This window comes from Borostomias antarcticus (genome assembly GCF_949987555.1).
Source record: "Borostomias antarcticus genome assembly, chromosome: 1".
Lineage (NCBI taxonomy): Eukaryota > Metazoa > Chordata > Actinopteri > Stomiiformes > Stomiidae > Borostomias > Borostomias antarcticus.
In genome coordinates this window covers 53,140,741-53,284,439 of record NC_140234.1, presented here as the reverse complement: position 1 = coordinate 53,284,439, position 143,699 = coordinate 53,140,741, and the positions used below count along the sequence as shown (strand labels likewise).

General features: G+C 46.1%; 5 protein-coding genes across 7 annotated transcripts; 4 read left to right on the top strand and 1 right to left on the bottom strand.

Moving 5' to 3' along the window:
- Positions 1-15,596: 15,596 nt before the first annotated feature.
- On the top strand, positions 15,597-20,882 carry nectin3a (nectin cell adhesion molecule 3a). Its single transcript, XM_084440506.1, has 2 exons — positions 15,597-15,701; positions 17,940-20,882. Exons 1-2 carry the CDS (start codon positions 15,635-15,637, stop codon positions 18,584-18,586), a joined length of 714 nt encoding a protein of 237 aa, XP_084296632.1. The 5' UTR covers positions 15,597-15,634; the 3' UTR covers positions 18,587-20,882.
- A 24,804-nt stretch (positions 20,883-45,686) lies between these two features.
- Positions 45,687-66,409, top strand: dnhd1 (dynein heavy chain domain 1; the record flags this gene model as incomplete). Its single annotated transcript, XM_084436478.1, has 41 exons — positions 45,687-45,988; positions 46,088-46,267; positions 46,360-46,563; positions 46,641-46,751; positions 46,884-47,040; positions 47,168-47,419; positions 47,514-47,657; positions 47,762-47,894; positions 48,013-48,239; positions 48,380-48,623; positions 49,453-49,610; positions 50,187-50,300; positions 50,416-50,692; positions 50,779-50,906; positions 51,048-51,225; positions 51,339-51,430; positions 51,523-51,751; positions 51,901-52,026; positions 52,287-52,384; positions 52,519-55,813; positions 55,926-56,043; positions 56,132-56,324; positions 56,426-56,702; positions 56,843-58,691; positions 58,789-59,021; positions 59,119-59,308; positions 59,589-59,691; positions 59,844-60,035; positions 60,125-60,316; positions 60,946-61,377; positions 61,487-61,907; positions 61,986-62,096; positions 62,203-62,388; positions 62,474-62,652; positions 62,766-63,815; positions 63,908-64,085; positions 64,474-64,693; positions 64,804-64,889; positions 65,008-65,157; positions 65,317-65,942; positions 66,032-66,409. The coding sequence occupies 41 exons, from the start codon at positions 45,687-45,689 to the stop codon at positions 66,407-66,409; spliced, it is 14,013 nt and encodes a 4,670-aa protein (XP_084292604.1).
- Positions 66,410-66,625: 216 nt separating this feature from the next.
- rrp8 (ribosomal RNA processing 8) lies at positions 66,626-70,012 on the bottom strand. Its single transcript, XM_084442979.1, has 8 exons — positions 69,880-70,012; positions 69,617-69,711; positions 69,218-69,479; positions 68,093-69,017; positions 67,427-67,556; positions 67,168-67,274; positions 66,915-67,011; positions 66,626-66,825 (listed from the first exon to the last, which is right to left on the bottom strand). The coding sequence occupies exons 2-8, from the start codon at positions 69,701-69,703 to the stop codon at positions 66,712-66,714; spliced, it is 1,722 nt and encodes a 573-aa protein (XP_084299105.1). The 5' UTR covers positions 69,704-69,711; positions 69,880-70,012; the 3' UTR covers positions 66,626-66,711.
- Positions 70,013-74,187: 4,175 nt separating this feature from the next.
- On the top strand, positions 74,188-89,767 carry LOC311314710 (scaffold protein ILK). 2 transcript variants are annotated; one of them, XM_084445166.1, is made up of 13 exons: positions 74,188-74,324; positions 75,746-75,970; positions 82,722-82,887; positions 83,526-83,621; positions 83,709-83,805; positions 83,957-84,040; positions 84,238-84,323; positions 84,414-84,523; positions 87,331-87,458; positions 87,570-87,691; positions 87,939-88,038; positions 88,146-88,276; positions 88,401-89,767. In XM_084445166.1, the coding sequence occupies exons 2-13, from the start codon at positions 75,882-75,884 to the stop codon at positions 88,548-88,550; spliced, it is 1,359 nt and encodes a 452-aa protein (XP_084301292.1). In that variant the 5' UTR covers positions 74,188-74,324; positions 75,746-75,881; the 3' UTR covers positions 88,551-89,767. The 2 variants fall into 2 exon arrangements, with proteins under 2 accessions (XP_084301292.1, XP_084301293.1); XM_084445167.1 differs by lacking the exon at positions 75,746-75,970 and having other exon boundaries at positions 74,195-74,324.
- Positions 89,768-91,036: 1,269 nt separating this feature from the next.
- LOC311315764 (amyloid beta precursor protein binding family B member 1-like) lies at positions 91,037-100,790 on the top strand. 2 transcript variants are annotated; one of them, XM_084446464.1, is made up of 14 exons: positions 91,037-91,130; positions 91,622-92,265; positions 92,371-92,579; positions 92,673-92,732; positions 93,195-93,274; positions 93,363-93,429; positions 93,603-93,749; positions 94,479-94,606; positions 95,600-95,714; positions 96,879-96,963; positions 97,076-97,156; positions 97,430-97,545; positions 97,730-97,906; positions 98,553-100,790. In XM_084446464.1, the coding sequence occupies exons 2-14, from the start codon at positions 91,638-91,640 to the stop codon at positions 98,706-98,708; spliced, it is 2,049 nt and encodes a 682-aa protein (XP_084302590.1). In that variant the 5' UTR covers positions 91,037-91,130; positions 91,622-91,637; the 3' UTR covers positions 98,709-100,790. The 2 variants fall into 2 exon arrangements, with proteins under 2 accessions (XP_084302590.1, XP_084302589.1); XM_084446463.1 differs by having other exon boundaries at positions 97,076-97,171.
- Positions 100,791-143,699: the final 42,909 nt, after the last annotated feature.

Sequence of the window (143,699 nt, the reverse complement as noted above, 5' to 3'; positions counted from 1 at the left end):
TTGGTCACAAAATATAGCCTACTTGGGCGGCCGTTATACCTGGGCGGACCAGCCAAGTAAAGTGTGGGAAACACTGCTTGACTGTCGCGGCTAGTTACTTTACGTAGCTAGCTAGAGGTATTGGCCCCCAAATCATTTTACAAATTGTTTTGTTTATTCTTATGTAGGCTACATAACCACAGTCAACACTGGAGGCAACATTACGGTATTTCACTGCAACTTGACAAGTCCCGTGAGATGGACGTGGTCTCTTCCCAAGACAGTCACATAGGCCTACTTTCAAAGTCCCACACGACACGGAGCACTGCGGAAATGTGTGTGTTGCTTAAGCACACGGTGGCAGACATTGGCCGGGTTTCCCGATAAAGAATCTTCTTAAGGAGCCCTTCTTAAAGGATTGTGTGCGTTTTTGACAACCTGGACCTTAGAATGCTCCAGCACGCATGCGCACAGCGCGCAAGCGTTGCTCCAGCACGCTGTGCGCATGCGTGCTGGAGCAAGTGGGGAAGCTATTTCGTTTCTAAAGACGTTTCTAAAGATCATATTACAGGGGCATGTGAAAAACCACAACAAGCCCTCGTTCTATGTAAGCACAACTTACGATTCATAAAGAGAGATTGATGAAAACAACTGTTTCGCGGTAGAAAATTAGATTTTTTAGAAGCTGCATTCTCTGCAGCGTCCGCCGCCATTACATGGATATACTTGGCTCGCGCCAAATTACACCAGAGTTATCTCGGTGAGTCAAACGTCTTAAAATATGCCGTAAATAAGGTCCAGGTTGTCAAAAACGAGCATTCTCCTTTAAGAAGTACTTTTGAGCTAAGTGCTTCTTAACTCGTTCGGGAAACCCGGCCATTGTCCTTCTCAAGTCCTAGTGTATAGTCCCCTCTTGTCAAGAGGTTGCAACCCATCCTGACACTCTGCACGCTAAGTCGTAAAGACTATTGATTTTGATTTTTCCGTTAAGGGCCTTTAATCTTCAATCAAATGTGATGGGATGAGCAGGTCAGTGTCCTGTGTGTGTATGTGTGGTGGTGGGAGGGGTGTGGGTGGTGAAGAGGACAGACTGACTTTTTGAAAGGGTCCCAGCCTGCCCCCCTGAATGGGCCCTGTCAGTGTGTGTTTGACTGCCATGAATTAGCCTGTGTAACCCCCTCACAAGTCACAATGGTAGGAAGGAAGGAGGTCGATTACAGTTGGTGTTGGGACTTCACACTGCACAAATACTCCTTGCGATAAAAGACTAAACCAACACCCACCCCGGTCTCAAACTGATTATGGACCACACAAATCTGCCTGAACAATGATCGTTGTTGATTTTCTTATCTGCATTCATTTTAAGTGGACTCTTAAAAAGGAGCATAGTGTCAGACATGGCTCTCAATTCTCTATTGAAAGTGCAATGTTTTAAGAACCAAGGCTTACCAAGAGACCCTGACATTAAAGATATAATGTAGGTAGATCTCTTCCTGCCTCTCATTCCAGATTGATTGACCGGCGGGGGACCTGCTAGTCGGCAAAGAAAATGGTAACTCACACCTAAATTTCCTAAAACAAAATATTGGGCACAGTTAGCCTAATTGTGCAGGATGACGACATCTGACCGTTGCTGCCACTGCAGCTCTAGGTGTGAGAGTGAATCGCCATCACGTGATCAGTAGTGTCAGCTATAATATCTGCAGATACTTTTGCACTTCCATTGCATATTCAATACTTTTAAATGAAAAATACTGGAAATAGAGTTGAGAGAGCTTTGTCTCTTTGTTTATAACTCACTGTCACATGAGTGTGTTGCTGTGGAGATTATTAATTTGCCAGTAGAGTTACTACATTCTTCCAGCCTGATAACATTATGCTATCTGTACTTGCCGGTGTACTTTGCGCACTACAAGGAGAGGCACAGTAAAGTATCCCCTTGGTCTTAGGATAACACAAAGGCTTTCAAGGCAAGACTACCTGTTCATAAGAGTATGGTCTGTTCTCCTACAGTCACTTTTACCTCATGTACAGAAGACATGATCATTTTTAGATGTGACGTTCATTGTGATGTGCTCATGCGTTCTTGCCATAGAGACAGTTGGATTGGATGGACAGAGATAAGCAACATTCAATTGTTTTCTTGTTACCTCAAGACTTCAGCCTCATGCTCTGGGGATGTGAATAAAGCTCCCAGGTTTAGCTGTCATGAACTCTCATCATAATTCCATTCACAGGGAGTGTGAACTGTGTGTGTGCATGACAGGCTCTTAGAAGGAGAAATGAGCTGCTAATTGGGCTGTTAGGGAAGTGTAGCATGTCAGTGGCTTTTAATTGATGTTCTTAAATCAATTTTCCTAGCCTACACCTTCAGTGTGTCAGCCTGTATGTGATGGGGGGCTGGTGAAATGGAGTGCACATCAGCCACTGGAGATGTTCAGTTTCAATTATCAGTAATCCTTAAAAGTTTACATGCAATAGTGTCCATCCATGCCATCTAGCTTTCCGCTAGTTTTTTGATGGCATGGCTCGTAGGAGGTTCGTAGCAATACTGACAAGAGACACAGTTGGCAGTGGTACCAGTGACATGGATTTATGATACAGTATAGCCTGTGGTTAATTTATTATAAGGATTCCCGTTAGCTGAGGAGGACCAGCTAGTCTTCCTGGGGTCGACAACATTATAACATTACAGGCTACATGACGCTTACAGGAAAAATAGAAAGTAGGAATAAGCATAACAAATAAGTGGAAAAAGACAGCAGAAGAAAAGCCTGTGTGGTGTGGTTGAGCCCCACCCCTGATCTACAGGCCTGCAGCATGTTCTGCAGCATTGGTGCATAGGCTCCTTTTTGGTATCAGCGTATTTGTGGAGTGTGGCGAGGTAACATTTTAAGATGGAATGCATTCTAAATGATTCCACACATGCTGCTGCTGACAACCTTTCACTGTGTGTCTGTCCAGGCCGATGTGTCACTGCTTAAATATTTTTGAACCCAGCTCCAATGCTGACTCAATTGTTGGGCCAAGACCTCACAGTCATGTCTTTGCTGCCTGTGATTCGCTGCAGACCACACTTTCCTACAGCCGTGCCTGACCACCCAGCTGCATCTCTGTCCTCACTTCCTCAACCCCTGGCAGCTCCTTTATCTACTGTCCATCTCCGACCCCTCACTCTCTCCCCTCACACATCCTCTCTTCCTCCTTATTTGCCATGGGCTGTTTTCAGAGGTTGAAAAGCCGTTTGTTGTCGCTTGTGTCTGTCTGTCGGGAAGTGGAGGTCCTCAGGCCAGGCCGGGGGACCGACAGAGTAGGCTGGGTCGGGTCTGGGCGGCCAGGGGAGATTGGATCGTCTAGTGGACGGTATGGAATGTTTGAGCCAGTTGCCAAGCAAAGGGGAAGGTTTTGATTTACCGTTACATTTTTCTGAGCAGCTTGTCGCAATTAGTGATGTCAGGAGGGACCAAACACGCTTCAAAGACAAAGGACGAACATTTCCTTTCTATGAGTTCATTCTCCCCGTTGGTTTCCCAGGCTTTCTGCATTTGTGGAAGGAAAAGTGCAATTTACTTTACTTGTCAAATTATACTTATTGTGCTGAGTAAGAGGGTCAGCATCCCGAAGTGGCCTGATGTCTGAGGAAATAGAACTGTATGAGGTAGCCAACAGGGTAACTAAAGAAAGTGGATGAGGTGTAATGAGATAGGATCCTAAACATAACATGTGAACAGGCTGGAGCCTGCTTGTGACATAGCCTAGGCTACATTGAATAGAATATTGGACAGATTGTCATTGCCTGTATAGATAAATTGGATGGGATATCCTACTCCTTCCCCTCCTAGGCGAAGCCTAAGCTCCTCTAAAGGCCAGAATCTGCCTATGCTTGAATAGCATGTTTTAAGTTAAACACCCTTTTAGGTTCTGTTTAGCTCTGCTTGTTTGGATGCTAGGCCTCCAAGCCAGTATCACTTGCCACCAGGTTGCTCCACTCCCATGGCTGTAGGTGTCCCACAAAGAGGCCATCTGTCCCCCTCTTTCACTTGCAGGGGCGGGGACAGTCTTAACCACACCCCTCCCACCCAAATGCTTGGTTAAACAAACAGAAAAAAGCAGAGATGGAGTCTTGTTACCCTGTGTGCTTTGACAGGCCCAGAGGCTGGCACAGAGAGACACGCACTCTGTGGCTGACTTGAGGGATGGACTGTGCATTGTTGGCGTAGTTTGTATCGTGACATGTAGGGTATGTTGAGCATGTGGAGGAGCATGGCAGTCTGACATGTGCGCCACTGCCAAGATGGCCTTTGTTACTGCAGAAAAGCAGTGTTGGGAGGAGCTGTATGACCCTGCCTGCACAGAAGAGGCTGACGTAGGAGAAATGCCCCCATGAAGCTTGGGTTCTCGTCAATTTCACACACTTTTATTTTAAAATAAAATAATGAAGTATTATGGATCACATCTAAATGTCTCAACAATATTCAGTAGCTTCAGATTGTTTATGTCTCATTTCACAGTGCAGTGTTTCCTCTAGGATTTTTAAATGGGGGGTGGTAGGCCCCCCAAAACTACTAGTGTTGTCATGGATACATGGTGTCGACTGTCGTCATAGATGTGCGCAGTAATGCTTGGCTCACAGTACAGGATTAAAAAAATCCTAACCGATTTCGAAATCGGGGTGCATCACGCACATAAGAAGAATCTTAACAGATGTTCTTCTTGCAAATCTCAAAGATGCACACACAGCAAGGTTTGAAAATAACTGCTCATTACACACTACAGGATATTATCGTGCCCGAGGGAGCAACAAACTCATCTCGCCGTCTCGCATATAAAGTAGTGACAGTATCAAACATGCTTCATTTCTTGGGGCTGCTCCGATGGGTCTGCGAGCCGATCAGGAGGTATAAGATTGGATCTGTAAACCCCTAACATTACAAGATAATCTGGTCCGAACATCGGTACCGACCAACGTTAAAGACCAGATTTCTCATCCGATTGTTGGGAGGGATAAATCGACCCCAAAATCCTGTATTGTGAGCCCGGAATATGCCGTTTGTTAGTATCAGTGAATTTCTCTACACAGAGCTGAAATGAAACAAGTGCACATAACTTAGTTAAATAAATATTAACATTTTACTTAACAATATTTATCTATTAATATTAACTATATATTCCATACATACATAATAATATGAATATATAATATAAATATATTAACAATATTTATTTACAACATATCAAAACATATTGCTACAAAAAATTACATCTCCTGCATGTGAATGCTGAACAGCTGAAAATAAATCCCAAAAGCATTGCTGAACATGCATAGCCTAAATGGGGAAAATGTAAACTAACTTGAATGCAATGCCATTTAGTTCACAACACATGGCGTAGCTAATGTTAGCCTACATAGCTACAGTAAGACATAGACTAATCTGTGGTTACATACTTATGTAGCTAGTTACAGCAACTGAAAATGTTAATTTCATCATATTTCACTCCCAGAAAATATCTGCTAGCCGTGATGCTAATTTTTGTTATGTTAAACTTTGACTTATGCTAAAAACGCTGCACGTTAGCAATTTGTTTTTTTCTGTCAGTTTGCTACTAGACTATTTTGTGCAGCAGGCTATTTTTGTACGAGCCTTTCCCACCATCCCGCCTAAAAGTAAAAAATAAAAACAGCGGGAGGTTCCGTTGGGGTGGCGGGCCACCACTCCAAGGCAATGGTAGGGGAAACATTCAATCCTTCCAGTTATGGAAGGAAATGTGTGAACTCTGGCATCCAAATTAAAATGTTAAAATCTTAATTTTAAAAGGCACATACAAGTTTTAACATACTACTGTATGACTACAGTATGAAATAAGTCTAATCTTTCATTTGATTGACATCAGACTTGATAATAAAGTTGCTAAGCATCATAGACTTTGGCAACTTTGAGGGATGTTTTGCATTGGCCTATTCCTGTACAGTAGCCTACTAGTACAGTATGTTTCTTTATGGCTGTGTATAGGCCTAGCTCTTGATGTGTCTGTGAAGGAGCTGGTAGAAGCACATGGGTGCATCGTCCAGGGGGACAGACGGCAGCTGTTCTCTCAGCTGTGGAGCGGAGACTGCATAGGCTACACTTAGTGACCCTGACCCTCAACCACACCTATGCACACAGAGGATTGCACGCACACTAGCGCAAAACAAACATAGAACAAGGCAAGGACAACAGAACGCAACTCAAAACACACTAGGTAGTATAACTCCAGGCTATGGACAACTCTTCATCCTTCACAATTATAGTTATGATTCATATGAGAGCAAAACAAAGTGCACGAATCATACACATGGTCACAAACTCACTCCCTGTTTTTGTCAGAAGAGAATCTCCCTCTGTGTGTGTGTGTGTGTGTGTGTGTTCACTGAAATTACAGGGGAGGTTAGGGAGCAGGGAGAGCCTATATACCCCGCTAGCCAAGATAGCATTGCTGTGGCTAACCACTCAGATTTAAGCCAAGGACCCAAAATACCAGCCAATGGCCACTTATATAAGCTTACTCCATACACATCCTAGGTGAGTTGAAATGTGTCTCCAAAATATAACTGTTATTGTGTCAGGAAAAGTCTTTATTATATTGTACTTGCTGAATATTGTGAATGTAATACAGAAATATTCTGTCACAGGCAGCGCAGACATGACAGTAAGGTCTTGGCCCCAACAGTTCTATTTCTATCTAGACTTCATTGTTGTGAAAGTTCATGTGAGCCTCTTATTAACATTTTTGAATGTGTATGTAGGCATCAATGACACTCATTTGTGTTTTTATGTTTGGAGAAAATAGTCTCAGTCTTGATAGAACATATTTTGCACCAGACTTCAAGTCAAACCTGTAATTTAGCCTATTTCAAGTTCAATGTTAAATTAATTCCCCCCCTGAAGTGAAAATGATTCACGTATGCCAAGAGCTAACTGTTGTTCCTAGGAAAACTGTAAGGGTTAGGGTTTCAGAAGGTTTTGTTGAAGTTATAGTAAGATAGTAGTATTGTAGGCCCCAATAAATAACACCATTTCTGTAATTCGGTCTGGAAGCCTGTAGTGACTGCCAACTGACTAGTACAATTTGCAAATGACCTAGGGATAAATTATCTTAGAAATTGTGATTTTCTTCAGTTCCTCCACTAACGGATCCTTTTGCATTGCCTAATTTCCGTCCATTCAGAGCATGATATTCTGTGCTGACAGCGTTGTGTTATAGCCATGTGCTCATCGTCTCTCCAATGGGTCCGCACCTTTACTACAGCATCTAACCGGCCAGCCACCATGAAAACCCACGTTCTGTAAGTTAATATCTTACAGCGTGCTGAAAATAACTACAGCATGCTCCCATAAACCAGCAGTGGGCATAGACTCAGATTAAAGGTTATTTTAAACAGAGAAGAAAAAAAATTGCTTGCTTTGTTTAATCTCGTTCCAGACATTTTTTTCTCTCTCTTACTTTACTTTATATGCTAAGGTGCTCTCACAATTAGCAGCTGGGACAGTGAGGGAGCCCTGTGGTGATCAAGCAGGCTGGGTGTGTTGCTCATTAAGAAGGAGCTTACTGACGGGTGGCCCAGACAAAGACTGATATGCCTGCTAAAGCCAAACCTCAGTGGAAATACCACCCTCGTGTTTCAAACATGACGATGATTTAGGGGCCTCCCCTTCCCTGTCCCATGGGAAAAGTAGCCATGTTCATAATGCGCCTTCCTAAGTTGAGGGTAATAAATACTGTGCCTGCTGGTCCAATCAAGACCAATGTCTGGATCTGGTTCGTGTTCCAGATTCAGATGCTTTAAATGGGTAATGGATTTTTGCTTTAGGTCGCTGTTCATTCATGATGTCTGGAGTCCTTTGACTTGAATGTCACATTTTTATTTCTCAGACATGTGGAGTCGGTCCTTCTGTCTGACTCAGGGCGTAGCCAGGATTTCTCATGTGGATGGGTCTGGAGAAATGTAGCTGGGCCACACACCCAGGGGGACACACTGAAGGTGGGCGGTCTGGGGGTCCTCCTACATCAGAATCACTTTGAGCAGCTGTCTGTTTCTGGTTGGATGGTTCAGAATCTTTGATGCTAACTCATTTTCTAAACTGAAACAAGTTTTTTAGCATTAGTTTGTTTCGCAAGCTTACTCAACATGGTAGCAACCTTTCCATTGTTTAAACACGCACAGCGGAAATTCGCAGACTCAGAACCAATCGGAAGAAATGTAATGATAGCTGGAAATTTTACTCAGTAACTAGGGATGCCACAACACCAAAAATGTTGTAGTCGACACCAATACCAGTGAAATTCCCCGGTAGTTTACTTAGGGTACTGGAAAAAACGACGAGTAGGCCTACCGTCACATTTTCAGAATTTTGGCATCGACTTGGTACCGAAGTATCGATTCTCGTGACATCCCTAGTAACTAGATAATTATTCAATTTATTCAATTTATCTAATTAAAGCTGACCAAATATTCTAATGTTAATATTACATTTATGCAAAATAAAGCCGATTGTCTGTGGGTGGGCCTGACGTGCATGTAGCTGGGCCTAGGCCCACCCAGGCCCACCCGTGCCTATGCACCTGGTCTGACTGTCTCTTCTCCCCTGTGCAGGTGTGAGTAGTAAAGTCCAGGTCCCAGAGAAGGTGAGCGCCGTGCTGGGGAAGAACATCACGCTGGGATGCAGAATAGAAGTGGACTCCAACCTCAGTCTGACCCAGAGCTCCTGGGAGCGCCTCCTGCCTTCCGGCACCATTACCTTGGCAGTCTTCAACCCCCAGTTCGGCATCTCAATCTCCCAGGAGTACGCCCGCCGCGTCTCCTTCCTTTCACCATCAGTACATGATGCCACCATTGTTCTTGAGGGTGTGGGCTTTGCAGACGTCGGGTCGTACACTTGCAAGGTTGCCACCTTCCCTCTGGGCAACTCGCAAGGGTCAACCACCGTCAATATATTGGGTATGTGGAACTCTTTTGCTGTTATTTTTTCTGTCTTATGTATTTAACGTCACTGCTTGCCCCTTGTGAATCTCACCTTCACATTCTTAGTTGTGATTAGGTATAGCTTGGGGCACCAGTAGCCAAGTGTTTGCCCTGGAGGGATAAATTACTCTCAGAAACACCTCACTCCCACAAGCTCTTAAATAAGCACCTGGACTGGAGCCATTCATACTTAAATCCCAGCGAGAAGCCATAGTGCAGGACTGTGCTGCAGTGTGCACACAACCCACTCCCAACCCTGCCTCGCTCTCTTGCTCTGATAAGATGGGGTGTCATTTTTGATATTGAAGCACCCTTGCTTCTTCTGACCACCTTTCTAGTAAATGTGCTTCCTGTCCCTCCCAGAGAGGGCAATTTAGAGCCCTAAATATTCATACTGTTACTGTAAGAACCAAGTGCTATTACCGTCTAAAACAAAACCACACATAGAGGCAGGCTTGCTTTGATAGTGCATACTGTAAATGTTGATATACATATTCCCCTCCGTACGGACATAAGCAAATGCCTGACTATGGAACATGGAGTGAGGATTGTTGTGCGGTTAGCAGGTTTGCATCCTAAATGGTTGATTGAATTGAGAAAAGTGCTGAAGGCTGGATATCGTTCTGTAGCCACTAGCCAGTAGTCTCATGTCTCTCTCTCGAGACAGAGACAGGCTCTGATGACTAATGACTGCTAAGGGCTGCTGTGACAGCCTCAGTGTCTGGGCCTTCACAACATTCCATTACAACCTCCTCTCCTTGGGGTCGTCTTGCTGTTTATTTTTAAGTTGTTTTTTTGGGGGGGGCGGAGACTTTGCTACTGCGCTTTAGTGTAATAATAGTTGATATGTACAACCAGTGATTCATTTATTAGTACTCTCACTGTGTAAGAATTAGTCGGTTGTGGGATGATTTCATGAAAGAGACTGAAACTTCCAGTTAACAAGATATCCTCTAGTGTCTCTCCTTCCTTGTTTCCTTCTGAGCTCTCACAAAAGGCCCCAACATTAGCTGTGGTGAGAGTAGCTCTGCAGCTGTGACAGACTGAGACCTCCACCTGTAAACAATAGGAAAGTAGAAGGGACAATAGACCGATACCGAGAGCATTAGGATTACCGTTGCGTTTCAGATTGCTGTAAGCACAAGTGGCGAATGCACTCCACAGCCTATGAGTTTCTTTGAGGAAACAAAAGACTTGAAACAAATACGCTGATGACCATGTCAATGGGACTCAGGCTGACATTGCAGCAAACTGGCCAGCTCTGTTCGAGTTATTATATGCTCCAACCATAAACAGCTTTCTCCTCCAGCCCCTAACTGATAGCAGTTTTACTGCCCATGACAAGCACTTGATGTGAGCAATAACAGCTTCTCTGTATTCAGCAGAGTCATGAAATTGAGAGAACATCCTTGCACAGTAGGCCTATTTAAAGGCTTGTGTTCTTGGCTTGTTGAGCATGAAATTTCACACAAGTGTTTTATTAGGTGGGCTAGCTTGTAGAAGCTAGCCAAACTTGTAATATTTCCACTATTTCTTTCTTACTTATTATTCTAGTTCTCCCCAGTTTTTGTCTCCTTTATATCTTCTTTATACTTTGTGCTAGAAACTTCATTCAAACTTTAAAATGTTCACGATGTTTAGCTCTTTAACAGATGTATTCAGATTTTTGATATTTTAATAGTTTTTTAGTAATGTAACTTTTAATAGTAATTTTTGTGCCATTGAAACTGCTGGTGGAATGTTCAGTATCATTATGTTTTTAGAGTGGTGGCAGCTGTTTGGAAATATTCACACATTTTGTAAACTGCTGGCACTCCTACAGTTTGGAAAGCTCACACATATTATAGATCAAAACGTTCACACAACTGTGCTGATTCGTACAATGTAAGTATCTAAGCTGTGTGATTTACCGTTTCTGAGGTATGACGATTTGTTTGGCAACTGCACTCTCCATTGAAACGTATGGCGAGTGAGTCAGCGAATTCTGTGTGTTCTGTGCTTTGGTGCTATAGAGCTGTGCTGCTGCGCTGTGGTTGCTATGGTGACAGTTCACAGGAGAGAGCTTGAAGGTATCTTAAAGGTACACACACCTTTTGTTTTGTAGACATTTATACTTTTTGAGCTGGAACTGCCTGAAGCTGGTCATGCTTTCCCCTTGCAAACAATTGATGGAATGTTCAAAGTGTCAGTTGGGATTTGAATTTGGGTGCATGGGCAACCTCTCTTGAAGGTACAGACACCCATGGACCGCACAACTCAGCCCGTGAGTGGGCTAGAGACACACGGTCTTCACTGGTGAAGGCAGGTGGGTGGCCCGGAGAGGGGTACACTGTCCAAGACCTGCTATGGCATGAGGGGGTGGGGTCTCGCCACCACGCCACTATCCACGCCTCAGGCCCCACAACTCAGCCCCTGAGTGGCCTAGAGACACACGGTCTTCGCAGGTGGGTGCATGGAGATTGCCCGGTCCGTAGTAGTACTAGCAGTTGCTGTTGCATACAGCTGCAGCAGCTAGCCCACCTCCAGGAAATTGTTAGATAAAACCCAATATTTCAGAGTCCCCACTGACGCCAATTACAATTATGTTCAATGAATGACATAGAATGTATAGTAACGCACTGTATGTCTGCATCAGCATGGCCTGCAAACTGGTAGGCAATGGTTAGCCTCTCTCCATTCAACTGGATAGATCCCAACAGACTCCCACCCTGACAGACGGCTCCAAATAAGCGCCATCCGTTGATGTGGCTATCCTGGTTAAGGAAATGTAAGCGTGGGTGGGTACCAAGTTGCCCCCTGACACATCCAGGCTGGGCGTATGGAGGGGCGTAGGGGCCATTGGTCCAAGGGGGCCTTAGGGCCCTGGGCGGGTAAGTGGGTGGAGGGGTTGAAGAATGTGAACAGGACAGTGGGGAGCTGCCCTTCTCGTTGCAGTGGGTTCAGGAGACGTGCAGGAGTTATTTTTGGCACCGGGGGTCTCGGGAGTTATTAAGATTTATAGTGCCACAGTGGCCGGGTGGTGGTGGTGGGGGGGGGGGGGCAGATGTCTGGGGGTGACGGCCTTGTCTGGGGGATTAGGGCGATACGTGTGTGCCCCACATGCTAGGACTGTCACTGTGACAGGAAGTGGAGCAGCTGCCAATGCCCACTACAGAGAAGGAGAGAGAGAGGGGAGGAGAGGATGCTAGGAGAGGGCGGAGGGGATACCACACACACAGGGAATAAGAAATGGCCCTGGAAAAAAGAGCAGGGTGGGGGAAACCCAGAGGAGTAATGATGGAAAAGAAAGGTAGCTCCTTGTTTCATGAATGTAACCTCTGTTGCCATTTTATGGAGGAGTGCTTTCCATCCTCAATCTAACCCCCAAAAACTCCTCCTCTCGCGTGCTTTCTGTCTTTCTGCCCCCTGGATTGAACTCGGAAGGAAGACCACAGTGCGCGTCAGTGCCCACAGTTTTCGATTATGTAAGAGCATCTTGCCTGTCCTTATGTCAGCGCGCTAGAACAGTGAACGTCCTGCGCTATTGTCTGGTGGTGCAGGTAGAAGGTTTTGTTGCACTGCTCACTTACCCCTCACAGGGATCTATTTTGCCTCACTATTGAGAAAATCTATGACACATCTCAACCCCCAGTAATTCATAAAGTCCTTCACACAGGAAGCCAGTGTAACATAACCCTGGCTCTGAAATACTGAATAGCACACAGCAACTCTATGCCACTGTACAGGACACCATACACAATCAAACACAGACACGCAACAAGCACTGTGGTATGACTGACATTCCTCTAACAGAGTGTTTTTCCAAGAGTCCGGGGATCATTAGGTTATAACTTTCCAGAGAACCATTAGTAGTGAGTGAGCAGATCTACAGTGAATGTAAGCCAACCTAATGTTACCTAAGACATTGTGGGTTTGAAGAGGAAGAGGGTGTAATGCAAATAGGTTTATGGAGATGCTTTGTAAGTATTATAGAACCATAACGGTCGATACAGCACAATATTACCCTCTCGCACAATACACAAACATCTTTGACATCTCCGGCACAACAGTGCACAGAGCTCAATTTCCTCATGTTATCAAATTGCTTGCCTCATTCATTTTTAATAGATATCTGTAAAATGCAAGAAATCAATCCACTCTGTCTGGCAGATTCCTACTGTCCGCATCGGTGTCCTTGTTTTATGGTAGCCATTATTTATTCATCTTCATATACAAAAGATCAATATTAATTTTGTAAACTATTCTCTTCTTCTGTCATTCCCACTTCTCTGCCCCAACCCTCTCCATACCTTCACCCTCCTTCTCTCCCCCTCTTTTCCCTGTCGCCCGCAGTGGAGCCCAAGGTGTACGTGTCCGCAGGCTCCGGCGCTCTGCTGGACGGAGGGAACGACACGCTGGCGGCCACCTGCGTAGCGGAGCGCGGGCGGCCCGTCGCCGAGGTCCTCTGGGAGACAGAGCTGCACGGGCGCCTGGAGAGCCGGTCACAGGAGGAGGCCAACGGCACCACCACCACCCAGGTGGGCTACATCTGGAGGCCCAGCCGGGCGGAGCAGGGCCAGACCCTCACCTGCGTGGTGCGCCATCCGGCCCTGCAGACGGAGTTCCGCATTCCCTACGTGCTCAACGTGCAGTGTGAGTGTGTGCGGGGGGGGAATCCTTAAAAAGTCTTTAATTAATTTACCTAAATGAAAGGCCTTAAACAGTCTTACATTCATTTAAAATTGTCTAAAACGTGAACGTTGGCTGCTTTTTTCGTTGGAGCTATGTAATGTTAGCCTAGCGAGCTACCAACCTTGTTAGCCTGCAGTTCCACCATGGGGAAGTGCAAGTTCAAAATTGGTTGGACAACAGCAACTTTGCTCCATTGCTGAAGTCTGTTGAAGGGAATCCAGATGAAGGCAAGTGTATATTTTAAGAAGGAATTCACGCTTCTATGGTTGGCCCACTTTGCTAGTTCTGCGGCGTTAGGTCTCACCATGTCACCAACCATATTTTGTTGTAAATCTTGGTCTTAAATTCCATTCCAAGTGGCATTAAAAAGGTCTTAAAAAGTCTTACATTTATTTTGTTGAAGCCTGCAGATACCCTGGTTAACCCAGTTAACCTGCGGTAGCCTGCATGGTCTCAGACACCATAGCGCGGTCAGGAGCTTAGTAAGCATCAAAATAGAGCATGTCTGAGTAATTCACCTTCTTGCTCTTATGATGAGGAGCTTTTGTTGTCACTGAGTGGTCTGTCAAAGACAGCTGCTGTGTGTTGCTATAGCATGGGCACTGCATTAAGATTCCCACAACTGCCACGCTTACCAGAGATCCATATCTTAGCTTTATCTTTTTCTTGTTGATGAAAGCTGGAATCATGGATGCACAGAGACCAGACTGCTTCCTATCTTACCTATTTCGCTCATAAAAAAGCCATTTAAGACTGTTCTTAATGTTATAAACATTGACGCGTGCTTTCTTGGCAAGCTTAACTGGTGGTTAGTACTTGTTTGGACTTCGTGAGTGCTGGCTAATGAAGGCGTTTTATGAAATATTGATCAGGTCTCAGCAACAGTAGCAGGGATGGGTGGGGTGCAGCCGAGATGCAGAAAGACCGGGTTAATACAGGAAGTAAGCAGCTTTAGAGCTCAATAAATCGTGCCAAATGCAGAGGGAGGGGATGTCTTAGTGCGAAAGCAGCACAATTTTCATAATTGACCTGAGTGCAGAGGTCAACAGATACACTGACAGGAGCTTGTTCCTCCTGTAAGCGTGTTTCCTGTTCTCCAGAGAAATGAAAAGGGGAAATAGGATACAAGAGTCATTGTTTACCACATGTACTTGGCATAGTTTCTGTCGAGGGGGTCATTTGTATTACCTCAGTCTCTGTATCTAGTGCAGAGGCGTGTATTATACAGTAACCCCCTACCTCTGCTAGCTGTGTGGTGCAGCCTCCATCAACCCATCCCCAGGCCTGGTCATTTCTTTGTTTTCTTGGCCTCATTTCCTTAAACACAACGTCTGCTTTCCCAGAATCCTTTGCTGTTGCTTTTTCATTTCGATTATCATTTTTGTGCTTATATTGCCTGCTTTGTTCCCGCTAGAAAAGCTCATTTGTCATTTGTTGGTAGGGGTCACATTGTGTAATGCATGTGCACCTTGTTTCATCCTTAGAAATTAATCTAAAATGTTTATAGATGTAGAGGCTGTTCTCTGTCCGTTATTTTCTCAAGATCATGGTTTCTCACTTTGTGCTCAATGTATTCTGAAACCAGTTTGAGTATATTGGCGAAACTTTGACCCAACATTTCCTTTGTATCTGGTTAGGCGGGAGCGTCCTCATGACGCTTTTATGTCTGTGTGTTCCAGTTGCTCCTGTGGTGTCAGTGGAGGGTAAGGAGAGGAGTTGGTTCGTGGGCCAGGAGAATGTGATGCTTGACTGCTCTGCCAGAGCCAATCCCCCTGCCCATGTCTTCTCCTGGACCAGGTGAGTCTCTGCTGGTCTCTAGCAGACTGCACTACAGGAGCCCAGTCTGATATCTAGCCTTTTGCCTGATTGCTCTTTACAAGCAATGTCTTTTCTTACAGGATCGATGCCCCAATGCCTGATGGTGTGGATATAGTGAACAGCACCTTATCCTTCACTCGGCCTTTGCAGAGAAATGACTCTGGCATGTACAGGTGTGAGGTGATGAATGACATCGGTCTGCGGAGTCAAGATATTCACGTCTGGGTACAAGGTGAGCTGCCCTTCTCCTGACGTTTCCTCTCCCTCCCCTTATAAGCTGTGCTTTTTATCTGTTATGTACAACAACTGTTGTGGATTTCACAACAGAAGATTTCTCTTATCGTGTGTGTGTCGGGGGGGGGGGGGGGGGTGTTCTGCTGCTTGTTACGGGGAGTGTGCAACAGTATAACATTTTTGTTCGGCGAAATGTCAAGGTTGGACACTAAGTTACATTAACATCCACAATAACAAAATTATTGCCCTATTTCCTCATCTAATAAAGTGATTTTATGTTTGAAACTATAAAAATAAAACGAATGCTTTGTTGCAGTCAAACTGTTCTTTACTCATCAGGAGGTGAGTAACGATATTAACAGTAGTCTAATTGAATACACGTGTTCAGAATGACCCTGCTTGGCACAGTACGAGACAAGGCTAAACAGAGAGAGGATTTCCCCAAAACTCACAATAGTTTTTCTTCTTTTGGCTAGACGACTTGGGGGAACAGACAGCAGCATCATATTCCCCTTGCTCTCTCTCTCCTCCATGTTTAGCTAATTCATTATTCTCCAGCGATACACGGAGCATGAGAACTCTGCTCTCCACTTATTTTCCTTTCCCTCTTTCTTTTTATCTACATCCAATCATAATGACCGCTGGTTTTTAGACTCTTACTCCCCCGGCACACGATTCCTCTCCTTTCACATTGGGAGGAGAGGGCTGGAGGAGCCCCAGCACAGCCTGTCTCGCGCCATCTGTGTGTGCCCAGTTTGGTGCTCCGCTCGAAGCTAAAGCATGGTTGAGATCCTGTCCAGGACGGACTTGCACTGAGCAATTATCCTGCTTCCCCGCACCACACAATGAGGCATATGTGGCCTCTCAGCACTGCCCCCTGCGTAGACATCTCCGTGGTCATGCCTAGCAGGCAGGGCCTAAGTCCACGGTATACAGCCCCCCCCATCCTCCCCCCCCCCCGCCACACACACACACACGCACCATGTGCTGTCCCCTCTGTTTCACATGTCAAGTTGTCACTGTACCCTTGTGGACGGGCCGGAGCTGCAAGTGTTTCTCCTGACCAGCTGTACTATGTAGTTGCCCCTGTTGGAGCTCGGCCGAACCCCATGATGTCCCCCTGCCCCTCTCAAACATGAGTCACAGCTAGGGCGGGGGGGCGTGGACGTTGACAGTATGGTGTTTAATGTCTGTTCACTGGCCCCCCTCCCCCCTCTACGTTACAACCCGCCCCCCAGGTACTGCTCTATAATCTCAGGTTAGCTAGATTCTCGCTCAAGTAAATCTCAGGAAGTCATTAGAGTCAGTGGATTCTGGTGTGTTGTTTGATCGGTTGCAGCTTCAACTCTCATGTTTAAAGACCAACACGGAAGGCTAACGGGTACAGGGAGAGATATGGGCAAAATATAATTTATAGTGCACAGCGAATGAAAATCAATAATTTTAACACGGTACACACAAAGCTGTGCAAAGATGTTGCTTACGGGGGTTCAATTTTTTCATTGTGAGCTTACCTGTTCAAAAAGGACTATGGGTGGAGGGAGTAAAGCCAGTGATGCTACTGGCTCCAAACCTTCAGGTTTGAAGGATTTACTCCTTGGAGGTTCTAAATTTTAAAGTATTCAGTATTCAATTTAAAATGTAGACCTAAAAACCTTTGTTAGTACAGGTCACAGTGATTTGTAGTCACGCTCTGGGATGTTTTTCTTCAGACTCTGGTGTCAGACCGTTTTTTGACCTAAATACTGGGGGACAATAGAGAGACAGTGCTCCTGACCTTGGGCTATACGGAGCTGGAGCCATTTCTGCTTGGCTCTGGGTGCCTTCACAGCCACTCCACACTGATAGGCCAATCAGGTGCAGAGGCCTCTCATCGATCACCCTGCGTTTCAACTTCTCACATGACTTCCCTTGGCACTGTAAAAGAGAGAGGGAAGACCTAATCACACGCACGTGCACACACACACACACACACACACACACACACTAGCTCTACAGCTCTATCTGGCTTTTATCTATTTGCTTATCACCACCACTACTTCAAATCCGTTGGTATTGGTCCAGATACTATTAGGTTGCTCTCTGGACTGGGTTTGACGGGAATGTTTGTAGCAGTGTTCTTCCTTCCTTGGATTACAATGTGCTTATTTTATTATTCAAATTCATTCCGATGTTGATTCCCTTTCCTCTGCTGTTTGTTCCCCGTCCTGCCGCACCCTTCCTCCTGCTGTCACAGACCCACCCCCCACCACCGCCTCCCCCACCACCTCAGCCTCCCTCCTCCTGGAGACTGTCGACGCCAGCACGTCCCCAAACAGGCGGAGATCCCACTTCAGCTCCCCCACGCTGGCCTCCCTGCCAGAGAGCAGCCTGGGCACAATAGTGGGCGGGGCGGTGGGCGGCATCCTGTTCCTAGTCCTGCTGCTGGTCCTGGGCGGAGCCTGCTACATGCGCCAGAGGCGGACCTTCAGGGGAGACTACTACACCAAGCAGTACCTGGGCCCCTCCGACATGCAGAAGGAGTCCCAGCTGGACGTGCTCCAGCCCCACGAGCTGCAGGTCTACGGGGACAACTCGGGCAAGGGCAGCCAGGAGCTGAAACCCAAGCTGGGTGGAGACCTCATCTACCCAGACTACACCAACGACCGCAAAGACAGCGGGGACTGGGGCGACAGCCGCAGGAGCCTCAGGGAGGGCAGCTTCTACCCTGAGCACCACAACAACACCCACAACATGCACCCTAGCGGGCCACCTGTTCACACCCCTACAGTGACCAACGGCTCCCCCTACCTCCCGGAGGACTGCTATGACAATGGCCCAGACAGCGACTATGTGTCCCACATGGATGGATCTGTGATCTCTCGCAGGGAGTGGTATGTCTGAGAATGGAGGAGCAGGAGAAAGACTGAGCCGGTTATTTAACAAATGTTGAGATAAAAAAGGTATTATGAAAAATGTTTATCAAAAGGACTATTGTAGGCATGAGCGAAAGTTCCAGGCAGTCGGAGGGCCATGGCTGCAGTGTGGAATCTGAACACATCATCATCGCAAACTGAAATCACCTCTGCTTTTGTAATCTGCTTCACTTAGAAGGGTTTCAGTATATAGCAGACTTTGAACAGATGTGAATGTTTCATAGTGTGTAAACACCGGCCTTATTCACTCATGGCTTGGTCTCTCAAGTTGTCATTAGTAAAGTATTTGTATCCACTCTGAACTATGTTGCTCATATGTTGCATGGATTCCATCACCCTAATAATCCACAGTATTTTTTTTTTTTTTTTTTTAATGGACACATAATTGCTTACATGCGATCAAATAACTTTTCATAAAGGTTAGGCTACTTTATGATCGCTGCTGCTGGCATCGTTTAAATCAAAGCTTTTTTTCAGATATGAAAGGGAAAATTACTCAGCAGTATGAAAAAGGGAGAGGTTAGTCAAGATTATGGCCACATTGAATCTTTTCCTCTGAGTTAGGCTTTATGATACTGAAAATGAACCTTTTCCGAGGTCTGTTCAGCTCATTGTATCCTACAGATTAGCAGGATGTTGATATTATGTCCTTTCCTCTGCCTCATTTGAGTCCCATATCTTAACATATCTTACCATCTCAAAAGTAACAGTGGAATAGGTTTGTTTTATTTGCCACTGAGAATCAGTTGAGTGCTGGCCATGATGGTTCCTTATGGGGCTTTTGCAGCTGAAGAAACGTACTATGACATGATGTTAAAGAAAAGAGTTGACATCACCTGTGATGTCAACCCCCTCAGCTTGACCTTGCACTTCCTGCCCAGACTGCAGATATACATTCTACCTGAGGAATGGCAGAAGGATCAAAGTGACCTCTGTTAAGCCTAATCCATGAAAGGAATAGGATCCCCTCTCAAAGGCAGAGAAGAACATAATATAACCATGTACTGGTTGGAGGAAGGGGCTAAGTCTTCCTGTGGCAAATCAAGATGCTGGTGGTTTTAGCCTGAGGTGTCTTTGTTTCTTCTGGGGTGTGTCCAGATTGAGGGAACACACTCTTTTTCATTTGATCTCTGCATTTTTTTCCTCCTCCACCCTCCTTGCCATTAGACTCCCAACTGTTTGGTGGAGGGTTCTGATGTCCTAGAATAAACTGCTTTCATATCACACACACACACACTACACATCTGCAGGCTAGGCCACTCCAACCCACAGTCAAAGCGTAGCCTGCACCTCAAAGTTTTAGCTTTTTAATTAACTTTATTTTTCTAGATGGACTTGGCGTATGTTCGACCTCAGTGATGTGCAGAGCATATCGTGTTTCGTATTCGTTTGATTCATATTGTCACCCCAGTCCTGACAAACGGACACTCGGTGACCAGACTGTTCTTAGGTACTGCTGAGAAAGCAACGCAGGGCATGAAGGCTATGATCCAGGGATATGTTCTTTTCATTTTATTGTCACTATGAAGACGGCTCAGTCTTACTTACTTTTTTGGGAGGCTGATATTTGGCATTTCACTTCATTGGGAGCAGGAGTGATACTGTAGAATGTTTAACTATGTTTTTATTGTATTCTTTCTGTCTCATTTGCGTTTGAAAAGAGGTTAAGTTATTTTTGTGCCTTCCTTTCATTTGAATCGTCTATTGTTTATTTTCGTGCCCATATATATGTACATAATGTTAATATGTTCATTCTATGTGCGATAGCAGACTGATTGTCAGCAGACATTCTCATTTCTCATGTAAGCCCTGGAGCCCTCCAGAGAAGATGAGCTGGTGCGTTAGATGCGCTGGACACTGCAGACAAAAGTCATCAAATTATAAGGACTCATGCATGGATTATATAATGAGTTGGAACTGGACTGAACTGGTCTTTTATGTCTTCCTTTTGGATATTTAATATGTTTGTTTCTCAACCAGTGCAGACTGAAGGTAAATTGTTATGCCTTAAACCAGTATAGACTCTTGTAGCAACTCAGTTACAATGTACCGGAAATTGTAATTAGTATTATTTCACTGGAAATTTAGATCTTAAGTACAAAGCAGGCCAGAGTCATCGGAAATATTATAATTGTGTAAATATGCTGGCTGTTTTTTTTTATTGTTTATTACAAATCTTATTTTTTTGTATAAAGTTTCTTATTGGCACCATTACAGTAGTTTATCACAAGAACATTAAATTGCACCTGTCTGTTGATACTAGTGGAGACCTCTTTGGCTGCATTTTATATTAGTTCCCATGAGTTTTATTTTATTTCATACATTGTTGTTTTGCAAATGATTGATTGCTCATGAATCATTTGGAATAAAAAAAAGCATCTTCCCTGAGTCACACTGCACTCTGTTGTCCCATAGGTCTACATCTCAGATCTCAAATCACATACAGCTGAAGCAAACATGGCTTTTTTCTAATAAATTAGTAATTAAACAAGAATTTGTATTTGAGGAGTGCTTATATGATCTTGGGCGTATGTGATGTGTTATGAACACATCACAGACATATTACCGAGTCAAAATATGTCAATGTTGTGTCTATGTATAGGGCTCAGCATGTCCCCCTCTCTCAGGTCGTGTCCTGGCCATTAACCCATCGGTCTCTGTCACCTAAGTAGTCTCCACTATCCACACCTGTAGTTAGAGCTTACTGATCCATCACAGCCACCTCTCTTCCCTGTCCCAGTCAGCACCCTCTCCATCACAAGCGCACAGAAGAGGGCCTTTGTGGCAATTGAAATGGTCACACCTGTGTTGGGATAGGTCTGAAGGTCGCTGACCACCCACCTGCCTCCCAGGTATTCCCCCCCCTCCCTTCCCATTAGTGATGTACTAATGAGGTCTTGAGTGATCGTCTAGAGTGACATTCTTGTATTGGTTCAATGCCTCTCTGGGTGTCTTGGCTTGTCTGTGGTTTGGATATTGGAAGCATGCTAGGTGTGAATTAATATAAGCTCTCTAGTAAACATGAATAAAGCAAGACATATCCTATCAAACTGCATGTTGTTCACAATAGGCTCTTTGTTACTAGTGTCATTCACCTGCAGGGTCTCCAGGTGCCCTGTGCATCCTCTCTTAAGTGCTGGCATTTAAACCCCGGTGTTAACCTGCATTAGGAGGTGGTGGATTGTTAGTCAGAGTGACAATATTGCCCCCCTCCAGGCCAGATTAAGAAACCAAATCTGTAATCTTCTCTGGCATGTCAGGCAGAAAACTCCCTTCTCCCACTCCGCTTTCATCACTTGAGCAGCCACGGTGACCCGGCCCAAACACAGTTGCTCTGTTATCTTCATGTTCTCTGACTGGGACAACCCCCGGCCTAATCCATCACTGTTACCATCTGCATGTTTGTGCAGGCTGTGTGGGTAAATAACTGTGTTGGTGGGCTTGAGTTTCTCTCTTTCTTTCTCCTATATCTCTGCAGCTGTCTGCCAAGAGGGTTGTTCTTGCTTATTTTTTTTCACACGTAATGAATCTGTCAGCAAATGCGTTTTGCTTTGTTACCTTGTAAAACAGCAGCGAGCACCTTCAACATTCTTGGGTGACTCCACCCAAGATAGGCTATAGCATTAAGCAGCCTTGCTTGTAAAATGGTCCGCTTGCTTAGATGTGCAGTATAAGAATGTCATGCAAGTATAGCTTAGAATTTACCAGCAGATTTTGAGGGAGGATTCAAAGCTCATGTGCCTGTATTTTCTCTTTGTGTTCTTATTGATGAGTCCAGAGAGAAAGGGAAGGCCACTTGCTTCCATTGCTTTCAGCCCCCCCCCCTCCCCCAACCACAACTCTCTCTCTCCCCCCAAAACCACAGCGATTGTTAGCTAATGAACACGAATAGAGCACCAGTGAGCTGACATCAAAGGCCACAACTGACATAGCTGAACAGGCAAATTGTTTAGGCTCATGGGTTCGGAAATAACGAAATGCTGCAGAGGGTGGGAGAGTGCGGGGCAGTTACAACAAAAATGTCACATGGCCACCGTTTGGCTCTCCATGGTGTGAAATGAGGCTGGCTGTAGATCTCCTGCAACACAACAGCAGAGATAGTGGCAGGCAGGCGAGCGCTGGGGGAGAAGGCTCTCTACGGCCAGAGGTGTGTCATGGCCACAGTCCCAGTTAGGAAAGAGGAGCCCCTCTCCCAGATTAACACATGGGTCAGCGCTGCACCCCTGACCGTGGGAGAGGGACGGGAGGGAGAGGGAGTGACGAGGTTCCCCTTACAGCAGCAGAGCAGTACTGTCTCCACAGCGACTCGGCTCAATGCACTCCATAAAGCAAGCCAGGCCATGGGGAGGGTTAGGCTCAGGCCAGGCTTTGTTGTCGACCATTTCCCTTTATAAAACTACCGTAACTTCTTTCTGAAGTGTTTGGCAGACTTCACACAAGTCTGGAAAAAGTTGGTGACTTCTTTCCTTTAAGTTTATGCACTCTGTATCATACAGCCTTTTGAAATCAGACATTTGAATGAAAGTGAAGTGTATTTTTGTCACTTGCCGGTGTGCAACTTCTTGCGTTCCTTTCTCGCCTTTTGCTCAGGCAGAGCTAGAATACCACAACAAAAGTCCCTTTGTACCGAGTCCTCTGAGACCGAAAGTAAAGACAATGAAGGTTTTCATTGATGAGCTTCATACATTGTTACTGGAGATCTGCTCACAGAGCCATTCACAGATGCCGCGTGATGTTCCCAGCTTGCTGTGCTGGATTCATGAAACGTGACTGAGGCAGTGTTTGACTCTTAACACAAGCTGAGTCTGAAAGTTGTGAAGCACGGCTTACAGCATTACTCAGTGTGCAGTATGAAAGTGTTATTCCCATAAATCTGAGGTAACTACATATTGTACTGTAGTCTACTGTAGTGAAGTTGAGCATATTGCTGGTAGCCCTCAGTAACCCAACAGCCGAGGGCAAATGAACCCATAGACCTGTAACTGGAATCCCAACACCTAAACCCTATTGTCCTGCAAAAGGCATGTTTTTTCAAGTTAAAAACATAGATGCAACAGTTGAAGGGACTGAGAGCTGAATGTTTCGACGTATGAGGGCCTAAGCCCCTCTTATGGATCAGACTAATTAGGTTCATGGCATGTGAGGGTCTTTGATCAGAATGGGTGGGCAGACATCACTGAGATGTGACAGCAGTACCCAGTCTTCCATTTGCATTGTTCTCCAGTGCTGGGGCAGATATAATTCTCAGTGACTTTAAATCCCACCCAAACAATGCAATGTTCCCAGGAAAGTGTACATGGAGTTAAACAAAAACACAACAACAACAACAACAACAACAGTACACCATAGTAGAGCATTGAGCACAGATACGAGGGAGACTTGGTTGTAAACAGCAAAGTGAAATACTGTCAGCTGTGGAGGCAGGTAGATGTTTTTCCAGATAGAGGCATTATTTTATTTGTAAATGTACAACTGCTTCATGCATCATGAGACAGTTCCGTAACCAACTGTCTGTCCCTGCTCTCCAGCTGTCAGTTTGAAAGGTCCTGGTATCCTCAGTGTTCAAGCTATGTTTATTTCACCTGGCCTGTGGCTATCGCACATGGACAGAGCCTCACAGACAGCTGACTGAGCTGAGAGGAACAGGGACAACAGACACATCTCTTTCACCTGTCCCATCTCTCCTCTGAAGCCTGGTCTACTGCTGGCCTCCTGGCAGTGGCAGCCTGATTGCCCGGACGCCCTCTCCTGGCTCTGCTCCACCTCCAACTGTGTGTTTGTGCATGTGACATCATATGACTGCTGCTAAGTGTTGTTGAAACTTGGGGCCAGGGGACCACCACCTGAGATTGTTGTACCAGGGATCAGCTCAAAGGCCTCACGTGCAAACTTTTCCCTATGGGCCATACTGACTGTATATCTCTCAGAGTGCAGTGAATTGCTACTAATTACTTACATTACAAATTAATGTCCATGTAGTACTTACAATGTAATAGACTGTGTGAGTATATGTGAAGGTTTGCTGTTGTCATGCAAAATCATAATGACTTAAGCATTGATTTATTTTATGTGTAGTTGAATCCTTTTATGAGATGCGGCCTTGTTGACAAAGTCTTTCTCCATTAAAGATAGATTGCTGATTTGACAGAAGGAGTCTGTCAGTCTCAGCTGTTCCGGTAGATGATATATCATTATGTCTCATATTTCTGTTTTTGACATCTGTTTTTACCTATTATTTAAGACAATATTAGTGCTGCTTGAGTTACCAGATGTCAGATCATGATACGCAGTGGCATCTCCTTTACTGCTGTAGGAGGCAGGATATCCCACATCTACTGTTTCTCCACATCCTTATCTCTCCAAAAACTCCATGTGACTTTTTAAGCACATTTATTGATTTTAGAATAATTTCCACTTTCTTCACAGACAAGGGAAATATATGGTCCATTGTAAGACAGAGAGACTTTTGACTTAATTAAACACAACCATGATCATACTGTATACAAAGGGAAATTCACACAAAGGAGCAGAGCAATACCATTGTTCCAAAACAACATTGCGGGAGAGGGGAGGTTGAGGTGAAGCGCAACTGATGTCAAACCCAATAAACTGCACTAAACAGAGAGGGAGGGGGATGTCTGAGGCCCATTTAGAAGCCTTTAAAGTCAAACAGCGTGAAGTCCTAATTACAGGGACTTAACACTGGCCTGTGCTGGACTCACGCTGCTCCGGTCAGGAGTTGCAGCCTGCTTCTCCCGCTGGTAGGAGGAAGGAAGGCAGACTGACCCTGCCTCCGCGAGGATGGAGAACCTCGGGTCCTAACGAGACATTTTCACCTCCTCTGCCAACAGAGGGATAATTAAAGATACATACTGTAGTGATATTCCATTGTCTGGATCGTTATGTAAAATGAATAATCCCCCCTATGATTTTGTTGTAGGGGACAATCAGGTTAGGCAATGGTCTAACCTTGACATGCCTAGTTGCAGAGAAGAATATTCCATCTAATGGTTTATTTTTCACAACATCACTCCTGTCAGGCTGAACCTTCATGCACACTTGAGTTTATCGGGACTAATGATCCCAATTTACTCCCTGCTGACCAATCACATGCTAACGCCTGCTGTTCAGAGTTTGTGGGGGGGGGGGGGGGAGAAACTTGAAGGAGGGCTACAGAAGAGAAGAGATGGAGGAGATGGTCAAGATTTTAGAAGTTAACCATTTTTACCCTTGACCCCTGCCTCCCTCTGTCCTTGCCTCCGCCACCGCTATCAGTTTCTCATAACTTCAGATGGGGTCATGGAGCACATCCACATGAACCAGTGTCATCTTTAAACATACAGCAGATGAAAGGAGATGTACAGTATCCATTCTTATGGCGTTCTGTCCAATGAGGGAATCGGGAACAATCATGCTAATCACATACAGGGAAACAAATCATATGTGTCAGTTATCCCTAAAGCATCCTCAAAGGGTAACACATAGAGTAACATCACACCTTTATATGTTTTTTTATTTTCAATTGGCTCAGTTTCTAGTATGTGCCTCCTGTGGTGACACTGGAACAAATGCTAAATGGCAGCTCTACTTGGCCATGTTAGTATCTGGACTCGTGGCACCATTATTAAATTCCCCCCAAGCGGTGCAACCTGGAGAGGGTCAGAGGGGGCCTGTGGTTTGATCCAGCCATGAGGATGAGGCCTCTGGTAGCCGTGACGATGCACTTTGATTTCAGGCCACTAGTATAATCCCAGAGCACAATAAAACTGTCTGGCCCCATGTCTGGCTCCAGTCAGCCCGTTTTTATTGACAAAAAATATATAGTCGCAAAGATTATTAGGGTGAATGTGTGGCTGAAAATAGCACCTAGTGCCCCTTTTTTCTCTTTTGCTTGAAAAATTGAACGTTATTAAGTAGACATTAGAAAGGAGTGAGTCACTAATTATATAGGAAAGAGAGTTCCATGTTTATTTTTATTTTTTTTAATGAGGAATGGCTTCGTACCACACCATCGCTTGGGACAGTGGTTATTTCAGTCTTGTCAGACTCAGGCAACATACTGTCTATAAGTTTAGACTTTTTGTTATCTCTTAAAACCTATAGAGTTGTATTTGATATGCTGTTGGTAGCAGGGAACAGTGTGGAGGAAAATAGCCAAGGAATTTCAAACACCATTGACTAAGTCACTGAAATACAACTCTCTTATTGACCTAATTTCCTACATGTCATGTTCATGTGTGAGTTTAAATGAACCCCCAACCTTTATCCATTATGCAAGAAACTAAATCTAATTAAAGGTGACTAAAGATGGTCTTGTAAGGCAAAACTAATGTGACCTTTCTAGGCCCAGAAGATTGTTTTTATTGTGTTTTCTTTCAGTTATCTTTGATGGTGAATTCAGTCTGGGGAATAATTAAATCTGTAAAGGTGGTGAGGGTGGCTGTACACCTCTCTGTCTGTCTCTGATGTGGCGCCAAACCTCACAGTCTGTGACATTTTGCCTGACATTCAGGTGAGCCCATGCACAGTGTCCAGACTACAGCTCTTTTCATTGCAAGGATATAAAGAGCAGCTATTGGTCTGTCCAACACAAAATATGAGCAATCATATTGACTGTATACTGCATGCAGTATCTTATACCAACTGTACACAGGCTATAGGAAAACATGTACCCTTGGGCACCTTTTGGAGAATGTCAGGTTTTCAAGTCAGAGCATTGCCAACGTTGCTTCATTTGTTATTTCACTGTATTTTGAGAGAGCACATACTGTATATACTGTAGTACTAAAACTCATCAAAACCTGGGCTTGGGATAGGAGCTTGTCCCAATGTAAGTGTTGGACATGACTAATTGCTTGTAATTACCATGGGCCATTAGGCAAATCAATGGGTCTAACAATGATCCATGGATGAGGCTTAGGGCCAATAGGCAACAGAGGGGGCGGGGCCATCACAGGTAGCACCATGCATACTCTCGGAGAAACTGTGTGATGTCTTGCATGAAAGCTAACTCAGCATACAGTAGGAGGTAGAACAAAGGTCAAGGTCCATACCTACTGTAGGCATTTTCTTTATGGTGAGAGGTCATTCAGGGTCAGCGAGACACCTTTTTGTCTGAGAGACTGTGTGAACGGCAGCATGGCATAGCTGGTAATGGTATTGATCAGGTGTGACAGTGGTGATCAGCTCTATTGCCCCAGCAAGGCTAAAGGTTAATTGGACAGGGTCCTGCACCAGACTCAGTTGTCATTGTGGTGAGTCCTTTATCAACACGGGCCAGACCTACAGTGGACCGTCTGTGGCAGGAATGTGGTGGCTGTGCGGTCAGTGAGTACACAGAGGCGCCATGGGGGATTTTGGCCATGGGTCTCCCTATGTATTCTTGGCCCAGACCTTTGGACCATGGCTGGTCTGCCCGGCCAACAACCAGCACTTCCAGACCAAAAGTCGATTTTATTATCATAAGCAAATGCCTGACATTATTTATCCCCACTGCATGCTGGACTGATTTAAGGCTAATTTTAGTTTCATTATAATCTGATCAATAATGCTAATGATGCGGGTGCTCTGGAGCGAGGATGTGGAGAGGGCAGGGATGACACAGCACTTCAGTATAAACATCTACTTCCCCTGCCCTCCCCTGTGCCTGCAGGGGCAGGTCCCACCACAGTATGAAACCACATGGAAAAAGGTCAGGAAAAGGACCTGCTCTTTTAAATGTAGCGATGAGCATTTGCTATCTTTTGAAAGGTTTAAGTGTATTGTTTTGCTTGTCTCGTTGGGATCATTTGCCTCATTCCCCTTGTCAGAAATGTCCATCAGTGACTACCTGCCTATAGATGGCAGGCATGAGTTGAGTTGAACTGTTTGAGATGCAGAACCTTTAAACGAAAATGCTGATGATACTGTAAGAACAAGCTTGTGTCTTTCCACTGTGCTCCATCCATTTGCCTGCAGTTGGCAAGCTGACAAGCAGAAAAATTGAAATATGAATTTCATTAATTCTGATTAGAGATAAAAATTGGTTATTTTCTGGGATCTCGTACCATTTTACTGTAGGGCCTGAGAGACTAGGGGTGTGTTTGCTCTGCGCAACGTGTGTCGTTCTGATTTAAGATGCACTGTAGGCAGGTTTATGCATAATGGAAAGGAATTCTAATGCTCTTCATCACATCGGCGGGCGGCATCCCTCCTCTTCCCCCGGAGGGACCAGATCAAGGATGGCTGAAAAGAACCTGGCTAAGAGGAACATTTATGTAAGATTCAGGGCTATAAAACGGTATTGATTTGCTGCTTGCCTCCTTCCATGCCACAGTCCCAACCTGCAGGCCAGAGATGGAGTAGGCTATGTCCCCCAGGTCTACGATTGTGTGTGAATTTTCTGTCGCGTCAGCTGAGCTCAGTGCAGCAGCGCAGGCGGTCCCCGGAGCCCCTTTCGGGACTGTTGAGTGCTAATTACGGCGCCTTTAATTAAGAGCTTGCTGTCAAGAAAAGCAACAAACTCCGTTATTACCTTTAGCAACAGACATCCGAAGCAGCAATGGCAGATTTATCAGTCTCGGTAAAAGTTTGTGCTCCTCACTTTTTCATAATAACAATATGCGAAGTCCTGGTAGCCTAATTATAGAGATAATTGACTGAAGCAGAGTAAAGGCTTTGTGGAAGTTAAGAAAAATGGGGGTCCCATGAGCTGGGAACTCACAGAATAACTGACAGTTTTCATATTTGCTTTTCATGCTGCGTTTCTTTAATTATTGTTCCACGATGTTCTCTGTCTTTGTTTTATAGGAGGTAACCCCGACTAACCTTTTCACCTCATGAGTAGGCCTACTGTAGTTTATAAGGCGTGGTCCCTCTTTTCTGCTGCTGTTTCATGAAAGTGTGGTTCAGAAGTTCATTCACCAGCAAAAAAAAACATCAGAGTAGCCTAGTATCAAAAGCCACCGAGAAGGCAGTTATCATAAACGACAACGTCTCTCTAGATTGCAGAGTAAAAGCCTGTCCATAGGACATTAGCTGAAGTGAGTCACCTCCCCCATGATTTGGTGACTTGTATGGTTGGCAATTGCAGCGGCAGCAACCAGCCTGCTCTGGAAAGAGCCCAGCAGAGGGTGGGGATGCCAGGAGTGCCAACACCCTGGTCTCAAGTTCAAGGCCTCAAGTTCTAAGTTCGAATTCAACACTCATGGCGTATTTACGTCCATGCATTGTAATGTACACATCAAAATATAAGCATTGTGCATGAACATTATTTTATAGTTTTTTATTTTTATTTTTACGAGTCTTGTTAAATAAAAGGGATGGGTGACTTCCTGTATCTTCTAGTTCACGTCTTGGGATTCTGTTTCGTCTGGTCTGTCGCCAGGCCAACACAGCCGGTCCCCAAACCAGAACCATCTGCTGCCCATTTTCACTGCCATGCTCTTGTGATGCTCTTTGTGCCAAGAGCCCACAGTGTCCGGGATCCCCCACCGACACACCAGCAACCTGGCCTTCCCTGAGAGTCCCACTCATCTGGCAGCCAGGCCGTGTAAGCACTCCACATTCAGTCCTTGATTGAACCCTGAGGAAAGCCTTGTGCCACCACCTGTTGGCGCATTTTTAACTCCTTTGCCATGCATAATCCATTGAAATAAAAGCTGTTTTATTTTCAGACGAGAGAGTGTGTTGGAATCTGTGAAGTTTTTATTTTTTATTTAAAAAAAATAGTTTTTCAGTGTTCCAAATGAACACCTTTCTAGCCAAAGAAGTAAAATCTTCTGTCATATTGAATCGTGTAGGCTACTACATTATGAGTGGATGACTGTAAGTTTCATTTGAAATACTGACTTCATCTCACTGTACAGTATTTCAAATGATGACCATTGCCCATTGGGCAATGCATCTGAGCCACCCTGCTATAATAAATGGATCATTGTTCCAGGAGTAGCCGGCATTATGCTGGGCCATTTACTAGCACTCCCTGTTACATCTACCACTTATTGGAAGATGATTGGTAGTTTAGACAACAGAATCAGCTACAACATTCCACAAGAGTAGCAACTATTAAATAACCATTAAGCACTCAGCTGTGCAGAGTTAAAGCATGATACCCAATCAAGTAATATTGAGCGTTCATGAGATGATCAGATACAGTACCTAATGTAGCCCAGGAATGAAAGAATGGGCGCATGAAAATGTGCCAGGCCTCACTTCCACTGAGGGGATAAGGAGAGAATTAGGGCTAGATTCAGTCTTGAGAGCCCCTCTCTCCACATGTGTACTTCCTTCCCTTGGTGTTTGTTTTGCAGACATGGAGAGAGAACAGGTGGCTGGAAACTTCTCAACTACAATGTTGAGAAGGAAGGCTTAGGCACCCAGCCAAGACTGACCATCACGATACACCACAACGACCTGCTGACCGGTAAGGTGTGCCCCCTCAAAACAAGTGAAATTACATTTTTTGGTTGTCTTAATATGGTTTATTTTTCCTCTTGTCAAGGCCAGCAGGGGAGACCTCTTGTGTTTTAATCATTGTGCATAATTGAGATTGCAATTTTATATCAATCAAGTATATAGCCAATGTGGAATCTATAAAAGTGCCAGTCTGGACGGGGTTGGTTCAAATGAGTACCAGGGGAGTGCAAAATATTGAAGAGGAATGTGCAGTTATTTTTTTCCTTCCTGGAAAGAATGATGATATGATCCTTTCCAGTGGGTTAAATGGGTCGACACAACCCCTGAGATACCCATGTCAATGATCTGTCCCATGCATATGCTCATTATTGGCATGGTCATCACCCACCTTTTCCAGCTTCTCTTCCAAGTGTGTGTGTGTGCGTGTGTGTGCGTGTGTGTGTGTGTGTGTGTGTGTGTGTGTGTGAGAGAGAGAGAGAGAGAGAGAGAGAGAGAGAGAGAGGGAGAAAGACAAGGACCGCTGTCTGCACTTGTGAATAAGAACTGACGTTCAATTCATATATAGGCTACCATTCATTCCCTAATGTAAATGTTTTATTGCAAGTAAAATTCATAGGTTGCAGTCAGTATTCATACCACAAATTCAGTACAAATGAGGAGATTCAGTACAAATGAGTAAGATTCCTGGATATTCCCTTAGTTTACTGAACTCCACCCCTGTTCAACTTTTCGGAATACCACTGAAGCTAATCTAATTTGCTTGAAAAACAGCTGGTAGGCTTCATGCGCGTGTAATAATGCATAGTCAGGGTTGAGAAATAGAAGTTAACTATGTCAATTTGGCCATCAAAAGCAAATGTTCCATGTCATCTAATTACGTTTTTGAAATATGCTTGACTTTCAGGAGATAAAATCAACCCCTTTCAGCCACCGTTGGTAAATCATGAATGCAGTAACAGAATGACAATCAGATTAGGCCTGTTAGCTATATCAAAGAAAGCAAAATGGTTCACATATGCTCTATGGGAATTACTGTAGGCTAAGTATAAGATGATATGAATGTATTTGGACAGATGATATAGTAGATTATGTGAGTATGTCCTGCAGGTGGTTTATTTTATATTTTACGCTCTTTTGTTCATTGTCTCAGCAGTTGGGTCAGAAGACCTTAAGCAGTGCTGAGCAGGAAACCAAGGTAGGCAATTGCTCGACTTTAGGTCTTCCTGTTTATGCTGGAAATTGTCGTTCTGTGGTGTGTGTTTGCATGCGTGCATGTGCATGTGTGTATGGGTGTAGGTGTTGGAGTGTGCACAGATGGGGGTGCATGCACACAATTTGAACGGGAGCAGAGAAAATATTGTTTTTCTTACATTCATATATCATTTTGTTTTAGAAAATCATGCTGTTACAAAGAACATACATTGTGAATTAACATCACCAATTGTAATTCAGTTACACCTTGCTTGTGACACTGACTGGGACATCTTGCATCTCACTGAATGGCCTAAAATGTCGTTGCACACACCACACTCCATCAGCTGACTCAGCATTTACTGTCATTGGCGACCACTTTACAGTGCATACAGAAGCATAACACTTCCTGAGAAGTCAGTGACAGGAAATAAAAATTGTCAAGAACTGACCTATTAGAGCACATTCACTGAGTGAGCGTTGAGTCATTTGCAGAGCAGAAAAAGTACTTTTTCATGTTTGCATTCTCTCCTCCTCCACATAAGTTTCCCATTGTGATTCTTTCCTACAGGGTACTGCAATGACACATCACGTTTAGTCTGACGAGAAGAGAAAAACAGCCATGAAGTGACTTAGTGGTGAATACTGTGTTGTAAAACATTGCCTACAACTGAGTGATTTCCACATGAGCAGAATGTGAGCAAAATAGAGTGTGACTTGCACACAGCCTAGGCTGCCTCACAGGAGTGTGTCTGTATGACTTTGTGTGTGTTGTGTGACTTTATGTGTGCATGTGTGTGTGTGTGTGTGAGTGAAAGAGAGAGAGAGAGAGAGAGAGAGAGAGAGAGAAAGAGAGAGTATGGTTATGTGCGTGTCTGTGCAAACAACATCTTGCTTTGAGGTTTGGGGTTAGTGGCACACACCCTTCACAGCTGACTCTGACCACTTCTCCTTCTTTCTATCTCTCTCTCTCTCCATCTGTCGCTCTCTCTGCACACATCCACACACACACACACACACACACACACACACACACACACACACACACACACACACACACACACACACACACACACACACACACTTAAATACCCTCCCAGTTAAGCATATTGTAATCTGATTAATCTCTCTTTCTTTCAATGACACCAACATGGGATTCTCCTGGCTGTTTATCTTGGGCCTTGTCCTAAATGTTGCTCACTGCTTGGAAATTCTGGGTAAGTCTGCAGAGTTACAATCCATTAATGAGTGAGCTGAACACTGTTTATGGGGTTAGTTTATTGCCCCTTAAATAAGTGTTTAACCTGTGACATTTACATTGAGCAGTGGTGCAACAGTTTTCCTGACTGATTATGTTAATTGTGAAGCCTTACAAGCAATAAAACCACAAGCAGAATACATTTATTTTAAATACTTGAATGAATGCCTTCATCTTGATTTGATTTATCAACACCCCAGTATGAATTAGAAATCTGTAGTATTGAAATGACTCCACTGAGTCTACTATACTGCATTTTCTCACGAAGGGGAAAACCCTGTTTTATTATTTTCTCTTCGTCTGAGATCCCGTACTGTGCCTTGTTTGATCTCCAAAAGGAACCGATTTAGTGTGAAACCTGTGTCTTGTGCAGATGTGTGCCTTTCAGTTGAAAATAACGGTTAAGATGATTATTCACATTTGCTTTGTGTCAGAACACTGATTTAGTCATACTTAAAGTTACAGCATCTTAGCACTCTCTAGACAGTAAAGTAATCTGTGTGCTGTGCAGCATCTACATAGCGGGAAGCCTTCTGTTGGATAGAGAGGCCATGAGATAGGGTACGTGATGATGCCATGATGTGTTGTGACTGACTACACAACCATATATACTGCCTCTGTATGGTAGTTAAATTTGGACCTTTACAGAAATAGTTGAACTTTTATGTCACTGGTGAGTTGTTGCTGTAAGTGAGACAGAGCCTGTGGGGCACATTAAATCTAGAGAGTGAGATGGTGGTGTGATTGCAGGCAGTTACTTGGTGATTACTTGCCATGTTTTCTACGTGTGCCTAAGCAACACTTGGCTGACTTTCATTTTAGCAATAATTTACAAAGGAAAATCCATTTAATAAACCCACAAGACATGATATGTTATCTACAGCTTAATATGTCCCCCCCTTGAAACACATTGTTTCTCGCTTGTGGTTTTGGAAATGCTCAACATTGTTTCCATGCGTTGTGATACACCGAACCGTACAACTCTTGCTTTTATCTGTCATTAATTTGGGCCGAGTTGGGAGGGACACATATTTTGCAGTAATTTAACCATAACCATTGTCTTCATTGTCTAGTTGTTGAAGGACCAAAGGGTCTTTGTCTGGTTGTTACTGTGAGTCCTCTCAATGTAGGCTTAAGGATACATCGCATGTAGCCTTATAAAATGGCCAAAATAAGTGGCCAATCTGTGTACTAAGAGTGTCTGCACTGTGTACCAAGTGTCTGAGCTGTGTACTAACAATGACACAAGGCACTGCTGACATCGTTTGGCACTTAATGAAACTCATGAAGAGTCATAAAGGTTTCAGTTTGTCTCAGTTTCCTCTGGCTGATAGATAAAACGGTTCCATAATAGAGATGAGAGAGGGTATGAGTTGGTATGCGCTACACTCTGTGACTGTCCTCCTCCAAGCTTTAAAGACCGTCAGGATTTATTACTGTAAGCATCCTTTCCTCTGAAATCTCCCCTAATCATGGAAGACTCCGTCTGTGGAAAGAGAGAAGGTTAGAGGGTGTCTGGGTAGGGCTCAGAGTGTTGCTTTTGGACTGCTTTCATTTCATTAACATAATGGAGTCCTCCATTAAATCTCCACTGGTGGGACAAGGCCACTTGTCAAGTGTCACAGCTTGTGTCAAGTTCACCCTTTGTCTTTAGCCTCAGTTTAAGACAGAATTCACAACAGTGGTAGAGTGATATGTCTGCTACTTAACCACTGTTTATACAGTGCATTACTCTGCTGTCATTGTCAGGCTGGCGTCTCAATCTGCCACATACTGCAAAGTAATAGGTGGACAGAGATAAGCCATTCAGGGGAATGATGAAGGAACACACAGTTTCAAACACACGCTGTCACAGTCTGCCTCATCTGTCACAGCTTGACTCCACACTCTAAACACGGACAATGAGATGGACAGAGAGCGCTTTCATACAGGTCACACCCATGCATCCGTCATTTCACTGCCCATCTTCCTGCCAACAGTAACACCGTTTTTGACGTCAGCAGAGAAAAGATTTGCCGTTGTTTGTGGTTTTAGCTATGTCAGCAATCAGTGAATTCATGACCTGTCATAAACTGGACATAAAATGTCATAACTGGATCGTGATTAACTGCATGGCTCTATGCTCCCTGTATGAAGTTCTTAACCTGCTGTTTTTCCTCTCCGGTATAGAGAAGGACATGGAGATAGAACGTAATGTGACGGGAGTTCTGGGGGAGGCTGTGTTCCTGCGCTGTCAATACCTGGGGCAGAGTGACATCACCCGCGCCGAATGGAAACGGGATTACAGTGATGCCAGAGGGACCTGGTCCAAGCGTCTGACATATTTCAGAAACAACAAAGCCTTCACCAATGACCCAGACTTCGCTCTCCCCGTCTCTGCCACCAACCTGACGGTGAAAATGAACGTCTCCAGTCTGGAGGCCGAGGGCCAGTACATCTGTTTGTTTGATGATGACGTAGTGGAGATCAAAGAGACCATGGTCCTCACTGTCTTAGGTAAGCCTAGATAGATTTAGCAACCATACTGGGAACAGGACAAGTGACGTGAAATATCATGTGTTCCATGTTTGTGTTTCTAAGCCCGACCTGACATCCACACATCGGTCACGAACGAGACACACGACGGCACCCACTACCAGTCGGTCACCTGCTCTGCGGCCAATGGTAAACCTTTGCCTCGCATCAGCTGGCTAATCAGCGGCAGCCCTCCCGGGGAGTCCTGCTCTGTGCAGACGACAAACACCAGTCAGCCCAACGGGACCGCCACGGCGAGCAGCGTGCTCCGCCTCCCCACCCGCCTGCAGGACCAGGACAGGGTCACCTGTGTGGTCCATCACCAGACGCTGCCTGACCCCACACACATCACTGTGACGGTGGAGACCTTCGGTAAGCCAACTCACCACGCCGATTTTGAGCGAAGTGTAGCCTACTCGAATGACGAGTTATGGCAGTCGTTGTTATCTCAATTTGATCTTTCTGGGAAATGAAGCTGATAGCGTGTACGTACCCTGTGGGTCTCCACATTGTCACCACAACCTCATATACAAGGAATCTTGTCTCTCCTCGTGGTTTCTGTATGGTAAGCGTAACCCTGCAGTCTGCTTACATGCCATATTTGGAGATGATGCATCAGATCTCCATGTACAGTGAATACAATGTCATTACATTTCAAAAGCTTAACATCACGTATCCGCCATGATACTGCTGCAAATCCACAAATAGCCTGCTGTACACACCGAGCATGTAGGGCATAGGTATGTCCCCTTGCTGATCCACATGTGATTCCAAAGTATTTGATCGTCATTGTGAAAGTGAAGCGCTGCACTCTCCACACCCCTTTCCTGTATTAAGATGTGAGAGTCCTCCATTCAGCTCTAACTGCAGCTGCCGTGACATCTGCGCTCAGCGGTAGCTTTGTGAACAGATGGAACAGGTGATAAGACCCAGTCAGCACTCCCGCGAACCCAAACAGCAGCCCCCTGTCACACACAGGGCTTGGCTTCCATTCACCTCCCCTATGTGGTCTCCCGTGGTGCCAACCATCGGCTTGAGCCACCAGAGTATTAGATAAACTGACTGACCATTTACACCTGGTCATGGAAAATACTGATCTTTTCCTCCGCAGTTGCTCCAAATGTGACCATTGAAGAAAAGTTGGTGACGGTGGACAATGGGGAGTTCTGGGAGATCACCTGTGGGGCTTTTGGAGGTTGGCCTGAGGCTGTGGCCACCCTGGATCTGCCCACTGACGAGGAGGAGAGGTACAAGCTGCAGAGTGAGGGGGGTGCGGGCAGCTCGTACCGCCTCCCAGCTGACCTTTACGACGGACAGAACATCACCTGCATGTTTGACCACCCCAGGTTCACACATAAGGAGCTACGGACCCTCACTCTGCCTGTTTTCTGTAAGCAGTATTGCAATCAGCTATCTGGTCTACCTTATCTATGTAGTGACCATGATGTTCATCTAAAAGAGAAGATACTAGAAAAAAAAAAGATTTCCCTGTCATTGTGTCCAGATTTATCTGCTGTCCAGTTGCTGAGCTCAGAATCTGCAGACAACCGCAATGAGAGCCAAGCCATAGAACCAGTGGAGCTGGAGGAAGGAGACGGTAACATCACCATCAGCCTGAAGGTCATCGGGGATGTCCCATGTTACACCATTGTGTGCACTAAGTAAGATTTAAATAGACAAGATGTTTATGGTTTATTGAGGATCATTTTAAGTCCATGTCTGTTATTCTGGGATAAAGAAAGCTTACTGTAGGTTGCATGACTTTGAATGATCTTATCGGATGATAAGATCAAACTTCTAAATTTAAGCTTGATCACTATTTTCACACTACTTAAACTCTACTCTTTCACTACCATTCGTTTCACTGCACAGAGGTTAACGGGACCTACAGTATTTATCATGTTGGCTGTAGTGAGAGGTTTGCTAGAAAACCACACACACGTGACATGAGATTTTTTTTATCCTCCACCCATGAGACGTACCAGAGCCCACATACTGTACTAAGCATTTTTTCCATTGCCAATACATATTGCTGTGTACACAGACAACTATACATTGTGTCTCACTAAAACTATAATCCATTCTACTCAGAGGCTCTTCTACTTTCCAAATCCACAGTTCAGAGCTTTCGTGTGTGTTTGGCCCTTGTTCTACATGTTAGGCATCTCATAGCTTAGTGAAGTGGTTAGGTGCATTGTGGGTACAGTTATTACCTCCGTCCCAGTAACATGCACGTGCACACACACAGAGCCACGAAATACATTCATGGGCGGAGGTCTGTGCTTTCTGAGCACCATTTCTAGTTGACTGTTTTTTCACAGGATCGATTAGGTTCTTGTTTAGGTTGTTTGATAACATTGGATAGATGAGTAGACTAGTGATACTATATGGCTCGGTCTTACACTGTGTCCAACTGTCAGTGATGTTGTAATGTGTTTTTTGCATTAGAAAAATGTTTTTCCACCATTGTTTTCAAAAATGTTGCATCGTTTTGAGCGGCAATGCGTCACGTTCACAGACCATTGTGGGATTTATACTTGTGAGCTCAAAAGTAGGCCACATCGTTGTATTACTATTAGAACAAACCTGTTGATGACTCCAATGTGAACACTTGCTTCCACTGCTTCATTGACACAAAGGGGCGATACATCACTGGTGGGGGACAAAATGTTTACTGTGCACTTGTTCTTCATTAAATTTAAATGGGAGTCATAGTCTTGAAGTTTCTCAAACTTGATCCAACTGACTTGATCCAACAACTGGCTGACATGTGTATTATATCCCTGCCCCCCAGAAATGACGGACCTTTGCCTGAGGGTATGGAGGTGGTTGGCAATTCCCTCATGGTACAGGGAACAGTAGAGTTGCTGCATGCGGGCCTCTATGAATGTGAGGCGTCATACCATAGCCACAGAGCCTCTGTCAAACTGGACATCACCATCAACCAACAAGTGAAGCAACCTGGTAGGAAGAAACACCTGTTGTGTGCTGGTGTAGACTTTTGAAAATGCCTTTAAAATATGTAGACCTACTGTATGCTTTGTTTTGACTTGTGTCTTTTCAAATACCCCTGTCCTCAGTATGAATAAATAATGATGTTCTATGTAGTCTATATGGTAACTGGAAGAGAATAGAATATTGATGTTGGGTCTCTCTCTGTCTCTCAGTGGCTGTTGCTCCCAGGATAAGGATTGATATCCAGGAAAGACTCAAAGACAGGCTCATTGAGTGCTTGGCTGCAGATGCCTTTCCTGCCGCCAATGTGTCCTGGATTCTTCCTGAGGGTGTGTCTGGACTCCCCTGGTCCAATTTCACATCCAGTAATGGAACACACTCAGTCAGGAGTGTGTTAGTCCTGCCTGTCTGCCAACCCCAAGAGCTCAGCGTGGAGTGTGTTATAGATCATCCTGCTTTTGAGGAGCCAGAGAGCAGACGCCTAACACTCCCCCTGTGCGGTATGTTCAACAAATCCAACACAAAGACAATTTGTTTGAGCAATGGTCATGTACTGTACCGTAGTCCTATAAACTCCTTGCTATTTATCCATTATTTAAACTCCTTCCTTTCTTCTGGTATGTTTCCACACAGCTCCCCCTAACATCACCATACAGTCCAGTACTGAATGGAAGCAGGGTACAGCTTACACATTAGTGCAGTGCAGTGTGGACAGTGTTGGACCTGCGGCCACCATATCCTGGAGCGTGGGCCATGATGGTCACAGTCTGACCAGTGAGCTGGAGGTGGTCCAGAGCCAGCCTGAGGTCCATGCCAGTGGTACTGTGTCAGTTCAGGGTTTGGTGCGGTTCCCCACTGCCAATTTCTCTGGTCAGATTGTTGCCTGTGTGGTGGAGCACCCAGGCCTGGAGAGGCCAGGGAGGAGACAGATACTGGTGCCAGAGCTGGGTAAGATTCATTTGTTCAGTCTTTTTTTCTCTTGTGCTTCATTTTGCTCTCCCAATGCTTCATAATGACTCTCTCTCTCTCTCTCTCCCTTTCTCTCTCCCTTTCTCTCTGTCTTTCTCTCTTTCTCTCTCTCTCTCTCTCTCCTCAGAGGCGCCTGTGATGAGTGTAACGGTGGGTAGGCAGAATGACTCCCCTCTCTGGCTGGCTGTCTGTGAGTACAGAGGAGAGAGCATTGGGATAAACCTGTCCTGGGTCCTACCTGAGAACAACACAGGTCAAACCTACCTCCACTCTCACAATGAAGGGCTGAAAGTGCACAACAAACTAACCTATGAGTTCCTTTTGGCTCTTCATGAGGGACAGGACTTGACCTGTCTCTTTCAGAATGAACATGGGCTAAAGGAGACCAGGAAAGCACATGTTCCCAAATATTGTAAGTCCAGTTGATAGGTTTCAGTACTTTCAAGGATGCCCATCTCTTCTGTTCTCCATATCCAGGGGGGTTACTTGCTCGTTGCTTGCTTTCCGCCTGTTGACTACTCTCTCTTCACACACAGGCATCTCATCTATCAGAGTGCTGAACAAAACCACTCCACTTAGTAGACATCGTGGACGTGATCCCATCATATACAGAATGGCCCTGCAAGAGAGTGTCCACAGCCAGAGGATCCAGCTCAAAATCAATGGCAGTGTGCCAGCTTACCACCTTACCTGTCATAGGTACTGTAATGCACTCTCCGTGCTCTGAGACCATGTCTGCAAACATCACTCTTGAGCACTGGAGTGTTTCCTTCCCTCTTATTTGCCTCTAATGAGTAAATGTTCTGTGATAGAGAAGAGAGTAGTCGACAAGGCAGAGCCACATTGGTTTATATTATCACTGTATGGGAGCTAATTTGTGAGAACATTTATTCTTGACCAGATGGAAACAATCTTTTTTTTTTGTTTCATGAGAGCTTTTAATATGATAGTAAAAATGTGTGCTGTCATAAAGCTGTCCTTATGCCTAATTATGATATTATCAGGCCCAGTCAGTGCTGCTGTGAAGAGGGAAGGTTGTCCTGACTGACAGGAAATATGGTGGCACTAAAGCAGCCTTTTATCAGGGAGAATGAGTGACTCATAAAGCAATAGATCTTCAGAGGTCCTGACACTCTTACATCCTCCCCGACAGCTTCACATAAATCCACAGAGACTCTGTCTGCAGTTGTGCAATTGTGCATTCGTGTTCATGTTCATGGTGTAGATGGATATAGTTATCTAGTAAGATGATGATCTCCTTTTCTTTTTGCACTGTTCTTTTGACATGATGTCTGATGCTGTAGGATTACACTTTTGCTCACTCAGTGGGTACATGGCTCAAACAAACAGACGTCATAATGCATGTGCCCTTTGTGTTGCAGGCATGACGGCTCATTAGTCCCAGTGGAGGGCACAGCTCTGGTCTTCCAATCAGGTGTCACGGAACGGGAGACGGGCCTGTACATCTGCCATGCCTCTTTTTACCACCTCAAGGCCACAATTCTCATCCAGGTGGAGGTTACCAGTAATGACCAAAAGCTTGGTGAGAGTTATTTCTCGCTTCATCGTGGACCATGCATGATGGGTGGCTAACATATCTTCTGTACAGTGAATATAAACAACAAAAATCTTGTTGAGTTGATGCATGTTTGCTAATTTGTTGAATCTGTTGACCTTGTCTTCTTTGTGTGCAGTGACTCTTGCCGTCGTCTGCTTCTCTTCCGCCGCCGCGTTCACAATCTTGATCACAGTCATTCTCTTCGTGTTCTGGTGAGTGTGAAAACTCAGATGTTGGGCATGTTGGCAACTAGCATGATAGCAAGGTGACAGACGAAATGAGACAAACAGGAAGTGTGGCGTCTCAAACCGATCGTTTCCACAGCCACAGAAAGTGCAGACAGTTTTTTTTTTCATGACCAACGTAGTACACTACTATTCATAAACAGGATGCAGTGCGGCAGGAGCTACCAGGTACCACAGCCACCACAGACCTGCTGCTCGGCTGTCAGACAGAGACACAACTTTGTTTTCTGTATTTGTGGAGACAATGTCTGCTGGATTTTCCTATCCACCATTTGTAAAGGTTTAAGAGTGAAAAAGAACTGCAACTCACCAGTGCCACTGCTGTGGATAATGCCCTGTAACTAAGAAGCTTTCTGGTAATAAGCTTTTCAAAAAAGTTCACATCTGGTGAAGTCATACAGTATTGTCATAAAAAATTGTAGCTGCTATCCACGGAATGATAAAATGCATACTGCAAACTTTGTAGCCTTGTAGTGGTTGCATTGGCAGTGACCAGCGAGTGAAGTGTCTCATAATACTTTTGTTGAGATAACTGCAAGGATTTTAGACCTCTCCTCCACAGTATCTAAAGGTTTACACATTCCTGCAAACACCCCATGATACCCATAACCTCAGCTCTCCTGTGTGCGGAGATTGTAACTACAGAATGCAGACTTGCTGCGCTTCAGAATAGGTTAAGAGACTATTGGTCAGTAGTACATTTAGTGAAGGTGCCATAGGTTCTCTGTCTCATTAACCCTTATTCCTGTGGGAGGGTCCTGTCAGTCTAATTTGGGAAGGTCAGTCGGATGGCATACACAGAGAAAACACAACTCCTCAGTAGAAAAGCTATTTTGGGATTTGAGCCATCCTGGCAGCCATAGGAACATGTTTTGATAGGAAAGGTATATCAGGTAAGCTACTGCTGCTGACATCAGAGAGATCAATGATGATGTTTGGGGCCATCACAGATCTCTATTGATATTCCACTGGCATTATGTATTTGGCTTAGTTCAGCAGGATAGGAGATTCAGTTTTGCAACATTGCCCCCATCTGGTATAATTATGCCCACATTTTAATGTGTGTGATATCTTAGTCTTTGAAACACAAAACAACTCCACTATATCTCACATATAATAATGGCAACTTATTTTGTCTTACAGCAAAAAAAATGAAGGAAACCACTTAGCATCGGAAGTAAGTTACAGCTTTACTGCATGCATGACTCATTTGAGCTTTCAGAAATGTCTGCATTTCCACAATAGTCTCAATCTTTGAATATATATTTTTAGTTAGTAATATTTGATGATATATAGTTAGTAATATTGAATGATAACCACCTTACCTACCCTCATGATGTATCTACAGTACATTAGTTCTCATCTGTTCAGTAAAGCTCTACTTCTGTACGTGTCCTACCCCCCTTCTCTCTCTGTGGTGCTGTAGAAGTGTGAGTCCCTGGCTCCGCTGACGTCTACGATGCAGGGCCCCTGCTCTCCTGAGCTGAAAAAGGCTGCAGTAGCAGAAGAGGGAGGCCAGGAGTACGCCCACTTGATCAGCTATAATATCGTCATTGATGTCAAGACCACGGTCTAAGAAAACTGCTTCATTCAGAGACCATTCAAGTGCAGCCGTCTCTCTTGTCATGCATTTTCCAAAATAGTTCAAGAAGATGCTTTTGTCTTTCATGTGTTTTGAGAATTTCAATATATTTTGTACAATGTAGCACTTATGTAACAACAATTGATGAGCATTCTTTTTTTTATCACCGCCCCAGTGACAGGGCGAGAGATCATATTTTCGGTGTTGCGTGTTTGTTTTAGTTCACTGGTTCATTCATGTTAGCAGGATTATGCAAAAACGACCAGACCGATTTTCATGAAACTTGGTGGAGGGATGTAGCATCGGCTAACTTAGAACCCATTACATTTTGTAGTGGATCCGAATCACTGGACAGATCCACAAATTAAAACAAAACTTAGAGCAAAACCAGCTCCCTGTGTGGGGGCACTAGAGACCCAGGGTTTTAACATATCCATATCTTGACATGAGAATGTTGCAGAGATACAGGGTTTGGACTGGCAGATAAAGCTCTCTTATATTGCTTATAAATATTATTGTCAGATGAAAAAAATGAGATCCAAGCACGCACGCACGCGTGCACACACACACACACACACATACACACACACACACACACACACACACACACACACACACGCACACACACACACACACACGCACACACACAGGATTTGCACAGTCTCAGAGCTTGATATGAATTTATGATGTGGCAAGTGATTAATCTGTGATTGAGGGTTGAAGTAAAGGTTTCCCATTCCCCAGGCGTTAAGGCCTTTACACCAAGGAGGTTATGCACTGGCTATGCATCATTACATATGATGCAATGTTTCCCCAATATATTTTAGAAATATGATGTAAGTTCACCATATAATTGTTATAGACCCTACCCCTTTAAGATAACTTAGGCCACCCACCCTGCTCATTCTATCACTGGGGAAATACTGTTGATATATGTTTATTATGAAATGTATATTGATGTCTCTATACATGATTTGCTAATTGTGATGAATGCTATTATCAGTTTTTGATTTTCCTCTTCTATTAATTGCATTCTTTTTCAAAATGGCTGTCAATTGGATAGTTATGTGTGAGGATATACCTCCCCTTTTTTGTTCTGCTGTTGACTCTGAGGAAGATGCTTGTCAAAACAGTCAGTCACCCCCTGTAATAAAGGTGCAGACTTTATGAATGTTGTAGTGTCTTGCTTCGGGTAGTCTATTTGAAGTGCCCAGGTAAAAAGCTTTTCCTGTACATGTTCATCTGTATTTGTGTCCTGGGGCTTGGTTTAGTCCATGTTTCATACATTAGCTCAGTGCAACATCTGTATTATTTGACTGAACAATCCAAATCAATCAATCAATCAATCAATCAATCAACCAATCAACCAATCAATCAATCAATCAATCAATCTATCTATCTATCTATCTATCTATCTATCTATCTATCTATCTATCTATCTATCTATCTATCTATCTATCTATCTATCTATCTATCTATCAAATATCAGGGCATTTCTTTATTCCAAAAAGCAATAATGAAAATAATGAAAGGACTGAAAAAATGAAAGATAAAAGAAATGAAAAAAATTAGGCTACATGGCAATAAACAAATTCTGATTCTGATAGGCTAATGAATCAAGAAGGACACTCGGCTATTCTTGTTGGGTGTTACAGAAGACTGGTCAGCAGGCATGCACAGGTGGTAGTAGTGTCACAACTGTCTAACATTTTCACCTGCGACTAGGCTATACTGTATTCTGTTGCAAGAGCCTCTGACCAGAGTGCTGTGATGAGTGCCATACATATCAGCTGTTGTGTTTCACGCTTAACGCCACCGTGTGGAGCAAACGAGAATGGCGTCCCCCTGTAACTATGGGAACTAGACCTTCCTGCTGTGGAACAACTTCAAAACACAGGTAAGAAAGTTTTGAAACTTGACTATGCCAGTTAGTGCTAGCGAGCCAGTTTAGGACTATTGTGGTGTTATTATATGGTCTCTCTTTTTCCGTTCTGGTTGTAATGTCAATAGCTAGATTAGCCAAAAAAGAAAGTAAAAAGTTTTGCAGTGAATGTGAGAAACCCTGGCTCTTGACGACAAGTTCAAGTCAGGCTAAAACTGTATGACTGAAATTCGGCTAGCTTAAGCTATTACAAGCTAGTTAGCTATAGACTAGTTAACGTTAGCTACTAGATTGTCTAATCTTGCTAAAATCTGCTGTATGGTTTTTCACTCAGAAATGTCTGGAAGTTGTCAGAGATGGGCTGAACACCTATGTCAACAGAGTGTCCAATTAAAAGCGTTCCTGTTGCAAAACTGATAGTTTATTAGTACTGTACATCTGCCTGCAACATGCCCACAGCCAAAAAAGACAGTCAGCATAGGCCCCACGCAAGAAGCACTGGCAGGGACCAAATACCCATGGCCAGTGGGGCTTCTGTACCCTCACTTCCACCACTGGAGTCCCAGGAATGCCTCCCCTCAAAACCAGCCTTTAGGAGTGAGTCCCACCATGGACGTGCCCTCAGCACTGGGAACCCCTCCCCTATGCCCACTCCGCTGTCTCTGCTCGAGCTCCCTCGCCTTGTGGCAGAGGTGGGTCATGAAAGGGCCATAGAAGACTCAATATGGCTGGAGGGACCTTGTCTGATGGCCTCAGCACTGGGTACTGATATCCCTGTCAACACTGCTGATGTGTCAGCTGGGGAATCAACAGTGGAAATGTAAGCAGCTTAGCATGTTTTCAATATTATCATCGCAGTGCTATAGTATATATTCTGACATAAACCCTGGTTGAATTATAGATTTCCCCCCCCCCTCAGTGCTACAGACAAAGATGTGTCCCTGAAAAAGACCACTGTTCAAGACAAAGAGACTGAGACTGGAAAAGGTGCCAAACAGCCTCTCACTGGCACAGAGGTGGTCGAGATCTTTGCAAAGAAAAGACATCTTGGAATGCTTGAATTTTATCACTTGCAAGCTGTGGACGGAGGCACTTACAGGTACTGAATTGCATAAGCAGACTATCTGTACTCCTGATTCTGAGTCCCTCTTTTAAAGTTGACAGAAACCTGTATTTTTTCTTTTCCTGTAGACCCTACAATCTTCATGTGGTCCCCCAAAGTAAGGCAGGCTCGGAGCACTACATCTTCTCCCCGACCGCTGTGCTGCATGTGAGGGATGGCTGCAGTGCTGGCCTGCTCACTCTGGCAGAATGGCACCAGGAGGCTGTAATGTGGCGAGCACTGCAGAACATCCCCTTCTTCAAAGACTATCTACTGAGAAAAGCTTTCACTAGGTAATTATTCTACCTCATTTTTGACCCGTTGGTTATCTTTCTTTACTGAGTCCTGACAGTTGTCTCCCTCTGTCCAGGTGGCATGGATATGTGTGCAAGATCACCCTCCAGCGCAAGTGTGAGGTACTGCAGGGTGTGCTACTGATGGCTGTGCCGCAGTTCAGAGATGCACTTTTCCATTTCTCCGGGTGTGTAGGAACAATATCAGGGCTGCCAAATAATTAACTGTCATTATTACCTTCAAAATAATATGCTCTCTATTATAGATGTAACAAACATAAACATCAGATTTTCAGCAAAACTTTTTTTGCCGTCTCCAGCCTAATTGAAGAACTGAAAGGGGTTCACTGGCTGCCACAGGATGAATCCAAGACCTACACACTTCTGGACTTTCAGAATACGCTCATGAAAAAGAACCAGGAGTGTCGCGGGTTACTGGAGAGATTCTTACAGTATCGAGCTCTTATCCTGAATATGGTATCTCAGGCTAAACTTTACCTCAGAAACCTTGTTGAACACAAACATGTTGAAATGATGAATTAATGAACAACATACTGATCCTGTTTAATTGTATTATCGATGCCCGTCTCGCTCTTTTCCTCAGGTTCAGGAGGATAGCTATGGGGCCCACCAGGAGCTGCAGCTCCGTGTAGAGTGCTCCCATCTGACCCAGCGCAGTGAGCCTCTGCACCAACAGCTGGCCCACCGGAGGGGCCTGAAAGAGGAGCTGGGCCAGGCAGAATATGTCCTGCAGCAGCTCGGCAACATGGCAGCACTCGTCGACCAAATGATAGTGCAGAGTCTGGTCACTATCACTCGCAGAGAAGTCACCTGTTTCTTGAACAACGTCATGAAGGTAGAGAGAGCAACAAACGCCACGGTTTCAAGTTTTACTGTAGATGAACTGTTGATGACCGTATTTCACCTTGTTTCTCCGTGACCCTCTTCAGAGACCACAACCTCAGCAGGGCAGTCTTTTCCAAGCAGAGCTGATATTTGGAGCACATGGTCAGCTGACCTTATTCCCACCTATGCACTTGTTTCAGGAAGTGGTGCGTGGAGCACTGCTGTCCGTTGCAGACTCTGCCCTCCAGGTGAGGAGCAAATAACTACAGTGGAAGTTGTGTATCCATACCAACGCACCACAGAAATCACAGTTTCAGAATGAAATTCATTCTGGTTGCACTCCCTGTGTTAGGTATTTGACACTTGCAGTTACTCTCCTGATGCCAAGGACTATGTGACTGCTAGCAACTCCTTAACCAGTGCTACTCTAGAGCGTACCCCTGAGCTCATTCTGGCCTGCACCAGTGGGGTATCTGCTCTGGCAGGTAAGGAGAGAAGCCCCTTTTCTGCGCTGTGTATCACAATCCCACTAGTATTGTTTACCAGTTTTTATTGTCACTCACTGATCTCCATACTGAGCAATTTACTTTTCAGCTCTTTCAGGAAAGGAGGACAGTGTGCTGACTGGTATTAGCAGCTTCTCATCCAAGCGTGAGCCTCATGCCCTGTCAGCCCCCAGCCTGGTACTGCCCACGCTGACCCCCCTGAGAGTGCAGGGCCAGAGACTGAGAGGACAGTACTACCCACTGTCTAAGAAACAGCTGGAGTCGCAGCTCAGGCTTAATGCTGGGGTGAAGGAAGTGCAGACCGAACAAGATCGGATCACACAAGTAATTCTGTAATTCTCACATGATTCAATGTAGTCTCATTTGGATCGTAAAGATAAACATAGCTTATTCATTTTCTGAAAACTCCTTCTTTCTTTGTTTTTGATTCATGACAGTAGTTGTTGTTGATTCTCTCTGGACAGGAGGCTCAGCTTGAGATTCAGCAGCTGTGTGAGGGGCACGCCTGGTTGGTGGACATCCATCTGTTCACCAGCCAGTGGAGCCCAGCCTCCATGGAGGCCCTGAGGGGCTCGCCTACCATACGCTATCAAGAGCACATCCAGAAGGTGCGCTTCTGGAAGGACAGAGTCAGCACCGTGCCGCCCTCCTTTGTCACCTCCAACAAGCTGCTCATCGTCCACTGCTCCCACATCCAAGAAAGGATAGGTACACTATCAGGAAACTCTACTTAGTACCAAATAAGGGCTCTTCATTTTACACAAAAAATCTTCACAGATCACCAATGAAAGCTCCACCAGTATGATGCCTCCAAACCTTCTGGCAGCCTCAGTGGTTAAATTGTTATAATGAATGATATTAATCAATAAATGTCCTTGTGAAATGTACCAAGCAATTCAATAGACAAATGACCAACAAAAATCAAATTGGTTCTATGTAGAAAGTTTAAAGGTATCTGCACACACATTTTTGAAAGAGTGGAGGAATCACAGATGGTTCTTCACAACCTTCGCAGCAGTAAAGAACCCTCCTTGGTATGCAAAGAAGTCAAATGGTTCTCTGCATGAAAATGGTTCAACTTAGAACCCTAACCCCTGACAAAGAACACTAGACCACACTAGAACTCTTTTCCTGTTTGTGTGTGATTGTGTGTGTGTGTGTGTGTGTGTCAGCTGGCTAAGGTGTGTACTACAAATTAGTATTGTGTGGGGCGGTTCTAGCTCAGTTGGTAGAGCGGGTCGTTCGATGATCGAAGGGTCAGTGGTTCGAATCCCAGTCCCGACTGTCCACATGTCGAAGTGTCCTTGAGCAAGACACCTAACCCCAAATTGCTCCCAATGAGCAGGCTACCACCATTCGTGTGTGAGTGTGTGTGAATGGGTGAATGAGAGGCCATTGTAAAGCACTTTTAGTGCCGCTAAGGTGGAAAAGCGCTATATAAGTGCAGTCCATTTACCATTTACCATGAGTATTGTGTGTGTATGTGTATTGCTGCCTCAGTAGTCTTGTCCCTAGAGTGTGTTGGTTGTTTCTCCAGGGCCTCTGTTGAGCTCCATTGAGGAGGATGTGTTGACACTCCTAGTGGGGGAGGTGAAGCTACGCTCAGACAGCCTGATACTAGAGCTGAAGAAAGCTGTGGACGGGCTGAAGATAGAGCCCACAGACTTCAACGACTTCACACACTACGACAGCATGGTACGGAACTCAACCGGTTTTAGCCACTGTTTAGCCATGTGGAATTACAAGAGTCATACAGTTAACACACTGGCTGCGTTCCAAATCGCATACTTCTACTTCTTACTACCAGTACCTACTACAGCTGCCCTTGGAAAGTACGTACTTTGCAAGCAGTAGGCATCCAATTGGGACATACTGTACTACCTTGTCATAACATTGCGCCTTGAAATCTGCCCACATCCGTCGCTGTCCATAACGCGACATTCGTCTACAGCTGCCACGACTCGCACATGTGACGCACATTTCCGCTGCGCACAGGATTGTGGGTCAGAATAGCCAGAAAAGCCTGCTGGCTTGCATACGAACCGGATACGACCGGATGTAGTAGGACATCCTGGTATTTTTGCCATACTGCATGTGGCATACTATGTATTGGGACATACTGTACTACATCCTGTTTTGGCATACTATATAGTAGGGTAGTATGTGATTCGGAACGCAGCTACTGTATGACCCTTGACATAGGTGATGTTTATGTTCATGTTTCCTTTAAGTACATTTTTTCTTCCCCTTTCATGGTGGTCCCCGCTACAGGTGAAACGTTGTGGGAAAATGTCAGATGACATGCAGCAGCAGTTGGAGTATCTGCACTCTCTCCAGGAGACCATCCGTATGAACTACAGACAGGAGGTGGCCTTGGAGGAACAGGTCAGCGGACAGATGGGTGCTGATATCCACCTGATACACACAGTGTTTCCTACACATCGCAGATATCCGCATAGCTCCACAGATTCATTCATTCGCACGCCGTGTGTGTGTCCAGATGCTGGACCTGTGGGACTGCTTCGTCCCTCTCCTGAAGAGGGCAGCAGAAACGGTGTGCCAGCGCCTGCCCTCCATGGCTGACACCCTGGACAAGACCTTCTCCTCCCTGGCCCATGACCTAGATGCAATGGTGTCCCAAGCCACCTCTGGACCCTACCTTGACCCTACGCAGAATGCTGCTCAGATGCTTACCACACTCAAAATAGTGTGCACACAGGTGTACGCTGTCTCCACACGCCTCAAGGAGCTTAGTAGAACCAGTAAAAGTCTCAGAGGTGAGAGACTGAGAGACTGTTTTGTAGTGTTCATGCCCAATATTCTATGTACGTCGTCCATACTGTAATCCGCATCTTCTCCATAGGAAATCTTCTGGATTTGACGTTTGTGGATGCAGCCAAGCAAAAGGTTGAAGCTCGTAAGGGATTATGGGAATTGATGACCGTTTCCACTGCTCAGATCCAGGAGTGGAGACTGCTGCTCTTTAGCAAGGTGATAAAACAACCACTCTGCTGACTGACTAAAGACAATGTGATTCAGCATACTGAGGTTGGCTATGGAATTGAAATTTGAACGGTTTACTGTATATAGTTTGTATCATGTTTGTGTCAGTTTGTGGTGTCGCGAGCCCAGGAGAAGGTGGATGAGTGGCTGCAGCAGGCTGTCTCTCTGGCCAGGTTAATCTCATCTCGAGACGCAGTGCTGCAGGAGACCCTACAGATCCTGGAGCGCTTCAACCAGCAGCTGCCCGTGCTGGCCAAACTCAGCAGTCCAACGCTCAAGCACAAACACTGGAGGAACATCTTCAAAGGTTAGAGAATAGTGTAGTGAGTTTGTATTTTTGAGAGCCCAGGATAGTTACCTGAGTATCATTGTCAATTTTTGAGTCAGTAATCAGCACAGTTCTGTGTCCTCTCTCTACAGGCATGGGTCTTTTATATGCCCCAGAGCGAAACCAGACCGTCGCTGACCTGATGTCCAAAAAGCTGAGAGAGCACCAGAATATGATCAGCAAGGTGAGGACACAGGACAGCCATTAGCCCCCAGTGGTGTCATATATTCTCCCTTTATACAGTTCTACTCAAACACGTGTGTGCTATCCTCTCAGATCTGCCAGGAGGCGAAGGCAGAGGCAGACATGGAGCAGGCCTTCCGGAAGCTCCAGCGCAGCTGGGAGGGGGCCCTCTTTAGGCTGGCCAAGTTCATAGTTACAGTGTGGCAGGAGGATGAGCCACAGCTGGGAGCCGCACGCAGAAAGAAGCCCTCTACTGGCTTAGTGTCAAACCATCAATCACCCAAACAGCACTCAAGAGACAGTGGCACATTCACCATCATTGGTGAGATTGAGCAAAAACACATACTGTTTATAATAAAGTCCATGTGACCCACTTTTCTTTCTCCCTAGTAAAACTTATTCGTGATGTATGAAGCTGTGACAGCTGTGAGTTGTTTATTGTGTTGTTATGTAATGTAATTGCCTCATTAGGTCTGGAGACACTCTTGGCCCAGACTGAAGACAGCGTGATGACTCTGTCCAACATGCTGCTGTCCCCCCATGTTGCCGAGTTCAGACAGGAGGTGGAACACTGGGTGCAGCTGCTGCAAGAGCTTGGTAATGTCAAGTAGATTCTTACTCTGTGAAAACACACTAAGATCATGGAGCATTCATTTTTTGCAAGGTTCAAGTTTCAAGGTGGCTTATTTGTCATACAGGTATGTAATTAATACAGGTACCATGCACAATGAAATGCTTCTGTGCATTGATCCAATCAAGCATTCCATTTGATTATAAACATATATAATGTCTTGAGGAAAATGTTGTATATAACAATGTCTTGCTTCTCTTGTCAAATTATTTTAATTGGATTGCAGAGGAGCTGTTGGATTTCTGTGAAAGGTACCAACAGAAATGGGTATTCCTGAGCAAAATGATCTATGACACAGCTGTTAGCGTTCAGAAGGTAGAACTGGTGAGTTTAGTTCATGCATTCGTTCATGCATAATGCATTCATGAAGATATTTTATGTGTGTACCTTATGCATAGTACCAACAATATATTAACTATGTTATTAAAAGAGTTGTCCTCTATTTTCTGTTTTCATAGTTGGAGAGGTTCCAACCGGTAGATGAAACGTTCAGAGAGATGATTCAGACCACTTTAAGTGACCCCCATGTGCTGAACATAGTTGGGCTCAGGAAGACGCCAGAGTTAAACTGCCATTTCCATGGACACAGCCTCCGCGTGGTTCTCATAGAGGGTCTCTCCACCATGGAGGGAATCTCCAACCAACTGTTGTACCTCCTGGACTCCCCCAGGGGAGAGTTCCCCAGACTCTGCTTCCTGAGCGACGGGGAGGTGATCAAACTCCTGTCCCTGCACCCCACGCCCTCCGCCCTGCTCCCCCTGGTGCGCAAGTGCTTCCCAGCAGTGCGCTGGCTGGAGGTGGACAGCGACGGCGACATGCCCCGCGACGCGACAGACCTGGGCGGCGGGCTGGATCTCGGCGACGACCAGATGCGGGTGCGGGGTGTCTACGGCAGTCTCGGGGAGCGCGTGCCCTTCCTGTGCCCCCTGGAGCCCAGCCTCAACCCCCTGGTTTGGCTGGACCTGCTGGAGCGGCAGCTCCGCCAGGCCGTGGTGCAGCTGACACGGCGGTGCGCCGCGGCGCGCCAGCAGGCGGAGCCGTCGGACAGGGACCCAGGGAGAGACGGGAAGGAGGGCAACGCCTCCTCCCCCGATCTGTTCCGCTTCTCCGGCCAATCAGGGCTCCGCGGAAAGGAGGAGGGGAAGGAAGCAAAAGGTGGCAACGCCTCGTTGTCACTGTGGAATGTACTGTCCGTCTACCCCCTGCAGTGTCTGCTGGTGGCTGAAGAGGCTTTGTGGTGCAGTGACGTGAGAAAGGCCTACAGGGCCTCGGTCCCGATCGAGTGGAGTGGTGTAAAAGCGAGGAACACCTCCAAACTTCAAAGCATGTGCCAGGCTATAAGGGACGGCGTCGCCGGCACTGTCGACAAACCGCCCGTCTCCCGCCGTACGATGACAGTGCTGCAGGCTCTGGTGATACTCACCATGAATCATTCCCAGCAGATATCTAGGCTCATGGAGGTGAAGTGTGACCTAGAATCATCTTTTGAGTGGCAGAGCGTGATGAAATACCACCTAATTTCAGACCACGAGTGTGAGATAACACTGACACAACAGAGTAACGAGACCAGAGACCAGTCATGCTACGTGGAGGTCTTAGGCACCCGGTTGCCCTATGGTCATGAGTACATCGAGCCGGAGCACTGGATGATGGTGAACACGCCCTCCACAGACCGGGCGGCACTGGGAATTCTCCTGGCTCTCATCAGCTACAGGTGCGGCTTTGTGAGTGGGCAATGCTCGTCAGGAAAGAGAAAAAACGTGGTCCAGTTAGGGAGAGCCCTGGGAAGGCAGGTCATCACTCTATGCTGCTGTGTGAAGACCAGCCCCTCTGTTGTCCAACAGATGCTGTTCGGTGCCCTCCAGACCGGGGCCTGGCTGGTGTTGGACTCCGTTGACCGTATGACCCAGGGGGCGTTGTCCGTTCTGGGCCAGCATCTTTCAGACATCCACCAATCCCTCTCTGGGCTGCAGAGGAACACACAGGTGTTTGAGTCCTACAGTGAGCTTTCATCCAACTGCTCTTTCTCAAACAGAGAGGCTGTTTCACTAGGCGAGAGTCGTGGAGACGTGGGGAGAGTGTGTAAGGAAGATGAACTTGAGGTGTCTTTTGCAGGGAAAAGCATTTTGGCCAAACTGAGCTACGGGTGCGTGATCATCTCGTCCAAGGGCTACAGGACTGAGGTTCCAGAGAACCTCCGTGTGGCGACCAGGCCCATAGCTCTAGCCCGGCCAGACTACAGAATCATCACTGAGGTCATGCTAGCCTCGCTGGGCTTCTCAGAGGCCATGTCTCTCAGTCGATGTCTAATCTCCCTGTTCACGCTGGCCAGAGACTCTCTCTGTCTCCCGGACTCTATCAGTGATGACCAGACCTCCTGGCTTGTTCTCCTCAGGAATGTCATCGCAGCTTCTGGCACACACTTACAAAGCACTAGACGAAAAGAGGTGATGGAAAAGGAGAAAGTGTTACGGGAGAAGCCTAATGCCGCAAGCCCTCCCACTGATGTGCTTCTCAAACTACCTGAGACACAGGGGGGAGACGTAGAGCCCCAATCCTCTGGCTACAGGCAGTCTAACCAATCTTCTGCCATTGTACAAGCTCTGGCGGAGGAGCAGGCTATAGTCAAAGGTGTTTTATCCGTCTTACTATCAGCAATCTTCGAGCGCAAGAAAGCCTCAAAGTTCCGTACCATTTTTGAAGAAATGTTCCCCACAGCGCGTTCATTTACTATTCTGCAACAATACATTGAGGAGGAGGAGCAGAACCTGCTCATGAATGAAATCACAGAAGAGCTACATCAAACTGGGTTTCACGCAGATACTAAAGTGCTGCACAACGCCCTCGCCCTCTACCAGGCCATGAAGCTCTCCCGGGCAGTCCTACTGGTGGGGCCCTCTGGGAGCGGGAAGACGACATGCTACCGTGCGTTGGCAGGGGCGCTACGTAAACTGGCAGCCAAGGCCGTGGAGGTGGAGTTTGATGAGGATGTCGCCCCTGACGGAAAGGACCCAGAGGTAGATCACCAACCCATTCCCTCGAGCTGGTGCTCTGTTGACACCGTCGTCATATTCCCCAATGCTCTGTCCCACGAGGAACTGTTTGGGGGCTGCCATGAGCAGCAAGGGTCATGGTGGGATGGGGCTTTCACTAAGGTACTGAAAGATTCTGAGCGACATGACTTCTCAGCCACCGCTACCTCCAAGCGGAAGAAGAATAGGGGCCAGACTCGCAAGGTGAAGTGGCTGGTGATGGATGGGGAACCTCTGGGGCAGCCTGGCTGGCTGGATGCCTTCAGCACCCTCTGTGACCCCGAGGACCCCTTCCTGTGCCTCACGTCAGGAGAGAAGGTCCGGCCGTCCCGCAAGGAGCTCAAACTCCTGGCTGAGGTCACGGACCTGGGAGATGCTTCCCCCTCTGCAGTGACCTGCTGCAACCTGGTTTATCTCACTGGGAAGGACCTGTGGAAGGCTGTGTGGAAGGTAGAAATGGACACTCTCTACAGAGAACACACTCTGGATCAGGGGACCCTGAATATGTGGATCTGTTTAGCCAAAGACCTTTTCTCTTGTACGCTCAACTTCCTGAGGCACAAATCCCTGACACCTGCTATGGACAGCGAAGATGGAGCCAATAATGACATCACATATGGACTGCAGGAAGTGATGTCATTCATTAGGATTCTACATGCCCTCCTGGAGCAATTTGGAAAGGGACGTGGATTAAAAGCATCAAGGCAGGCAGATAAAAAAGGTAAAAAGAAAAGGCTATAGTCATGGATATGATAAATAAAACTCCAGATTAAAATGATGAAGTTTATATTTGGATTATCTGTTCGTTCAACCTGTTACAGATATGGCTTCAGTTGGAGCCCAGCCTCCATGTACAGATGTCCTGATTCCCTCCACTCAACAGGAGATGCAGGCCAGGAACCTCTTTCTTGTGGCCTACATCTGGGGCTTTGGCGGACACCTCCATCCCAGGTCAGAGTTGGGTGCCCCTAGAGGCCAATTTTTACTTAAATTTGCAGTAATTGAGACAATAATGTGTTTGTGCTGTCTTTTACTGTAGACACTGGCCCCAGTTTGACCTACTAGTCCGTGAGGCATTATTTGAGAGCCGTTATAGAGTGGAGGTTCCAGCTGACGGAACAGTGTTTGACCACTTCTTTAATCTGAGTGAGGGCATGATGGGAGACACAAGCAACACCATCAACACTTCCAGAAACAAGAGCCCACAGATGGCCTACACAACTGTCCTGCAGGTTTGCCCCTTTTCAGTAGGAGTAAAATAGGATGCAATCGTATATAATCCCCATTGTTGGTTGAATGATATCCAATGTCTGCCCTTTGTCCCTTGGCACAGTATGAGAAGTATGCTTATCTGCTGGACCTCATGCTGGAGTCCCACCAGCCGGCACTGCTAGTGGGAGAGGTGGGCTCTGGGAAGACCATGCTGTGTCAGTCTCTGCTGAGTCAGGACAGGCCACACATGCGCCTACCTGCCAGTCCTCGCCTGCGCTCCGCTGACCTGCGCCATGTCCTGGAGAGCTGTCAGAAGACCCGGCTGGGAACCACGGGCACCATGAGCAAACAGCCTGGGCTGCTGCTGTTTGTGGAAGATTTACATGAGGCCCCTTGTGGTGAGTAGAAAATATGCGGTACACATTTGTACAACTATTACAAGTATGGATTCAGCAAGACTCCATCCTTGCTTAGAGTCAGATTGGCGAACCATACGTTTCATAATTCAGGAATGCTTATATCTCTTACATGTCTGTAGATGCTTTCGGAAAGACATCGATGGCCCTCGAGACACTACGACAGTGTATATCAAGGGGGGGTGTTCTGACCTCAGACGGCTATCACTTCAAGCTGTTCAGTTCGGGAGCCATCAGCTACCTGGGCACCTGCAGTGCGCGGCCTGCAGCGTGCGGCCGCAGCAGCGTCTCCTCCCGCCTCTCGCGCTACTTCTCCGTCCTCGTGCTGCCTGGCCTGTCCGGAGACGTTTTATTCTCCATCCACTCACCCCGGATTCTGGCCTGGCTCAAGGAGTTCCCGTGCATGCCGAGGTGTGCGGACATGGCTCGCTGTATCGTCGCTGCAACTCTAGACCTGTACCATTCAGTGTGCGAGCGATTCCAACCGAATCCGCAGAGACCCCATTTCCTGTTCTCCCATCATGACCTGCAGAAGGTGTTTCAGGGAATGTACTTATGGGCTCCGCGCGCCTCAAACAGGCATCCGCTGCAAAAACGGGTCCCTCTCAGGGCTGGGCCCTCTTGCTCCGCCCTACCTGGCTTCGCCCCGGCCGCACTCGGCCCAGCGGCCGACGTACTAAACATAGCTCGTCTCTGGATGCATGAGTGCCTGCGCACCTTCGGAGACAGGCTGTGCTCTGAGGAGGAGGGCCAAGCTCTGATGTCGCTCATAGCCCAAGTGTCAGAGGGAAATTACGGCAGTAGGATGGCTGTCAAGCCCCCAACTGCCAGGGCAGAGGATGCCCAGCCCTCTCCAGCTAAAACCACAGGCACATCTCCTTCTAAAACAGGCCAACAAAAGTCATCCGATCAGCGCTCAGCAACATCCGGTCAGAGAGAGAATGATGGTGGGGCCTCGCCCTTTATGCGCCCCACTAAGTCTTCCCTGCCTATGACAGCAGCAGGAGAGAAAGATGAGGAGGAGGGGCAGCAGTCAATCAGCTCCGACTCCACTTCATGGGGCAGTGGGAGTGAGGAGGATGTATTCGGTGAGATCCGTCCCAAAAAAGAAGAAAAGAAAAAGAAAAAACGAGTGAGGAAGAAAAAGAAAGCAGAGTCTCAGTCGTCACAGGACACAGCTGGGGGCTCACACCAAGGTCCAAATCCCTCTCCACCAAAAGGCCCTAAACCAGCCGGCCAGACAGACAGGAGGAGGGGCCATAAGCTGACTCGACAGTCCCAACAGGCTGAAAGCTGTGATTCGGCAGAGCCAAGCCCAGCCAAGTCCTTTGATCCATTGCAGCTTCTGCAGGACATGCATGCCACCATGCATAACATGGTCTACAGCCCAGAGCTGTGTGAACCACTCGCCTCTATGGCGCAGCAGCACAACTTCAAACGCAACTCGTCCTATCAGGAGAGAGATCTGGGGCTGCTGGTGCAGCAGTTGGCTCTTACGATCAAAAGCAAGGAAGAGGAGGAGTTTGATGATAACTACAGCAGCACATCCAGCTACGCTGTACACAGGCAGAGGGTCCGTCAGCTGGTGCACATCCTCAGGGCTCTGCTCATACCGGGTGGACACGGAGTGCTGTTCGGCGCAGTGAAAGGCACAGGTCGAAAGACCACGGTGCGTCTAGCTGCCTATCTCGCCGGCTATCAGCTGATAGAGGTTCATCCTGGGAACGAGAGCAAGTCGCGTGATATGCTGAGGGAGACTGGCAGCCAGGCTGGGGTGCACGGACAGAACGTGGTGGTGTTGGTCCATGAGGAGGCGAGCCAGGCGGTAAGAGGTGAGCTGTTGGCGGTGATGGCCAATGGCACCTTCCCTGGCCTCTACGCTGATGAGGAGCTGAAGAATCTGGTGCAGAGAATCAACGCCCTCGTCAAAAACACGCGCAGCTGCCTGAGGGACGACCAGGCCCTTGAGAAGTAAGAGGCAAAAACCTGACAAGGCCTTATTGTTACTAGCTGTGTGTGTGTGATATATTGTATATTGCATTGTTGTCTCATGTTGTCTCATCTGCAGGTACTTCAAACAGATCCAGAGGAACGTGCATGTGTTCCTGCTGCTGCCCTCCTCCCTAGACAGCGGTGAGATGCAAGCTGACAGAACCTCGGTAACCCTGGCTCACACAACAAAGGCTCTGAGCCTGTGCTGCTGTGTAGAGGTGTACCACCCTTGGTCCAGCCAGTCCCTGGTCGAGGCAGCTTCTTACTGCCTCAGAGAGAACCTAAACATACCCGACTCAGACAGCAAAGGTTAGTAGTATATGACCTGTGAAGTACCTGCAATTTTAAAGTCAATACATTTCTTGATTTAAAAAACAACCAAATATTTGGTTGATTTTCTTTATAGTGGACAGAGATAGCTTGGTGGCCAGCATTTCTCAGGCCATGGCAGGAATCCACCAATCAGCATGGAAGTATGCCTCCATCCTCATCCCAGACCTCCAGCTTTTCAGCCCCCAGACCTACGTGGAGCTGATAGGTCACTTCTTCTACCTCTGCAGCCACCTGTGTGAACAGGGCCGTGGTCAGGCCAACAGGTTAGCACGCTAAAGTTGTCCATAGTATTTCCTTTCTCATAATACTATACATTGTCCTATACTATTTTAAAATTTGACATTTATAATGTATGTTTTATATGTTTGATATATGTAATGTAATGTATGTTTTAATGTTTTTTGTAATGTACTGTTTTAAATGTGGACCCCACTAAAAGTAGCTCTACTTTAGGGTAGAGCTAATGGGGATCCTTCGAAATAAAAAATAAAATAATATAACCTGCTGCTGTTTATGGGCTATATTTGTAATCTCTTTACTCAGAGTGGCAACAATCTTGGCCCGTGTGAAGGACATGACAGACACAGCCGAGCAGTATAGTCAGGAAGTTATCAGACTCAATAACAAACTTGCAGAAAGACAACAGGTATTGTTGAACTCGTCGGAGAACGCCACTGAGTGTATATGAGCTTTTTTTTCTTGGTGAAGCATGTTTAGAATTATATGTAAATGTTTGTATGTGTCTGTTCATTTGTCTGTCTTTCTGTCCATCCATCCGTCTGTCTGTCTGTGTTCCAGTGTCAGTTCCAGGTGCAGAGAGCGGTGGACACAGAGCGGGTCCTGTGTGAGCGCGCCCGGCAGCACTGTCTGCTGGAGGAGACACGGCTGTCCCACCTGGAGGATCAGGCCCAGCGGGCCCAGCAGCAGGCCCACGGTGCCTTTAAGGAGGTCCCACTCATCTCTACAATCATTGATATCATTAGGATAGCTGTAGAGGGTTCATTGACATGTTTATTGACTGCTGTACATGTGACTGTGTTTGAAGTTTTGAATAGAGTGATATTTCATCTTGCCCCTAGATGAGTCCTCTGTACCAGACAGCTCTGGAGGCTCTCGAGTCTCTGAGCCAGTCCGACCTTGACGAGGTGCGGCACTACAGATTTCCCCCCGAAGGTGTGGTCATCGTGATGGACGCCATCTGCATGCTGTTCGACCGTCCACGGAACTGGGAGAGCAGCAAGCAGCTGCTTGGGCAGTCCAACTTCATCCAGGTCAGTGGGTATACAGTATCATAGAAGCCATGGTCGTCGCAATGGGCAGGCGTTAGTGGATCGGCCTGCTCCCAAAAGTGCCCCACAAATGCCACCCATAGTTATTATAAATTACAATGTATTTTTCTGTAAATTAAGAAAAAATCAAGAAACAATGGTGTGTTTTTGTTTGACGGGGTTCTGCTATGTGAGCAACAGCCTGTCTCTGGCCATCGGTGGCTGCCCGGTTACCGCGGGTGCAATTTCAGTTGGGAGTTGAGCTGAGCTGTGCACTCCAGACCAGGCCAACTGTCACTACAATGTGTCAAAACTGTCAACACGTGTTTTTATGAGCATCGGCATAGTATGTTACACAAGCGTAAGGCTCAGCTTATTCAACTTGCCTTTGATAAGGATCTTACAAGTTCAATGATGAATGGAAGGACATTTTGATGAGTCAGAGGGAGAACGAGAGAGCTCAGTATGTGTTGCACAAATACAATAGCATATTGTATTATCGAAAATGTTTAATAATAATTGTGCAGTTCTTGTGCCCCCCTTAAGTCTGAGCCTTGGCGGCGGGTCGGCATAAAGGTGACCTGTTGTTTGTGAATCATTCCCTGTTGACCATAACGCTGTCCTTTCTTCAGGAGCTGCAGTTCTTTGACCGCTCCATGTTGAGTGACAACCTGTTCGGGCAGCTTGGCCAGATCGTGAAGAGTAGAGAGTTCCTGCCTGACTCGGTGCGAGGCGTGAGCCGGGCCTGCGAGTCTCTGTGCCGCTGGGTTCGGGCCGTGTACCACTACGCCTGCATCCAGCGCCACATGGCCCCCCAGGAGTCCTGGCAGTCCCAGCTGGGCACCCGCATGGCAGAGAGCCGCGACCGGCTGCGCGTGGCCAGGCTGCAGGAGGAGGAGGCCCGGGGGCGCCTGGAGGACATGGTGAAAGAGCAGCAGCTCCTCAGGCGGGACCTGGAGGAGCTGGCCGCGCAGGTTCGCAAGGCCGAAGCCCAGGAGAGGGAGGCTGCCGCTGCCGTCCGGCAGGTGGAGTGCCACATCACTGACTGGAGCGCCGTCGCTGAGGTAATCCTGAACTGAACACGAAGTAGATGGGCTCAGTGGCGCCCCCTTGTGCTTTGAAGTCATATACCATGTGTTCATATTGTTAACATTTGTTGATGTTCATCCTCAGGAGACAGAGATGGATAATCAGACCATATCAGGCGACGCTCTGCTCCTTGCTTCCACCATCATCTACCTGGGTCCCTTTGTGCCAGATGTACGAATACTGCTGCTAGGGAAGTGGAGGGAGCTGTGTCGCTCTGGAGTAATCAACATGACCCCCGAGGACCCCAGGACCTCTCTACTACCTCGCCCAGCTACAGTTCCCTCTCAGCCCCCTAAGCCCTCTGTCCATGTTCCCATCCCAATGGGCACGGAGTTGCAAATGGCCCTGGCGCGGGCTGTAGGGCACGACCAGCACCTAGTGCAGGGGATGTCACCCAGGCTGGTGCTCAACCTGCTTCTGTGGGGCTACAGAGGCCCCCGGGCTCAGCGCTGCCCCCTGCTGGCAAATGCACAGGAGACCGGCGCTCAGACCATGCAGATCACTGGTGAGCCATAATGGTAATTTAATTCACCTTGGTGTTATCTTGGTTAAAAGGTAACTAGTTTTCTTTATCTCCCACCAGGCCAACTACGAGGGGAGGATACCACACCTCAGATGGAGGGCGAGTACGGACTGGTGGTCAGTGCTGATGACCCAGACCTGCTGGACAAAGTGAACCAGGCTGCAGAGAAAGGTCAGCTGGCGGAGTGGAGGAAAGCCGATGTTGATAATGTCTCGCACCTGAGCCTGCTTGTTGATGACAATCTTTCAACATTCAGTATATTGTTCTCTCCCCGTAGGTTTGAGGGTGCTGGTGACACACGTTGAGCGAGCATCTCCTACCCCAGAGTTCCTGGAGATGTTGGTGCGGCCGGTTGGTAGCCGTTCGCCAGGTGTCAGACGACGGGTCCAGATGGCCCAGCTGTGCCACCCAGAGTACTGCCTCTTCCTCAGCACCCCTCTGCCTGTCAGGCTGCTGGTCAACGGTAAGGAGAGGGGCAGGTAATAGATCAGCTTGATTCCCCGAGTGTAAATGTAGCGTCTAAATCATCCTCCATCCCGGTCCCAAAGAGATCCACCCATCTATCCTGTCGGAGGCGCAGGTCATTGACCTCACTCTTAGTGCGGAGGAGGTCCAGGAGCTCATGCTGACAGAGCTGGCGCAGTCAGAGTGTCTGGAGCTGTGGATTCAGCACTGTCTGGTCAAGACTGACAAACGGACTCTGCAGGACAAAACACGCCAGGAGGAGGTGACACGATTGGGAATCTTTCCATGTCTTCTACCTATGTATTTAAGAATAACGGATCGGTCTGTGTTATCTTGAATCCTTAACCGTTTCCGTCCCCCTCTCTGCCTTCTCAGGTGGCGCTGATGGAGTACATCCTCCAGTCGTTCACCCCTCTGCTGCAGGACCCCACATTTCTGCCCCGCGTGTCCGCCTGTCAGACGGCCTGCCGGAAGCTGCAGGCTGAGATAGTGTTGCTGGGGCTGGAGCTGGAGCGCCACAAGCCCCTCCTGGCAGACTTCCACAGGGTGGCAGGGCTGGCCACAGCACTATATCAGGCCCTGCAGGAGGTGGCACGCCTTTCCCCTTCCTACCTCTTCCCCCTAAAGAACTTCCTGCTTGCTGTGAGGGGGACTCTGGTCCTGAAGGGCAGACCGGATGTGACCTGTAGCGGGGAGGTGGGGACGGGCGCGGCATTGGCGGAGATCACTCATAGGATGATATCTCAGCTCCTGGCCCAGTACCGGCCCTGTCTATTCCAGAGCCACGCCTCCTTGTTTAGGCTGCTGGTGTCCGTGACCCTCTCCCTGCACAACGAGGCCTGCTCCGAGGTGGAGAGGGCAGCATTCCTCAGGGGCCTTGGAGACGCGGACCTCCCGGTAGACGCGTCCCCTCAAAACTCACCTCCGACCCCCGGCGCGTCCCCGTCTGCGTCCCGGCAAGCGCTCCCCAGCTGGCTCCCCCCTCGCACGCACGCGGGGCTCCTGCGTCTGGAGAACATCCCGGCCTTCAAAGGGCTGATCGCTTCCCTGGCGACCGCGCCCCGGCAGTGGCAGGAGTACCTGCGCTTCCCCTCCTCCACCGTCGTGGGGCCTGTCCCCTGTCGCTCTCACTCCCACCTGTCCACCCTGCAGCGGGCTTTGCTCTGGAAGACTGTTCTCCCCCAGTGGCTGTCTGCCGTGGCTGAGGACCTGGCCGCCTGTCACCTGGGCCAGCCTGTCCGCTCAGCAGTGGCCGGCGCCCCCCACACCGGCTCCCCGGGGGCCCTCTCCCGCTTCCTGTCCAAACACGAGGGGCCCGTGATTGTTACTCTCCCAGGCCCAGGCAGAGAAGGAACAGCCAGCATCCAGCCTCTCTACTGGCTCAAACAGGTGGCCCACTACCATGCTGCAGACAAGACCAGAAGGGTAATGTGTGTTGTACTGTTATAATGTTATAATACTGTATAAGCCTATGTAATTACTCCTGAAATAAACATCTAAATGATTGTTGTTTTCAGATAAAGGTGAAAGTCATTTCATTTGGAGCCAAAAGTCAGAAAGAGGTCATCCTCTCAGCTCTGGCTACGGCTGTTCGTGATGGCAATTGGTTGGTCTTCAACAACTGCCATCTGCTCGACCAATGGGATGATGAGGTGGTTTCCGAGTTTAATCAACTGATGTCCATTGCTGCCAAGGGTGAGCTGCGTGTTCTGTACTAAAAACGTCCTGTTCTTCTTAGATTTTTAGCTGGCTATACAGGCCTTCTCCTGGTCATTCTTGTATAGAGGATAGAATCATACATACAGTACAAGTACTGATGAGCCTTGCATGCTAAACCTCAGGACACCAGAAGGAAGTGGAGGCTGAGCAGGGGCTTAGTCCTGTGGGACCGTGTACAGTCGGTCAGGTGCATCCACACTTCCGACTGTGGTTCATAACACGAGGATACACCCCACTCTCCATACCATGTATGTTCATTTTTTTGTGGCAATAATAGTTTACCAATCACGCACAGTCAATTTAAAGACCCTTTTGAGTTTGAAGAACGGTCATGGACGTACGGTACGCACCCCCGTCTCCCCAGCGGCAGCGCGTGTGTGTGCCCTGCGTTTGGTGTGCGACTCTCCCTGGGACCTGAAGGAGGAGCTGTGCTCTTCGCTGCGCCAGGCTGTGTCTGTGGCGCCGTCTGCTTCAGGGGTCTCAGCCTGCGGTGTGGAGCGCCTCCTCCGCTGCGCCATCATGCACTCTGTCCTACTGCAGAGACAGGCCTACCGACACCTGGGCCAGGGACACCTCTACGACTGGTGAGTTTGACAGCTTTCGCCAGATTTAAACAGAAAAGCATATTCAGTTGTTCTTCATCTGCTGCCGTGGTTCTCCCTGCATGTTGAGGTCAGATTTGTTTGTATTGAAGGACGCAGGAGGACCTCCTAGCGCTGATGGAAGTTTGTAATGCCAAACTCTGTGATGACCAGACTGGGGCTTTAGAGTACATAGCAGGTAGACTACATAATAATGCAGTGTACTCTCTGCTAACGAATGGGAATTCTGCTTGTGATGTACCCTCACTGCACGGTCCTGTCTGGACCAAACTAAATCTGCACTGTTCTGTTGACAGCCAAACTGGTTTATGGTGGCCACGTGGCAGACTCGGCAGATCTGGAGGCAGTGGAGAGTGTGGCCAGAGCGTGCCTCCGACCAGCACCTCCTCTTTGGGGCAGTGGCCCTCATACACTCTCTGATATCATCCATATTCCTGGACGCTTTGGTACTGAAACACTCTGAACGAATTACAATGTAGAGTACCTTGTATTCATAGATTAGATTCTAGCTGAATGTGAGTTGGCAAGAGATTTGCATTGCCTGTCCCACATTCATGAGTCAGTAGTAGTTAACATTCCGTTACTGTCTCTTGTCATCACCACAGATGTCGCCGGCCTCATGCAGGTTTTGGAGCACCGTGTCCAAGCACTGGCCAACACCAGCGATCCCTTGGTGCTTGGCTTCAGCGCAGGTCTGGCTGGGGAGCTGGTGAAGATCCACAGCAACACCCTCAATGTCCTGCTTTCAGACTCGCAGAGGCCCTTGGGGATAGGTAGGAGCAGCGTCAGTCAGCTGACTCACCCTACCCTGCTGCCAGATGTCAGCCAAGCCAGAGACAGACTCCAGGCCTTGAAGGACAGTCTGGGGCGCAAGGAGGACAGCAGGGTCATGAGTGTGGGTGCCGTGTCCTTGGGTCCTTTGCGTCATTTCCTCCAGTCTGAGTGGGATGGCCTGGTGGATTTGGTCTCCTCCCTCCTCTCGGAACTCAACCAATCCATCAGACGCAGCAGGCAGACTGTCTCCCCCTTCCTCACCCTCTCATCCCTGTCTCACTTGGAGAGGAGAGCAGAGTTGCTCAGAGCCTACCTTTGGGATGAGACCAAAAGTGGTCCACCCAACGCCTACTGCCTGTCTGCTTTCAACAATGCCAGAGGCTTCCTGGCTGCTATAACGCAGGAGGCCGCCCAGGCCAAACAGAGGGACATCAGTAACCTATCACTGCATTTCCAGGTAGTCAAAGCACCCGGGTACCTCTCAATTAACCACTCAATAACAGTGTGAGGTGTTGCGATACAAACTGATGTATGTTTTCTCTGTAGGTTATGAGTGCGGCAACATCACCTGCCTCTCTTCCCCTGAGCGGTGTGTACTTGTGCGGACTGGAGCTGCGAGGGGCACTCTGGGATACACGTCTAGGAGCCCTGCAGGACACCCTCTCCCCCAGGCCCTGTCTGCTCCCCCTCCTCTGGGTAAGAGCACGGGTGAGGAACACAGACACGGCCCGGGCCCCTGACAGCCCCCCCTGTAACGCCTCCTCCCTGCCCCTCTATCACTGTCCTCTCTATCTGGCTGGAAAGAGTGGAAATGGACACTGGGATCTGGCAGACACCAACATCATCACCCAGGTCCCCCTGGTGGCCAAGCTAGACCCCGTGCTGTGTACTCTGAGAAGAGTGAGGCTAGTCAGTACACTCTGACTTGCCGACTCGACATACAGATTTCTGTGGTTGTGGCATTTATTTCTAGATTACCTAGACATTAAAGGGAGATTCAGGGTTTCTTATAGAACATTTTATAAGAATGCTTTGTCCTGACATCAAATTCTTATGATTGAACATGATCATAAACCAACCTCTAGGCAACTTTTGTTACAAAATAGTTTTTTTTATATAATAAAAATACTATTGATAATGAACACGTATCTTTTTTCAACAGACAAACAGAACGGTGAATGAATGTAAACATTTCAATCCCCAGAAAGCCCCAGCTCTCATTCTGCTCATCTTTTCTTGTACACACAAGGCCTCAGCTCTAGTCCTGACTTCTTTACATTCTCTGGGGCATCTCCTGTCTTCAGGAACTCAAATGAGTAGAAGTGGCTATTCTCTATGTCCTGTGGAAGAGATATGAGAATAATTAAATGACCGAGTTATAAAAGAGAATCAGTTGATATATAAGGCCAAGATAACTGCCTTACTGTACCTTGGTAACCAACTTGAATCCTAGGCTTGTCAGTGAATTCATAAAGCTCCGCTCATGCTCAAATCTGCTTGCCACCTCAGCTATTTTAAGAACACCCCTGCAAAAAGATAAAAGAACAGTTTATATATTTAAATTATGTATGCGTATATAATACATTTATATTATGATAACATGATTTCATTGGAAACTAAGGGAGAATAATATACGCCAGTGTACAAAAAGTTATCTTCTCTTGCATAGCAAATACCCTTACCCCATCACCAGCACACGGTTAGCTTCAACAAGGAAGTCACCAAGGTTGGTCCCCATCAGGGAGAGACAGAACACAGCAATATCCACAGTGGCATCATCAAGAGGCACCTGCAGACAGTGTTGCGAGCACAGCAAGTCAATAGACTTCAAATGTTAAAGTATCTAAACCACGATATCACAAACTACAGAGTACACTAGTCTAAAAACAGGCTTACATAAAAACATATGGTATGAAATTAATAGGCTTATGTTGAACTTACATTGGCCATGTCACAGACTGTGACAAGGTCACAGACTGGTGCCAAGTCAAAGCTGTGTACTTTGTTCTTTACGCTGTGTGCAATCTTGCAGTCCCCACAGCCAAAGTCTGCCACCACCAGAGATGCAGGTCTGGAACCAACAGAAAAAGACCAAGAAAAACAAACCACTAATAAGACACTAAACTTGAATACAAACTGAAGAGCAATGTGCCATGTAAGTAAAGCTGAGGATACACTACAAGATATTATGCCCGATTTTATACACGATTCACAATCCTGCCGAGTCTGTCCTAGTCAGCAGCAGTCTGCACTAGTTGGGGGTAGTCGGGGTGGCAATTTGGCACAGAAATCTGTAAGTGTATGAGGGGTACAGATTTAAATCGGCAAGTCTATGATGAGAACAGACTTCTCCCGATCCGAGTCGGAGCATATCAAACATGTTTGATATTTTTTAGCAGATTCTGGACGCAATCGTGTAGTGTAAACTTGTCACTCGTTGGTCCAGTTGTTAAATGTGCGATACCCAGTTTTTCAGTTGTCATACAAAAATCAGAAGCCAGTCGTCTAGTGTATACTGCGTCATTTCATAATCCGTTAAGATTGTTAAAGTCTTCTAGTGTATCCGAGGCTTAAAAGACATGGGAATAGACTTATGACATGACTAACTTGTGCCGTATGTAGGAGATGATTGCATCCACAGGATTGACGGGCCATCGCTGCGCCTGTGCAGTGAAGCCCCTGTGGTAGATTCCAAAAGCCTGGGGGTCCTGTTTGAACATGCGTTTGGCCTCGCCGCTGGACGTGGTGTAAAGCAGCTCGTTAATGTAGCGGAAGCGAGCGGACTCCAAACGCTGCTCCATGCGGGACCTCAGGACTGATGAGCGGTCTGCGGGAAGCTCCTCCTCCTGCTCCCGTGTGCTCTTCTCACTCAGAGGTGACTGTTCCGTGGTGCCCTGCGTTTCGTCTGATCCCTGGCCCTGGAGCAGTCTCCGTAGCTTTTCTATCCTGCGCTGCTGCTTCTTGCTCTCCTCCGGTTTCCTTCTCTTACTGGGCTGAGGGGACTGGTCCTCCCCGTCATTCTGCTGTGCTTTGTTCACTTCCTGATGTGGCTCTTGGCCTGATGGTGCAAGTGAAGCTCTACTAGCTTGGTTGCCTCGTTTCGTCTTTTTTCCTGCTTTTGTAAACGTCTCCTCATCTTTGGGTGTTTGTGTGTCTACTGTTGGAGTGATCCCTTCACTTGCTTGGACCTTTTTCCTTTTCCATGCTTTACCGCTACCCTCCTTCTCCTGTTTGTTTTTCTGGGTCAACGGTTGAGGCTTAGCAACCGGCATTTCACAATTACCATCGGGATTCACTTTCTGTCCCTCTGCTGGGCTCTGGTGCGCTGTGGTGGTCGGCTTTACTACTTGTTTACATTCTCCATTCTGCCTGTATTTATTTGTACACTTTCTATTGCTCTTCGTTTTGTTTTTCCATTGTTTTCTGGTTAGTGTCTTTGTATTCAACACCGGTTTTCCACCCACACTGACAGCATTAGCGTCTTCTTTACCACCTTCCTTGATAGACTCTGTGTTCTTTGCCTTTGTGGGCCCTGAAAGAAGAGGGACACAATACACCATGATACTGTAGCAATAGTATGGCATAATTCACTGATAAAGCAGTTTTAGACAATGCTTTCTTCAGAGCACAGGCCTACCTTCTAATCAAACCCACCCATCTATCTCCTCTATACCCACATAACTCATTCATCTTCATTAACATATGCTGTAATACTTGCATGTCTTCACTCACCAGGTTTTTCCTTCAGCTTCTTAGCTCCAGCCACAGCTGGCTCCTCCTTGCTCAGCTCTCCACTATCCTTCGCTGCTTCCTCTCGTTTTGCAGCTCCTCGTTTGCGTTTTTTGATTCTTTTCTTCTTGGTGTGTGATGGAACAGGAACACCTTCTGTTTCGCTGTCACTGCCCTCCCCAGCGGCACTATTCTTGCTCCAATCTGGTATTGATCCCAGTGTCTGGAGGGTTCGTTGCAGGCTTTTCTTTCCAACCCCCTTTGACTATACGAAAAACAGAATGACGGTGTCAACAACAAGCTAACGGACTGTATTATGCATGTTGCTAGTGGTAATGAGAGTTCAGGTGAGATGTTAAACATGCAGGTGAATATTGATTGTGAATACAGGTGTGGACTGACCTTGGCATTGGAGCTAACAGGCTTAGGACTAGTGATGGCTGTTCTGGTTTCTGGCACATCGTCCCACTCGTCCTCCTCAGCGAACATGCTTGAACCTAAATTTAAAATACAATGGGTGATGAAGCAATTAGGTCATTTACGTAGATCATACAGCTGAGCAGCAGCTAAGAGTAATAGTAATAGTTATACACGTAGCTAGCTGCGCGCTAGACCATGGTGGGTGAGCAAGATGACAGCATTACAAACATTTAAAAATTGCTCACCTGTTGAATGACCTTGACACACAATAAGTCGCGTTTACTGGTTACTAAACAGAGATTCGTAATGTTTTCGATATAATAAGGCCACGTTTGGTTCCTTTCGCAGTAAGCGCATGGAGTGCATGGGTAAATGCAGAACTAGAGGCGCAGGAGAATGACGCGGTTGTCACTAAAAGGATGATGGGATATGAGTCTTCCTACCTCACAAAAACTACAGTTCTTCATGGATATGCCTATGCACTGGCCTACGTTTTACACGGTCAGTCCACGGGAAGTTTAAGCGATAAAGAGGCAGAGTCTACTCTAGTTGGTGTCCTCTCTAGGAGTGCATATGGATGACAATAATGATGATTTGGGAAAGCTTCATTTGTGTCTGTCTCACGATGAGACCTATCTATCAGTCTGTGGTGCCATCTGCTGGGGGCCTGATGAAACTACACAGAGAGGGTGCGGGTGTGCAAAGTAGGCTATGTAGAGTGGCAGCGGACAGTGCACATCCACCTTTGCATCGTAAGTACCCTGCACCTACCTGTGAGTACCTGATGAGTACCCCATAAAACACTGGTAAGATACGGGTAAGACACCGGTAAGACACCGGTTAGACACTGGTAAGACATAAGATACTGGTAACACACCGGTAAGACACCTGTTAGATACTGGTAAGACACGGGTAAGACACTGGTAAGACAGTGTAAGACACTGGTAAGACACCGGTAAGACACCGGTAAGACACCGGTAAGACACTGGTAAGACACTGGTAAGACACTGGTAAGACACGGACACTGGTAAGACAGTGTAAGACACTGGTAAGACACTGGTAAGACACGGACACTGGTAAGACAGTGTAAGACACTGGTAAGACACAGACACTGGTAAGACAGTGTAAGACACTGGTAAGATACTGGTAAGACACTGGTAAGACACTGGTAAGACACGGACACTGGTAAGACAGTGTAAGACACTGGTAAGATACTGGTAAGACCTGATTATGTCATGTATGTAACAGTTTATTTTATGCTGTTGCCTCTCTTGGCCAGGACTCCCTTGAACCAGGCCAGGTCCAGCCTGGCTTATGTGCGTGGCTGGCTTGTTTCTGTTCAGGACTGGAAGGGCAGAAGCTAGTCATGCCACTGAAATAGCTGTGAATTGAAACGACATGAAATAATGTCTGATAAATTAAGATACGTCTTGTCGCCTGGACACATCAGTTCCAAGGTGTCCAATGCTAATCCAGCACAATAAGAGCGGGATAGTCAGTTAGCTCATGAGCTCACAACAACTAGCAGTAGCTTCCATAATATTAATGGTAGCGGTCAGTGGTTAAAGCAGTTACACTGATGATTCCTGTAACGTTAGGTATTTTGCTGCAATTGGTTCAACTTCTGTTTCTGGACAAAGGTAAGGGATAAACCCAGATAACACAAGGCTAGCGGACCTACAGCGGGTCCCCGATGGATGAGCTGGCGGACCTCCGGCTGAATCCGCTGGCGGGTTCCTGGCCATTTGCACATCAAATGGCAAGTGGACCTATGGCGGATTATTAGCGTCAGGGACAGTGGTCCGTTAGAAATCCGAAATTCTCCTGCTATTGCTCCACCACCATTCCACCAGTAGTTTTTTGTCTATATCCTAGGCCCATTGGCCCTAGGCTTATGGATTTCTATTGCTAAATTAACTTACTCTGAATATTTTTTGGGCCCCTCCCTTTCATAGTCCCCCAATTACTAAACATTTACCTGGTAAATATGTGCAAAGTATAGCCTAATATATAATGGGTAATTACTGAGACACTACAGGTATAATTTCAAAACAGGAGGATTTCAAATGTTCAATTACTGCACATAAATCCAATAACTGACACCACCAGGTAACCACATTTTTACATAGCTTCTATAACATCCAGTGACAAACACAAATTACAAATCACTATGCTCATATTTATTATAATGCTGTGAATTATATTAATTATAACTGGATCCACTCAGGAATCTGTGAGTGGGACCGAGAACAGGAGGAGAAAACAAAACACAGAGTTGCATACAAAGAGAAACATAACAGTAAGCACAAGTCTAGTATATCAATGGGTCACACAGTTTCTGCAATCAGTTTGACACAGTTAATTCATCTGCAAAACAGACTGTACATTTCCTTAAAAATAAAAATAAATGTTGTGTTCCCATGGGATCTCTCCCGTCTGTCTGAAAAAAGACAGAGAGGAGAGGAAGAGGATAGTTTGTGCTCAACCAGGAATTTAACCCATTATCTTCCACATAGGAGTTGGGCACTTTATCTACTACACTACCGAGGAACTTGAAAGTGTGGGATGTCATAGTGTTTTCAGTGGCGATTTTAGCATGGCATTTCTGGAGGGGCAGTTTTATATTATGTCACCATCACAAGAACTAAAGCCAATTAGACTACGGTAGGTACATCAGAGCAGAGGCTACAACACACAAAGATAACGACACATTAACACACGCAGAGTAGGCTAATTAGAGAGCGCATGCCCGGTCCAGGGTTCTGAAAGTGACAAGTGTTCACCCATCAGACCTGGGCACTACGCATAACATATTAGTACTCCACTTACTGTATATCACAGCCAAATAGTCTACTAGAGTGAAGGCGCACTGTCCACATTAGTCCCCCTCACACATCGTCTCAAAAATGCACCGAAAAATGCCTGGGTTCAGTGAGTTCGCTGACTCGTCCTGACCACGCAAACCCATTTCACACTTCCCACAGAGTTTAATAAAAGTGATCAGCCTCCCCAGAACATACCGATTCTCCTCGGTCTGTTTGTTGTGCTCCGCGATGGAACGGCGAAACGCATCATCTAGTTGTGCCTGGACGTTGAGCTGCCCCAGTAAACCCAGCTTCATGGCACAGTTCAGATGGGACGCAGAGCTTTCATGCTTCGCGGTTCTTTCTGACAGATGTTTAATGTCTTTGAATCCAGACGATGCCCAAACAGAGTTTTCACCAAAAAGAATACAAGGGAAACAGAACAGCGCACTTTTCGAGGTGCTAGCAGTTAGCGACTTATTTTTCTCAAACCATTCCTGTTTGAAGGTACGGGTTACCTTATCTCCAGCCTGGAGCAGCACCAATTCTTCTGGTCGTATGGCCCTAAACGTTTTATTTCCAGTTTCTCTTCAAGTTTCAATGTACTAAACCGCACATTCAACAAATAATCTACACTATTCATTGTTGCACCTGAAAACACTTTTAATCTCTACAAAACTTTAGCTAGCAGCATTGGCTAACGTAGATCGACATCGACAATGACCCAGTAGTTCAACTTTGATCAACGTTGTTTTATTATTCCCTGGCTAAACCTGTTGCCAGGTAGATTTCGTAGGGGAAGAGACTTTTCTGCCCCTCCACCGAATAAAATCTGCGTGATATTTTTTCACATTACTCCCGACCATGCTCACATTGTCGCTATAGCAACAGTAGGGGAGAACGCTTCGGTGCCCCTCTGCCGAGTCAGAGCAGTCTGTGACACACTCATACAAAGGGAATTACTGCAAAACAGCACTATACATAGTGTCAGTCAGGTTTATTATATTTATACATGCTATTTTAACCACTGAATCACTATTTTGTATTAATTATAAATGTGATTTTTCCGAAACACAGTTGTAGGCTAAGATGCATCTTGCACAACAGCGCCACCTGGTGGGGCACTGCCCCACCTGCCCCTAATGTAAAATCGCCACTGAGTGTTTTTATTTTGGTGTGCTGGAAACACTGCCTCTTGTGTTGGCAACATAGAAATGCAGGTCAACAACGGGACGGAGGAATTGACAAACCGAGAAATGTTATCTATGGTGCGCTGGCTTACAGCCACGCACAAAAATGATGTTTAATCTTCAATGGGACCTCCTGGTTAAATATAATTTTAAAAAAAATTAAACATTCAATCACAACGCTTTTCTGTAAAAAAAAAAAAAAAAAAAAAGATATCCTTGAGCATCGCGATCCATAGGGGTCTTCCCAGGAACAAAATATTCTACGTGTGAGAAAAACATACCCCGAGGGGATAAGAATAAGTGGTCAAAAAACCTTGGTTTTGGATGAACAAGGAGATTACGTGTCACGTTGCCTGGTCAAACAAACAGGGCGGAGCCGTTCGATTTACCTACGTGCCCCAAGGAGACGTGCCCGTCTGCAACTCCGATAAACCGGTACACCGCGGGACAGCCTTGACTCTTTAAACCATAGACCCTGATGCTTGTGGCTACAGTTTTCCGATAGAGGGTGCTCCCCGCTATGTGGATTGTTAACTAGGGCAAATATTTTTCTCTCCCACGTACAACGGCGACGAGGGTGTGGACACTAGGGACGTGCTAGCAAGACATTGAATGCTTCAATCTTTTGGAGAGGAGACTGATTTGCCAACTTCTGTGCAGTATTGATAATTTGTATAGCCTGCTTAAACCCATTGGGTAAGTCATGTTGCCTTTGTCTATCGATGCTCTGTATATCTATAATATTTCCCAGTGTTTGTGCTGGCTAGCCAGAGAGAGCTTCATGGGTCTCTACCGTCTGACTGGACGCAGAGATAAAACAAATCGCCCCGGCCCGAGAGCCACTACCAGAGAAGCGTGACGCTAACGCGTAGCAGCTAGCTAGCTAGCGAGAAAACTGAATGAAAGTTATACAATTTCTAAACCTTTTCACTCTTAACAGGACGGATATTTTCTCTGTTTCATCAATGTTTACACAAATTATATCTAGCTAAAACATTTAGCTACTTAGTTAAGCAGTACGTTCGCTATCCAAAATGATTTAAAACTTTAGTCCTACGTTCTTTGAACAGTTAGCTAACAACCGGACACTATAACGCAATAACGTGACCCAGCTGTTGTTGCTCTTGTGTTGCTAACTAACCCAGGTAGCTAGCTAATTAATGTTAGCTATCATTGGCTAGCCTGGCCTTGAGGAAGCTAAGGTAGCTAGCCAGCAAGTTAAGTTAGCTAACTCAAATGAATGGCTGGATCAAATAGTTATCTATTAACGCCAAAGCCACCTAACGTTAGATATCAAATATGCGGTTATACCTAAAATAAATACAATTAGATAACATATCTTACTTCATCACGTTGTTTTGCATTTTGGACCTGACTAATTTCCACCTAGATGCAAACGTAGGGTAGACTAATTTCAGCCTAGATGCACTAGCCTGTAACGTTTGATCCGTGTTTACAGAGCTAGACTGAAGAACACTTAGTTAGCCTACATAGAGTTAGCTAATAGCTATGTGTGTGTAAGGTAAAGTTGCCTGACGCACTGTGGCAGCTGAAGATTGGTGTATGTGCATGCATTAGTCTGCCTTGTCCTTGTTTTTTATGTCTAAAACTGAAGTCAGTGTTGTAGTTTAACAATGTGTCATCTGTCCCAGAACAGAGGGTGTGAGTCATTAACCAGACGTTAGATTAATTACAATAAGTTGTCTCAGTTGCACACCCATCCACCAGTTGACACAGGCAGCAGGGTTGCTCACTTTCTGGACTGGAGCCTCTCCTGTGTCTCGCTGCACATTGTTTGTGAAGCAGTGCTGATAGAAGTAGCCTACAGGGATGGCAGAAAGGGTTGCTTTGCTACTTGTGACCTCAGGTCTTATCTTATTTGCTGTATACAATTTATTACTGACTTGTTCTTAATTATGTGATTATTTGTTTGGCATTATGTACTGCTGCTGTAACAAGGCTGTGTCTGTGTGTCTGTCTGTCTGTGTCTTTCTGTGTCTGTCTGTCTGTCTAATCAAATCTTCAAATGTTTTAATATTCCTCTGTGCTGTTTGCCTCTTCAGTGTAGCTGAGCATCTAAAATTGTGTCCCTGATTGTAGCTGTTCTCTCTGTGCAGAGGGACGAATGCTCTCCAGGCCAACCCTGAATTTCTCTGGCTGCCTCCCTAGTTTATCCAAACCTCCCACTCCAATCCTATAGCTCCCCCCTCCCACCAGAGTGAGTGCGAGTTAACGGAAGAAGAGTGAGCCGTCATGGACGATATCTTCACCCAGTGTCGGGAAGGCAATGCAGTGGCTGTTCGCCTATGGTTGGACAACACAGAGAACGACCTCAATCAGGGGTGAGTCTAAGTTCGTCAGTCCTTTTCACAGATGTGAAACTCAACAGGTATGTTGAGTAAGTTCAGTCTGTTCTTGATAGCAACATAGTCAAAGTTGTGAAATGCATGCACACACAGCGGTCTTTTGACAACTGTGTGACAGACACACACGTGACACACCCATCAGCTTGCATGTGAAAAGTAGACGTCACCCTAATGTGGGTCTGATCACTCATGGGCTTGTTTGAGAGGATCAGGGCTGCATATTTCACAATTGGAACCGACCAGCACCTAACAGTGGCTGTTGCATTGTGGGGCTCAAATTTATTTGGATTTTTTTTTTTTTTTTTTAAAGCACCCCTTGGCCCTCCAAACAAATAATTGAATATTCTAACTCATCCCTACTGCACTGTAAAGAAGCTCACTGTGCCAAGCTCCCTCTGTAACTCACTCCCATAGAAAATCTGAGTGAGATTGGGGAAGGTTATTCAAGCTTCTCATTCTGCCAGTTATGACGCATATGGCATGTGTATATGGCAAATTGGCCACCTTGAACCTTGAATAGCCAGTTCCACTGATGCAGAACCAATTCCGTAGATTAAATGGGAAATGTTCCAGAGAGAGACACAGGCCTACAACAGTTCTTCCATGCACAACAGTCTTGAGAACATGGATCAGTCTGTTTTACACAGTGGGGAGTATCGCAGCCTAACTAGGCAGTCAGTGTCTCCCCTCTGATTCTGGTGTGGACCACAGCCAGCGCTGTTTGCTGCTGGGCTCTCAGCTCAGATCTCTGTGTGATCGTGACCTGAGATTTGAACCCATGTCCTTCCGGACACATGACTTGACCTGGAATGTGAATCTAAAATTAAGCAAAAGCCTGGCAAACGTCTTCAAATGGAAAGCCTGCTGTCCACATGACCACAGCCCTGTTTCTTAGAAATTCTGCAACATATATATTTTTTTTTCCACTTGGCATTTTTGGCTCAGTAAGTTACTGGGAATTGGCATGGAAAAGAGATGTTGTCTTGTTAAACCCTTGAACCCCTTTTGTGTGAATCTTTGTATCCCCTGCTGCTGGACACTTGTAAAATATCTGGTAGGCCCATATGACTGTATAGCGGGCTTTTAGAGGAGGGTACTCTGTGAAAGAGGTGGGCCAGAAGGCCTTCATCATTAGTTGGGGCTCCTCTCCTGTAGCCTCAGTGTATTCTCAGTAGGGGGTAAACAACACAGCCTGTAATGACTAATGGATCTCCTTGGCTTTTCTTCAACCCTGATTGGTCTTAGCTAGCTGAGCCAAATACAGTAACTGTAAGTGCCCTCAAAGCATGCTTTTGGAAGCAAACTTTCTGACTGTAACTCATGTATAGACTTTGTTGTTAACAGCTGCATCTTTTAGTTGGCTCAGAGTACTGCAAGCCAACACTATTTTCAAGCGTGCCAAGTTTGCCCTTGTCTTTCATGCAGGCTATAGGCTATATATTTCAGGCTAAACACAGGCATGAGAATTGACCCCAGCCGTAGTTTATGCACCCCCACACGTGACACAGACCTTTTCCATTAGCAGATTGCATGTCAAGCCCCACTGACGGGATAATATAAATTTCTGCCAGTGGGAGAAACGCATCCATACTGGGGGTTTTAGACCCTGCTATAACAGATTGCATATACTTGATAGGTCTAGCTTACATCTCAATCGTTCACAATCTGCTGTATTAAATCTTACATCTCCCTAACCTTTTCCAAGACATGGCACTAACCACTCTGGTGAAAGTATGGGTGTTTGTGTGCTCATTAATGGTAGTGTCTGTGCGCGCAGCCACTGACTGCACACATGTAATTCCTAGACAGAGCGTAGTAGTGGAATGCTGAATCTCCTTACAAGGAATAACACGCAAGCCTTTAGGGAACCGTCAACAACCCACCAAAAATGAGCAAGGGAGAGGGGGAGGAGTGTATTGTTGTGGGCTGGGCCTAAGGTACGAGCGTGTGTCTGTGTGACGGACAGCAGGAGAGAATTCTCCTTTGTGGGTGAGAGTGAGTGCTGGTATGTGTGTCTGAATATTTCACTTTAGGAATGCACAAGAGGTCGCAGCAGAGTATATCACCTTCCTGTACTACATTCTGCTGTTTCCTGCGCTCCTCTCCCTGTGGTATTAGATAGTGCTGCCCATTTCCCTTCTATGGTTCCTAAATCGGTTAATTACACAGCGGGAGAACTTAATCTAATGAGCGCAGGGGAAAGAGTAGTTGAAACTGTAGTTACTGGATCACAATTATGTATTCTTTTGGGTACTCCCTATTTTTTCGTACTCTTTATCTCTTTCGTGTAGTTACTGCCAAAGATGGAATTTAACCAAAACCTTGCTATCATCTATCATTTCTTAAATTTGAGAGTGCAGAAGAATAGCCTGCCATTACTCTCTGTGCCCAACCCCCACTCCTCATAATACCCTGTTTGTGTTGTGTGCGTGTGTGTGTGCGCGTGCACGTGTGTGTGTGGTCTGCAGTCGGACTGGAGAGTCCTCCAGTGTGTGGGATGGCAAAGGAGTGTGAAAATCCATGTCTGTGGTATCTGTATTTATAGTCAAAACATTTTCAAGGGATAAAGCTATATAGAAGCATCCACTCCTCTATTTAGGTTGGCTATTTCTATGGAGTAGCGGTTGAAAATGTGTCATTACTGCATGTTCGGTGTTGCGAGTTGCTGGGTTTGGGGCTCCTTGTTTGGTGAGGAGGTTTGGATTGTGTACAGGGAGAACGCTGTGTATATTTAACCCCGCCGGCGGTAGGGACGGAGGCAGAGAGCGGTGGGCCGTCTCAACCGGGGGATGGGGGGGGGGCAGTCGGACGGACAGGCGGCGGTCTGGGAGGGTCAACAGCGTCGCGTCGGAGTGAGAGGGGCTGGGCCGGGACTGCGGTGTGAAACAGCTGGAGCCCACTGAGCCCAGCTGCAAACAACCCTGCAGTGCAGCAGCCCTAATCAAGGTCATCTGATGTGCATACTTCCTTAACAGGTGACTTTGTATTCAATAGGCTAGATGTGTGAATGGCCCGTTTGTGTGTTGGTGTTCATTCCAATATGTGGGTCAGACTAGGTTAAGCGAATCTGTCCTTTGATGTGGCAGCCTGTCATATGAGCTCACAGTGATGTCAGTATAGAGACACACTGGGGACAGGGGACTCTTCTTAGGCTCTTCCGTCTGCCAGGCTGAGCACTGTTGGCAGGTGGAACGGCTTGAAATAACCCCTTCCAGGGGGAGAGGGGCGGGGACTAGAGAAAGCCCCTCTGAAGCCCCCACCCGGAAAGCCAGACAGTATTACAGCGCAGCCTCCCTGACTCACCGTTAGGCATCTGCCCCCAGCCACCCTCTGAGGGATGCTGGCTGGTCGTGAAGAGGAAGCCTGTCTGTTTCTCTCTGCCTGGACTGTCTCACGTTGAATGAACATAGGACCTAGGATCTAGGAGGACCGTTGATTACTTTCGGCCAGGAGGTCTTAGTTCATTGGAGAGGCCTGCTGTGAGGCTGTGCTCTGAGCAGACCCCGGTCTTGGCAGCAGCAGCAGGTCACCCATATGCACAGACGGATGGAAGGTCTTTAAAGGCCTCATTGATGCAGTTTTTCCGGCAACACAGTTGTGTCTGTGTGTGTCTGTGTGTGAATGTGTGTGTCTGTGTGCGTGCGTGTGCGAGCATTCGCGTCACAATACCCTCTTAGTTCTCAAAAAGATTGAAACATTATGCACGTCATCTCTCTCTCAATTGCATGACATGTCATTCATTATGGCACATAAGGCTGTATGGGATACTGAAATTTAATTCATTATGACACACACAGGAACCCGATGGAGTATTGAAACGCAGCCAGTTCCCCCCCAGCTGTATGGGGTTGAGTGAGAGAGCTGTGTTAGTTGTGGTGACTGAGGCTGTGTGGTGTTGAGTGAGAGAGCTGTGTTAGTTCTGGTCACTGAGGCTGTATGGGGTTGAGTGAGAGAGCTGTGTTAGTTGTGGTGACTGAGGCTGTGTGGGGTTGAGTGAGAGAGCTGTCTTAGTTCTGGTCACTGAGGCTGTGTGGTGTTGAGTGAGAGAGCTGTGTTAGTTCTGGTCACTGAGGCTGTGTGGTGTTGAGTGAGAGAGCTGTGTTAGTTCTTGTCACTGAGGCTGTGTGGTGTTGAGTGAGAGAGCTGTGTTAGTTGTGGTGACTGAGGCTGTGTGGTGTTGAGTGAGAGAGCTGTGTTAGTTCTGGTCACTGAGGCTGTGCGGTGTTGAGTGAGAGAGCTGTGTTAGTTCTGGTCACAGGCTGTGGTGTTGAGTGAGAGAGCTGTGTAAGTTCTGGTCACTGAGGCTGTGTGGTGTTGAGTGAGAGAGCTGTGTTAGTTCTGGTCACTGAGGCTGTGTGGTGTTGAGTGAGAGAGCTGTGTAAGTTCTGGTCACTGAGGCTGTGTGGTGTTGAGTGAGAGAGCTGTGTTAGTTCTGGTCACTGAGGCTGTGTGGTGTTGAGTGAGAGAGCTGTTTAAGTTCTGGTCACTGAGGCTGTGTGGTGTTGAGTGAGAGAGCTGTGTTAGTTCTGGTCACTGAGGCTGTGTGGTGTTGAGTGAGAGAGCTGTGTTAGTTCTGGTCACAGGCTGTGTGGTGTTGAGTGAGAGAGCTGTGTTAGTTCTGGTCACTGAGGCTGTGTGGTGTTGAGTGAGAGAGCTGTGTTAGTTCTGGTCACTGAGGCTGTGTGGTGTTGAGTGAGAGAGCTGTGTAAGTTCTGGTCACAGGCTGTGTGGTGTTGAGTGAGAGAGCTGTGTTAGTTCTGGTCACTGAGGCTGTGTGGTGTTGAGTGAGAGAGCTGTGTTAGTTCTGATCACTGAGGCTGTGTAATATTGAGTGAGAGAGCTGTGTTAGTTCTGGTCACTGAGGCTGTGTGGTATTGAGTGAGAGAGCTGTGTTAGTTCTGGTCACTGAGGCTGTGTGGTGTTGAGTGAGAGCTGTGTTAGTTCTGGTCACAGGCTGTGTGGTGTTGAGTGAGAGAGCTGTGTTAGTTCTGGTCACTGAGGCTGTGTGGTGTTGAGTGAGAGAGCTGTGTTAGTTCTGGTCACTGAGGCTGTGTGGTGTTGAGTGAGAGAGCTGTGTTAGTTCTGGTCACAGGCTGTGTGGTGTTGAGTGAGAGAGCTGTGTTAGTTCTGGTCACTGAGGCTGTGTGGTGTTGAGTGAGAGAGCTGTGTTAGTTCTGGTCACTGAGGCTGTGTGGTGTTGAGTGAGAGAGCTGTGTTAGTTCTGGTCACTGAGGCTGTGTGGTGTTGAGTGAGAGAGCTGTGTTAGTTCTGGTCACAGGCTGTGTGGTGTTGAGTGAGAGAGCTGTGTTAGTTCTGGTCACTGAGGCTGTGTGGTGTTGAGTGAGAGAGCTGTGTTAGTTCTGGTCACTGAGGCTGTGTGGGGTTGAGTGAGAGAGCTGTGTTAGTTCTGGTCACTGAGGCTGTGTGGGGTTGAGTGAGAGAGCTGTGTTAGTTCTGGTCACTGAGGCTGTGTGGTGTTGAGTGAGAGAGCTGTGTTAGTTCTGGTCACTGAGGCTGTGTGGTGTTGAGTGAGAGCTGTGTTAGTTCTGGTCACTGAGGCTGTGGTGTTGAGTGAGAGAGCTGTGTTAGTTCTGGTCACTGAGGCTGTGTGGGGTTGAGTGAGAGAGCTGTGTTAGTTCTGGTCACTGAGGCTGTGGGGGAGAACAAGGTGACAAAGACCAGCGAGAAGAGAGTAGAGGAAGGGGCCAAAGAAATGCAGAATGGCATAATGACACTGCAGCTGGGGAGGTGTGTGTGTGTGTGTGTGTGTGTGTGTGTGTGTGTGTGTGTGTGTGTGTGTGTGTGTGTGTGTGTGTGTGTGTGTGTGTGTGTGTGTGTGTGTGTGTGTGTGTGTGGGAGGGAGGGAGGGAGGGAGGGAGGGAGGGAGGGAGGGAGGGAGAGAGAGACTCCCCGACCCTTATAAGGACAGCAGAGAATGCTTGCTTGGCCCGCTGTTGTTTTTATTTTTTCTCACCCCTTTTCCTGACTGCCTTTCTACTACAGTCAGCTCCAACATTCACACACACACACACACACACACACACACACACTCAGAGTTGCTCCCTGCCCTCTGGCCTGTCTGTAGCTGTCAGCGGTTGTCATTGCCACGGTCCTGGCTGTCATTCACGGTCATGACTGAGAAGCTCTAGTTAGGCTGTAAGCATCAGTCACTCTGCCACTGCAGCTGGACCTCCTACTCTCTCTCTGTGTCTCTCTCTCTCTCTCTCTCTCTCTCTCTCTCACTCTCTCACTCTCTCACTCTCTCACTCTCACTCACTCACTCACTCACTCACTCACTCACTCACTGGCAGACTGGCCTGGGCGCTGACATAGTAGCTGAATAAGACTAATAAGACTCAATGCTGTCCTTACTGCTGTGTTTTCTAGAATGATAAAGCCTTAAGTCATTGAAGGCTGTTGGTACTTGTAGGCACTTAATGTCCGTCTCCAGTGGGCCATTAGATGGAGACATCAACACAAAGCCATTTGCGAGCATGTGGAGTTTTTTGCTTATGTGTTTCTGAATATGCGGCAGGGCAGGATCTCAACCACTATTACTGAGAATCCGGAGGGTTAGGCAATGTGAGATGTTTAGGCAATCAGCTCCGTGGCTTATATGTTGCTTGTCGTTCTACAAACCGAGAAGTTGTCACTTCCCTTTCGTCTTTGTGTGTAGATATCAGGCTAAGCCTCTCCTAAGCAGTGCTGTGTTTTCCTCTCTCCCCAGTGATGACCATGGCTTCAGCCCCCTCCACTGGGCCTGCAGAGAGGGCCGCTCCAGCGTGGTGGACATGCTCATCATGAGAGGGGCTCGCATCAACGTCATGAACCGTGGAGACGACACGCCCCTGCACCTGGCCTCCAGCCATGGCCACCGCGACATCGCGGGCAAGGTGGGGCTTAGAGTAAAGACCGATGTCACACACATCGGCTCTGTCCCTAGTTTGCACGACTTCATTGCTGAAATAAAGTGTGTTTTAGATTTTCCCCTACCAGGAAAGCTGTACTGATGACGGCAAACACTCACAACTGCGTGGTAAAAACATGTTTGCTCTTGCTGTGCGGAGATCAGTTATCTCAGTAAGCAGGAAAACACTGGCACAGATTTTCTAATCATACATTGGGTGGATGTGGTGTGTTAATGGTGTTACGTAGACTCGGCTGTAAATCCTCTACTAGTTGGAACTAGTGCATTTCCAACTCACACCCTTACATCAAACCTACCAAACACTTAAAATTAAGTTTTCAACTTGTTTTTTGTTCAGAAAGAAATCATATTGGGCCACTATTTGGAACTCGTATCCAGTATTCGGGGCTGCTTCTACAGGTTCCCTGTTGCTGAAATGCTGCAGCCACAGTTGTGATCAGGTTTAATATTAGACATGTCACAATGCTTCTGGAATGTGGCAGCAGGCTGGAACAGTCCTCACCAGTGCTGCCTTATGTGGCTTAACATCCCTTTATATAACTCCAAACACTACCTTGTTTAGCCGTGTGTAATCTTGTGTTGTTGTTTTTTGCCTCTACTTAGTTGATCCAGTGCAAAGCAGACACCAACACTGCCAACGAGCACGGCAACACACCTCTGCATTACGCCTGCTTCTGGGGACAAGACCTGGTGGCTGAGGTCAGTGCACCCCCTGGTGACCATTATTAGAGACTGCCTCTAGGTCTATAACTTTTCTGCCCTAACTTGAATCTGTCTCTTCCTCAGGATCTGGTGACTACCGGGGCTCAGGTCAGCATATGTAACAAATATGGAGAGACTCCTCTGGACAAAGCCAAACCTCACCTCCGTGACTTCCTCAAAGGTAGCCATTCATACTGTACACTCTCCCCTGGGGCTGCCTCCGATTTTACACTGATAGTAACAAATCCTTCTTTTGTTACCCATGTCCAAGGTCACTAGTCCTATTGGCCTAGTGTTGGTGTCCCTCACCCTGCTGTTCCCCCTTTTCTCAGAGAAAGCAGAGAAGATGGGACAGAGCTTGACCAAGGTACCCTACAAGGACACATTCTGGAAAGGAACCACCAGAACCCGACCCCGTGAGTCAAAACAAGCTGGCTGATTTAATGAATTGATTAATTAATGAATGAAGAAAACATTTTCCATAGTTGTCTCTCTGGCAGTCTCGAATGTGGTTTGTGGGATTTCCACTACAAGTGTACATTTCACTGAAATGAAAGTTATTTTAACCGTGTGTGTGTGTGCGCGTGTGTACGTGTGTGCGTGAACGGTGTAGGTAATGGCACTCTGAACAAACTTGCGGGCATTGACTTCAAACAGCTGTCCCTCCTGGCAAAGATCAATGAAAACCAGTCTGGAGAGGTGTGGAAGTTTTCACTTAATATACTCATGTCCTTAACCATGTGGAGTATTTTGTGGAGCTTGCTCTGACTCAGACATTCTGTCCCTTAGTTGTGGCAAGGGCGCTGGCAAGGGAATGAGATAGTGGTGAAAGTGTTGAAGGTTCGAGACTGGACTACCAGAAAGAGCAGAGACTTCAACGAGGAGTATCCCAAACTCAGGTAGCTAGTCATTTTGTATTGTGCCTTTGTCCTTTTGTGTGGGAGTCATTTGTCTGTGCTCCTTTTGGTACTGTCATGCCAAATAGTGTCCGGCTGCCAAAATGTGTCCAGGTGATGCAATCGAAATGTCGTTGCTACTGGTATGTTGATACCAACATGTCCGGTTGATGAAATCCGAACGCCCATTGCTAGCATTTCTGACATTCCTTAGTAAACACATTTGTTTTACCTCAGAATCTCTACTAATCAGTTAGTCTTATAAATGGTTGGCTAAGTAATGTTACTGTAACTAATGCTAGCTAGCTAGTTAGTAAAAGACTAGCTTGCTACTTCAAAATAAATCTAACTACACAATCTAAAATCTAAAACAATATAAGCACAGTATAAAAGGAAATTATATAGCTAAGGCGTATCTACTGTAATGTAATGGTGATGTTTTAGATTTTGGATTGTGTTAGATTTATTTTGAAGTAGCTAATTCATCTTTTAATGAAACTAGCTAGCATTGGTTAACATTAGTTATCCAATTCATAATTAGACTAGTAGCTAGCTAGTAAATCACGATTCTGAGGTAAAGCAAATATGTCATATGCTCAGGAATGTCAGGAATATGTTGTTACAGCAACAACTTTCCGATTACATTACAGACACATTTTGGCAGCTGGACCCAAGTCAGTACAGTACCTCAACTTGTATACTAGGGTTGGGCGATGTGTGCTGAAATATGACATCACGATGTGGCCATCCAAACATCGCGATGGACGATGATATCGTCATTTTGTGGAAATAATAATAATAAAATAAAACGAAAAAAAGTAAAACATGTTTTATAGGCCTATTACGTATCCCGGGTAGGCTATTGTAGAATCAGGCTTAACATTAACTGGCTACGTGACGCAGTCACTTTATATGAAATAACTTATATTTAATTTAGAGAGAAAATGCAAGTCTACAATAGCCTACCCGGGATACGTAATGGGCCTATAAAACATGTTTTACTTTTTTTTCCAACAAATATGATAATGACGCCACCATGGCTATCTTGCACAAATCAGCACTGCTTGATCCAAGATACCGAGGGGAACACATGCAGCCACCCGAGCTGAACCACGTCAAGACCGAGCTGGTTGCAGAGATGGTAGCAACAACGACCCGTGCAGAGCGCCCAACAGTCAGTCCCACCACGCAGGAAGATCAGTCCAGCGCTGCTGCTCCTAAGAGCAAAAGCTCGCTGCGCAGTCTTCTAGGGGAAAAAACAAACCAGCTACGCGCACTGCTGCTGAAATCGCACAGGCAGAGATCACAGCCTACTTGCTGGGAGAGACAATTGACGGAGATGACGATCCACTCAGATGGTGGAAAGATAACCAAACGAGGTTTACTTTTATGGCTAGTATTGCGCGTAAATACCTCTCCATATGCGCAACCAGCACACCATCAGAGCGCGTGTTCAACACCGCAGATAGTGTTGTCCTCTCTGCTCCCTACTAAAGCCTGATAAAGTGAACATGCTGGTTTTCTTAGCCAGGAATCTAGAATAGAAAGAGTAGGCCTAAACCCTGGGGTAAGAATATAGAGAGAGTGTGGAGTTTGTTTGCCATTTTTTATGCCATTTGTGGTATTATATTAAAATATTTAAATAATTATTTACAATTTCTTTATTATTATTTCTTTATTATTATTCAACGAAATATGCGGTTGATAAACACGGGCCCTATCCAATTTTGTGAGTTGTTTATTTTATGCATAATGGCCCAGAAGCCACACATTTAAATAAAGCCGAATTTACATTGTATTTTATTGTGGTCTTTTGATTAAAGTAGGCAAGTAAGTACAAAACGAAATTATTATTTAACCGAGTATCTACATTTCTACATGCATATTAACTTTGGTATCTACATTTCAGGTCCCGTTGGCGAGTCTAGTTTCTGATTGGCTCTTTCTAGGTTGTTAGCCCAGAAATGAGCATTTAGCTTGCCTAGGTAATATTTATGTTGCATGTGGCTGATCATGGCAGACTAAGTTTGATGAAATCGTTTATCAAGTCGAGTCCGAAGACCCTACTATTAGAGGCCTAGTCATAGGCCTAGTTATAGGCCTAGTCTTGTATCATAAATGACTGAGGGAAGAAATTACAAATGTTTGCCTATGCCCTTCCACTACATTGTTTATGTGTCATATAATTTAACAGATTAGAATTTATACAGCTAAACAAACATGACGTTCACTCCGTGTCCGTGCGTAAAATGTTCCATGTGCGCACGGGCTGTTGAACTACATCAAATTGAGATGTTTGTTAAGATATAGATACATTCTAATCTGTTACATTCTATGACACATAGGCCTAGAATTAGTAGATTACGACTCAAATGAGTTAATTTAATTATTTACAATGTTTAAAGAAGCAGAAATAACTCCGGTATAGGGCGTCGACTCGCACCATATGCCTCTCGCTCAGTTTGCTGTCCAAATTCTTCACGAAGGACACAATAACTGTGGGAAACGTATTAAATGGTCTTCATTAATGTAGGCCTAAACATATATAATACCCAACTGTTCCATTTTCACAGCTCAAGTGTTTAAAAAGTGCCGATGTGACGATGGTTCTCAACCATCGTATTTTTCTATCAACCATTGGCGATGGACGATGATATCGTCCATCGGCCCAACCCTATTGTATACTATACTGTATATGGCCATTAATTACATTCATTTTGGATTGGCTCTCATGCAGTCCTGTTCATGTGTATTTGTCTCCTCCTGTCTGTCTTTCTCTCCTGTGTCCGTCCTCCTTTGGCCCATCCCAGGATATTCTCCCATCCGAATGTGCTGCCCATGTTGGGTGCTTGTCAGTCTCCTCCCGCCCCCCACCCCATCATCATCACACACTGGATGCCCTATGGCTCCCTCTACAACGTGCTGCATGAGGGCACCAGTGAGTACCTCTCCACTCAGCCCCACTGCACGCTAGAGGTCTAGAGTGGTCAGAGTGCGGTGTGACTGAGATGGTTTTGTTTCTGTGTCCTGCTGCTGTGGCTGGTGCCAGACTTCGTGGTGGACCAGACGCAGGCGGTGAAGTTTGCTCTGGATATCGCCTGTGGGATGGCCTTCCTGCACACATTGGAGCCTATGATCCCTCGCCACTATCTCAACAGCAAGAGTGTCATGGTGAGACATGCATACAAACTCTAGTGTACCCCCAGCCCTAGTGAGCATACTCATTGAAACCGCTCCCTGCCTATTTCTATTTTTGGTCTCTTTTTTTTTTTTTTTTTGCTTTTATGACCTGACAATGACATGTCAGATCTATTTATTAATCTATCGTGTGTATGCGGTTAAAGGTTCCTGACAAATTTTCTAAATTTCAGAGATTAGATGACATCCATTCCCATGTGTCTTGAAACTTTGTTGACAGATTGATGAGGACATGACGGCCAGAATCAGCATGTCGGACGTCAAGTTCTCTTTCCAGTGTCCTGGTAGGATGTACTCTCCAGCCTGGGTGGCTCCTGAAGGTATATCTCACCGACTTGTCACACTGCGTTTCTTGTGACATATACTGTATACACATTATTCCTTTCGTGGGATCCTCACTCCCTGCTGTCCCCCAACGCCCGCCCAGCCCTGCAGAAGAAGCCTGAAGAGATCAACAGAAGATCAGCAGACATGTGGAGCTTTGCTGTGCTGCTTTGGGAGCTGGTCACTAGAGAGGTGCCCTTCGCTGACCTCTCCAACATGGAAATAGGCATGAAGGTGAGAGTGCTGGTCCTCAGACTAAGTCAACATAGATATAAAATAGTTTGTTGATTTCAGTTCAGGGTTAGTTTGTGTGCCTCAGCGAGTGTCTTTAATCGTCATATCTCTGTTCTGCCCTCAGGTGGCTCTTGAAGGCCTAAGACCCACCATCCCACCAGGCATTTCACCCCACATCTGCAAGCTCATGAAGATCTGCATGAACGAAGACCCCGCCAAGAGGCCCAAATTTGACATGATTGTGCCCATCCTGGAGAAAATGCAGGACAAGTGAAACAGCCTTTCAGCCCCCCTTGAATGAGACCCCTGAAACCCCAGATATCCTGCCCCGGATGTCCTCCAGAGATGTGGTGCTGCTTACCAGTATTGCCTTAAACCCGTACTCTCACTACTTAACGCTGCTCTCAACGCCACTGTAACTTCAGCCTCTAAAATGAGAACGACAACAGTCACCTGTCACAGTCACAATTTTATTCTTGAGTATGATTTTATTTTTGCTATCCTCTCGACTTACCAAGACCTATTTTTATTAGAATTTTCATAATCTATTACACTGTTGCATCATCACGTCCACAGGAGCTAATATTGATTGTTTAGGCTGTTGTGTTTTAATCATGTGGACTACAAGCCTCTGTCTGTCTGTCTGTCTGTCTGTGACTGAATAACCTGTGGAGGTCAGTCTGTCGCACTGCTTCCATTGATTTTGAACCTTTCTTACCTCTGGAGGGGGCTCACTATCTAAAGGTCAGACACTAACACGACCTGCGCCCTTATGTTACAGATAATGGAAGCTCTTAAGAAACATTACATGTTGTATTATCCTGAACTCTATCTTGTGAAAAGCTGTTTTCCTTATGTGTTGTATTTAGTATGCAATTGGGTTGTGTGACTACTGCCTCTGCTGTATGCCTGTAAGCCTCATTCAGACCAAACGTTTCAACCAGAATCAAAAGGTTTCACAGTGTTACACCATTCACCTTTGACTCCTAGGGATGTGTAAAGAGGTAGGCTATTCTCAGCATAAGAGGTTTGGGGCATTGTCCCTTTGTAGTCTTGTCTCTCTGATCACATTAAACTGTACTGTAAGTCTGGCCAAATGTGACTACTTGCTGCACCAGAAATGCTCAGATGGGTGGTTTCTTATGTTGTACATGTAGACCTATTTCCATGCTCCATTTTGTTCATGGTTTGGCATTCAGGTCTTCTGGAAATTTCTCCTCCCAATTTCGATGTATTCTGCCACCATGTTTATACCAGAGGCGACTAGCAACATTTCACGGTAGAATGAAGATGAAGTGGACATTAAGGGGATAACATTTTCATTCAGCAAACTGTCACTTTGTTTCCGCTTGCTTTTTACTTGTGACCCTCGGGGTTCTTTCCACCTTTGTGTCATCATGTTATTCTTTGTTTTTTATTTTATAACATGCATTCTTTCTGTGCCTCCACTAGTTTGCTTGTTAATGCTGAATCACAGGGGTAAACGCCAAAACCAAGCATGTCTTATAACGTACAAATGTATGTAATTTATATATATAAGTATATTAAAAAAACAAACATCTGCATCTGGTCTGGTAGATCTATTGTTTGGAGTGTGTATTCTACCCCTGTGCACAAAGGGAATTATGAGCAATTAAAGTTAGCATGACTTAAAGGAAAATGCTCGTTTTTGACAACCTGGACCTTATTTACGACATATTATAAGAAGTTTGACTCACCCAGATCACTTTTGTGTTGTTCGGAGGCCTGTAGAAGAAATTTAAAATCCAGCGCGAGCCAGTATATCCATGTAATGGCGGCGCACGGGGCAAAGGGAATGCAGTTTCTCAAAATCCATTTTCGGCCGCTAAACGGTTGTTTTCATCAATCACATTGCATGAATCGACAGTTGATATTCCTCTACGCGAGCCATTCTTTCGGTTTTCAAATACGTAGTCTGTAGCCTCTGTAATATGATCTTTACACTGGCTATGCTCCCTCACATTCTCTGCGCTACGATCGGATTGTTGCTGACGAATGACGACGACAATATTCTCGGCACCAACTACGATCGTAGCGCAGAGAATGTGAGCCGGAGAATAGCAGGCTGCGCGCTGGCCTGTGCGCATGCGTGCTGGAGCAAGTGGGGGAGAGGCTTGTAAAGATCATATTACAGTGGCTACAGACCACGTATTTGAAAACCGAGAGAATGGCTCGCGTAGAGGAATATCAACTGTCGATTCATGCAATGTGATTGATGAAAACAACCGTTTAGCGGCCGAAAATGGATTTTGAGAAACTGCATTCCCTATGCCCCGTGCGCCGCCATTACATGGATATACTGGCTCGCGCTGGATTTTAAACTTCTTCTACAGGCCTCCGAACAACACAAAAGTGATCTGGGTGAGTCAAACTTCTTATAATATGTCGTAAATAAGGTCCAGGTTGTCAAAAACGAGCATTTTCCTTTAAGTTGGCCTGACTGTCCAATGAAAAAGGTCATAAAAGTTCCTCACTAAAGTTGGGACTTTAACTTGCTGAGTGGCAGGGGTTCGAAAACAGCTGTGGCATCGATTTCGATTACAGATATCCTCCAACGTTAATCAAATATGTCCAAATTAGATGGCTGGTGTATCAATATGGTGCAAATGCTCAGATAATATCCTGACATCATGTTTATACATCCATTCCATGAACGACTAATCCCACCAGAGAGGGGGCGGTTTTCTCGGAATGACAAATCAGTGACGCAGGACCAGTTTTCCGTCTCCATCACTTGACTCCACAGAGAAACCATAGCAGAAAACGCTCTCGATTTGTGGAAATATGTAACATTAACGAGAGTATATTGTGACAAAGGACTTAAACAGCACAAGTAAGCGAGACTGATTAGTAATGATGACATTAAGACATCTTGCTTTGTGATAGTATTGTTGGCATTAGCTTGCTAGCTTAATGCTAACAGCTCCGCTAGATAGAACTAACGTTAGCTGACTGTAGCTAGTTATATGTGGTGCTGGTGGTGGAGATGATGATGATGGCCTTCTGTGTAACGTTATTCATTTCGGCTGGGTCTGGGTAGCTAGAGGCTATATACGCCCAGCTACATCTTACAATGCATATTTGCCATTGCATTTAATACCATGATCTATCCTAATTACAGTATCTAGCTAGCTAGAGGCCGATGTTATGCTAGCTAGCAAGCTAGCGTAGCTTCTCAGCTAACCTGTCACACCTACCTAGCAATGCTCATCAATGTCAAGTAATTCTTTGCTTGATATTCAGGTGACTTGACAAGGTATTTAGACATTGTAACGTTGGGCTATTTACTCTGTTATTTACCAAGCCATTTCCCATGTTCCCCAGGCTGCTGCAGGGTACCATGGGTGGCCATGACGATGAGATGTCATATGTAGTCAACAACCAACGCCAAGATGAAGAACTGAAGAACAAAAGGAACGACAGCAGCCATTGGGCTGAGCAAGAATCTACTGGTAGCAATGCCAAGTGGGTTAAAGAAGGCCAAAACCAGCTGCGCAAAGTGGCTGAGAAGCACCAGGACCAGGACCATAACTGCAACATCAATCAGAATGGAAACCAGGAGGATTTCCCGCCTCAGAACACCACTCAGGAAGAGCAACAGGGGAAAGAGGAGCAGACCGTGTCCCCAAAGACCGTCAGAGCCCTGGGCCTGAGCGAGGAGGAGTCGAAGAACATCCTCAATGATCCAATACTCATCAACACTCTGGAGTCCTCTGCTGGCAAAGAGGGGGAAGAGGATGGCAGAGAGAAGGAGAAGTCTGAGGTTGATGAAGAGACTTCCAGTCATACCAGCGGGGAGAAAGAGTCCGAGCAGAACGAGGTAGAGTCTGAGAGGGAGGGAGGTGTGGCAGGCAGAAGCGCTTGTCTGTTGTTCTCCAGCGTGAATGGAACGCCAAGCGACGAAGAGTCCAACTGGCCCGCGCTGTCTCAGGATGGCACCGCCGAAGGCTCGTCAAATGGAAACAAAGGTGAATGCTCCTGATTGTAATGTTCATATTTTACCACCCAGGTAACCGTGACCATTTCCCTCTTGTCAACATCTTATTCTTCGACTCTCTTCTTTTCCTTCCCAGATTCCTTCTGGGATTCCAATGCCTTTGAGACAGACACAGACTTGCCCTCTGGCTGGATGCGGGTACGAGACACCTCAGGCACCTACTACTGGCACATACCCACAGGCACCACCCAGTGGGAGCCCCCCTCCCCACTGGACAAGGTGGGAGGGGACTCCATCATGTCCTCCAGTATGTCCCTGGAGACCACGCCATGTGAGGAACCAGAGGTATGCTCTTAGATGAGGTAGGCAGAGAAGGCTGGTATGTTGTGCCCTCTCATTATGTCCATTATTAACCTCCTTTCTACCGGATTCTCCCAGGAAACATGGGGTGACCTTTCTAATCCAGATGAAGGAGCTGGAGATGGAGAGCTGTGGAAGGTAACTGGCGATGTGAATAGAATGTATTGGTAGCTAATCATCATCCCATATACCATATTTGGATATAGCATCTAATTCAATACAATAAATTGGCCGCTGCCTTCCTACTAAAATATGTTTTTGATGAGCTGGGGGGAAAAATTCTTGGATCATACATTGACAAAAATAGGATTTACAACATACTCTTGTCAGTGCTCATCACATAATTGGTTTCCACTGGAGAGGAATTGTTTCGTGGAAAATATTGCCCTGTCTTGGAAAGAGCTTTTACTGTCTTGGCAGTGTAGGACACTGACCTAGCCAGAGCTATTTTACCAATGAGAAAGCACTTTTATTTTTCAACTTAACATTTTAACCTTCAGTACTTTGGTGTGGTTTGTGCAGTTTTTACAATTGTTCATTAACCTGATTAATTATATACCATAGTAGAGTGGTTAACATAAGTATTGTTGGTTCTTGCAGGAGGAGGCCGAGGTGGCCTCTGACCAGAGTCTGAAGGAGTTTGAGGGGGCCACCCTGCGCTATGCATCCATCAACCTCAAGTAAGTAACGTGGTAACTCATCAGATGAATTTCAACCTTGGTCAATTTCTGTTTGTGAAGCTTAACACTATCTCCCTGGTCTGTGTAGCTATAACTGTTCCCACACTGACGAAGAGGACAAACTTGGCCCACTCTGCATGGACCTGGAGGCTAAGGTAGGTACACATACACTACACATCACTCACCATGTTGCTCAAGCAGGAAGAGCACTGCCCATGCCTGTCAACACAACTCCTCCCTTTTCATAATTGTCCTGTTTCCCTCTTCCCCTCCCTCCCCTCTGTGCTGCCTGTGGTCTCTGTGTATCTGCCTCTGTCTGTTGTGCCAGTGTTTCGCTGTGCGTTCCCTGGGCTGGGTGGAGATGTCTGAGGAGGATATGGCGCCGGGGAAGAGCAGTGTTGCGGTGAACAACTGCATCAGGCAGCTGTCCTACCACAAACACAACCTCCATGACACGGCCGGCATCTGGGGAGAGGTGAGGAGGAGCACACAGGAAGGGACCGACACTTCCTGTCTGTGGGAAGTTCCACTAGCTAGTTTCTCTTTAGAGAATTACACAACATTTACATTTTCATTTCATTTAATGCAAATTGGGGCATTTTCATGTGATTTCAGATTATGATAAATCTTTTTCATATGTTTATATATATTTAAAGCAGACCATCTGAAATGGAGTGTGAATTTAAAGAACATATGTGGTCGAAGAAGTCCCTCCTCTCCCTTCTTAAAAAAGCAGCTAATCTTCATTGTCAAACCAAAAATCATATTAACTGGTGTTGTAGTAGGCTAGAAGGCTAGTAGACAATTAAAGATAATTTGATCATTTTAATAAATATCTACAATCTGTAGTATGATGTAAATTAGCCAACAATTCCATTCTACTGCTCTACGAGTGTAATGGTTTGAAAATGCTCTCTGTCGCTCACGTATCCTCCACAGTCTTACTTAACTTGCAAGTTAGCTCAAACATAGGATAGTAGCTATTTAGCTAGCTAACCTACCTAGCTATCAAACATATTTACAATCTCTTGTGTGATGTTGACTAAAAAATATATTGCAGATATTCTCATGTTTTCGTTGACGCGGATGAGAAAAACACTAGGGCCTGAGAGTTATATAGGTGCTTCTGTTTTATTCTGAAGATAGTCGTGTAGGTTTGTGGATGAGGAGGATGGTGTCATAAGGAGTGAGTGTGTTTTCTCAGGGTAAAGACATGCTGATGGTCCTGGAGAATGACACCATGAACCTGATCGACCCTCTGGGGCAGACCCTGCTCCACTCCCAGCCCATCGCTAGCATCCGTGTTTGGGGTGTGGGCAGAGACAATGGCAGGTCAGTAGTGGCCACTGGGGCACGGCCCCGGGCTAGATACTGTGACACTGTACTGGAACAGAAAATTAATTCATATTTTATACAATGTACTGTGGCTTTCCTTTTTTTTGTATAAATGAATAGCCTTTTTTCTAAAATGTAACCATGGTTTTTCCTGCATAGAGAATTACAAGGCGGCCGCCTCCGTCAAATTTCGTGCCTTTTCCATCTCTCAATAAAAAAACAAAACACTCAGAGCTGCCAACCTGTACACATTTTGCATAGTAGGTACAAATGTTTTGTTTTCCAGTCATTTATGTTTTAAAAAAGGACCCCCACACTTAAGGTACCACCATCGCCTCATTTTGAGCCAGGAAAAACCCTGCTTAGCAGTCACTAATCTATTGCTTCATCTTACATTTACAGTTAATTTAGAGTTATTAGGTTGGATCTCATATGTGTAATTTGTTTGGTATTCTTTGTGTTCCTAATTTGCCTTGGGGTAGAGCTTCCTCAGCCTGCTGGATGCTATTTCCTGCTGAATTTGCACAGAGCAGTAATTTGACCATCAAAAGTAATCTACATCCAGCTGTGTAACTATTATGAGTCATAGCAGAGGCTTTGCATTGCTCAGAGACTGCTCTTGGCATGCTAAAATACTCCAGCTGTAGTACACCACTGTCATCTGCTGGTCTGTGCGTGGTATTGCAGTTATTTGTCTTTATGTGTCTTTAGGTGCTCATGAATTCCAACTGATACAAACATTTAACTCCTTCCCACTCTGCTGTGATTTTGCCCAGCTTTAATATCTTTAATTAATACATAATATACATTTTCTTTCATGCTGCATTTTGCTGTCGTTTGCAGGGAAAGGTATAGTACAACAGTGATTATTATTTAATTTTTTTGTATATTCATATTGTAAATACCATTTTACATTGTGGATGAATTAGTGATACTGGTACCCACGTACCTGCATGTGAACGGTGTTTTGTTTTGTGTTTGTTTCTACAGAGACTTTGCTTATGTGGCGAGGGACAACCTCACCCAGGTCCTGAAGTGTCATGTGTTCCGCTGTGACTCTCCTGCCAAGAACATCGCCACAAGCCTACACGAGATGTGCTCCAAGGTGAGCTCCCCCCTTTCACACCTACATATACATCCTCTCAGCTGACAGGATGCTCAGTGACCTCTGCATCAGGGTTTCCGTTAGAGAAAATCGGTACCGGTCAATGTGTCCGGGAAGATTAGACTTTTCCGGACAAACTGGAGAAATTCAGGTCATTATATTATAATATAATATTAGGCCTATTATAGATGTTTGTCGCGGTGATTGGCCGTTGTGTAGCTTAAATATGCCATTTATTGTCTTATTTCGCATCCGTATGATTAAATGTGTGATATGCTGTTATGATTACATGCGCTAGGCCTATAGCCTATGTAATTGCACAGCCACAAAAATAGTCACCTTTGAATTGCGATTGTAGCCTAGAACATGAATGTTTATTTCAATTGCATGAATCGGATTTGAGGATGTAGGCTAATTGGTTTGGGATTCGCGACAGTAGCCTAACATGTGTTAACTAATTTCTCTTTCCAGTTTTAGCCTACCCTTTTTTATCAATAAAACAGCGTCATTATAACCACGGACATCGCAGTAGGCTATGGATGAGGAGGACAACTGTTGAGAAACAACTGATAGGCTGGGCTAAATAAAGAAATGCCACAATGCATGTCTAGATATAACATTTTTATTTAAAAGTGCAAGAGGTTAGGCAACTATGCTTCTCGTAACATTTTAATTTAAGGCCTACGGCTGCGCTGATTGGAATTTATAGGTTCGGCCTATAGTCTAATTTCGGCCTTTTATCAGATAGGCTAAAATAGAATAAAACTCTGAAAATAAATATAGCCTACTTAAATTAAGTGTAAGAACTTACAACGTGCATAGGCTAATTTCCATTCGATATTATCTTACGGCTTTATCTTACGGCTGTTTTTTCATCGCATAGGCCTACTAGCCAATAGCCTATACACATTAACGGAACAAAATGAATTGGCCTATTGTTTTGTTTTTTTATATTCAAAAGGAATCATAATATATGGAAATTTAATTTTAGACTATTGTAGGCCTAATACAATTAGGGGGAATTATTTTGTCCGGACATTATGACCGGAGAGATTTTAATATATCGGACTTCAACAGATTTTTCCGGACAAAAAACGGTAATTGCCGGGTAACGGAAACCCTGCTCTGCATACAGAGTTTTGACTCTTCTCTCTGTGACCTTAGATAATGACTGAGAGGAAATCGTCCAGGCCTGGACTGAGCAGACTCAACTCTGACCCATGCAAACCCATGGACATCCCTGTTCAAGGTACAACAAGGCATTTCTATCTTGTATGCTGGGCTGAATGACAGCTGGCCAGAGATCAGAGCGCTCTTCTCTTCTGTCTCTTAACTCCCCTTTATCCTCTTCTCCACAACAGAGTTCCCTGTTCCAAAAAGCGAGCTTTTCCAGTGCTTCCTGGTGTATTACCTTGGTAACGTACCTGTGGCCAAGCCAGTAGGTAAGGGACGCATGGGTAAGGAAAACTTTTATTCACATATCAGTTTTGGCGAGCTATGTGGCTTTGACATGTCTCCAGCTTAGAAAGGGCTTGTGGTCTGTGTTTGTGTGTGTGCTTGTGTGTGTGTGTGTGTGTGTGTGTGTGTGTGTGTGTGTGTGTGTGTGTGTGTGTGTGAGATGTCGTGTTTCATTGCTTCGCTATGTACATTCCCATGCAGTTGATGTGTCTGGCTGAATGCTGGATAGTAGTGCATGACTGGTCTGTGTCTGTCAGGTATGGACACAGTCAACGAGGCTCTGGAGACGGCTATGCACGGCAGAGGGAAGCAGGACTGGACACCAGTGTCGGTCAACGTGGCTCCTGCCACTCTCACCATACTCAGCAGAGAGGTAGGCCAATCAGACCTGAACTAGAGACGGATGAGTTTACTAAACGGTGTAGCACTGAGAGAATCCCCCCCAGTGGGAGAAACGTGGTGCTACGGTGCTTTTGGCAACTCCTCACTGTGTTTATAGCGTCTAGAGGGGAGACTGAATGTGTTTTCCTCACGGCCGCGTTTGTGTCCGTGCCCAGACGGAGGAGGCGCTGTCGGAGTGCAGGGTGCGTTTCCTGTCCTTCATGGGCGTGGGGAAGGACATCCACACCTTCGCCTTCATCATGGCCGAGGGCCCGGGGGACTTCATCTGTCACATGTTCTGGTGTGAGCCCAACGCTGCCAGCCTGAGCGAGGCTGTACAGGCTGCCTGCATGGTGAGTCAACACACACACACACACACACGTCTGGGCCTGAACATCTCCATGGGGTTAGCATCCTCTGCTGATGACTCGGAGATAGGGGCGGGGGGGTGCAGAGAGCTTGAAGGAAGTATATACTGTATGAATTAGCTGGCTTTTTAGTTTAGAATGACTAAATGCCGTTCTGGTAAGGGGCCACTACCCTGATTACAAAGCATTCATACACTATTTCAAAATCATTAAACAATACAAAAACATCATACATCAATACATTTTACACATAACTGATAAACGCGATGGCAACATTATTTAAAATATGCACAGTCCTCGACTTCAGATTAATTTATCGCATTTTAGAAATTGCTGAATGAGACTAAAAGGCATCCAATTTGAAGATCTCTTGAAATTCATTCCATGCTCTCGGAGCACAATAACTAAAAGCAATTTTTCCCAGCTTCCAGTTTCAGCAGGACTTTATGGGGTCTGTTATTGATATTAATGACTAAGCCCTTTGACTATGCGACAAGAAATGTTAATAACAGCGACTTCACTAAGAGGCTCTGGCTTAGGGGGCCCAGGCCCGGTAGGCTCGTTGGATAACACACCCCTGGTTAGCCTGAGTACTGATTTTCTCTTCCTCTCGATGGTGTGCCGTCTCCAGCTACGTTACCAGAAGTGTCTGGATGCGCGGCCCCCCAGCCTGGGCTCCTGCCTGCCCACCCCCCCTGCCGACTCTGTGGCCCGCCGGGTCCGGAAGGGGGTCCAGAGTCTGTTGGGCAGCTTCAAGAGCTACCGGTCCGCCTCCCAGTCCCCCTGAGGAGGAGAGGAGGAAGACCCGCACCCCACCACCAAGCAGAAACCCAGCACCCCCTCCCTCCCACCCTCCCTCCCTCCCACCCCACGTGTTTGGCCTTCCTGTCCTCCCACTCGTCCTTTCATCTGTGCATGAGCTTATTGTTACTGAGGAAAAGGCGAACTTGCCGCTGAGGGCAGAGTAGTTTTTAACGTGTTGCTCTAGTTCACATCCGCTGCATTGGTCTGTTCTGCTTCCCGCTCGGCGCGGTCGAGCTCTGGCGCCTCCGTTTCACGCCGACGCCAGGATGATTTGACCCGTGCGCGTCGCCATTGTTGTTTTAACAGATAACGTGTCCGATATGTTGGATACGGATGGGATGTCATCATGTTTGGTCTCTAAAAGATCAGAAAGAAACAGGCAAGATTCCCACAGACACACATCTCATTTCCTCCTCAGCGCAGTTACGGTCGAATCATCACAGTGCCATGATCACTTCTCAGTTAAAGACTAGTCTATGCCTCTTTTTCTACTGATGTCTTAAGAAGGTAATGTAATCACTGTCGAGTTTGGTGTAGAGTCTCTCCTGATGTTGGTTTTCTAAAAGGTCATTAGCTACCCTAATAGTACCCTGTACTAAGCCTCAACTCCTGCCCACCTGGGTTGTAATACTAACCATCTAGTATCCTAAGTAGTGCGTCACATAGTTGTATGTTGCCAAACCCCGAGCTGTGTCTTGTAGTCTTCCAGGGGAGTGTGTGATTCATGTGTCACGTAGTGAACAACCACTGATTCTGGAGCGCGGTGGTGTTTTCTCATACATTTGCATGAACGGTTGCAAGTTCAGTGCTTGTGTGCAATAATCCCACTTCCCTGTACGTGGTGCTTGGGTGACGGCTGGAGGGCGGGGTCACAGGCTCAGGCAGGGCTGCTTTCTCTGAATGTCGGAGCTGCTGTGGGGCTGAGTATGGGTCCCATGTGCCTCCTGAACAAATGGTGGGAAATAGACTTCTTCTTCTGGTGGGAAATAGACTTCTGGTCATGGAAAATGTGACCTAGAAAATCTTGAGCCCTGGATTTTCCAGCTCGGTTAGCCAGCCGTTCCACACCACCACCACCACTGACTAGTACTGTAGATCATCAACACACGGTGCATGTTCTAATACCGTACTCATGGCTGTCTGCAGCAGTTTATACTGAACTCTCTCTGTTAATGTATCATAGTAGATATGTGCTTCTACTGTGTGATAAGGGGAGGCAGAAATCTCTACTTGTTGTTAAGTGTTCGTAAGGCATGTCCTACTAGCGTGTATCGGTGTGTATCTATTATAAGCTAGCCTAGCAGTAGATTAGTTGTCACTGTCAGTTCCTATCCAGCGAGTTGCAGTTGAGTGGGCGTGTGCTCTGCTCACAGCCCTGGGACAGGGAAAACATTGCGAGGATATCAACAAAGGTTCACATTACTGTTTGTTGTTTTCCCTTTACCACATGTTGCTCTGCCGGGGCTGCAGGCCCTCAAGTAATGTATTTTGTAAGGTTTATATTATTTGCAAACACTGAAATGCACCCTAACTAAGGAATTGCACATTAGCTCATTATAGATGTACTTTTTAAAGACACGTGTATTGGAGAGATTTGGTGTTTATGTTTTGTCTTTAGTTTACTTTGTGTGCATTTGTCAGACCTACAGGTATGCAGTGCAATAGTTGTTTGACCTTTAACAAATGGAATACTATGTAAAATATAGAGCCACTATCTGAAACGTAAAACCCTAATCCGCTGTTGGTGCAACTGGCCGGCCAATTGTGGAAGTGCAACAACAAATGACGACAACTTGAAGCTAGCAACCATTGTAACCTTATTCAGAGTTAGCTAGCTGAGACTGCGTGCTGCTATTTCACTAACAGCTTATTATGGCTTTAACCGTGTCACACATACTGTCTTTATCTCTCGTTACTCATCACTCTTTATCGTGCTCCTTTTCTCATTATATTCACATATTAGCACTTTTGAAGTCAACATGAAAGCCAGATGAATATTGGAACACTAGCAGATTAATTTATTTGAGTTTATGTAAATTAGGTGTGTATAAAATGTATATGTATATAAAAGTCACTGCACAATAAATGTGAACATATCTTGACTCTTGGTTGTGTGTATTGTGACGCAGTTTGACTGAGTTAAGCCATGTTGATCTGATGGGTTTGATTCCAAAGGGCAGTTCTGGATTACATCAGCCTGAAAATGTTGCCTTTAGTAGCCCATAGTAGAGCCATAGAAATACAACCTTTTTCAGTCAGTCGGCTTATCTGACATTCTCAGCAATGCCATTACATGTTAAAAGAAGCCATGCAAAATGTCTGGTCATTAGCATTTGTATTAAACCTGCTGACATTGGTTTTGCTCCAGAGAAAGAATAAATGGATGAATAAAATGCATGACACCCCATGTCACTTGTTCAATTAATATGAGCTCTGCTGCCCCCACCTGGAGTGTTCAAAAGAGAGAGGGGGAGCTAGTTATTGTTTCCCTGGGAGATGGCTTTGGAGATGAAAGGTTCACATCAAGTGGTGTCCAGACCCAGAGCCAGGCTGGTAATAATAATAACTGCTATTGGACACATCAAGGGTTTGATGAAAATCGGGTCCCTTTGAAGGGATTGACCAAGACCCTCACTTGCTGTGTGTGTGTGGTGTGTGTGTGTGTGTGTAAAACACTGTATAATCCCTGGGATTCACAGGTATTGATGTCGATTTACTATTCTCAGAATGATGATTCTCAACATGATTCTTGTTAATATTTAAAATATTATATAGAATATGATGTAAACTGGAACATGCTGCCTGTAATAAAGTCAAAGATAAGTTTCCCCTTTAACATATAGATGATGTGTATTTTTTAGTCCCACTGTAGAAAGATTCTCTCTAAAACAATGTGGAATATACAGTATATCTTCCTGTGTTTGCTTTTTTCCCTTCCACAGTAATTCTCCTTTCATTTGGCTGGGATTATATACTGTATTGGTTTGTAGCCATCCATTCCCTAAATCCTATTGTTGTCTCCCTGTATGCTGTTTGCCATAGTGCTGAAACACGTGAAGGATATCCAACATCCAATGTGTGAGTGTGTGTGACTATTCTTTATAACGCTGCTGTATTAGTCTTCCACATCTACTTGGTGTCAATCACAATTTGGAGAGTTCGGCTGGTGGAGAAAATAATCACAATTATAATTATTTCTATAATTATGCATACGCCATTTGTGTAATGGGAATTTATTTTGAGTAATGAATGTGTAGTCTTGTGGAACATTGCTTTTCCTCTCATAGCTGTAAGAGTGGGTTTCTATCTGTGCTGGGCCCTTCAATTTAATCACCCATCTACAGTAGAACAGGCTGGCGAGCACAAGGCAGCATCATTCTTAAAGCTGGTGTCACGGTCTGGTAGAGATGGTAGAAATCCCTGTAGGGACAGAGCCTCATGTGATTTTAATGTACAGTACCGTTTACATCTCTCTGTATGGGGATTCACATCCCTCAAAGCCTTTATTTTAACAGAGCGTAAAATGCTGTTCTGTTTTTCTCACTAGGTGTGGAGATGTGGGGGGTTTTTGGTAATCAGGCGAGGCAGTGCTGAGCTCTGAGCGTCAGTCAGGTCACTGCAAATCAAACAGCCGCAGGAGATGAGTGTAGACGCACAGAGATGGATAAGCTTCACAGGAAGCAGTGTGGAGAGAGAGACAGAGGGAGGAAGAAGCACGCGCACATGCTGCGTTTCCACATCTGGGATGCACTGGAGAGATAGGCGGGAGAGATTGGCTCCGCATAGGAATTCCTCTGAGTGTTTTCTTCATCTTTGTTTCTGTTGTTTTGATAGAATGTTTTCCCTCTCCCGCGGCAAAATGAAAATGTTGTCTTTTTAGATCAATTTTAAATCGGAAGCGGTCCATTTTGCATTGTAGTTGTAGGTCGTTGTCACTCGAGGTAAAATTCAAATTGTTTCCTATTCAGCTCATACATGCACAGCATCTAAAGTGCTATGCAGCTGAAAATGTCTGATTGATTCAGTTTGATTTAGGTTGATTTTCATGGGGAATACATATGCAAATGGGGAATACATATGTCTGTTCCTATTAGTGTCAGGTTTCTCCTGTGGATTTTGTCTTTTGTTGCTTGTCCCATGTGCATTGAGGAAAAGGTTCAAAGGCCCCTTTCTTAACCCTCTCCCCCTATCCCACTTTAGTGGGCGTGATTGATCCTTAAATAGATGTATTAAGAGCTGCTTTCCCTCAACTCTACATGCTCCTTTGTTTCCTGTACTGTGCATTGGTGAATTGCTGGCTATGTTTGGGCAGCTCGTGGACCGCCTTGGATCCACTCCAAGATTTAATGGGTTCTAAGTTGGCCCATGCTACACCTTTCCAGCTAGTTTTGTGAAAATTGGTTTGGTAGTTTCCCAATCCTGCTTAAGAATGAACCAACCAACCAACACACGCCACCGACAACTACATCTCGCCCGTATTTTGGGGCAGAGGTAGTGATGGCATATGCAGCCAGGACACATAATGTTACATCCACAGCATAATTCCTATGCAGCCAGGACACATAATAGACTACATCCATAGCATAGTTCATATTGGGGCAGATGCAATAACATGCTATCGCCCGTTTTTTGCGTTACGTGCACTGGACAACATGGCATGGTATGAACGAACAGTGTTAGGTTATAAACCTGTGGGACAGAAAATCTTGGATGTAAAATTGCAGTCTTATATTCATATAACCTCACAGAAATATACATACCATCCTAAATTAACAATCTAAATAATAAATATAATTTGCATTTAAACAATAAACCTTTACATATTTACACATGCAATAGACATCCGGTAAACACTTCATAATGCAGAGCAACATGTGTGGATCTTCATAGCAGTTGAGAAACCGTAACAATGAAATGCAACCGAACTACATCTCCCAGCCTGCACTGCGGGCAGGAAGTGTAACCGCGATACAAATCAAAAGGCGCTAGAAACAACACGCTATGTCAACAAGCATTTCAGCCGGCTACTAGATTCGAAGCTAACAGCTTAACATTACAAGCCGTAGCCTATGCGATAAATAACTGTTGCCTGCTAGTGCAACTATAAACAGCCACCGGACTATTTTACCACCAGGTTAGAGTGCAGACGCTGTCATTACATTGCTTTGCTACTCATGCATATGCATTCATGGGAGTCGAGGGAAAGGACCACTGACCTGTCACTTTAGAATGTTCTTTTTTTCCTACACAAATATATTCTCCTTCCTATGTCTCCCCTACCTTTATTTCTATGCTTTTGTATTAAAACCAGTCAAAGTCAATTATGAAATAATTGTGATGGAGAATAGGAGCTGTCCTGATGTTAATTACCATTTCTCTCCAGTGCTCTGTAGCATCACAGGAATCTCATTAGGTTAAGGTAAGAGACAGTAAGCATTTCTTATTTCAATACCTCATCGGTTCAGAGGCCATAGTCAGTCTGGGATCGTCAATGGAAATTACATGTCTCATTAGTTTAGAGAAACTCGCAAACTGTAGGACCTACATGAGCAGCTCCTTAACACAAATAAGCTTAGCCACTGATCTTACTGGGGGTGAGCCCTTCAGTGTTCTGGGTTGGGAGCTACCCTCCCCGCCTGTGGCAGCTGAACACCAGCCCGGGTGGTGGCCCTCAGTCATCAGACTTTGCTACACTTGTAGAGGTTAATCGCAGCTACCGACGGGGGAGGCTTAATCGTCTCCGGACCGGCGTTGGACGCTTCCGCTCATCGATGCACAGATGGGGCTTGGCATCCTGTGCGGCATGCGAGTGCGGCGCCGAGGAACAAACCGCAGACCACGTCATCCAGGACTGCCCGATATATCGGACACCCTATGGAATGCGTGGCCTGACGGTCGTGGATGATGAAACGGTGATGTGGCTCCTGGAGGTGTGCTCGGATATATATATGACCCCCCCTCTCCCCGGGTGGTAAAAGGATGGCCCCGAGCCTGGGGGGAGAGGACGAAACCAACCTATCCATACGACGAAGATGCTTAACAGCATCTCTGTTGTCTGTGACCACAAAGATTGTAAATTAATCATCTATTTAATCTAAACCATGTTGTTTGCTCCTCTAGGGGAGCACTGAGTCTCTGCCCTAATGAACACGTTGACTGGTTTACAGGTGTACTTGTTAACAGTGAAAATTAAGACAAAACAATGAGACCACCAGCCAGTGGCATTGCTGTGCCAGACTCTGGTTAGTCTGACTCCAGAGAGCTTTCCAACCTCACACAACCCAATCCTCTGTTAGTACACAGCAGCAAATTGCATCGTTACTTAGCAAATTTGTCCAAGCAATCAATTCTATCTCACTTGGGGTACCAGTCTAACAACAGGCAAGATTATATTCTGAAGCGGCTCACTGGTTGTCACTAGGGACAGGGGTGAGAGCAGAATTACAATGAAATGAATTTAAATAGGCCTAGTTTATTATTGTCACTCTCATTCTTCCATATTCCCTCTGTATTCATCTCCCATTCCAATTTTAACACACCAGAGCTTCCAGCGTTGGAGATGTGCAGTCATGACATGATTGTTAAACATAGCCGCAGTCCTTACAGTTGAAAGCTTGCCATTGGCTGAGTGGAAAGTCCCTGATTTTGGGGGATGTGGAATATTCTAAGTGCAATTGTGTCCGAGGATAGGATCTTATTTTCCTTTAAAGCGGCAATGGATGGAGTATGGCGCGGGCCATTCTAAAGACGCAGACGTGCCTTTGATATAATATCTTAACATGTAAATGCTGCTCTAAGGGCTGCTTGGCCAGGTTTTACTGGGTTCACACAAAACCCATTGAAATGACCCGACACCGAGGAATGCTTGTGAAATACAGGGTCAGAGGCAGCCAGCTCTCCTACTTTATATTTATCAGTTTATTTTCACATGCTGCCATGGTGAGTCAGGATATTAAATGACCAGGCGGGAGGTGTGTGTGTGGGGTGGGGGGGGGGGGGGGTACGGGGGGGGGTGGGGGGGTGGATGGGGGGTATGTGGTCCAGTTGTTGATTCTCATTTCGTCGTTCCCATCACCCAGTAGGATTGTATGAGACAGAGATAAATACAGCCACCACTGCGATTTATAAACTCTGCAGCAGACACAATTTCAGCCATTATCTGCCCGACTCACAAGGCCCACCGGTCTGAGTCCCCCCTGCACACAGGGTGCTTCCAACCTGCCCTCCTCTTCCCCCTCTCTTGTCCCTCACCTACCACGCCACAGGAGCACAATCTCCTGCCTTCCCGCTGATCCAGTCCTGCTCGGATTTGACATTTGACACACAGAGGATGTGTGAGTGTGAGGATGGTGCTGGTTTGGTTTATTTTGGATGTGACAGAGATTATATTTGGTGGTGGTGTGTGTGTGTGTGTGTGTGTGTGTGTGTGTGAGAGAGAGAGGGAGAGAGAGAGAGAGTGTGTGTGTTTCACAGACAGAGACAAAGGGGGAGAGAGAGAGACATTTCTCAGATTTGATGAAACAATATCCAACCGGGTTTCTATTAAGATCCTTTTTCCCACAGAAGAAAAACAAGCAGGCAGTGACACATTCCATTTCTGGCAGCCTCTATCAGTGATTTGAACCCCAGTCATGTTTCATTTCTCCCATCTCTAAAACGTTACTACACTCTGTCCGCCTCGATCGCGACCTCTGGGATATTACGCCTCTGCCCGAATTGTAGCCTACTTCACCATGTGTATCGATTCTGAAGCCGAGATGGAGCGTGATGGTTCGTGTGACTTTCTCTTGACACGCGCCGCTGTGCTTCTTATGAATCAGGGATGATAGAGAATTCCCCGAGACAGATGCATTATGCACTATACCTGTGTTGCCCCTGTGTCTAGTTGCCCTGGAATCAGGGGCTTGTAAATTCCAACCGCTATCAGTAGCCTACAGTGTCAGTAATAATAATAATAATAATAATAATACACGATAATAATTACAGGACCTGAGGGGGGGGTCTTCATTCAGCCACACAGTGACACTGCACACACATAGTGAGAGGCGACATAGCACACACACACACACACACACACACACACACACATGGAATCTTCGGGTGTCGCCGGTGGAAATTGTTTAGTGCATTTATCCCATCCCAGCTGTCCTCCTCAAGGGGCAGCCAGGAGCAGTGGGCAGCCATCGGGGTCCAAGTGCTCAGTCCAGGTCTTGATCAGGAACAGGACATGCCCACTGTACTATTTAAAAATGGTTGAAATCCACACATCTTACGGTATGTTGTGTTCTATGTGAAATGCATAGTACAGTACTTACATTGTAGGTGGTTGGTCATTGAACCCCCTTTAACGATGGATTTGTGTCATTATGCTATGAGCAGATGTGAGTATAGTGTGCAGAAACAAAGTTAGCCATGAAACGACCAGCAGCAGGCAGTCAGACAGAAGAAAATAAGATCATCTCTGCAGTGCGGACTATTGTGTTTCCACTAGTGTTTAATAGCACTGGCTTCCCCTCCATACTCATTCTAAGTGAAATTACTCCTTCAAGGCCCTGCCAGTAATATGGGTTAATTGTTCTGGATGGCTGGATCCCTTCCAAGCAGTTCATCCAATTTCCATTTAAATTGAGCTATCGGAGCGTGACAAGGGTGGTGCCGGGATCGGCAATGTCGCAGGCAGACAGAGGCACACTCCTGGGCTGGAGGCTGCTGGGAAACCTGTTTACAGGTCGTTCTGGGGGTTCTCAAGTGGCACACATGGAATGAAAATGCAAACACCTTGCCCGGACCTCTCAGAGGGGCTGATCCTTTAAGCCGAAGTAGAAAAAAACCCTCATACAGACAGAGCAGTCAAGTGTGTATGCATGGCCACATCAATCTTCTGTTGACAATCACCAGCGCTGTGGCCATATCTGTGTAACAGAGGGAAAAGTAGAAAGCTATACATGCAGCACGTGTCCAGCAAGAGCTTAGTTTCTTCATCTTGAACGTTGTGTGGCGTCAATAGGAAATCTGTTGACAATCGATAAAGGGCACATTTAATTGAGATTTACTCTTTGGATGGGTTAATTTGTGAATTCAATGAAGCACTCTTCCAATTACAGTTTTTTGGTAGTAAAACATGGACATCAGTACAATATACAGTATATTGGGCAGTGGCTAGTTTCAGTGCAAACTATATGGAGAAGTAAGACGCCTCCTTCCCTCCACTAGTCTGGGGGTCCACCTTGGGCAAGTGGTAGTACCAGCGTTTCCGTTGGTAAGGTTTTGCCGTGGCGCACCGCCACGGCAAGATCCTTGCCGCCACACCAAACATTTGATACAAAAAACAATAATACAAATTAGGATATATATATAAAAGTCTTAAATTCAAAATCTTAAACTTTTTAAATATTTCGTCCTAAATGCGCTTTCAAAACCACTGTCACGCCCACATTAGGACTATTTATTTTCAATAAGACTAATCATTTAATTAAATTAATTCATTTTCAATAAGACTTGTCTTTATAAGAGCCTATAGGCTTTGTGCTGCTCCATGCTGCTCCTTTCTGAGGTGATCGGAAGATTCGGCGCGTGAAGGGATTTTTTCTTCAGTGAGCGGCATGAGGTTACAACGAAAGATAGGTAAGCTATTGATGCTCAAATATTACCATAGTGTTAACCAGTGTTTGAATTGGGCCAAACACTGGTGCTGGCTCCTAGGCCTACTCCTCAAAATGCCTAGCCTACTGTCTAAAATACATTTATGTTAGTAATCTAAGTGCCGTTATAGCTACAGTTAGACGTGCCGACAGCTCCTGCCCATCTCAAGCACGTTGGCAAAGCCTTTGGTTTTATAATTCCCTGATGACAACTAGCGGATCCTATAACCTAATATATCACTACATTTTTCCAGATGGGCATACGACAATTTTTGAAGAGGAAGAGAGAGCAGAATGATGAGACCAGTCAGGCTAGGTTATTGCCGGCTAGCCATGATTCACATCAGGGGGATTCAGGAACAAGGCACGCTACTTGTAGGCTAACAGTTTTGCCCGCTTCCCAGGGACCAGTAAACTCTGTTCGGGCAAGAGGAATGCCTCATGCAGTTGTCTGATCGGACAAGTAAAAAATGAATATGATAAATTGGCCTTGTGTTGCTAACGTTACGTAATGTGAAAATACAGTTTGAGCCGAAGCGGAGCCTGCTCCATTTGAGCTACGCGCTACTGTCTGTCAGTCGGTCAGCCCTTCAAGCGAGCGTTGTCAAGGAGACATAAACCACAAGCGCGAGTAGGTTCTGCAACTTTCGTGCGAGTCAGGCGCAGCGCTGCCTGATGGATTGTGCGACCGTCTTTGTGGCTGGCTGAACTAACACTAGCTTGCGTTAATGTTCCTCCAGCCACCTAAAATGTGCCAATCAAAATAACAGAAAAAGCAACAAATTATTGAGGCATGTTTAAAAACTAGCTTACCTTATTTTTTATTTTTTTAAATGTATCTACAGCTGCTGTTATAATGGTAACCTACAATACATTTGATTAAAATATGTCTATAAACCATATGATTTATTAAGTGCCTGTGTGGGTTTACTGTTTTATCCCGTCCAGTTACATGTTATTAATTACATTTCAGCTCTAGGACTTTACCAGCCTTACGAGATAAGTTAGGCCATCTTTATAGACCTACTCTTCAGTTAATTATTTTTTGTAGGCAGAGGAAGGGATTGTGGTAGGAGAGGACAGGACTGTGGCACAGGCACAGAGTGGAGGCACAGGTGAGAGAGAAGTGGAGAGAGAGGTTGTTGAGAGGAGCGCAAGAGAAGAGAGAGGAGAAGGAAGGGGACAGGAGAGAGGAACAAGGGAGGAAGAAGGGTGGTCTCCGATCCCCCGCCTTTTCCGTTTCGAAATCAGACTCTTTTTTTCACACACCACCACACCAAGAGATCAGTTCCACAGGAAACACTGGCTAGTACCCCCTAGCCCCCCTACCTGGGGTTACAGGTAAAAACCTCCGATGGACAAAAATCGAAGAGGAAGAGAGACCCGGCCCGGAGGAAGTCTGGGGCCCTCGTCTGGAGCCAGGCCCAGACAGAGGGCCCGCCTGCGAGCGCCTGGTGGCTGGGCTTACCACGGAGCCCGGTCAGGCCCAGCCCGAAAAAGCAACTTGGAGACACCATCTCATCCTCCATCCCGTGGACCCACCACCCGCGGGAGGAACTGTCGGGGTTGGGTGCGCTGCCAACTAGGTGGCAGTGAAAGCGGTGGGCACCGTCGGACCGGACCCGGGTGGCAGAGGCTGGTTGTGGGGACATGGAACTTGACCTCGCTGGGGGGGAAGGAGCCGGAGCTTGTGAGGGAGGTGGAGCGATACCAATTACACCTGGTGGAGCTAACCTCCACGAACAGCACCGGCGCCGGAACCAAACTCTTGGATAGGGGTTGGACCCTGTTCTTCTCCAGAGTTGCTCACGGTATGAGGCGTAAGGCAGGTGTGGCTATACTAGCTATCCCCCAGCTGAGCGCCTCTGTGCTGGAATTCACCCCAGTGGACGAGAGGGTCGCCTCCCTGCGCCTTAGGACTGTGGGATGGGACTCTGACTGTGGTTTGTGCTTATGCACCGAACAGCAGTTCGGAGTACTCAGCCTTCCTGCAGACCCTAAGTGGAGTCCTATTTGGGGCTCCTGCAGGGGACTCCACTGTCATATTGGGGGACTTCAATGCACACGTGGGCAATAATGGAGAAACTTGGAGGGGAGTGATTGGGAGGCATGGCCACCACGATCTGAACCCGAGTGGTGTTTTGTTGTTGGACTTCTGTGCTAGTCACGGTTTGTCCATAACAAACACCATGTTCCAACACAAGGATGCCCACAAGTACACCTGGCATCAGAACACCTTAGGCCGAAGGTCGATGATAGATTTTGTTATCGTATCATCTGATCTGAGGCCATGTGTTTTGGACACTCGGGTAAAGAGAGGGGCAGAGCTAAAACCCAAAACAAAACCCAAGCGTGTAGTGAGGGTGAACTGGGACGTCTGGAGGAAGAGCCTGTCTGGAGAGATTTTAATTGCCACCTCCGGCGGAGCTTCTCTGGCGTCCCTGTGGAGGTTGGGGACATCGAGCATAAGTGGTCGGTGTTCAAAGCCTCCATTGCTGAAGCTGCGGCTGGGAGCTGCGGCCTGAGGGCCATAGGGACCTTAAGGGGCGGTAACCCTAGGACACCATGGTGGACAGTGGTGGTCAGGGAAGCCGCCCGACTGAAGAAGGAGGCCTTCTGGGATATGTTAGTCCGGGGAACTCCAGAAGCAGTTGCAGGGTATCGTCTGGCTCGGAGGGCTGCGGCTTCGGCCGTGACCAAGGCAAAGCAGCGGGTGTGGGAGGAGTTCGGAGAAACCATGGAGAAGGACTTTCGGTCGGCACCAAAGTGTTTCTGGAAGACCACCAGACACCTCAGGAAGGGAAAGCGGGGGACCATCCAAGCTGTATACAGCAAGGAAGGGACACTGCTGACCTCAACTGAGGAGGTTGTTGAGCGTTGGAAGGAGCACTTTGAGGAACTTCTGAACCCGACTAATCCACCCTCTACAATCGAGGTAGAGCCAGAAGATGATGGGGGGGTCATCATCAATTTCCCTGGAGGTCACTGAGGTAGTCAAACAACTCCACAGTGGCAAAGCCCCAGTGACTGATGAGATCCGTCCAGAAATGCTGAAGGCGCTGGGTGTTGAGGGGCTGTCTTGGTTGACATGCCTCTTTAACATTGCGTGGAAGTCCGGGTCAGTGCCAAAGGAGTGGCAGACTGGGTGGTGGTCCCAATATTCAAAAAAGGGGACCAGAGGGTGTGTGCCAATTATAGAGGCATCACATTACTCAGCCTCCCAGGGAAAGTGTACTCCAAGGTGCTGGAAAGGAGGGTCCGGCCGATAGTCGAACCTCAGATCGAAGAGGAACAATGTGGATTTCGTCCTGGTTGTGGAACCACCGACCAGCTCTTCACTCTTGCAAGGATCTTGGAGGGGGCTTGGGAGTTTGCCCAACCTGTCTACATGTGTTTTGTGGACTTGGAGAAGGCTTACGACCTGGTCCCTCGAGAGGTCTTGTGGAGGGTTATGCGGGAGTATGGGGTGAGGGTGTCCCTACTGAGGGCCATCCAATCCCTGTACACCCAGAGCGAGAGCTGTGTCCGTGTCCTCAGTAGTAAGTCGTCTTCCTTTCCGGTGGGGGTTGGCCTCCGCCAGGGCTGCGCTTTGTCACAAATCCTGTTTGTGATTTTCATGGACAGGATATCGAGGCGTAGTCGTGCGGAGGTGGGTTTGCAGTTCGGTGAGCTGGGGATCGCGTCGCTGCTATTTGCAGATGATGTGGTCCTGATGGCATCATCTGCCTGCGACCTCCAGCACTCTCTGGATAGGTTCGCAACTGAGTGTGAAGCAGCTGGGATGAGAATCTGCATTTCTAAGTCTGAGGCCATGGTTCTCAGCAGGAAACCGGTGGTCTGTCCGCTCCAAGTAGGAAATGAGCCCTTACCCCAAGTGAAGGAGTTCAACTATCTGGGGGTCTTGTTCACGAGTGAGGGAACTATGGAGGGGGAGTTGTGCCGGAGAATCGGAGCAGCTGGTGCGGTTCTGCAGTCGCTTTACCGCACTGTTGTGACAAAAAGAGAGCTGAGCCAAAAGGCAAAGCTCTCGATCTACCGGTCTATCTTCGTCCCCACTCTTACCTATGGTCATGAAGGATGGGTCATGACCGAAAGAACGAGATCACGGATACAAGCGGCCGAAATGAGTTTTCTCCGGAGGGTGGCTGGGGTCTCCCTGAGAGATCGGGTGAGACGTTCAGTCATCCGGGAGAGACTCGGAGTAGAGCCGCTGCTCCTTTGCGTCGAAAGGAGCCAGTTGAGGTGGTTCGGGCATCTAGTGAGGATGCCTCCTGGGCGCCTCCCTAGGGAGGTGTTCCAGGCGTGTCCAGCTGGGAGGAGGCCGCGGGGTAGACCCAGTACTAGGTGGCAGGACTACATCTCCGCACTGGCCTGGGAGCGGCTAAAGATTCCCCAGGCAGAGCTGGTTGATGCTGCCAGGGAAAGGGATGTCTGGGGCCCCCTGCTGGAACTGCTGCCTCCGCGACCCGACCCTGGATAAGCGGAAGAAGATGGATGGATGGATGGACAATATACATACATCCTTATGAGATCATGTCCACACCGTATTCAGGCATTTCACAGACCCCTATTGTGACAAGAAGCAGTGCAGTGTGTGACTGAGTTAGTGACCAAAACATCCTATACTAGGGAGCAGTGCTGTACCCGTAGGCCGTCCTCTGAGCTCAGTGTTCCTGTCCTGCCACGTGTGCTTCCTCTCATTCGCCCAATACATCACAGAGTTGGACCGCTCACTCCTGCGGATGTACAGGGCTGGGATCAGGCCTGCTCTGCAGGTGAGCAAGCACAACTTCCCGTAAAAAAACACAGCCTACTGTATCATCGATCCGTCCCGTTCCAGAAATGACCCCCAGTGTCACGCGCTTATTGTTTCTAGAGTGAAAAGTGGTTGGGAAACGCAGCAGTAAATCAAATGCCTCCCGCCAACTACAGAAAACATTCCAGTCTTCAGACCTCAGAACTGGGCTGCGGTTGTGGCTGATGAGAGCCATAGTCTTCAGTGTCCCTTATGTTTCCTTGTCCCCTTGGCTGGACAAGCTCCCGTCACTGCCAGCTCAGCAGTGCCCTAGGCCGGACGGTTGGGTGTGTTAACTGTCTTGTCTTAGATGTCTTAGTGCATGAAAACACTGAACAGAGTTCTCACCCCCATCCACCAGCATCACTGGCCAGGTCATGAGGAGAAAATAGAGGCCACTCGCGCACACACACACACACACACACGCGCACACACACACACACACACACACACACACACACACACACACACACACACACACCACACACACACACACACACACACACACAGTGGACTGAATGACACCAAGATGAATGGGTGGTCGAGTCCATAGGGACGCATCTCTGCCCCTTCTCATCTCTGTGTTTTGTCTCTCATTGATTTAGGCCTCAGGGTGCATGTAGGTTCAGTGTGATATTTGAGAATGAGAGTGGCAATTTCAGTTGGCTTAAGTCTGTGCTGTTTCATTTTAGCCTGTGCCCAAAGATCACTGAGAAAATGTCTCTCTTTCGGTTCAAAGTCAATACTGTATGTATTTATGTTCAGCCATGTCTGTTCGCACCGTAGGCTCTGAATGTGTACAATCAGTGTATCTGCTTGTGTGTGTGTATGTTAGGAAGGGGATGTGATCACATATTTCTGCGAGTGACTCATTTGAATCAGACTCAGGTCTCAGACATTTGCTGCTCCCCTTGAGTTGTCCTTCACTTTAAACACAAAGAGGCTGAGGCTGGAGCTGGGGCTGGAGCTGAGACTAGGCCTAGGGTGGAGGCTGGGGCGGAGGCTAGGGGTGAAGCTGGGGGTGAGGCTGGGGCTGGGACTGAGGCTGGGGGTGAGGCTGAGGCTGGTGCTGAGGCTAGGCTCCCCCTCTACTCTACTTCCCTCCCCCAGGGACATGCTGCAGGTTTCATACCATGTCCAGACATTCCTGTTGTTCCGCTCTCTGATCTTCACACAGGGTCCTAAAACAAAGCCCTCCTATGAATATTTATGGACTCTCTGATGGGACGCGATCAAGGGAAAGAGAGAAAGAGAGATGAGAGAGCCTGAATAATCATAATCTATCTTCTCCCATCTCCTGAAGTGGAAGTGATGTTTGAGTGGAATTTGTGGTGAGAGAGAGGTGAAGAGAGTGAGAAAGATAGAGAGAGAGAGAGCTGGGAAGAGAGAAAGAGGTGAGTGTGTGTTGTGTGAGTGAGAAATAGAGCAAGAGAGAGCATGCCTATTTTGTGTGAATGTAGCTCATTGGCAGGCTTGGATTTGCTACCTTGACTGGGTTTGTGCTAAGTTATTCCTGTAGTAGTGTCGCACGGGAGCGTGTCTATGTTCCCACAGCCCAATGGTCCCACAGCCCAATGGTCCCACAGCCCAATGTACAGCCTTAGTAATGTGGGACCAATGGGCTGTGGGACCATTGGGCTTAATTTAGAAAAAAAAAGAAAAAAGTATTAGTAATGTGGGACCAATGGGCTGTGGGGACATAGAGCTGACCCGTGTTGCACGATATACCGGTACCAACGGTCTACCGCGGTGCCAAAATGTCACGATGCCAACTATACTATACGCTCTATACAACGGTACTACCGTGGAATACGGTACTACTACTGTTGAACACGGCAGGGGGACAATGTTACCTCTGTTCCCAATTTCACTGTTTTCTGCTAATGTGAAGACTGTCTCGCGATACCGTTGTGCAGCTCCCAATTTGTTGACTCGCGCACACATCTCCACAGTCACTGGCTCGCGACACCGTTGTGGTAGCTCCCAATGTGTTGGCTCACGCACACATGCAACTCCGCAGTAATATTGACGTTATATGTATGTCTGGTCAGCCAGTCTTGTTCTCAGTACCTGTAGGCTATCTTAATGTCAGAAGCGTTCCCTAGTCAGCACCATCAAATGTAACATTATTGAAGAAACATAACTCTAAAAGTTTAATATGTAACTATTTTGGTTTTAAACCAGATAAACAAGGAAACGCTATAGATGATGGCCGTCCGTTGTGCAGGCGATGCAGCTGCCGTACAGGCAAAAGGAGGCAACACATCAAACTTAATAAAGCATCTAGTCTACAATCTCGTCATCCAGACCTTGCACTGGAATACAAATGAGCTAATGAGGTTAGTATGACTTTAGCAGTGTTCTTGCCACTAGCTAATATTACAAAAATGAATGAATAAACCTCTTAGCTAAAGTGTGTGCTGCTGTTGGTAGCTACTAGCTAGCTAGCACTTTTCAGTCCTGTTGTCGCATGCTCGCTGTTTGATGCGTCAACATTGACGGATGCCATTCAAAATGGCTGCAGCCGAATGGCATTCTGGTTCCGTTGTTGTCCCGGTGCGTTGCGTTGCCTGCGTTGCTAGCGTCGAAAGTTGAAACATTTTCAACTTTCAGATGCGTTGCCGGAGCTGCCGACCAATCAGATGTCTTGACGGAGAAAGACGTCATCGCAAGGCGGGATATTCACATTTTTCGATACCAAGATGGAGGACAATCGCTGTTTGTTTGCAGGATAGGATGTACCCAATACCTGCGGGCACCACGTTCACGTTGCCTCAACCACAATGCATAGACGATCACCACACGTTCGACCAGATTAGCATCCATGACAGCACTAAACGAAAAGCCGGGTGGGTTTTCAAAATAGTGCGCGCTAGCAGGTTCGGAGAATCTACTCGGCTGTTGCGAGCGCAGTTTCGGACAATGTGATTCGTTGTTGTTGCATGCGGCAGACACGCCTTCCTCCATACGTTGACGGACACGCATCAAACGCAAGCGTGTGAGCCCGGGGTCACGGGCGCTTGCGTTTGATGCATCAATATTGACGGATGCCATTCACTTTCAATGGCTGCAGCCGAATGGCATTCTGGTTCCGTTGTTGACCCGGTGCGTTGCGTTGCCTGCGTTGCTAGCGTCGAAAGTTGATAAATGTTCAACTTTCAGATGCGTTGCTGGAGCTGCCCACCAATCAGATGTCTTGACGAAGAAAGACGTCATCGCAAGGCGGGATTTTCACATTTTTCGATACCAAGATGGAGGACAATCGCTGTTTGTTTTCAGGATAGGATGTACCCAATACCTGCGGGCACCACGTTCATGTTGCCTCGACCACAATGCATAGACGATCGCCACACGTTCGACCAGATTAGCATCCATGACAGCACTAAACGAAAAGCTGGTGGGCTTTCACAATAGTGCGCACTAGCAGGTTCGGAGAATCTACTGGCTGTTGCGAGCGCAGTTTCAGACAATGTGATTGGTTGTTGTTGCGTGCGGCAGACACGCCTTCCGCCATACGTTGACGGGCACGCATCAAACGCAAGCGTGTGGTGTCATGCCAGACAACAGTCCTTTCACCCTACATTCACTTCGCCGTCAAAATAAATCGGTGTCGGCCTATTTAGGAGAGGCGCTCATATTTACAAGTGTCAGATAAACATGAAACTTCACTTACCTAAGCAAAAGGGAATATTTCAACAAATGCTGGGTTTTGAAGCCTCGGCGCTACCATTAAATAACTTATTTAGACGCGTTCTGTCCGAGTGAACTTATTTTTCCGAGGTAGTCTTCTTCTGTGGTGGTGGCGGTGTTTTGAAGCTTCAGAGACACTTGTAAATATGAGCACCTCTCCTAAATAGGCCGACACCGATTTATTTTGACGGCGAAATGAATGGAGGGTGAAAGGACTGTTGTCTGGCATGAGCGAGCATGCGACAACAGGACTGAAAAGGGCTACTAGCTAGCCAGCCAAAGCTAGCTAGCTAATGAAGTAACGTTAGCCTACCTGCTGTCATGTCGTCATGCACAGCTGTTGAATGAAAATTGTCATCCTCTTATTCCAACTCCAAACTACTTAAAATAATGTGAGCTAGATTATGTAGGCTGAGACGAATCCAATGATAATCCAATGATATCCACCTCTTGACATTTGGTCATTTGATCTGGTTTTGATTTTCACAAAAGTGAAAGCTAGATAAAGCATGTTGATGTCACTGCCATCAACCAAAACCCAGTGTCCCTCCGCTGACCTTTACTGGTGGTTGGTGATACTACATTTGTGTGTATACATGACTGAATCAGTAGTTGTTTTAGATGTGTTTTAAATATTTAATATTAATAATTCATAATATGCATAATATCTTTTTACTTATCTGTAGAGCTACAATGTAATGCATTAAAAGCATGTTATTCATGCACCACGCGTATAAAGTGATTACACTGTACTGTAATGTACTGTAAATACATTGCACATTACAACAAAATAAACATAACAATAAAATAAAAATGTACTACTTGGTATCGTGATACTTTGGCTGGTATAATATCGCAGGTCACCACTATCCTGTAGTGGTGTCAAGGCGTTATTCAATCATCAATCAATCAAAGCTTTATTTGTATAGCGCATTTCATACCCAGAGGCAACACAATGCGCTTTACAGAGAACAAGGGAGGTGGGCATACGACCCACTCTCTACATATTCCTGAGGGAAGCAAAAAAACAGTAATCACCCGGGGGCCAGATAAGTGAGCTGTAAAAATTCTTCCCTGACCCCTCTCAACAAGGCGATCGAGCAAGCTCCAGGAGTATGTTTGTCTACCGGCTAAGAACATTTATAAAGCAATACATTGCATTAAATTACATTTCAGAGTGAGAGAAGCTAAAAGCATCATAGGAGAGAGAATATTCTACGGACATGCTACATCATCCACAGCAGACACAGGGGTATCTATCGGACTTCGGGAGGTCTGCTGGTGACAGTGGGGCATCCACTGGACCTGGTTAGAAGATAGGAGGGAGAGAGAGAGGCACTAGGGAGAGGGAAGGCAGAGGGAAGGCAGAGCAGGGTTAGTAGCACATAGAGCCATACAGACCACACAGATATTGAAACAGGCAACCTGGGGCAAACTCCTGGAATATATTTGTCTAATGGCTAAGAACATTTAAAGAACAATAAATAACATTAAATTAAATTTTCGGAGCAAGAAAGGCTAAGAGCATCAGGTCCAGGCCTAAGCCGGATGTGGACTGATGTGTGTCTGTGTGTACGTGTGTGTGTGTGTACTTAATACTACGATATCCACAGCTCCGCAGCTGACACTGGACCTGGTTAGAGGATAGGAGGGACAGAGAGACACTAGGGGAGACAGAAAACGGTTAGTAGCACACTGAGGGGCGAATTCACTAAAGGATTGCGCAGCTTTTCCTGACGCAAAGCCTGTGCAAATAAGTCAAAAATTATGTTTGCTATTCACAAAGCCCTCGCAAAGGGTGAAATACGGTGTTAACTGCGTTGCCTTCGTCATTGCGTTTCTCTGCGCCGGTGTTATTAGCTGATATTTAAATTAGGTAATATGGGCGGAGAATGTTCCCCTTTCTATGCAAATGAACATTATTGCAAAACCCGCCCAATTCACAAAGATCGGCGCAAATTGCCTCACGCAGTTAAAGTGAAATTAATACCGTTTTCAAAAACGTGGTGGTATTTAAGCGCAAGGGGTGTGTCGCGGCCAGCCTGTCCGCTGATCATGGCAGCAGTGATGGTTGCGAGGCGAAGGCATCGCAATGCCAGGCATGTTGTTCGTGAGAGAATATTTAGAAGAAGGTCACTTTTTGATTTAACACTAGAACCACCGCGGTAGCTGTTTGGACACCAGAGCGCGCAGCTCTTCAGCCAACTGGAGGATGAAGTCGCGTCTGGGGAGGCTCAGTTGACTATGCGTCTCTCCACCCGTCCCCAGCGAGTCCAAGCTCCCCCAATGAATATAATAGCCTACATAGCACGAAACTGTGCGTATAATAGTCTATACGCGAAACTGCGCATTCCCTATAGCTGTTCATTGAACGGCTGGGGGCCGATATAGGAACAAATAAATAAATAAAAACATAGCCTACACAATATTTGTTTTATTTGAATGGTCTTGAAAATATTTTGCTTTTGTATCATAGGTGACGGCAGGTATCATCTTCAGCCATGGATGATGACTCCCGTGCGTAATCCTTCCAACGTTGGAGAGGCGGCGTACAACTGGGCTCACATCAGGACGCGCGGTGTGATTGAGTGCACATTTGGAATCCTGAAAAGCCGTTTAGATGCCTAGATCGTACCGGTGGGGCAATGTTATACACTCCCCCAAAAGTATGCCAGATCATCGTGCTGCAACTTGCATAACATAAAATGACAATTTTTCCTTTGTTCGTCTTTTTAAATCATTCCACCTCCGTTTGCAGTCTTCCGCGTTTACACACACAAATGGCACTGACTGATTGGGAAATTAAACCCCAAATATGATTTTTTGCTGCAGTCGTGATATTTTTTGCCGAAAGCTGTGAGACATGTTTTTGAACCTCGTCCGTGAGGCCTTCAAGTTCGCTGTCTGAAAATCGTATCTTTCTTTTTCTGTCTGCCATCGTCCAATGATATGCATACGAGTTGTATGCGCTGTATGCGCAGTATTCATAGTCATTTCCTATATCAGCAGCAAATTGCACTCAGCCGCAAACACCGAATGGGCGTGTTTGCGCTGGGATATTATTAGCGCAATGTCTTTAGTGAATAGGTTTTTAAAACGGAGCACATAGCGGGCGCAACTGACGCGCAATATTATGGTGCAATTAGCGGGCGCAATTTGCTTTAGTGAATTCGCCCCTGAGTCATTGAAGCAACACAACAGTCAGAACAAGCCTGTTTCAGGATAACCAGCTTCTGTACACTACTTGATATACATACATTGCATAGCAGGATAAATACCAATGTATACAGAGGATTCACAGGTAGGTTTGAGGCTGCCTTTCTGTGTCTCAAGGTCCTAGCTAGTGATTGTAGGCTAGGTCGAAAAGGTACGTCTTGAGGTCTCGCTTGAAGACCTCCGTTGTTTCGGCCCTTCTTAGGCACTCCGGTAGGTTGTTCCAGAGGTTGGGGGCATAGAAACTAAAAGCTGCCTCTCCATGTTTCTTGGTCCTGGCTTTTGGAACTGTTAAAAGTTCAGTGCCTGAGGATCTAAGTGGTCTGTTTGGCATGTACTTAATAAGCATGTCTGAAATATATTCTGGTGAGTGACTGTGGAGAGATTTATAGACTAGTAATAGTATTTGAAAGTCTATTCTAGAGTTGACTGGTAACCAGTGTAGTGATTTTAACGCTGGTGTGATGTGTGCCCTTCGTCTAGTCTTAGTGAGGACTCTTGCTGCAGCATTCTGTATTATTTGTAGCTTAGAGATTGCTTTCTTTGGTAGGCCTGATAGTAGAGCATTGCAGTAGTCCAGCCTGCTTGTGATGAAAGCATGCATTAATCTTTCGGTGTCAGCCTGAGAGAGAAAGGGTTGCACCTTGGCAATGTTCCTTAGGTGGTAAAAGGATGTCTTTGTAATATTCTTGATGTGGTTTTCGAAATTAAGATCTGAGTCAAGTATGACACCTAGGTTTTTAGCCTGGCAATTGGTGTCAATTTCCAGAGTGTTTAAGTGTGCAGCTAGTTTCTCTCTTTCAGCTTTTTCTCCAATGATCAGTACTTCTGTTTTGTCCTGGTTTAGTTGGAGGAAATTATGTGACATCCATACATTTATATCTGTAATACACTTGACAAGGCAGTCAACCAAGCTGTAGTTACTGGGTGTTACGGAAATATAGAGTTGAGTATCATCTGCGTAGCTATGGTAGCTAATATTGTGCCTCCTGATGACACTGCCAAGGGGCAGCATGTACAGGCTGAAGAGTAGAGGTCCTAGGATCGATCCTTGGGGCACCCCACAGGTCATAGGGATCTTTCCTGAGCTATATTCACCGAGGGCAACGAAGAAATCACGACCGGTTAGATAGGTCTTAAGCCAATTTAGGACTGGACCAGAGAGGCCAACCCACTTTTCCAGTCTTTCGATGAGGATTGCATGATCTATAGTATCAAAGGCTGCACTCAGGTCCAGGAGGACGAGAACAGAAAGCTCTTTGGAGTCAGCATTAATTCTGAGGTCATTTACAACTTTGACTAATGCCGTCTCTGTGCTATGGTGGGCACGGAAGCCGGACTGGAAAAGGTCAAGGGTACAACTTGTAGCTAGGAAATCATTAATCTGTTTGAAAACAATTTTTTCCAGAATTTTACTCAAAAAGGGAAGGTTGGAGATTGGTCTAAAATTGCTAAAGACTGAAGTGTCTAAGTTGTTTTCTTCAGTACGGGTCTCACCAGAGCAGTTTTAAGTATTGGTGGGAAGACACCTGTAGATAGGGAGTCATTAACAATGGATAAAATGTCATAGGATACAGAGTCAAAAATAGTTTTGAAAAAATAGGTGGGGATGGGATCCAGCAGGCATGTGGAGGTTTTGAGTTTGGATACTACTTTTCTCAACATTTCTGTGTCCATCAGTGTAAACAGGCTCATATGTCCATTACATGGAGGGAGAGGATCTGTGAACGGGATGCATGGCCTTTCCTGAGTGATATTCCTCCTAATATTCATAATCTTATCTCTGAAGTAAGCTGCAAATTCCTCACATTTGGAGGTAGAGAGCAGGTTATCAGGTGTTTTTACGGCAGGGTTTATTAGGCTATCAATTGTTGAGAAGAGCACTCTTGAATTATTTCGGTTGATAGATATCAATTTTGAGAAGTGGTCTTTCCTTGCATTTCTTATTGCTTTATTAAAAGCAGAGAGATGTTCTTTGAGAATATCATGGTGGACCTGTAGCGTGGTTTTTCGCCATATACGCTCGGAACTTCTGCAGGTTCTCTTTAGTTGATATGTTTCCTCATTTCGCCATGGGGCTTTATGATTGGTTGTGATCCTTTTCAGTTTAATAGGTGCTACAGAATCCAAGGCTGCCCTTACTCTGGTGTTAAAGGTGGTTGCCAGGTCTTCAATAGTTCCTAAGGGCCCCACTTCTGGAGTTGATAAATTGTTTGTGGTCATTATTTCTCTAAAACTATCGGCTACTGCGGAGGTAAGATAAGGTTTCTTGATAAAGCGCTCAGTACTACTTTTGACTTTAGGAACCAATGCAGTGAAGAAGATACAGAAATGGTCGGAGAGGGCAAGGTCACTAATAGAGGAAACAGTGATAGTCAGGCCCTTAGTAATCACTAGATCAAGGGTGTGGCCGCGGTTGTGAGTTGGCTCAGAGATATGTTGGGTAAAATCCATGGAGTTTAGGAGGTTGATAAAGTCCCTAGCTTTCAAGTCCGCCTCAGTGTCTACGTGTATGTTGAAATCTCCAATGATGATAATCTTATCATAATTTGTATGGATGATGGACAGGAGTTCTGAATATTCTGTAGAGAAGGCAGGGCATTATTAATAGTAGAGAAAAGCTATGCACCTCTTATGCCCGTTTGGCTCAATTGAAATCTTAGCATAGAGCTGGATCAACAAGTACCTTAAAGCTTACTAAGTTTGGGTCTAAGACCCATGACTCCCATCCTCCTCCCCCCTCCTCCTAACTCAGCCTGCCTGGCTAAAACTGTGTGGGAGGGTGCTTGCGTGCGGGCTGGAACGAGGCCCTGGTATGTTCATTGGCATGCCCGGCGTGGCGGATCGCACCGATAAAAACCGGACAGCCTGAGACAGTCTGCTCCGTGTCTTCTGTGGGCGGGCAAGATGCCCGGCTGCTCAGTAAGCGAATTAGCTGGGCACCGTGCCCGCCACCGGCCCCCTCTTTGACAGACAGTAGCCCTGCCGCGCGGTCTTTAACTGCACAAGGAGAAAGCCATTAATCAGTGGTAGCTCGCGTCTCCTGGCTTTTTACGGTTCCACAGAGAGAGAGAGAGAGAGAGGGGAGAAGCGGAGGAGTGCGAGTCCTTGATGATGAATGTCCTCGCCTCCACACCTTTTAAAAGTACAGTTTGTCAATGGGGAGCAGAGCAGCGTTTTCGGGGCCGATGGGAAATTGCCTCTCCCTTTCGCCTGCAGCCAAGGGTGAAGAAGTGAACGGAAAGGGATGCGAGGGCGCCTGACCTCTGGGCGGATGTATCCTTTGAGAACGGGAGGAGCGGGCCTCTCAATCTCTCCCTCTTCACCCCCCCCCCCCCCCCCCCGTATCCCGTTCTTACATTTCTATGCGCTCTCTTGTTCTCCTGCAGCTACTTCCTCGTGTCCTCTGTTCTTCTCGTCACTCTCCTCTTTTCATTTCCTCCGCTCCTCCACCCCGTACAGCTTGCTGGCTCCCTGGGCGTGCCAGCTGACAGGCTGACTTCCGGGAGGTCAGGGGGGGTGAGAGCAGCATGCAGACTGGTGGGGGGGGGGGGGGGGGGCAGAAAGCTGAGGCAGCAAGGGCCTGTCTGAGGACACAGCATGAATACCAGGTCCGAGCCAGGGAGAAGCTCGACCTTGAGCCGTGAGCAGAAAAAATGCACGCCGATCTCCTCACTGAGGAGCTGGGCTCCCAGGCCCCTCTTTCCAGGGTATGTGTGCACTGATTGGCATATGTTGTTTTGCTCGAACTGGATTCAGTTCATCCCCTCATGAATTATAATAAACACCCGGGATATTGCGCTGCAGCGTTGAGAGAAGTGATAAACAAATTTGTGTTTTCTAAATTTATTATACCCACCCCTAATTGATATTCATGGATGCATTAATTTATATGCCACAAAGGATCTGGTGCAATGCAAAACGTCTAGATGTTGATTATTAATCATAACTATAACCAAATCGTCCCATGGGTAGCTGAGCTGTGCGTGCATGTGTGTGTGTACGTTTAACAAAATTATTGGTTGGACAAATTGGATACAATTTGACTAGATTAGGTTCAGCATCCATTGTTTTTGCCTTGCAGCCCTCCCTATTTGTGGGAGTCGGGGGTCATGTCTGTAGGGCTTTAATATGGAAAACCAAATAATGCGGTAAGGCTCCCAGCCACCAACATTAGAGAGGCTATCTGTAGGCACATGGGGTGAGGCGCTTCCCCTGTTGTGCTTGTTTATTTCAACCATCTGCACACAAAGGAACCGCTCACCTTTATCTGTAGAAAAAAATACATGCTGGGTCTATCCTATCTCTGGGATATATCCTGTGCCTGGTGCGGGTTGGAGCCATTTCTCATAAGAAGGCTAATGTGTTGTGTTATGGACTGTTCATGGGTGAGGCTGTGGTGAAAAGTGAGCTTCGTCTGAACTAAATCCATTAAAAGTGTCTGTCTAGATATGCTTCACTAAAGCAGCTGAGGTTGTATCAGCTATGAGACTACGTTGAGAGCGAATGTTCCCACAGCCCTATTTTATCACAGCCCTATATTCCCACATTTCTAAGTAATGTTACTATATAATAGAGAAAAGTATGTCTGTGTGTGTCTGTGTGTGAGTGTCTGCCTGTCTAAAGCCTCTTTTCTCCTCATTGGGTTGACCAATCAATCTGACACGGCATGGGCATTGAGCATTGGCATATCCAGGAACTGACAGAGTAATCTTTTCAAATTTCCAAAGTCACTCCCACCAATTTTGGTAGCTCTGGGACCTTTAAAACCAAAGATATTGAGAAAAAACTGTGGACCAATCAGCATCGAGGGGGGGGGGGGGGCGTGGTCTCTACCATGGACTTGGACCATGGACTACAATGGGCCCCTTACATCACTCCCACCAAGTGTGGTAGCTATGGGACCAAACACTGAGCAAACACTGTGGAACAATCAGCATCAAGGGGGCGTGGCCTCAGATCGCAGTCAAAATTTGATGAGGTCTTCCGTGCTCCATGCTACAGCTCTCCACCAAATTTCGTGAAAATCTGTGAAATAGTATTTGCATAATTGTGCTTTTTTTTTTTCAAACGGTCACAATAGCTCCACCTATGGATGGATCATGGTCAACACAAGAAGCATTCTTCCCCTTCCCATGCTACACGCCTCATGCCTTTGCCGTATGATTACCTAGAAAAGTGGGAACATAGGGCTGTGGGAACATAGGGCCTAATTAAAAATAAAAAAATCTTAGAAATATGGGAACATAGGGCTGTGGGAACATAGGGTTGTAGGAACTGTTGAAGATTTTTAACTGATCTAGTCAAAAAGGATTTGCCAAGATTCGCTCAAAGAGGTTAAGTCTGGTTTATTGAGAAAACATACTGTACGAGCACAAGGACTTCAGAGGAAACGCACGTGAGTGGTTCATCCAACAGAAGTCCCGCAGTCTGGTCTTGTGCGGCCTTATATTCAAGCAATACACAGGTATGACGCTTCCAGCGATGTGATTGGCTAACCCATTGTGCATGTCATATTAAATGGCAGGCATCATCAACAGTGGTCGAGAATACAGACACGTGACATGAGAAAAGGCGATAATTCTTGCAGGGACAATGGGACAAAGGATGGTTATACTGGAGCAGACAACATCTAGGTGTGTTGACCTCCTGGAGGTCATCCTGTCATAAATTAGATTAGCACAGCTATGTGAAAGGTTGAGGGAGGTGGTGAGGTGGTGAAACTACAATTTCTATGACAGAACATAGGGATGATCCCACTAGGTTAACTCTCGGAGGTAACCGAGGTATAAGTATATGTCTACACAATACTTTTGCATGCTTTTTAGTAAAGCATACCCTGTATTATAGGGGCACTCCCTTTCGATTTTTAAAATGTAGCTTGTTTTTGCATAGTATAACTAGTGCACAGTGCCTGTGGAGCCGTCGTGGTCTATCGATCGATCTATCTAAAACTGACATTTTGGCTCCTGAACCCAGGTCCAAGTGAATGGGTGCCTCTGTGGCTCCATCTCCTCGGGTCGGAGACGGCTCAGGGCTCTCCCCCCGCACACCCCAGTCCAAAACCTGTGTCTCTAGCGCCCCCCACGTTGGTTTTGTGCATGCGCACATGCGTGCGAGCGGGACAGGTTTGCTATGTTCGTTAACATCGAGAACTTTCTGCCACTCCAAATCACGTATCTCTGTGAACTTCCCACATCGAGATATGGCTGCTTCAATCTCATAGCGCCCTCTAGAGGCAGGGAAGTGCATGTGGATGGTTACCAGTTGCCTACCGGTCTTCCATTTCTGCCATCATAGTATTAGCATAGGAGGCTAAAAGCATAGCATTGAAAACTCCACAAAACTCATCAAAAAACTATTTAAATTGCTCGATACACTAACGACATGACAGTTTATCTGGGTTTTGTAGCAATCATTAGATTCTGAAAGCACTACCAATCTTTTAATAATATCCTCAAATTATGGCAATAAAATGTAATTTTGTCCCTACTATAATGTGCTGTAAATGAATACTAAACGAAGCAACACAGGGATCAATAAATAATGCTGTATTTATGTGGAATAGGCTAACGTTAATATTGGCAGGAAATTGACGAAAATAGCAGGTCATTAGTGTTATTGGGGCCTATACAGCTAATTGCAGAGATGATTATTCTGAAATTCATTACTCAATAGCCAATGCATGCCAGAGATACAGCACACAAAAGTTTTCTGTTCGTATGTTCGGGCCTTAGGAGATTTGAAATGAGAGAAACACATTTTATTGACAATACAATAAAGTCTTTTGGCTTACAAATCACAGGTCAGCGGCGGACTGATCACCGTGTAGCACAGTGCAATAGAACCTTTCTAGCACCCAATTCCCTCCGTCATCCCGGTCTTGGTTGGAGAGAGCTGTGTGTGTTCTAGTCAGAGCAGACTGCTGGTTAGTGAGACAGAGAGCAGTAATGGGAGATGCATTGCTGGATGTCTGTGGGAGTGTCACCCTCGTCTTCTCTTCCCCCTTGCCGCCACTGTAATGTGCTGCCTAAGTGACACCACCGCTGTGTCTGTTTAAATATGTATCTTTCCTGGCAGCTGGCTCCATCACATGGAGAGAGTTCCTCCTGTTTTCGCCTCTCAGGACCCAGTATGTTTCGATGCATGTTTACTCCTGGTGTGGATGCGATCAGATTCTATCCTGTCATCAGTCTTGGGCATGAACGAGGAGTAATGACAGATTAATTGGATCCTGTACCAGGTGTGTCCCTTGCTCATCAATGGATGAGTGTGTTTTCATGTAGAGTGATTGAGTGGGAGAGTGATCCAGGCTTCTCGTATCTCCTAAACCTACTGGCAGCAGTGAGGAATGGTGCGCAGCTGTTAGGTGACCGCCTCCCAGGACGATGTCGCTCATTTCCCAGAATGCCTATGTGGAAGAGAGACTGGAGTCTGATGATGATGCATGGTGAACTGGGAGGATGGTGCATTCTCAAGAGAGTGGAGAATGGAGATTGTACAGTACCCTCAAGATTACATTGTGTGCTGGTTATTGCAATTGTTCTGCCAATTACTTTTCCACCAGTCCAAGGCCTTTGCATCGATAGAACCAATATGCGGTTTACACCCGGTACAGTGCTGTCCATTTGCATCTCTTGTTTTGATTTTGCTGCCTGGCATTGTGTCCACTGTAGCTGTGGTGGACACGGAGCTCGTATGCCGTTGCACCACATCACGTGAGGTGTAGAGAAGAACAAACAAACACAGAGGGGCAATGGAGGGCACTGAAGAAATGGTGGAAAATGAAGGTGTTCTGATACAAAAAAAAAAGAACACTGGTTGGTGAAACATTCCATATATCAAACAAATGAATTTTGTCTCATCAGCTGCTTGGATTCAGACAATTCATCTGTTTGAGTTATGGCCCTCCAACAGAAGAGGAACAGAATCAAGCCGGCTGCAACCCTGCTGGCCCTTCAGCAGCATATCTAACACACTGTCCTGCTCTTTTGGGGTTTTGCTTTTGTGGGTGTACAGTGTCACTACTGGATCCTTGGGGACTGCAGACAGAGTTTAAAGCAATGCAGTGTGAAGGAAATTCCACCCTGCTTTGGCACCTTCGGATGGCTTCCTCTCAAAAGTCTTTGTTCAACCCTTGGCCAGAAAAATAATCATCCTGTTTCTTTTGTTCTTCGTCGTATGGGTATGTTGTTGCATCCTCTCTCCCCCCAGGCTCGGGGCCGAGGGGCTATCCTTTTACCACCCCGAGCCTGGGTGAGGGGGGAACACCTCCAGGAGCCATGTCACCATTTTGTCATCCAAGACGGTCAGGCCACACATTCCGTTGGGTGTCCGGTATATCGCACAGTCCTCGATGATGTGGTCTGTGGTTTGTTCCTCGGTGCCACACTGGTGCCACCACACAGGTGCACGCCCTACAGGATGCCAAGCCCCATCTGTGCATCGATGAGTGGAAGTGTCCGACGCCGGTCCGGAGGCGATTAAGCCTCACTCACACCGGTCTGGGTAAGTCCATTCTGGCCGAAAAGCTGTCCTCGATGTCTTGAGTCATCAAGGTGACTTGATCTACGGTCGATCTCCCACGTCGGAACCCGGCCTGCTCCTGTCGGAGCAGCGGGTCGATGATTGTTTCGATGCGGGCGTAGATGAGGCGCTTGAGGATCTTGAAGGGGATACACAACAGAGAGATGGGGCTATAATTCTTGGGGTCCCCTTCAGGCTTGTTTCGCTTAGGGATCGCGACAACTAGGGTTCTTCTACAGATTTTGGGGATCTTGAGTTGGCGCAAGCAGGAAGAGAGGAACGCTCTTAACCAGGACTTCAAGGCAGGCGCGGCATGGAGTATAAGCTCCGGGAAAATAGAATCAGGCCCTGGAGCTTTTTCTGGCTTTACATGCTGGAGGGCAGCAGCGAACTCCACTGGTGTGAATTCACTGGAGATGTTACTGCTGCTAGGAGTTGTGGCCTTCTAGAGACACTTCTTTTGGCACTTCTTCTCTTTCTATTGGGGCATTCTATCTCCTCTGCTAGGACAATTACCAATGTAAGACCCCTGCTAATGTACGCTGTTGTCTGAATGATTGCATCCAACAGTGATTGGCCCTGCTTTCGCTTGTCTAATTGGATTTATACAGGTTACAGTCAGACAAAGACACTTGGACCACATGGGAATATACCTAACCCATAAAGGCTCCTAATAAGGAAGCGAATTCTGTGACCTCCCCCACCCGCCCACCCTTACCTTGCTGTGTGACAGGGTGGCATGGGGGGCGGCGTCCCCTCCCTCGTGACCCCAGGTGCTCTCGCTCCCCCAAGAGGGTGCATAATTGCCTAATTAAACTGAGATACAATGGCCTGGTGTCGCTCATTAAAGACATCGCTCGATCATCTCCCGCCCCAGCCCCTGGAAAACCCCTCCATCCCGGTAGGAAAGGTCAAACAGAGGCTAAGGGCGGTTGGGTATGGCTGGTTTTCCCAGTAGCTCTCTCAAAGGCTCTTATGGCGCTATTATAGGAGGGAGACTATATTTGATCTCTATACGTTTTCATTCACGCAAGTCGGCTTGGCCGCACCCGAAAGCGTCTGTGTGCAGGCTGTGGCCATGGTGGTTGTCGAGCCTCACCTGGCCTTCTGCACACAATCTGAACACCACCACCCCTGTGTGTTTCTCTGACCTGTCAAACTGATGGATGCTGCTTGACCTTTCAAAGTCAAGTTATTTATTGTGGACACAAACGCCCCGCCCCACCGCCTCTTGCCGTTTAGATAAACATTCTCTCATGCCCACACAGCCCCACCTGATCCATGCATATTTCAGCAGATGGATGGCTTTTTGTCAAAGACAAGAGGTTAACACGTGTGAGTCCCTTCTGAAATGTCAGCTGCATCCCCAGCATGCTGTTGACAGAATCCAGAACCATGCTGGAATATGAGACTCCATTAAACTGCGCTGCTTAATCTGCCAGCCTGACTTGTGGACTCTGAGGTGTCCAGGATGTTACTCACACAGGACTCATCCGAGTGTCTGGCTTGCAGCTTGCAGAGGAGAAAAAGATTGAAATGTATTGTGACAGTTGTGATTTCTGTGAGTTGCTGCAACATTGCAACACACCACAGGGCTCAAATACATGGCTGCTGTCAGTCTGTGCACTTACAGACTGGAAGTAGTAGACTGGAACTAGAGATGTTGTGTCAAGTTCTAAAAGCAGTCGTTTGAAATGGCTTTCGTCCTGAGAGGATAGAGAGGCAATCCTATCCTTATAGAGTGATAGTTTTATAGTAGACCTGAATGGAGCTGTATGCTGTAATATGTTTTTGCTGCACTGACAACCTCAGACATTATAGAGGGATCAGAGAATGGGAGAAATCAAAATTGAGTTATGGTTGAAATTGTTATGGCCCTCTGTCTTTGGCCTAGACTAGGATACATACCTGTATACTGTAGTATGGATGAGCTTCCAGGAGTGTTTCCAGTAGAGCCAGGGGTTTCGAACTCTCCCGGCAACACAAGAGATCAAAAATACAACCTTTCCGATGAGGACGGACTCCTCTTCACTTTGAGAAAGTGACATCATTAATACTGTATCACCAGTAGTCTCATTAATCATGAAATGTAAAGGTTGTTCTCCACCACAGTTATGGAATGTATTCATCGTGAGATTATTGTATATGTGTTCCTCTTGTTTTCTAGCCATGGGTAAATTGGTCATTTATACGGTGATCCAATTCAACTAACGAAATAAGCATTTCACTTTTTTGTACATTCCACAAGCACAGGTCTGTGGTTATGTTCTGTGTTTTGTTGTTGTTTGCACTGTTGTCATAGTGGCTGTTGGTATTGCAGTTTGTCTGTTTGTCTAACGATTGCTGTATGGCACATGATGAATTTCTGAAAGGACTAATGAAATATATATTTCTATCTATTTCCATGTGATTTGAAAAATGGAAGCAGAAGCACACTCCTATACAAGATGGATGGCACTGTTAATCATGAATGCATACTGAACTAGAAAGGGTGCTCGGAGAGCACAGTCCTCCGCCCATGAATACATTTAATGCTGATTTCGCCGTGCGGCGACATTCGCAAAAGTTACATTTTTTGAACTTTCTGCGGCGGATTCACGCGGCAACCCATTGATCCCACAGCGAGATTGGGCGAACTGGGCGGCGCGAATTTTCTCACCGCGCCCGGTGTGAACACAGCATAATGCCTCTGTGTTTGGTATTGCTGCATTTGATGGGCTGAGAGTTTTATGCCAGTCCAAACCCCGTATCTCTGACCTTCCCACACCAATATACGGCCTTTTCAATTTATTTCAATTTTGACAATGAATGGGGGGAATTTTTTTCTCCTGAGCTCATGTCCAAAAATCACCCCACTCAGGTCGCAGCCAGCGGGGGGCGCTTCAGTGTACTCCGGGCTCTCCCCCCGCACCCCACAGTCCAAACCTTGTGTCTCTATCGCCCCCACACAGGGAGCTGGCTTCACTCTAAGTTGTTGTGTAGTCCTGCTAAAGAACGAACCAACGAACAACCATATGCCTGCGCTGCCGCTGGGGTGGAGGTGATGATTGAACGGGAATTCAAATGAATCAGTTTATTTCTGGGGGGGGGGTTGCAGCTCCGGCCATGCATAATTCATCACAGGGAAATGCGTCTCTTCCCATTGGTCAGATCTAATCAAACTGGGACACCAGAATAATTTGAGATGATCCAGCTTTGTAGATAAAGTACAGTAGGCTATATGCATAATTTCTGTTACCTGCCGAAAGGGATGTGCATGAGGTAGCATTTCAAACTTTTTACCTTTGCAACATTAATTTACATTTTGATAACTATTAGGCTAGGCCTTTGTGTATGAGGTATGATATTTTACTCCCCTTACATTACATAGGAAATGCCCCGAAAAAGAATACCATACAAATCAATAAAACAAGGAGAACAAAACAAGTCCACAAGCTCAGTAATCTACCCCTGAACCTTAGTCTGTCCTCGACCTTCCATCCGCTGGCCAGCAGGGAAATAGATGGATGTTTGAGAACCAACAGAGGGAGCCCAACAGCCATCTCTCCTCACCCGGCCTCAGACTGACCAGGGCCAGGACGGGAGGCACCTGCTCTCAGTTAGCAGGCTTAGCAGATGAACGACGCAGGACGAGTGAACAAGGATGACATATTCCAGAGCTGTGGTCGAGTCAGTGGTTTATTTCTTGTCAGTGGTTTATTTCTTGTGTAACTCACCGTGGAGCCTGGCTCGGTGACTGGTCTGTCTGCTCTCACGGTCTGTTCTTGTGTGTTCACTTGCAATCGAGCTTCAAGGGAATGGTTTTGCAGATCTAGATAGATCTAGAATATTTATAGTGTTTTGAAGTGTTTTCTTTGTAGGCTCATGGCGTATTTGCAGGGCAAAGAGACTTTGAGGAGAGGTTGGAGTGGGGAGGGGCGCCTAGGTGGACAGCTGTCCAAGCAGATGCCCAGTGAGGCTGGGACCGAGGAGGAGAGGGTGTGAGGGGCCGGCCTGGCACGTGGGCCGATGTGGTCGCTCACCCACAGGCCTGCTTCAACGACTTCCTGGCAGCTAAACCCTGGGCTTCTTCCAGGCAGTTTTCTGTGGAGCCCGGGGGTGTGGGGGTGGGGGGCTGTCAGGCCTGGGGTAATAGAGGCTCCCAGAGGGGGGGTCTCAGGGGGCCGCCCAGCTTTTCTATTACCACAGACTGTGCTCATAACGGCCTCGGCGTTAGTTACCTCACAATGCCGTCATGCTACGCCAGTGCCCTTGGCTGCGTTAAGCCATGCGTCATCATGTGGAACTCCTCCATACTCAACACCCGCCTTGCGTGCACCACACAACCGCTGCGAAGATTAATGAGCTTCCAAGTTTATTGTGACAGATGGCTTGGAGATGCTGACGTTAAAATAGTTTACCCCAAGACTAACTTAATTATAAGCTGTGTTATTCAGATTTGGCTTGTTGTGATCCATCAAGATGTTTATAACGTGATGGCAGAGGAAGAACTGTTTCTGCTAAATATAGTTGTGCACTTTAATCCATGTGTATTTCACAGACATACAGTGAGTACATACCGTGAGTCGAGTCTTCATTCCACTGGGTATTGGACCACACTGGAGCCAGAGGATGCCCAGGTTTCAATTTGATCATCTCCAGAATATTTCCTCAATAAACATTTGATGAAAGAGGGGGGAGATTTCTATTCATTACTGAGAGAGAGAGAGAGAAAGAGAGAGAGAGAGAGAGAGAGAGAGAGAGAGAGATATGTATTCGTTAACCTGGTTATGAGTAACAGTGTTTAATATTCTTTGTTTAGAGTCACATAGGGGTTCCCATGAATATGAAGGCAGCCTTCCAGTCTCTGGCTGACACGTGCACACACACACACACACACACACACACACACACACATACACACACACACACACACACACACACACACACACACACACACACATCGCCCTTGCATGCCCGTTCCCTGTCCTTAATTAAAACAATTAAAGTTGTTTTGGTGACATGCATACATTTGTTTGATTGACAGAGAGATCTCACTGCCTCGCTCTTTGCTTGTTTGGTTAACAAACCAGGCTGAGCCCCAGTCCCGCCCATCTCTGCTCCCGGGCTTGTGGACGTGTGCCTGATTCTAATGTGGGAAAGAAAGCGCTCCCTGACTGACTCTCCGACACCAGGGGACGATGGAGAAACTGCTAGAGGGGTAACATAGAGGAGCAGGGTGGGGGTGTTGACTGAAAAGGAGGGGAGAGACGATGGAGGAGGCTCACTTGGTCGTGCGTGTGTGTATGTGTGCATGTGTGTGTGTGGTGTGTGTGTGTGTACGCGTGCACGTGTGCACATGCCCCCCCCCCCCCCCCACACACACACACCCCACCAGCATTTGTTTGACACAAAGGGCCTCCCCATCAAACATGCTGGCGTTATCTGTAGGAGTCATGGGACATAAATCTGGGTCTGCTAATGAAACGCATACCGAGGTTTACACACCTCCCCCCCCCCCCCCCCCTTACCCTCTAATTGTATTTGGCTTTTGTATTCCATCCATCTCATTCCTTCCTAATTCAGCTCTCTCCAGATATCACTCCCATTCTCACCAACCTCTCCTTTCTTTGCATTTATATGAGGAAACTGCTACACAGCTGGCACATCTCACCGTGTCACCGCAGACACCCCAAGGACGCCGAGCTGGCGCGCAGTTGACTGCATCATTTGCATGGGGCGCACGTTGGGTCTGTATAATGGAAGTGCAGGCTATTCTTTACAGGGACATATTACAGTGATATTCCCTTTAATTAGTGCGGCTAGATGTGACACCTGTGCCCCGGACATAACCTGACGAAGCCGTGCCGCGAGGCTGCAGCGGGGAGGGGGCGCTGCCTGGGAGCATCCATGCAGGTATGAAGGGATGGGGTCTCGGCTCCCTCACGCCCTGTCTGGAGAGAACTCAGTCTAGCTCTGTAGCACAGGACCGCATGGCAGCTGTTTACTGTGACCAAGGCCCTTTCCTTGGTTGGAGGGAGGGATGGATGCAAAATGCTCTCCACTGGCTACCAGACCTGGCCTGGGGAGGAGGAGAGAGAGAGAGAGAGAGAGAGAGGTGCAGAGCTGGGAGGGATGCATGGTATGTATGCGACCACCATTGAGAACATACACTAGTGAATCATGTGATATTTCTCCAGTGGTCGTCAAGGTTGAACAAACAAGTCAAGCAAAGAAGGCTTTAGAATGATGCTGATGCTCACTTACTTTGCCAATGATCAGAAGTAAATCAACATCCTTAAAACAAGACGATCTTTGCATCAAGGTTCCAATCAGGTCGGTCTAATCCAAGATCTTATATTTTCAATGTAGATCATTGAGAACTGATAGCAAGAGACAATCTACTGCAGAACAGCTTTGTTTGCCACAAGGAAATGCAATATTATTTTCTTGGTACCGACAGCATTCTATACAATATACACTTTTTATGCAAATACAGGACGGGAATATTATGCCAATTTCCAATCAATATTAAGCCAGCCAGCACCAATCTGTTCACAGTAATGATATGAACAACGTCAAGAGATTTGAAAAAGCATGCCTCTCTTTGTTTGGTTATGGCCATATAAGAGCTGTCCATGGTGCTGAAGAGGAAGACGGTGGCCTTCACTCTCTGACACTCACCTCTCTCTCTCTCTCTCTCTCTCTCACTCACTCACTCACTCACTCACTCACTCACTCACTCACTCACTCACTCACTCACTCACTCACTCACTCACTCACTCACTTACTCACTCAGACAACTCAACTCACACTTTATTTATAAAACATTTAACCGTGGTTGACCAAAGTGTTTTACAGTATAGGCACTAAACAACAAAATACAACATCATACATATCAAATAAGACAATAAAAGAAAGAAAGAAGAATCAAAACATCCATAAATTATCGGAGTAGTAAGCTCATCATGACATGAAGGCCACTAAGAAAAGGTGAGTTTTCAGCAGAGAGTTAAAGACATCCAAAGTCTGGGCAGTTCTAATATGCGGCGGTTGGCTATTCCACAGCTTGGGGCCAGCTACCTCAAAGGCTTGGTCACCTCTGGTTTTGAGCCTAGATTTAGGGACATCTAGGAGCAACTGATTGCTTGAGCTGAGTGCTCAAGCTGGGCTACAGTATGAAAAGGGAGGAGTTCAGATAGATATGGAGGCGCCAGGCCATTCAAAACCTTAAAAACAAGTAACAAAATCTGGCAATCAATCATACACACATGCACACACAATTGATATATGTTCACTGATATTGTAAGGGCAAAAAGTCAAACCACTAATTTTGATTTATTACAGTTTTGGTTTTGCATAGATTAGATTAGATTAATCAAATAATAATTGACATAATGTCCACCAGGTTGTATCAGTTGAACAGCATACATCCACAGTACAGTGCGCAATCAATAGTGCTCCCATGCTGCTTTGAACATTGATCCTATCCTTGGGGATTTAATTAGTTCCTGAATACAGTATGCTCAGTGTAACATTAATATTGTCGTAGTTCTTGAGGACTAGAATGATCTATGCTACAGTTATACCAAGATTATTATGAATGCTGTAATTAGGGCCCGAGCACTGGCGGTGCGAGGCCCTATTGTATTTCGAAGGATTATTATTATTCTTGTTCTTCTCCCCAAACAAATGCCTTTTTGGCGGCCTAAACATCGATGAAAACGGATGAAACTTTGCAGATACGTCAGTCCCGGTGAAAAATTTGATAATTCATGGGTGCCGGAAATAGGCGTGGCAAAACGGCTCAAGAGCGCCCCCTGGAAAATTTAAAATGGCGAGCCCCACCTTTCAGTTTGATGTAGGCGAACGAAATTCGGAGGGCATATGTATTTCATCGAGCCACACTTAAATGTCTCTTGGAGCTATACCCAACATGCAACAGGAAGTCCGCCATTTTGCTCTTAATGTGCCATTTTGTCCTTGTTTTGACCATTTCCATGCCTCGTACTTCGACGAACTCCTCCTACAGATTTCATCCGATCAACTTCATATCGGGTCAGCTTCATCTTAAGACCTTTGTGATCAAAAGTTATCAAAAAAATTGAGTTTTCACCAAACACCCTTGCCGTGGCGCCCCGCCAAAGTTTGACATTTCGCCATAAAACACGATGTCCTCATAACTCCTCCATACATTATCGGATTTGTCCGATATATCTCACGCTTCATGACGGTTCTGTCCTGAACACATCTATGTGTCAGTATTGCGTCATACTTATAGCGCCACCTATTGGTGAAACAGGAAGTCCTCATAACTCCTCCATACATTATCCGATTTGTCCGATATTTCTCACGCTTCATGACGGTTCTGTCCTGAACACATCTATGTGTCAGTATTGCGTCATACTTATAGCGCCACCTATTGGTGAAACAGGAAGTCCTCATATCTCCTACATACATTATCCGATTTGTCCGATATTTCTCACGCTTCATGACGGTTCTGTCCTGAACACATCTATGTGTCAGTATTGCGTCATACTTATAGCGCCACCTATTGGTGAAACAGGAAGTCCTCATATCTCCTACATACATTATCCGATTTGTCCGATATTTCTCACGCTTCATGACGGTTCTGTCCTGAACACATCTATGTGTCAGTATTGCGTCATACTTATAGCGCCACCTATTGGTGAAACAGGAAGTCCTCATAACTCCTACATACATTATCCAATTTGTCCGATATATCTCACGCTTCATGACGGTTCTGTCCTGAACACATCTATGTGTCAGTATAGCGTCATACTTATAGCGCCACCTATTGGTGAAACAGGAAGTCCTCATAACTCCTGCATACATCATCCGATTTGCACCAAATTGCTGACGCTTCATGAAGGTGACATTCTGAACACATCTATGCGTCGGTTTTGAGTCACACTTACAGCGCCACCTACTGGTGAAACAGGAAGTACTCATAACTCCTACATACATTATCCGATTTACACCAAATTGCTCACGCCTGATGAAGGTCGCATCCTGAACACATCTTTGCATCACCATTGAGTCATACTTATAGTGCCACCTATTGGTGAAACAGGAAGTCCTCATAACTCCTACATACATTATCCAATTCGTCCGATATATCTCACGCTTCATGACGGTTCTGTCCTGAACACATCTATGTGTCAGTATTGCATCATACTTATAGCGCCACCTATTGGTGAAACAGGAAGTCCTCATAACTCCTGCATACATCATCCGATTTGCACCAAATTGCTGACGCTTCGTGAAGGTCACCTTCTGAACACATCTATGCGTCGGTATTGACTCACACTTACAGCGCCACCTACTGGTGAAACAGGAAGTACTCATAACTCCTACATATGTTATCCGATTTACTCCAAATTGCTCATGCTTGATGAAGGTCGAATCTTGAACACTTCTGTAAGTCAGTATTGCGTCATACCTACAGCGCCACCTGCTGGTGAAACAGGAAGTCCTCATAACTCCTACATACGTTATCCGATTTACTCAACATGTCTCACGCTTTATCAAGGTACCGTCCTGAACACATCTATGCTTCGGTATTGAGTCACGCTTAGAGCGCCACCTACTGGTGACAGAAAGTTTCTCTCAGTACTGCACACCGAAATAGCACACCCTTTAACGGCGCCACACCCCGACACGCATGGGGTGCGAGGGCCCGCTCACTGCTGCTCGCAGCCCTAGTTAGGGCCCGAGCACTGGCGGTGCGAGGCCCTATTGAAACTCGAAGGATTATTATTATTCTCCTTATTCTCCTTCTTCTCCTTCTTCTTCCGAAACAAATGCCTTTTTGGCGGCCTAAACATCAATGAAAACGGATGAAACTTTGCAGATACATCAGTCCCGGTGAAAATCGGATATATCATTGGTGACGGAAATGGGCGTGGCAAAACGGCTCAAGAGCGCCCCCTGGAAAGTTTAAAATGGCGAGCCCCACCTTTCAGTTTGATGTAGGCGAACGAAATTCGGTGGGCATATGTATTTCATCGAGCCACACTTAAATGTCTCTTGGAGCTATACCCAACATGCAACAGGAAGTCCGCCATTTTGCTCTTAATGTGCCATTTTGTCCTTGTTTTGACCATTTCCATGCCTCGTACTTCGACGAACTCCTCCTACAGATTTCATCCGATCAACTTCATATCGGATCAGCTTCATCTTAAGACCTTTGTGATCAAAAGTTATCAAAAAAATTGAGTTTTCACCAAACACCCTTGCCGTGGCGCCCCGCCAAAGTTTGACATTTCGCCATAAAACACGAAGTCCTCATAACTCCTACATACATTATCCAATTTGTCCGATATATCTCACGCTTCATGACGGTTCTGTCCTGAACACATCTATGTGTCAGTATTGCGTCATACTTATAGCGCCACCTATTGGTGAAACAGGAAGTCCTCATAACTCCTCCATACATTATCCAATTTGTCCGATATATCTCACGCTTCATGACGGTTCTGTCCTGAACACATCTATGTGTCAGTATTGCGTCATACTTATAGCGCCACCTATTGGTGAAACAGGAAGTCCTCATAACTCCTCCATACATTATCCAATTTGTCCGATATATCTCACGCTTCATGACGGTTCTGTCCTGAACACATCTATGTTTCAGTATTGCGTCATACTTATAGCGCCACCTATTGGTGAAACAGGAAGTCCTCATAACTCCTCCATACATTATCCAATTTGTCCGATATATCTCACGCTTCATGACGGTTCTGTCCTGAACACATCTATGTGTCAGTATTGCGTCATACTTATAGCGCCACCTATTGGTGAAACAGGAAGTCCTCATAACTCCTCCATACATTATCCAATTTGTCCGATATATCTCACGCTTCATGATGGTTCTGTCCTGAACACATCTATGTGTCAGTATTGCGTCATACTTATAGCGCCACCTATTGGTGAAACAGGAAGTCCTCATAACTCCTCCAGACATTATCCAATTTGTCCGATATATCTCACGCTTCATGACGGTTCTGTCCTGAACACATCTATGTGTCAGTATTGCGTCATACTTATAGCGCCACCTATTGGTGAAACAGGAAGTCCTCATAACTCATCCATACATTATCCAATTTGTCCGATATATCTCACGCTTCATGACGGTTCTGTCCTGAACACATCTATGTGTCAGTATTGCGTCATACTTATAGCGCCACCTATTGGTGAAACAGGAAGTCCTCATAACTCATCCATACATTATCCAATTTGTCCGATATATCTCACGCTTCATGACGGTTCTGTCCTGAACACATCTATGTGTCAGTATTGCGTCATACTTATAGCGCCACCTATTGGTGAAACAGGAAGTCCTCATAACTCCTCCATACATTATCCAATTTGTCCGATATATCTCACGCTTCATGACGGTTCTGTCCTGAACACATCTATGTGTCAGTATTGCGTCATACTTATAGCGCCACCTATTGGTGAAACAGTACATCCTCATAACTCCTCCATACATTATCCGATTTGTCCGATATGTCTCACGCTTCATGACGGTTCTGTCCTGAACACATCTATGTGTCAGTATTGCATCATACTTATAGCGCCACCTATTGGTGAAACAGTACGTCCTCATAACTCCTCCATACATTATCCGATTTGTCCGATATGTCTCACGCTTCATGACGGTTCTGTCCTGAACACATCTATGTGTCAGTATTGCGTCATACTTATAGCGCCACCTATTGGTGAAACAGGAAGTCCTCATAACTCCTCCATACATTATCCAATTTGTCCGATATAGCTCACGCTTCATGACGGTTCTGTCCTGAACACATCTATGTGTCAGTATTGCGTCATACGTATAGCGCCACCTATTGGTGAAATAGGAAGTCCTCATAACTCCTGCATACATCATCCGATTTGCACCAAATTGCTGACGCTTCATGAAGGTGGCCTTCTGAACCCATCTATGTGTCGGTATTGAGTCACACTTACAGCGCCACCTACTGGTGAAACAGGAAGTCCTCATAACTCCTACATACATTATCCGATTTACTCAACATTTCTCACACTTCATCAAGGTACCGTCCAAAACACATCTATGCATCGGTATTGAGTCACGCGTAGAGCGCCACCTACTGGTGACAGGAAGTTTCTCTCAGTACTGGACACCGAAATAGCACAGCCTTTAACGGCGCCGCGCCCCGACATGCGTGGGGTGCGAGGGCCCGCTCAATGCTGCTCGCAGCCCTAGTTTACTATTGATGTTATTTATTAATTTCTCTGTGGCCAATTATACTGGAGACAGTCGTCAGTCCTTTCATTTTACAGTCCAATGGCCATGGAACTCATCATAGGATCATTCTATGAAATAACAGTGGTGGTTCCACATCCATCTCTCCTACTCATTGATGGACTTATTACCTCCGCCCCAGCAATAACACAGGGAGAGAGGTAATGTTTTCGGTAGTGTGTGTTTGTTCTTTGTTCGTTTATTTATTTGTTAGCAGGATTGCGCAAAAACTACCAGACCAATTTTCATTAAACTGGTGGAGGGGTGTAGCATGGGTCGTTTGGAGCGGATCCGAATCACGGGGCGGATCCACAAATTAAACCAAAACTTTGAACGAAACTAGCTCCCTGTGTGGGAGCGCTAGAGACATGGGGTTTGGACTATAGGGTGCGGGGGGAGAGCCCGGAGTGCACCAAACCGCCCCCCCAAACACAGCCGCCCATTCACCTCCCATTCATTTTTTAGACTGGAGTGAAAAATTCCCCCCATTCATTGGCGCTCAGCACAGGAAGACGTCCTGCATCCCCCTAGTTAAAGTTAGCTCATGTAAATAAAACTTTTAATGGAGTATCCTCTCCACCCAGGCCTGCTACAGTAGATGCCAGGGGAGCACTTAATTACTTTTACAAGCAACATGATATAAATCACATTATCCTGCCCAGCCTGGGCATCCTTAATGTAGTTGATTACACCTTTTCATTAATATAATTTTATTCAACCACAGCAGCTGATTTGTATATCTTTCCATGATGTGTTCTGCATATTTTGTGTGTGGTAGTTCTATGAAATGTAGCCTTTCCATTTAAGGCAACCAAAATGAAGTGGGTGAACAAGATTAGCTTGATTAGATTAAACTAACCCACATATTATGAGGATAGAAGACCAGGAAACATACAGAAAGTGTGATTTTAGGGTCTAGACTGTAGTGTCAGTTTAATGCACTTTCTATAGATTGCACTCCATATTAGGGCTGGGTTTAAAAAATCGATTCTGAATTGATTCTGAATCAAATGATTCAGAATGGATTCATGAATCCCAAAATCGATCTTTTATTTAATGAATGAATGAATAAATGAAGGAATGAATAGTTAATTCATTCAATGATTCTTTCATTCATTCATTTTTGGAAATCAGTATCGATACCCAGCCCTAGTATTGATGTGTTGCATAACTTGGCAGTCATGTAATTTAGGTTACAGCAAAAAAAATAAAACAGGTTTTAGTAACACTAACCGAATCGATATTGAATCGAATCGAATTGAATCGTGATAATCGATTCTGAACCTTGTGAATCGGAATCGAATCGATTCTTGAAATTCGAATTGATACCCAGCCCTACTCCATATAATATACCAATTATAGTGAATGGGAAGAGAAACCACAAAAACAAAATATATAATGCAAATCTGATGTGGCTGAATTTATATTTTTATTTTTTTACCATGCATTTACAATACATGGTGTATTGGCACTTTAGAAATGGAAGCTTGTGCAGCACAGTGTGGGTTGTTCTCTCCTTGTGGTGTGCACACAGAGCGGCTTACTGCACATACATTTATAATGATGCCCTGTGTATTGTTTGCCATTGGACAAGCAATACATTCTAGGATAAGTGTGTGTGGGATAATGACAGTCTCCAGAAGGGTTCTTTAGTTGTGTGGTTCAAGCAATTGGTAAACACATCTTACACTATGCAGCGCCATTACTATGTAATGTATTGTGTATACACAGCAGCTATTTGGATTATTACTGTGGAATCTTCCTGCTGTTATTATTGATGGATCAATTCAGAGTTACATTGCCGTTAGTGATGGTGGGATTGCTCTCCCTGGACTCTGTCTAAGCCCTGCTTTATGCCATGTTGAGTGGGACTCTTTCTACAGTAGATTGGCACTTGTCTGTGGAGTGTTTCGCAGCCTGTGGCTCCTCACAAAGCTCCCAACGAGGTCTTTGATCTGCCGCAGCGGATCAAACATGCGGCAGACCGCCGCTCCACCAGGTGCACAGCCCTTTCATCTCACCCAAGAATCTGGCCCACCCTCTCGTGTGGGGCAGCGCAATCCCTCTCTCTCAGGAGGGACAATGTCGCCCTCTCAAACCCAGTCACTCTTTTAGTTCAGACAGATCTGTGTTGATGTGTCCAGGAGGACGTGATGTAATATCTTTAGTTTTAAAATTCTTCATTGACAACATGAATGACCAAGCCAAGACAGACAGGTATAGGCATATAGTGCATCAGCAGTCAGTATAAATAAGAGAAAAGAGACTTAATCCTTTGACCTGTGTGGAGAGAAGAGAGAAAATGGCCCCTAGTATCTCATGAATATTTGAATCTCAGTTCTTTTTTGTCTTTGATTGTATGCTCTTCTCCCACATCCAAGTGCAAATGCCAGACTGATTGGTGATGCTGGTGCATATATTGTGCATTTTAATTGATTACGGTTTAAAAGGATCATTTTGTCATACAAAAAACAAAAAATGTTTTTTGTTGAATGAGTGACCTGTGAGTTATCAATACATTGGCTTAACTTGGGAAATTCTGTGTTAAGCATTTCTCATGTACAGTTCTTGAGATAATCATGGCCAAACAGTAGGGTAGCAGCTGAGCTTTTACTCTGTGATCGTTGTAATTCAGGAGTCCCTGGCCTCTGTTAGTATGCTTTTTAAACATTAAACTCCCTACAGACACCACTAAGTGCATCCACTGAGAGTTTCATCATTATCGATTACAAATGCGATGATAAATAGAGCGTGGTTTCATGGATTCTTGAGTAAAGACGAGTTGTCTCAATTTCCATATCATGTTGCATGTTACTACGTACACGTGTCTGCCCATGC

What these genes read in the sequence shown, in the direction of transcription:
- LOC311315764 (XM_084446463.1), top strand. Translation starts at nt 91,638, where the DNA reads ATGGGTGGCCATGACGATGAGATGTCATATGTAGTCAACAACCAACGC. An exon ending in GCATGGACCTGGAGGCTAAG is followed by an intron (nt 93,430 to 93,602) that starts GTAGGTACACAT and finishes CTGTTGTGCCAG; the next exon opens with TGTTTCGCTGTGCGTTCCCT. An exon ending in GTGGGCAGAGACAATGGCAG is followed by an intron (nt 94,607 to 95,599) that starts GTCAGTAGTGGC and finishes TTGTTTCTACAG; the next exon opens with AGACTTTGCTTATGTGGCGA.
- nectin3a (XM_084440506.1), top strand. Translation starts at nt 15,635, where the DNA reads ATGTACAGGTGTGAGGTGATGAATGACATCGGTCTGCGGAGTCAAGAT. An exon ending in TATTCACGTCTGGGTACAAG is followed by an intron (nt 15,702 to 17,939) that starts GTGAGCTGCCCT and finishes CTGCTGTCACAG; the next exon opens with ACCCACCCCCCACCACCGCC.
- rrp8 (XM_084442979.1), bottom strand. Translation starts at nt 69,703, where the DNA reads ATGTTCGCTGAGGAGGACGAGTGGGACGATGTGCCAGAAACCAGAACA. An exon ending in GAAGCTGAAGGAAAAACCTG is followed by an intron (nt 69,018 to 69,217) that starts GTGAGTGAAGAC and finishes CTCTTCTTTCAG; the next exon opens with GGCCCACAAAGGCAAAGAAC. An exon ending in ATCTCCTACATACGGCACAA is followed by an intron (nt 67,557 to 68,092) that starts GTTAGTCATGTC and finishes TGTTGGTTCCAG; the next exon opens with ACCTGCATCTCTGGTGGTGG.
- LOC311314710 (XM_084445166.1), top strand. Translation starts at nt 75,882, where the DNA reads ATGGACGATATCTTCACCCAGTGTCGGGAAGGCAATGCAGTGGCTGTT. An exon ending in ACCGCGACATCGCGGGCAAG is followed by an intron (nt 82,888 to 83,525) that starts GTGGGGCTTAGA and finishes GCCTCTACTTAG; the next exon opens with TTGATCCAGTGCAAAGCAGA. An exon ending in TCAACAGCAAGAGTGTCATG is followed by an intron (nt 87,692 to 87,938) that starts GTGAGACATGCA and finishes CTTTGTTGACAG; the next exon opens with ATTGATGAGGACATGACGGC.